General features: G+C 42.2%; 1 protein-coding gene and 1 long non-coding RNA gene across 3 annotated transcripts in view; one reads left to right on the top strand and one right to left on the bottom strand.

The window, feature by feature from the left end:
- The window catches only part of LOC121863751, a 65,175-nt gene extending 17,406 nt beyond the window's left edge, over positions 1-47,769 (top strand). Inside the window, exons 2-3 of the long non-coding RNA XR_006088453.1 lie at positions 25,446-25,505; positions 47,724-47,769. This is a non-coding gene — a long non-coding RNA (uncharacterized LOC121863751). The remainder of the gene's footprint in view (positions 1-25,445; positions 25,506-47,723) is intronic.
- Positions 47,770-65,107: 17,338 nt separating this feature from the next.
- LOC121861176 (kinesin-like protein KIF22) lies at positions 65,108-133,004 on the bottom strand. Of its 2 annotated transcripts, XR_006087985.1 has the most exons (16): positions 132,887-133,004; positions 121,526-121,679; positions 115,917-116,120; positions 114,869-115,064; positions 114,406-114,560; positions 108,734-108,912; positions 102,647-102,821; positions 96,545-96,726; positions 95,420-95,542; positions 94,057-94,182; positions 86,772-86,973; positions 82,500-83,259; positions 80,903-81,116; positions 72,129-72,213; positions 69,636-69,715; positions 65,108-65,536 (listed from the first exon to the last, which is right to left on the bottom strand). XR_006087985.1 is itself a non-coding variant. In XM_042358738.1 (15 exons), exons 2-15 carry the CDS (start codon positions 121,673-121,675, stop codon positions 69,698-69,700), a joined length of 2,769 nt encoding a protein of 922 aa, XP_042214672.1. In that variant the 5' UTR covers positions 121,676-121,679; positions 132,887-133,004; the 3' UTR covers positions 69,031-69,697. The 2 variants fall into 2 exon arrangements, 1 of the variants encoding a protein (XP_042214672.1); XM_042358738.1 differs by lacking the exon at positions 65,108-65,536 and having other exon boundaries at positions 69,031-69,715.
- Positions 133,005-144,179: the final 11,175 nt, after the last annotated feature.

Genomic DNA, 144,179 nt, shown 5'->3' with positions numbered 1-144,179 from the left:
CCACACCATTGTCTTTCCACCACCACACCATTGTCTTTCACCACCACACCATCTTCCACCACCACAATTGTCTTCACCACCACACATTGTTCACCACCACACCATTGTCTTTCACCACCACACCATTGTCTTCCACCACCACACCATTGTCTTTCACCACCACACCACCATAGAAAGGAAATATGTAACAAAATCGTTCTTATGTTTACCCTGTATTGGGAGTATCATTATTTACGTATCTATTGAACCATCTGGGAAATACAACACAAGTGGATTTGATGCCGAGGCGAGAAGGAAATTTGGGCAGCTTGGTGTGGTCGACCTGCCTCACCTGACTCGTTTCTGGCAGCTGGACAAACATGTCACAGGTTTTTACCTTGGCCATGGTGTGTGTGTGTGTGTGATTCTCACCCACCCACCTAGTGTGGTGGTAGTGGTTGATAAATGATAACACATGAAGCTGCTGGTAGTGGTAGAGCTGCCTGCTAACATACGAAACTGGTGGTTGTGGTAGTGTTGATAGTGGCTGCCAACACACGAGGTTGGTGGTGGTTGTGGTAGTGTTGATAGTGGCTGCCAACACACGAGGTTGGGTGGTTGTGGTAGTGTTGATAGTGGCTGCCAACACACGAGGTTGGTGGTGGTTGTGGTAGTGTCGATAGTGGCTGCAACACGAGGTTGGTGGTGGTTGTGGTAGTGTTGATAGTGGCTGCCAACACACGAGGCTGGTGGTGGTTGTGGTAGTGTTGATAGTGGCTGCCAACACACGAGGCTGGTGGTGGTTGTGGTAGTGTTGATAGTGGCTGTCAACACACGAGGCTGGTGGTGGTTGTGGTAGTGTTGATAGTGGCTGCCAACACACGAGGCTGGTGGTGGTTGTGGTAGTGTTGATAGTGGCTGCCAACACACGAGGCTGGTGGTGGTGGCTGCCAACACGAGACTGGTGGTGGTGGCTGCCAACACGAGGCTGGTGGTGGTGGCTGCCAACACACGAGGCTGGTGGTGGTGGCTGCCAACACGAGGCTGGTGGTGGTTGTGGTAGTGTTGATGGTGGTTGTGGTAGTGTTGATGGTGGTTGTGGTAGTGTTGAGTGGCTGCCAACACGAGGCTGGTGGTGGTGGCTGCCAACACGAGGCTGGTGGTGGTGGCTGCCAACACGAGACTGGTGGTGGTGGCTGCCAACACGAGGCTGGTGGTGGTGGCTGCCAACACGAGGCTGTAGGTCTGCCCGCTACTTAATCTGTGACAACTTTCTCATTAGCCGGGGTATAAGGCTCTTGCTCCTCACTCGTGTACACTAGGTCTCATCACTAAAATTTGTTCACCTAAAATACTGTTATAAATTATGTGTCCGGACTTGTGTAAAATAACATGACTCAACAACAGTCAACACCACTGCGGAACACTCCACAGGTGTTAACATATACTCAACAACAGTCAATACCACTGCAGCACACTGCACAGGTGTTAACACATACTCAACAACAGTCAACACCACCACAGCACACTGCACAGGTGTTAACACATACTCAACAACAGTCAACACCACCACAGCACACTCCACAGGTGTTAACACATACTCAACAACAGTCAACACCACCGCGGCACACTCCACAGGTGTTAACACATACTCAACAACAGTCAACACCACCACAGCACACTCCACAGGTGTTAACGCATACTCAACAACAGTCAACACCACCGCGGCACACTCCGCAGGTGTTAACACATACTCAACAACAGTCACCACCGCAGCACACTCCACAGGTGTTAACACATACCAACAGTCACCACCACCGCAGCACACTCCACAGGTGTTAACACATACTCAACAACAGTCAACACCACTGCGGAACACTCCACAGGTGTTAACATATACTCAACAACAGTCAATACCACTGCAGCACACTGCACAGGTGTTAACACATACTCAACAACAGTCAACACCACCACAGCACACTGCACAGGTGTTAACACATACTCAACAACAGTCAACACCACCACAGCACACTCCACAGGTGTTAACACATACTCAACAACAGTCACCACCACCGCGGCACACTCCACAGGTGTTAACACATACTCAACAACAGTCAACACCACCGCGGCACACTCCACAGGTGTTAACACATATTGTGTCTGCAGTGTAAGTGGGTCGTTAATTTGCTGGAAGCTTTCAATTCCGACGTATTAGTTTACATGACAGTATATATCCCCTCTACAGCACCATGAGGCAGGCACCTGTTGTTCATCACTAATTACATTAAACTAAGCTACATTGACTATTTCGTCTTACTCGTCAGTGTACCGTACTGTAGTAACAGCTGTATCTACGGTGTACTCAGAGGTGATCCACCAAACTAGACAAGTTATAAGGATCACAGCAGAGTGACTGTGCCTCCCGACCAGTGCCAGATAATGGTATAAATATGGTAAATACTAATAATAATGCAACCCATATTAAGCGTGTACGTATTATGTTCGCGTGTTGAGTGATGGGTGACAGGCTGGCTGCTAGCTAGGTAGGTGTCCTCGCGCAGAAGGTACTTTTTTATATTAAATTTTACTTCTTTAATACTTTAAATTTCTCCTCATAAATACTGTACCTTCTAACTCTCTAGTATCTCAACCAAGAATTTAAATTTCCAACTAAGCTGTGAGCACCATCACTTTATGACACCCACAACTCAGGCATGGGCACTGGTGGTGGGTGTCCAGTTGTCGTGGGCAGCTTGTGGACACACGCAGTAAGCGAAATGACTACACATAATACTAACTAGATTTTGTGTTTACAGAGTATAAGTTGCCGCCAACACAACTATAGTTGTAGAGCTGTACCTCAGCGTATAGGCCAGCCAAGGAAGGCCCAGTAACTAGTGAAGTATCACCAATTACTGCTGGGCAGATGCACTCCAATGCCATATGTGAGCTAGCCACCACCACATGTTAACCACCCTACCATATAGTGTATACCGTAGGTACTGTCCGTGGTAATGTAACTGATAGACTCCTCTTAATCACAGATGAACTCTGGAGGTACAACCACCGGTCACACACCAGTCATTAACGTTACTTATGTTTTGACATTATGACAAGGTGGAGACAGCGGCAGTCTTACAATAAATAATGATCAGGTTAACAAGTGTCTTCCGTGTTACTATTGCTACATTCCAAAATTGGCTAAGAAAAATATTCAAGACATATTTGGAACAAAAACGTTTAAAAATAACTCCAGCAACCTTCAGGGGAATGTGGTGGACGTGACCTTAACAGTGTCACTAACAGTACTAATATAAGAACATAAAAATGGAGGAAACTGCAGCGGGCCTATTGGGCCATAATAGGCAGTCCCATTTACACCCAACCACAATCTCTCATAGATCCGGCCAACCTATATTTGAAGCTACCCAGCGTGTTCGAGTTAATGATGAAGTTTGGTAACTTGTTCCACTCGTCCACTGCTCTATTTCCAAACCAATGTTTACCTATCTCGCGCCAAAATCTAAATTTGTCTATTTTAAAACCATTGTTACGAATTCGCTCCTGGTTGGATAGTTTGCGTACCTTTGTTATATGACCTTTATTTAACCCTGACTTCCATTTATACACCTCGATCATATCGCCCCTCACTCTACGTCTCTCGAGGGAGTGCAAATTAATATGTGGTAATCTGTCTCTGTACTCAAGGTTCCAAATTCCTCTGAATACTTTCTAGATTCTAGGGATTCTATATCCATTCTGTAGTAAGGTGGCCAGAACTGAACCGCGTAATCCAAGTGAGGCCTCTCAAGTTTTAGGATACCCTCGCTAGTCTTGTAACTAAAACTCCTTTGTAAGAACCCAAGTGCTGTGTTAGCCTTGTTTCGTTACACATTGTTGTCTTTTTTTAAGATTCCGACGTATCATTACTCCTAAATCTTTCTCACGATCGGATTTATCTATAACAACGTTGTTCATCTGATATCTGGTTTCTCTGTTTACATCTCCTAGACCAAGTACTTTGCAAATTTTTCCACATTAAATTGCATCTGCCATTTTTCGGATCATGCGAAATTTTTTTTTAGATCTTCCTATAGGTTTGCGGAGTCATCGTCAGATTTAATTACACGCCCTATTTTAGTGTCGTCAGCAAATTTACTTATGTTGCTTTCTATTCCTATATCTATGTCGTTTATGTACAGTGTAGAATAAATACTAATGGTCCAAGTACTGAGCCTTGGGGTTCTCCACTCATGACGTTACCCCAATAGGAGTGCCGTTAATACTTACTCGCTGTTTCTTGTCATGTAACCACGCCTTAATCCAATTTAGAATATCTCCTCCAATTCCATGAGCCTCCACTCTACATATTAGTCTTTGTGGGGACTCTGTCTAAGACTTTGCTAAAGTCGAGGTATACCACATCATAATCGTGCCCGTAGTCCACTGATTCGAAAACAGTTGAAAATAATGTTAATAGATTTGTAGACATGAACGCCCCCTTGTGAAGCCATGTTGGGAATCATCAGTCAACTTGTGCTTCTCCAGGTGATTTCGAATAGAGTTTGAAATTATTGCTTCCAGCAATTTGCCTACAATTGATGTTAAACTGATTTCACGGTAGTTAGAGGATAGTGATCTATCTCCATTCTTGAAAATCGGTATCACATTCGCTATCCTCCAGTATTCTGGTACTAACCCGTTTTTAAGGACAAATTAAATAAGTTCGCTAAGGGCATACTAAGCTCTTCCTTACAGTCCTTTAATACTCTGGCAAATATCCCATTAGAACCTGGTGACTTATTAAGCTTTAGTTTGTCTATTTGCTTACTAACATCGTTACTAGACACTACTATCTCGTTCAATCTATTTTCGTCACTATCTCAGAATATAGTCGGTGCCTCGGGTATCATGTTTAAATTTTCGGTGGTGAAAACTGATGAAAAATATCTGTTCAGATTATTGCTCATTTCTCCGTCGTTATCAGTTAGCTCGCCGGTATCTGACTGTATTGGTCCAATCTTGTCTCGTGTTTCAGTTTGATACATTTGGAAGAATCCCTTGGGGTTTGACTTCGCCTCCCTTGCTACTTTCAGTTGCCCCAGTATAGTTACACCTCAATATTGACTCAACAACATGACCTACTTCCACTATATTGACGACTTATTTTATACGGAAAATATAAACAAAATTACCTCATTTACTAACGTTATATAAGCAGATCTTCGTAGTTTAGATGGTTGTATCATGACTATTTTCAACGAAGTATAAAAGTATAAAATCATGGAAGGTGGTTGTGTGTCCTGCTGGTGCCGTCACGGACACTACACTGAATACCAACCCCCTTTCAAACTGTATCTCTTAAAAACTGCCAAAGTTAAATTAGTAGTGTGTTCCAAGATTCTTGTGGTGTGTTTCATGATTCTTGTGGTGTGTTCCATGATTGTTGTGGTGTTCCATGATTCTTGTGGTGTATTCCATGATTCTTGTGGTGTGTTTCATGATTCTTGTGGTGTGTTCCATGATTCTTGTGGTGTGTTCCATGATTCTTGTGGTGTGTTTCATGATTCTTGTGGTGTGTTTCATGATTCGTGTGGTGTGAAAATGTGTTACTGAGGTCGGCCTTGATACCTGTGAGTATAAATTAGAACACTGGTCTTGTCTGCAGTTGTCCTCGTGTATTATTTACGAAAAGTTTTAACCATAGGCTGTAAAAAGACCTTCACTTACTGTACCTCACCTGGGCGCCCAAGGTCACACACCATAATTTTCACCCCATCGTTACAATTCCACACGGAGGTTCTACCATCCTATTGCTGTTCTCCACTGTCCAATAAGGTGATTCACCCAGTTAACTACCTCTCGCTGGATGTCGACCTACACCACGTCATCACGCCAGGGACCAGACCCCACCCACAACAGCTTATGTAACCCGGAACCACCTGCCGCACGCTCACCTGTTGCACCTCCTAGTCCCCAGCCAATGGTGCTCACGAGGCATTCCCGGCTAACTGGTGGTGCAGGTGCCAGGGGGGAGGGTTACAATAGGTGCAGGTGCTGGGAGGGGGGGTTACAGCAGATGCAGGTACCGGGGAGAAGGGTTACAGTAGGTGCAGGTGCCAGGGGACGGTTTCAGCAGGTGCCGGGGGGAGGGGGGTTACAACTATCACGGCTTAGAATAACTACTACCACTCCCACCACCACTGATGTAATAACTATCACCACCACCACCACTCTTTCACCACCTTTACTACTGTCACCACCACTAATATCGCTACTTCAGTAACTACCACCACCTCTACGACTACTACTACTACTACTAATACTACCCACCGCTGCGACTACTACTACTACTAATACTACCCACCGCTGCGACTACTACTAATACTACCACCGCTACGACTACTACAAGTGTCGCCACTGTTACTGCCACCGATACTCTGTCCAGTTTTGATTTTACACTCGCCAGCATTAAATAAGTTTCACCGAATCGGCGATCAAGGACAGACCTGGGCTAGACGATGCTGGTTGTTGTAGCAGTAGTAGTGGTTGTAGTAGTAGTAATAGTGTTCACAACCTCTGGTGGGATGGGACCAAGTGCAAGATGTTTCTACGCCAGACTCGTGGAGGTGATCTCCGAACAGAAGCAGCAGCCCAGAAGTTATGTTACAGCCTGGATGAGATGTCGACTGTCCTTCTCTCTCCTTAGGTCGGCTTTGCTCTGCCTCAGGGGAACGAGAGCTTCTGCCCCAATTCCGACAACTGCTGCAGATATTGACTATGAGGCTACAGTCACTGAATGCCGCATAGATCTGAGGCTCAACTAATTCAACACAGATAGGATAGCTACTTATGTATTAGGATATTTAATATTAAGGTAATTAAATGGTGGCGAAGGTGTGGCTATTGGGGGAGGCTGGAGGCCACGTAGTGGTTGTGTTAGATGCGGCTGGAGTAGTAGTAATGATAGTAAAAGTAATGGTGGAAATAGTAGAAATGGCTGTAGTAATACACTTGTATTAGTGGCAGGTATGATAGTAGTGGTAACTATAGTAGTGATGGTGTTAGTTGTAGAAGTGGTAGTGGTGGCAGTGGTGTTAGTGGTGGTAGTGGTGTTAGTGGTGGCAGTGGTGCTAGCGGTGGCTGGGCTTCATCATGATGCAACAGCTTCACGCGGACAGAATAACTTGTGGTTTAGCATGTTAATAATACCTAGTTCATGGAGGGGCCGTGGTGAGGGAGGGAGGGGCCGTGGTGAGGGAGGGAGGGGCCGTGGTGAGGGAGGGAGGGGCCGTGGTGAGGGAGGGAGGGGGTGGTGAGGGGGAGGGAGGGGCGTGGTAAGAGAGGGAGGTGTGGAGGAGGCGTGGTGAGGGAGGGAGGGAGCAGTCTCCACCACCAACAATAACACAGCCGTGGCGAGGATCCTCCTCTTGCTCCACAACTGTGCCGCCTGCAGAGAACTCGGAGAGGGGAGGCAGCCGTACCAAACCCGGCCTGCGGCCATTACCTGTGTTTATGCTAACAACTAGCCTCAATAGCACAAGCTTGTGGCTACTACCAGCGTCTACACCACAAGAGGGGACCAACAATACCCGTCCCCGGCTAACAGCTTGTGGTGGTAGACAGGGCCCAGGAGAGGGGATGTAAATGGTACCATAACACCAGGGTAAGAGTTAGTTAAATTAGACAGTATTTCACGGAGAAAACATTAAAAATATTGCGGACAGAGAGGTGATGTGGGGTGGCGAGTACACCATACACAACACCAGGGGCCCGAGATGTCCTCCCCCCCCCCCGGGCCTGGTGTGGGGTGTTCTCGTATATGTCCGCTAAAGTCAAACAGGCAATATCTCCCCGACCGTCCTCAGGCTCAGGCCTCTCCAGGGCAGAGAAAATAATTCAAACCACGTCTACTACCGTCAACAACAACACCAGCTCCCCCTTACACCACAGACTCGGACACGGCGGCGAGAAGGACACCATAATGTACCGCCAATTAGTGATATGCAATTAATGTTTAGCCAAAAATATTTTACTGCAGAGAGAGAGAGTGAGAGAGAGAGAGGTAACACGGAGTGACGCAGCAGCAGGTGGGCGGGACACAGGAGGCGTCAACAGCACCATAGTGTACCTCACGCCGCCAGGTGTGGACGAGGGTCACTGTACCTGCCTCCCTTGAACCACCCGCCTCTGACATGTGTGTGTGTGTGTGTGGGGGTGTAGAACCAGGCATATAAAAAAGGGGGTCCAAGAAGTTGTGGGGGGGACACAGTGAGCCCACCCTCCCGGAAATTTTTTAAATCTGACCAAGATCATAGGCATTTTGAGGCCATTTTGAAGCCATGTGCACTTAATATTACAAAATATTCTGAGGTTAATAGTAAATACTTTTTACTATACAAAAACGCCTGAGTAGAATACTGTATTAAATAAAATGTATTGGAATTTTCTGATGAAAAGGGGGGTCCGGACCCCCAGAACCCCCCCTGGATCCGCTCCTGTGTATGTGATCAAATTTACATCGTAAATATGATAAAATAGGGTGTGTATGGCCACTACCCTGGTGTCTGGAGTATGAGACACGCCGCCAGGCACAGTTAGACAGCTGTGTCAGTAAAGTACCATGAACAGTACTTGTATGTGGTTGGTTTGTTTACTTTCACTTAACAAAATTCTATTCATTTTCTTTTTAAGGAATATCAGTACAAACCTAACGACCTCTGCAGTGTAGTACAGACTATTGGTTCGGCTACTTCTATTGAGTTGTACAGTATTAACTGAAGCAATAACGGTGGGGCGGTTCAGTCTCTTTCAGTCATTAGAACAGATAGTCCTCCTTGGCGCCACTCCTTCAGTAAGACCAACGGTGTGCTGGGCCCCAAGACACAGCACAAGGGAATATAATGTGTTGTGGGGGAGTTTACATCTGGGCTCGTATTAATTTTTACAGTACCGCAAATATTTAGTCCTGACTCGTGTCCACTTTTAGGCATCACTCAAGTCACTCACTCAGGAACATAATGCAACACTGGAAAGAACCCTTGTGTGTTTAGTTTGGTTTAAATTAAGAACCATTGTGTTTAATGCCCTGTTTGACGCCTCACTGTTGTTGTTACTGCTGCTACTCTCTCCTTTAACAAATAATTTTTTGTTACTTGTATTTTACTCTATTCCGCACTACGGGTTTGGAATTTAATATGTTAAAATTAGCAAGTGAGTTTTCTCACAAGCTTGTGAATGAAACGACATCTACAGTGGTTGCGTTAACTCTCATTAACAACTATATTGTTGTCGTAATGAGAACTTTCTCACATCTCCTTTTATGGGAAAATTTCAACTGAAGAAAGTGAGAATTCATGCTCAGGTTACTTCAGCGAGCATCACGTCACATGTGTACGACCATCCAATATGTTACAACCACCTCAACTCATCAGTAACGTCATGACGTTCTCCCTCTCATAAATTCAATGTCCTTTTACCGCCAACAGCTGGTGACTGGTCAAATAAGTCCCACAACCACTCGGTCTCAACCTATTAACTAGAATTGAGGGCCTGGTTCTACTGTATCCAATTGCTACTAGGCCCTGGCCTTAATAATTAGGATAAGTTGGAGCCCAATAGGACAGGGGCCCATATGACCTGATACTAACAGCTTCCGAGTTTCTGTCAGCTATTTCAGACAACACTATCTCATAAAATCGGCTTTCTGTTTCTATCTTAATTATTATTTCCCAGATAAGACCTTCACAACACTCACAGTCAAGTATCCACAGGCTTAAAACATTCTCCATCTTGGTCTCTGTATCGTTCCTCCGTCAACACGGTGCTCCTCCGCATGTATTGGTGTGCAGCACTGCCATTTTTGGGGGGTTGGTTTCACTCGCGGTGGTGTCATCTATTGTAGGCATAACCTCTGAACGATAGGTGGTGGACGGAGGGGGGACACTTCTACAAGAGCTGGAGGCCATTATGCCACGAGGAATTAGTGGGAATTTATACCAGGCGGTGTGGTCCTCAGTCATGCTAATGTGGGTGCCCGAGTCTCCCCTTCCCCGTCAGCCTCGCCTGCGGAAGGACTCAACGCAGCTGGGGATCGTGTTCGCTGTCATTTTCGTTTTTTTTTTTTCGCCATCTGCGGTCTTTTGTGGCTAGACTCTGTAGAGGAACATTATGGCCGTCCTGGTAACTTCTCTGGTACGGTTTTCAGCTCCACGTACAGTATGACTTGAATCTTCTACGTGGGAGATACATTTTTATTTACAATGGCGTTTTTTGATGACCTTACGTCGTAAACGTTCCTAAAGTTACATCTCAATAAACATTTCCTTGACTCGCTGACTCTCTTCGCAGGTTGATGTTAATTTATTTTTCTGAGATGTAACTCATGAGCAACCCAGTAGTTCTTGGTCCAAGGTAAGTACTGTTCTGTCGTGGTAAACATTTAGTACTACAGCAACGTACTTGAGTAATCAAGGATGATACTGGGGTACTTTTAAAGCTACCAGCAGAGCGAAGATTATGATGATCCTATTACTGGTCCATATTAGGTCGTGTGTGTGTGTGTGTGTGTGTGTGTGTGTGTGTTATTCATTAGAGGAGGAGCGAGCTGACCATACACGGCCAACACTGTTTATATTAAAAACTTTCACCTGTTGTAGCAGGTTGTGGGCACCACCGCCCTCACTTGTTGTGGCATTGATTTTGCCGCTTACAGCGGCTACTTTATTGTGCACCCCACACCCATCAAAAGGTGTCGTGGTGTCAGTGTAGACGAGCCCGCCACCAGTTCATCACGTGCCGTAGACTTGTGGCAGTGCAGAATACTAAACACTCACAAGGGTATGAGTGGACGCACTCACTCACTGACCTAACTTATCACCACCACCATCACCTGCTCATGTTATAAATAGGAAGAAGTCCGTACGCCTTTAAGCACTAACCATTGTGGTGTGTGGACCGTCCCTACAACGTTATCTTGTCGGTCACTCACTATCCTATCAGTCATCTATCCTACCATTATCTATTTTAATCAAACCAAACTTAATATATAAAAGTAAAGTGTAAATTACCTTGAAGTAAGCGAGCACTGGAAGCATAATGGCTCTACATCATCACCACCCCAACAACAATGTTATCTTGGCTTTCTTAAAATAAGATTAGTTTGCGTTTTGTAAGTTGTTTATAAAGTTCACGGTGATGGTATCTATAGGCTCGGTCACTTAATTGGGTTTTGTATCTCTTCCAGACTTTCATTAAAACCTTTGTCTAATGTACAAAATGGAAAAAAAAGAAAAGGCAGCAAGATGGCCGTGTGCCCGGGAGCGCCACGATACACGCTCTTTGTGTTTGTTCAATTCTTCCATCAGTGTTTTCATCATCGCTCAGTGGTAAGCTCAGACATACTTCATTAGTGGAGTTTGTCATTTTCCCAAAGCACCGAGGAAGCCGAGGCTAAATTCTGTTTACAAAACAGTCCCAAAAAACTAACAATTATTAAGTTTGGCAACCTAACCAACCCAAGTGTCAGTTGTGACTCTACCTTTACTTTATTACTGCTCCGTCAGGAGGCATAACAGCAGTGTTAATAAATGTTGACCAGGAACACGAGACCATTTAGTTTTCGGGCAGCACGATCACACTCGGGGTATTTCTTTAACATCTATCATCGTACTGCCAAGAAGAGACTGTTAATGGGAGTTGTCCTTGACTGCTATACGGAGGAAACGCCACACAGTATGCCTGCTTGAGGCCTCCACCTTGGTCACCCGCATCTCCTGTCCTTGGGCGGGTTAAAAATATCCGCCCTCTTTATTTATATTTAACTAAAGAGGCAGAGTGACCATAACACGTCGAGCGCAGGTTCTGTTCTTGGCTAACAAACACATTGTGAGTTATAGAACTCGCTGTACTGTACTTGAGGGAATAATACTTGGTAATACTGAAGCTTTCTGCGGCTTTAATATTTAGAACTAGCAGAATCGCTCATCCGCCAGGCAATGGTAGGACGCCACCCTCGGGGAGGCTCCACATTGTCTCACTGTTCAATCCCCAAAACTTCTTCTTCCGTCAATAGTTCATTAACGGTGTATGTAAGTCCCACCATGTTTTTCACTACAACGGTACAGCAAAGTATATTTTTTAGCATTATACTGTTATTATTTTATTGTCTAATCATCACTAAATATAACACCACCCATCGTCACTACATATAACACCATCCATCATCACTACATATAACATTATCCATCGTCACTACATATAACACCATCCATCATCACTACATATAACACCACCCATCATCACTACATATAACACCATCCATCATCACTACATATAACAATATCCATCATCACTACATATAACATCATCCGTCATCACTACATCGGTAAAGTAGTTTCCGAGATTCTCGTGTGGACACAAACAAACAAACACACAGACATACTTCTTTTTTATTTATTTATATATATATATATATATATATATATATATATATATATATATATATATATATATATATATATATATATATATATATATATATAGTATATATGTTGATATCACAGAAAAGATGAAGTTTCATATCTCAGGGTGAGGCACAGCCTGTACTACCCCGAAGATGTGAATACACTTGTTGCTTGGGAACTTGTTTTCTTTTTCTTGTGTTATCAGCATATACCTGGGATCAGCTAGCACCTACAGGTAATTACTTGTATGCATATATATATATATATATATATATATATATATATATATATATATATATATATATATATATATATATATATATATATATATACACAGTATATATATATATATTTTTTTTTTTTTAATTCACACTGAGAAAGCCATTTTATTACAATATGTAATGCAACATGAGAGAAAGAGAATTTGAACTTAAGTTATAATTAAATAAAAGTGTCTGCGAGTGGTAGTTATTAATATTTACCACCAGTGAGACTTAACACATTAAATCCTTAATGAAATAGCACGAACCAAACTAACCAAAGCTTATTTAATAAAAATAAAAAGAAGTACTTGAAAAATCGCTACGTTAATTTAGGTTAACTAGGCTTGCTAGTTTGATCTCGGTAGAGCGAATTTAACAAGAATCTTTAAGTTTAAAACCAGTTTTCTCTAATATTTGAATCCATTTTTTTTATTAACACTTAAAAAAATGAGAAAACACGAAATATTAAGACCCGCGCCAGAGAGCTTCATTATTCTGTACACAGGTGACAGGGAGCGTTCATGTCGCCACCAACACATCATCGTCATTCATAGTTGAGCGAAAATCCTCCCGTCGTGGGGGCTTGGAGGGTCATCAGTGTGCTGCCAGGAGTGTGTTTGTTCTGTTATAGTTTGCATTACGGATTAGTCCAGTGTAATTGTGTTGCCTGGATGGTTGTAGCTCTTGATTAAAATGCTGGGTGGTTGTGGTAGCTGATTATGTTGGCTGGGTGGTTGTGGTTGCTGATTAAGATGGCTGGGTGGTTGTGATTGTTGATTATGATGCTGGGTGGTTGTGGTTGTTGATTATGATGCTGGGTGGTTGTGGTAGGCAGTGTAGATGGTGGGTGGTTGTGGTAGGCAGTGTAGATGGTGGGTGGTTGTGGTAGGCAATTAATGGCCAGATGGTGAATTGGTTGTGGTAGGCAGTGTAGATGGTGGGTGGTTGTGTGAGCGAGAATTAGCCAAGATGGTGGGTGGTTGTGGTAGGCAGTGTAGATGGTGGGTGGTTGTGGTAGGCAGTGTAGTTATTATTGGGTGGTTGTGGTAGGCAGTGTAGATGGTGGGTGGTTGTGAGTGGGCAGTGTAGATGGTGGGTGGTTGTGGTAGGCGAACTGTAGATGGTAGGTGGTTGTGGTAGGCAAGTGTGTGTGTGTGGGTGGTTGTGGTAGGCAGTGTAGATGGTGGGTGGTTGTGGTGCACCAGTGAGATGGTGGGTGGTTGTGGTAGGCAGTGTGGTGTGGGTGGTTGTGGTAGGCAGTGTGTGTAGATGGTGGTGGTTGTGTGTTAGAGCAGTGCTGGAGTGTGTGGGTGGTTGTGGTAGGCAGTGTAGATGCTGGGTGGTTGTGGTTGTTGATTATGATGCTGGGTGGTTGTGGTAGGCAGTGTAGATGGTGGGTGGTTGTGGTAGGCAGTGTAGATGGTGGGTGGTTGTGGTAGGCAGTGTAGATGTAGGTGGTAGGGCAGGTAGGCGGTACAGGGGTGGGCTGAGGCAGGAGGGGTCCTAGGCGGTAGAGAGTGAGAATGAGGACGGAAGTTCGGGGATTTGCCTTGTAAGGTTTGAAGCGTATTTCCTCCCTGCCCAGGTGTGATTGAACGGGCTTGGTATAAATTACACTTTATCTCGTCTACAGTTCTATATAATGTTTGCTTTTGTTTATTTTAATCTTTATATTCATGGGTAAAGCTAAACTGGCGAGTGCTCTACAGCCAAACGATGTAGCAATATTAGGTTTGTACAGTGGACGATACCATGACAGCTCTCTATCGTCTATCACACATCCGAGACTTTTGTTGATAAACACAACACACGGGTGACAGGGGGGCTGGGTTGATCTCGAGTGCTAGATTCAGTCATGCCTTGTGAGCACCGTCTGTCCTACACCTTCACGGTACTGCTTTAACCTCCCCACCACAATGGTGATGCCTGGCGCTCACACCACCACAACACACCTCCTTCAACACCCGCCACAACACACCCTCCTTCAACACCCACACAACACACCCTCCTTTAACACCCACTTACAACACACCCTCCTTCAACACCCACCACAACACACCCTCCTTCAACACCCACCTACACACCTCCTTCACCACAACACACCTCTTCAACACCCACCACAACACACCCTCCTTCAACACCCACAACAACACCCTCCTTCAACACCACCACAACACACCCTCCTTCCTTCCCTACAACACACCCCTCCTTAACACCCACCACAACACACCCTCCTTCAACACCCACCCTGTACCCCTCCTTCAACACCCACCACAACACACACTCCTTCAACACCCCGCCACAACACACCCTCCTTCAACACCCACCACAACACACCTCCTTCAGCACCACCTAACACACCCTCATGTACCCATACAACACCCTCATTACCCACCACAACACACCCTCATGCTTACCCACCCTCATTATTTTCCCACCACAACACACCCTCCTTCAACACCCGCCACACACCCTCCTTCCAACACCACCACAACACACCCTCCTTCAACACCACCACAGCACCCTCCTTAACACCCGCCACAACACACCCTCGCCAACACCCGCCACAACACACACCTCCTTCAGCACCCACCACAACACACCCTCCTTCAACACCCGCCACAACACACTCCTTCAACACCGCCACAACACACCCTCCTTCAACACCCCACCACAACACACCCCTCCTTCAGCACCCCTCCCCCAACACCCTCCTTCCCAACACCCCGCCACAACACACCCTCCTTCAACACCCACCACAGCACACCCTCCTTCAGCACCCCGCCACAACACACCCTCGCTGCTTCCCGCCACAACACACCCTCCTTCAACACCCACCACAACACACCCTCCTTCAACACCCGCCACAACACACCCTCCTTCAACACCCGCCACAACACACCCTCCTTCAACACCCACCACCCTCCTTCTGAATATAACCCCGGCCTGGATGGTGTACTGTAAGTATGTCAAGTATAACCATTTGCGTATGATCCAGTGAGGAGCGTATGCCAAGCAGGACTATTTACAGACTCGCAAGGTCAGTAATATATACGGTACTCGAAATAGGTGTCTTTACTGTACACCAGTTGAAGAAATGTTTGCCAAAAATAACCAGGCGCGGCCAGTGTGGCAGGATCCTCCTCCCTGACACATGGAACAATGGCCGGGAACGAGAGGTGCCAGGGGAGGGGGCGAGGGGTGGGGGCAGGCGGCGACGGACGGCAGAATGCGAGAAAGTCGACGCTCTCTTCAAAATACTCACAATAAAAACACTAAGAGCATTGTGCCTCTTTGATTCTCATATTAATCTTGACCATCATAACTTTCTCATATCCTCCCCCTTCTCTCTCTGTCACACACACACACACACCACACAGACACACACACCACACAGACACACACACACACACACACACACAGACATTACACACACAGACACACACACACACACACACACACACACACACACACACACACACACACACACACACACACACACACACATACACACACACACACACAGACCACACACAAAGACACAGACACACACACATACACACACACACACACACACACACACACACACACACACACACACACACACACACACACACACACACACACACACACACACACACACACACACACACACACCACACACACACAGAGTCCAGTTGATATTTTCATTGCTTTGTTGTACTTTGTGCTTTTCATCTCGTAAAAAAATATGACACCTAAACCAAAGAGTCACGGAGCCTTACACAACAACAAAAACAATGAGGATACTGAAAAACTTGACTCGTCGCTATAAAAAAAATTTACAACCGCATTACCAGAGTACAACACCATCTCAGGAGGTTGTAATGAGGGGAACACAAACACTCGGGTATTATGCCGTGAGTCACAACTACAACACATTATAAGTTGTTTAGGAAATACGAGAACAAACATTACAAACATTTATATATTGTGAAGGTACGTACAGTACAGGGCGGCCCATTGTTGACTTCCAGGGCGAGCGAAGAGATCTGACAACACTAAACACACTAACAAGAAATATGACAATTCGGCATGACACTACAAGATAACACACACACACACACACACACACACACACACACACTAATAATAAACATAAAGGCGTTACTGTGTGAGTCACTAAGTGTTCTCCAAAGTGCATTATTTGCACCAACACGAAACAGTACTTATGAAACAATAGCTGAAGATTGAACGGGATTACGAAGACAAGAGATTATATTGTCGCAGGGAGAGATCAGGCAAGTGTCATTGTGAAATCTCGACAAAGACCGAAGGTATTTGAAGGAGGAAGATTTTAACTGACTGAGATTATATGTCAGGAATTTCCATGGCGTGAGTTTTATATTCTGTGTATCCAGTGTCTTTGTGAGTGCGTCCGCCCGTGTGTGTGTGTTTGTGTGTGCACTTACTGACTATAACCATCAACCTAGTCATTTAACGAGTGGATAGGTATATCTGGGATTGATCTATTAGGGGGGGGGGGATTGACAATGGATATGGTATTAAAATTTGACTAAAATATGTCTTGTTCCTGGGATCGTGTACAAGTTTTAATAATAAAAATAATAATAATAACAATAACAACAATAATAATAACAACAATAATAACAACAACAACAACAACAACAACAACAACAACAACAACAACAATAATAATAATAATAATAATAATAATAATAATAATAATAATAATAATTATTATTATTCCAGTTATTTAAAGAGTTCGTTGCTCTTAAAATAACAAAAGGTACTTGAGAGATACAGGTTATGGTAGAGTACAGTCAACCTTCCTTCACACCACATGTACTTTGAGTACTAACCACTGGGTTCACAATCCACGACTGAAGGGTGAGGGGGGGATGGTGTGGGTGAGAGGGTGACTGGATGGTGTGGGTGAGAGAGTGACTGGATGGTGTGGGTGAGAGGGTGACTGGATGGTGTGGGTGAGAGGGTGACTGGATGGTGTGGGTGAGAGGGTGACTGGTGTGGGTGAGAGGGGACTGATGGTGTGGGTGAGAGAGTGACTGGATGGTGTGGGTGAGAGGGTGACTGGATGGTGTGGGTGAGAGGGTGACTGGATGGTGTGGGTGAGAGGGTGACTGGATGGTGGGGTGGGTGACTGGAGGTAGGACGGAGGTGGGTGAGAGGGTGACTGGATGGTGGGTGAGAGGGTGACTGGAGAGGGTGACTGAGGCAGACTGAACTGCATCACCCCAGGCAGAGGAGGGAAGGTGGGTTGGTAGCGCACGTGCCCTAATGGTCAGGGGGTAATGGTGGTGGTGGTCAGGAGGTGGTGGTGGTGGTAGTGGTGGTGGTCAGGGTGGTGGTGGTGGTGGTCAGAGGTAGTGGTGGTGGTCAGGTGGTGGGGGTAGTGGTGGTGGTGTGTCAGGTGGTGGTGGTGGTCTGGTGGTGGTGGTGGTGGTCAGGGGGGGTAGTCAGGGGGGTAGTGGTGGTCAGGGTAAGTGGGGTCGGTCAGGTGGTGGTGTGGTCAGTGGTGGTGGTGGTGGTGGTGGTGGTCAGGTATGGTGGTGGTGGTGGTCAGGGATAGTGGTGGTGGTGGTCAGGGGTAGTGGTGGTCAGGGGTAGTCAGGGAGCATAGTGGTGGTGGTGGTCAGGGGTAGGTGGTGGTGGTGGTGGTCAGGGGTAGTGGTGGTGGTGGTCAGGGGTGGTGGTGGTAGTCAGAGGTAGTGGCGGTGGTCAGGTGGTGGTGGTCAGGGGTAGTGGCGGTGGTCAGGGGTAGTGGCGGTGGTCAGGGGTATGGTGGTGGTGGTGGTCAAGGGGTAATGGTGGTGGTGGTGGTCAGGGGGTGGTGGTGGTGGTGGTCAGGGGTAGTGGTGGGGTAGTGGTGGTGGTCAGGGGTGGTGGTGGTGGTCAGGGGTAATGGTGGTGGTGGTAGGTAGTGGTGGTGGTCAGGGAGTGGTGGTCAGGGGGCAGGGTGGTGGTCAGGGGTGGTGGTGGTCAGGGGTAGTGGTGGTGGTGGTCAGGGGTGGTGGTGGTCAAGGTAGTGGTGGTGGTCGGGGGTGGTGGTGGTCACAGGGGTGTGGTGGTGGTGGTCAGGAGGTGGTCAGGGGTGTGGGGTGGTCAGTGGCGGTGGTCAGGGGGTGGTGGTGGTGGTCAGGTGGAGGTGGTAGTCAGTGGTGGTGGTGGTCAGGTGGGTGGTCAGTCAGGGGGTGGTGGTGGGGTGGTGGTCTATGGAGGACGTGTTCAGGACGAGACGAAGAAAATGACAGGATATTGATTAAAAGTCAAGGTCACACTGATGAGAGGTCACACTGATGAGAGATTACACTTTATGAGAGGTCACTTTCACACCTAGCGATACAAGTTTACCACTTCTACTCACATCTGCCCCCCCCCCTCTCTCTCTCTCTCAAAACAATAAGTCTTGTAACATAATCAAATAGAAAGTTAAAATTCATATCGTTATCAGTGCCAAATTTTTCTCGGTTACTAATAGGGTTTTAATGTATTAAGGACCAAACTCAGCAGATAATTATAAAGCGACTAAGTAATAATTAATTATGGACGATGTACCATAAAGACACACATCGGTGAAATCTTTATCTCCAATTGCCATGTTTGTGGTAGTAATGTATTTCACAAAGTTATTTCACTTTCCTTAACAACTCAGAGAACATAATACCAAAGTCCTGGCAGCAACAAGGCGACGACAGTAAGGTTTGGGCAACACGTAGCTCCCTGGGTGTTGCATCAGTGAACACCTTCCTCGTTTGCATGTGTGTGTACGACATGTGGGTGTGACAGTGCAAGTTTCAACAAGTGTGTTCATAATACCATCTAGTGCAGGTGTTGGTGTCCAGGTAAACCCACACAGCGTATCTGGCAAACTTGCAGCGTCACGCCCACTCTCCATCTTTTAGTCAACTGTTACAAGTTCATTATCGCCTCTGGATCCTCTTCGCCCAGCACTCGACACTCACACATCAAGTTTATGATTTTTATAAATTTTGGGTTTATACTGTTGATATGAAAAGCAATATTTATTAATGAAACCATTAAGGAATACATGACAATGTTGGTGAAGTTGTGGAGGGAGGGTCAAGAGGGTGGGGGGAGCAGGAACACACTAACAATAGTGATGTTGGCCGCCACTATTCCAGCACGGGGGGGCCCCGCCTCAACGGCACAACTGTTCACTCCTCTTAGGTTCTCACTTATTTATACTGTTGACGTTACTAGGCAGTGTGAAGGTGATCATTCACCACCAAGAAGAGTGACTCTGTCTAAACACCAACTGTCGTTCTTCAGTGAGACAAGAATAAGTGTGACACCACCACCATATTTCAGACGGTTCTTCACCATGTTGTCTCGACGGAGAAAGTCTCAGGGTCATACATTATCCGGAATATAATAAACTTCCCTCATATTGTTCCCTCTCAGAAGCTGCTTGTATTAACTTATTCGGGATACCAAGTGTTATCTGTTGCTTCAAGTTTCACGGTTCCATTAAACCTGGCTTCGTAAAGCACTTCCTGCTGGTATTCTTAACACATTTTGCCACAAAAGGAGAGACGAGTGCTGGCCGCCACCACGCATGGGACTGACAGAGCAAAACATATTAGTAAAATATTCTCCTCCGAACATTACAGAGTATAAGAAAGAATGTTTATCCTCACCCCACCTGTCGTATTACAACAGCATCAAGGAAACACAATTACCCTCACACTAACACACACTAGTCTTGACCCGTGAAGCTCTTAAACACAGTGATGATGGACGCTCCCCTGTTACTGTATGTCTAGTATAACCCGACTACCTGTGGTGTACGATAACCTATGTTGCATCCTGACCTGTGTTGCATCATGACCTAACCTAACCCCAGGAAGATGTGAGCAAGATAGGGATGACAGACAGACAAGATGATGGTGTAGACAGGATAACACACAGCGGGGTAAGCGACAGACAGACAAGATGATAGTGTACACAGGACAACAGACAGCGGGGTAAGCGACAAACAGACAAGATGATGGTGTAGACTGGACAACGGACAGTGAGGTAAACGAGCGACAAACAGACAAGATGATGGTGTAGACTGGACAACGGACAGTGAGGTAAACGAGCGACAAACAGACAAGATGATGGTGTAGACTGGACAACGGACAGTGTGAGTGAAACGAGCGACAGACAGACAAGATGACGCTGGACAACGGACAGTGAGGTAAACGATTGACTGGACAGACAGACGGACAGACAGACAAGATGATGGGTAGACTGGACAACGGACGGTGAGGTAAACGAGCGACAGACAGACAAGATGATGGACTGTAAACGAGCGACAGACAGACAAGATGGGTGTAGACTGGACAACGGACAGTGAGAGGTAGCGACAAACAGACAAGATGATGGTGTAGACTGGACAACGGACAGTGAGGTAAACGAGCGACAACAGACAAGATGATGGTGTAGACTGGACAACGGACAGTGAGGTAAACGAGCGACAGACAGACAAGATGATGGTGTAGACTGGACAATGGACAGTGAGGTAAACGAGCGACAAACAGACAAGATGATGGTGTAGACTGGACAACGGACAGTGAGGTAAACGAGCGACAGACAGCCAGCCAGACAGTCAGACAGGGTGTGGGTGAGAGGATCGTGACGGTGGCTGGCTGGGCAGGATGATGCGGCCTGTGTTAGCGCGCGGCCCACTGTGTAATATATCTATAAACTATGCATATGTTTCCCTCGCCCAGTGGCCCACAAGAGCTACCTGGCTGTGGGGTTAGTGTAGCTGTGACGACCTAAAGGAGGTGTGGCGTAGCATACTCTGTACCACTCTTCCTTCCTCTCGCCACCAGGGGTATAGTTGTGCCTCGTGAGGACACTGTTGATGTAGCATGTATCACTCTGGCAGAACACAGTGTTAATGTGTCAGTCAGTATCAAAACCGTGTTAATGTGTCAGTCAGTATCAAAACCGTGTTAATGTACCAGTCAGTATCAAAACCGTGTTAATGTGTCAGTATCAGAACATAGTGTTAAACTGTTAATGTACCAGTCAGTATCAGAACACAGTGTTAATGTACCAATCAGCACCCAAACAGTCACGCCAGTTACCATTAATGAACGTTTACTAAGATATATGGTGGTAGAGATGAACGTGCTGGAGGAGGTGAACGTACACACGGCGACCATTCTCACGAGAAGGAAAATTTGGACCTAATGAACGCCACCTTAATAATAATCCTCCGCGACTCGAGAGGTCACATGGCCTCGGTAAGAACTACTTCACAAATTGAGGTTTGCATCTTGAGGCGCGGCGCACTACCCCGGGGTGTATAAAAGTTATAACCAACACGAGTCTGGAGGGGCGTTTCTTGTGGAAGTTATCTATGGATACTCAGCCATTGTGTGAGTGTGTGTATGTGTGTGTGTGTGTATAGTATCAACCACGGGTGGGTGCGGGGAGGTGCTATAAGCCTCCCCTCCAAAGATAACAAGCGTCACACCGCCCACCACACGGTAACACCCGAGACTCCACACTCGCCACATAACACGTGTCATGACCCTCTCTCAGCTTCACCAAGACCAGAGACCCCGTGTTTAAGTCCTTCATGGTCAGAGACCCTATGTATACCCCCACCCCTTCCCCCATGATCAAGGACCCCGTGTGTGTAAGTCCTCATGATTTATGGGGTAATAACAAGGGCGGATCCAGGGGGGTCCGGGTTCCCCTTAGTCATCAGAAAATTCCAATACCTTTTCTTCATTGCAGTATTGCACTCAGGCGTTTTTGTATAGCAAAAAGTAATTACCACTGACCTCAGAATCTCTTAATGTCAAGTGCACAAGACCTCAAAATGCCCATGATATTCGCCAGATTTAAAAAATAAATAAATAATAGGGGCTTACAGCGCTCGCCGTGTTCCCCCACCCACATCTTCTTGGACTGGACCAGTGGACCACCCCTCCCCTTTTGATATTCCTGGATCCGCCTCTGAATAACTAAGCATTTTCCAGCTCGGTTTCCCTTTTACGTAAACATTCGAAACATTTCACTTCTACAACACGAAACACTTCACCGATGACACTCCTAAAAGTTAACCTTAGACTCCCAACAGTTCATAACATTAGCGTAACAAGAGGTGACGGCGCCATCTATAACTGGTCCCCTTGAACTATACGAGTACACAGAGAACGATCCAGATGGCTTCTATACTTCACACTAACACTAGTAACTAAACAGTCTTTACTTAAGGATAAAAAAAGATTACCATGGGAGTACCTTACCAGCATTGAGGCGATATAATAATACGGTTTACGCCAACGAACTAGTTCCTTAAATCAGGGTTATGTTTTCACTATTACACAACTCCTCTGATTGTATTTATGGTGGCGATTTGTTTAGTTTTTGACGAATATCCCCCGTCTCCTACCTCACTATCTGTCTCCTACCTCACTGTGTCTCCTATCTCACTGTCTCCCTCCTCGCAATGTCTCCTACCTCACTGTCTGTCTCCTGCCTCACTATCTGTCTCCTACCTCACTATCTGTCTCCTACCTCACCATCTGCCTCCTCCTGTCAGCGTCATCCCCCGCAGAGGCTCAACGCCACGAACGTAATTATCGACCATTCTTGCCCGGAGTAACCTGGTCAAAATAATCATATACACACATAACGGACTATATAGAGGAAATCCGTTATATGGAAGTGTAACTGTACTCACAGTCGTACGTTCAGTATTTCTCCCCAAACTGTGTATAATCTATTTGTGAGAAGACACGTAATTATGGCAGTTTCAGAACAATATGGATGACCTTATGATCACGAAGTCAATTAATTCTCACGTGTAAAGGAACACCTTCCGACCTACACTCATTGTGGAAGACTTTAACTGTTTGTATAGTCTTATTTAATTCATTTATAAATTGTTACTTTCAAGATCCCTCTCTCGCTGTGAATAAACTAATATTGCTCAAGACTGTTCGTCTTATATTATCTCACTACTGTACAGAGATTCGGTCGGTTTTGTATGAGAGATTTTCCTGTGTTTATGGTCGTTGAAGTCGTTCCTTCACTCTGGCAAAATATGTTCTAACATCATTAATGTTCATAAGACAAGGCCAAACGATGTAGAAAATGACGGCTATAAAACGAATACTGTACAGCGTTGATCGGCGGTGATGTCATCAGTTTCGTGGTTGTGTACTCTTCAACGCGCGGGGGCGACAAACAATGGCCAGTACACGTGAATTTCGTCGTATTAAATTAACTGAAAATGATGTACCTGGGGCACGATTTATCCACAGTGATATTACACAACACTAACGTTATACCAGGATTCTGGTATAATGTTAGATTTTATTGACTATGTTCCTCCTTACATTTCTTTATTGACTCTACCATAAACCCCGCATCGGGAACTAACGACTTATTTGGTTTAAATTTATCTATTTGTTATTAATTTTGTAACTAAGCACTACCAGTTGACAATTTGTTTTGTTCACTATCGTAGCTACTTCGGGGATCAGATTTATCCTTAGTGAAAACTGATATTGATATTTTTTTTAATATTGCTTACTTCCCTCTCGTTATCAATAGCTGCTCTGAATCTGGCTGTATTAGCACAGTCTTTCATAGCCTTTTGGTCGATACATTTGGACAATCCTTTGGAATTTGTCCCCAATTCGAGTTTAGCTCGTCTTATATCTTTGACCTTTCTGGTTAGTTCACTAACATCATTTTGAAGGTAAACGTCATCTTCTTTATTCACCTACCTTTTAATATTCTTTAATCGCTCTTTCATCAATTAAAGTCGACTTTCAGTGTTGTCAGATATTCATAATGTGTCTTGTGTGTTATTTTGACAACAACTGGATAATTACAAGGAGTGATTGTGACCTTGGCGAGACGTCCATGTTGGCAGCTACCAATTTTTTTGGATCATTCCCTCCCGACTGAAATTTGTATATTATTTTCTTGTGGTAACACTTATGATCAAAATTAAGGCGTGAGATCCACACACACTGTACCGTCTCTCTGGTGGTGTCAACTAACAGGTTATCTTATCTTGTGTCATAAACCGGCGGAATAGTACATCAGGAGCTGCCAGTTCACTGGCCACTTTCCCTCCACTGAGGTAAGACTCCCAACACATCCATTACGGTTTACATAAATTTCGGTATTCCTGTGTTGGTCTCAGACATGTGAGGTGAGGTCGAGTTACTGTTCGTCTCCTTACGGTAACCATGGGAGCTAGGGGTCACCTGCATATTATCTTAATATAGTCCTCAGTGTATGTCATCTACCTATTAAAGTACACCTAATCGCAGTTTCTGTACGCGTGTAACTCACTTTGTACTTCACAAAATTCAACTCCAGAAGGTGGCTAATATCTGCTAAGACTGGCACTGGGCGCCACCCCTGGACACTCACTGGTGTTGTTACTACACACTAACTCTACTGTCACGGTCGTTTACTTTACCGCCCGCATTACCTCGTTCACGTTTCTCCATGCAAATAATTACATTGAATTATCTCGTAATTTTTAGAACACCTGCAGAAGCTTTTACCTAAGCAGGCAGGGCACATTGTGTTAAAATTTGCTGTACTTATCTGCCACCTGTCTTGCTCGTCATCTAATACGTCAAGATAGTTTTCCTTCATATTACCCCTTCCCCCCCTCCCCCCGTTTCAGAAAATGTCTAAACTACATTTTATTTTTTTTGTTTTACAGTGTGAGGAGCGTCAGCGGGCGAGCAGGACGGGCCTCCCCCACCGCCACATTATACACCAGGTACAGTAAGCTGTGTGTTGGTACTCTGTCATCTAGTGCACCTGCATGTTGGTAATCTTGTTATCATTATGAATACGGTAATGTCCTTGTAGCAGACTATAATATGAAGATGGAGCGCGGAAGTCGAGTGGATACAGCCCTCAGCCCTGTTCCGGCAGTCAGTGGTTCGATTCCTGACTAAGTAGGGAAGTGAAGGCAGTCGTGAGGGATAAGGGCCATGCTGCCTCCTTGTGTACCGAAGGCTCAGTATAGTGTGCTTCATCCACACGTCCCTAACAGGCAGACATACCTATGGGACCCACTTTCACAATGTAAGATATCACCAGGTGTTACACTGACCCCAGCCTTGAGTCTAGTTGTGTATCAACGCCCGGGATGTGTCTAGTAGTGTATCAACGCCCGGGATGTGTCTAGTAGTGTATCAACGCCCGGGATGTGTCTAGTAGTGTATCAACGCCCGGGATGTGTCTAGTAGTGTATCAACGCCCGGGATGTGTCTAGTAGTGTATCAACGCCCGGGATGTGTCTAGTAGTGTATCAACGCCCGGGATGTGTCCAGTGGTGTATCAACGCCCGGGATGTGTCCAGTGTGTCTCCTGTTTTTATCTTTTTTTTTAAATAGAAGTCAAAACTCACTCTCCAAAATATTCAACAGTTTCATATAGCCCGACTAAGACCTACACTTGTAAAACTCAACACAGACCAAATGTGGGGATAAGTTAGCGGAGCAGAGATAGCAGTCTCACGTCTTGGCCAGCGTACAGCCAAGCCTTAGCCTTCCCATTATCGTTAAATATCTAATATACTGACGTGACCTAAACTATACTCATGTCTCTACTGCCAGGTCTCTGTAATAATAATAGTTTGATAATTTCCTTCACTATACAAACAGTTACTCTCGTGTTGGAATATTTTACTGGTAATTTTAGAAGAAAATACATAGAGGTGTTTCTTCTAATGTGGACGAGTACATGGGAAGGGAGGCTGCAGCTATACTATAATAACTGTACCAAAATATTATTAAATACATGTGGTGGATCGGGCCGCCTCCTGCACCACCTGGAGGGCCGGGGCCTGGCGTCACCTGCCAGTGGAAGGGAGGACCTGTTCACTCACCATCACACACACACACTCACCCACCATCACCTACCACGGCCGTGTAGTGAGTCACTATAATGAGTGACTGTAGTCAGTAGCCATGTAATGAGTGACTATAGTGAGTGACCGTGTAGTGAATATAATGAGTGACTGTAATAAGTGACAGTAATGAGAGACTTTAGCGAGTGGCCTGCCAGAGAAATTTTCTCAGTGAGAGAAGACAAACGTTCATAAAGCTGACTAACGCAGCTTAGACTAAGAACGAGACATTAATAAAGCGGTCGTTGTCGAGAGGTAATAAATACACCAAATTACTAAACAATGAAAAGTAAAGCCAGATAATGTACTGTATACGAAGACGTAAGGCGGGACCACTAGGCAGTACAGCGGGAGTAATTAGTCAAGCTGACGTGTGTTGACGAGCCTCAAAACAAACTACTGATTAGTAAATCGTTTAGTTGCCAAATGATTTGTAATTCAGGACACATCCTCGCATTCCACCACGGCTATGACACAGCCAATGGCGTTGATTGGTGACTGCAGCATCGTTTATTATTGGTTAACCGAGTGACTCCACAGTGCGTGTCACAGCTACCAATGGCCTCCATTACAATTATTTAAACAATTTGAATACAAGATTATTCATGGCTCTCCTAATGAGTTAATTTACCATGCGGGGAAGTGAGTGGGGGAGGTGTGCCCCCACAGGTACTGTGACCGTCTGTGGGGAGGTGAGTGGGGGAGGTGTGCCCCCACAGGTACTGTGACCGTCTGTGGGGAGGTGAGTGGGGGAGGTGTGCCCCCACAGGTACTGTGACCGTCTGTGGGGAGGTGAGTGGGGGAGGTGTGCCCCCACATGTACTGTGACCGTCTGTGGGGAGGTGAATGAGGGAGGTGTGCCCCCACAGGTACTGTGACCGTCTGTGGGGAGGTGAGTGTGGGAGGCGTGCCCCCACAGGTACTGTGAGCCGTCTGTGGGGAGGTGAGTGGGCAGTGTGCCCCACAGGTGCTGTGACCGTCTGTGGGGAGGTGAGTGGGCCCCACAGGTACTGTGACCGTCTGGTGGGGGGTAAGTGGGCAGGTGTGCCCCACAGGTAGTGGGCCTTGTGACCGTCTGTGGGGGGGGGGTGAGTGGGCGAGGTGTGCCCCCACAGGTACTGTGACCGTCTGCTGTTTTTTTTCTTGTTGCCTTGTATACTGTGATGACACATACCGGGCGGCCACTCTTCACTCCGTGACACTGGTAAACTGTGTGACGCTGATACACCGTGTGACGCTGGTACACTGTGTAACGCTAGTACACTGTGTGACGCTGGTACACTGTGTGACGCTGGTCTAGTAGGCTGGGGCAGGGTGTATGGATGGTCTGGTAGGGCTGGGAGTCGGACACCAAATACTTTATGAGTGTGTGGCTGGAATACCTGGAGGAACCCCCCCCCCTCTGCCTCCTTCACACTAATTCTCTCTTATCAGTTGGTAGACGGTGGTAGTAGTGGTGGTGGTGGTGGTGATGGTAATGGTAGTGGTGGTGGCTGCGGCGGTGATAGTAATGGTGGTAGTGGTGGCGGCGGCGGCGGCTGTGGTTGTCATGGAGGTGCTGGCGGTGGTGGTTGTGGTAGTAGTACTGGAGTACTGATGACTGTGGTGGTGGTAGTGGCTTTGGTAGTTGGGTAGGCCCTACTGGTGGTTGTGGTGATGGTGGTAAAATTGGTGATGATGATGATGGCAGTAGTGGTAGTAATGGTGGCAGTACTGGTGGTGATAGTAACAGTATTATTGGTGATGGTGACAGTACTGGTGGTGATGGTAACAGTATTATTGGTAATGGTGACAGTACTGATGGTGATAGTAACAGTATTATTGGTAATGGTGACAGTACTGGTGGTGATAGTAACAGTATTATTGGTAATGGTGACAGTACTGGTGGTGATGGTAACAGTATTATTGGTAATGGTGACAGTACTGATGGTGATAGTAACAGTATTATTGGTAATGGTGACAGTACTGGTGGTGATAGTAACAGTATTATTGGTGATGGTGACAATACTGGTGGTGATGGTAACAGTATTATTGGTAATGGTGACAGTACTGGTGGTGATAGTAACAGTATTATTGGTAATGGTGACAGTACTGGTGGTGATGGTAACAGTATTATTGGTAATGGTGACAGTACTGGTGGTGATAGTAACAGTATATTGGTAATGGTGACAGTACTGGTGGTGATGTAACAGTATTATTGGTAATGGTGACAGTACTGGTGGTGATGGTAACAGTATTATTGGTAATGGTGACAGTACTGGTGGTGATGGTAACAGTATTATTGGTAATGGTGACAGTACTGGTGGTGATAGTAACAGTATTATTGGTAATGGTGACAGTACTGGTGGTGATGGTAACAGTATTATTGGTAATGGTGGCAGTACTGGTGGTGATGGTAACAGTATTATTGGTAATGGTGGCAATACTGTTGGTGGTGGGACAGGAGTCAGGACCGCGCACCACCACATAACATGGGTCTGGGGGCACCGCTCTGAGGGTTTGTTAGTCGTTGTTACCTGGACGTGACCGTGATAGTACACGCTACACCTGCCGAGCGACGCTGCCTGAGTACGATGACGGGGTGTTGTGTGTGTGAGGTGGTGAGACGCCATCACTCTTGTTACACCTCCACGAATTAATGGAACTCCCAATTAATGTAGCAAAAACGACCATTACAATGTCTTATATCCGCTCCATAGACTGTATATATAAATATGATTATATAAATGAATACCACCACTAATACTACTACCACTACCACCACTAATACTACCACCACCACTACCACCACTAATACTACCACCACTAATACTACCACCACTAATACTACCACCACCACCACTAACACTACCACTACCACTACTAATACTACCACTACCACCACCACTTCTACCACCACCACTACTAACATCAATACTACCACTACCACCACCACTTCTACCACCACCACTACTAACATCACCACCACCATCTCACTATTACCATAACCACCATCCCCGTCACTAACATTGTGCTTATCTGGCGCCTAGCCTAACCTAACCTAACCTAACCTAACCTGACCTAACCTAACCTAACCTAATCTGACCTGACCTGACCTGACCTGACCTGACCTAACCTAAGTCAATATCAGGTTGTTTGATTATTTTTTTTTTGGGGGGGGGTGGTGTAGCACATGAAGGCACAGTCTTACAATGATTCTTATAAATGGCAAATATAGTCTTCTCGTTCGTTAGTTTGTGTTGAGTAAATAAAGTGTTTAATGACAGGAAGTCTCAGTTTAAAAGACTATTTTTTTTTATTCAAGTGAAAATAAACGGATGGATAGACGGATGGATGGACGGACGGATGGAGGGACGGACGGATGGGCGGAGGGACAGGCGGATAGACGGAAAGAGGGTAGAGGATTAATTTCACAACATTGCCTACTCAAGCATTTCCCTATGTAGTGAGTTAGGTAAGGGGTGAAGTGTGCTGCATCCTCTTACCTTAACTTTCCTAAAACAGAGAGAGAGAGAGAGAGAGAGAGAGAGAGAGATTCAGTAATGGCAACATAAGTAATCATAGACTGTACAGTACCTGAGATTTTTTTCTTTATTGTAGATGAGAGAACGATTAAATGAATGTGGTAGTGGAGGGAGTGTGTAGTGGTGGTGGAGGGAGTGTAGTGGTGGTGGAAGGAGTGTGTGGTGGAGTGGAGGTGTGTGGTGGTGGTGGTGGTGTGTGTGGTGGTGGAGGGTGTAGTGGTGGTGGTGGAGGGGGAGTGGTGGTGGTGGAGGTGTGTAGTGGTGGTGGAGGGTGGTGGAGTGGTGGTGAGTGTGTGGTGGGAGGGTGTGGTGTAGGTGGTGGTGGAGGAGTGTGTAGTGGTGGGGAGGGAGGTGTGGAGTGGGGGTGGTGGTGGTGGTGGTGGGAGGGAGTGTGTGGTGGTGGTGGAGTGGTGGTGGAGTGGAGTGGTGGTGGAGGGAGTGTGTGTGGTGGTGGAGGGAGTGTGTAGTGGTGGTGGGAGGGAGTGTGGTGTGTGGTGGTGGAGGTGTGTGTGGTGGGAGTGGAGGGTGGTGGTGGTGGAGGTGGAGGTGGTGGTGTGGTGGTGGTGGTGGGGTGGAGTGTGTGGTGGTGGAGGGGTGTGTAGTGGTGGTGGGGGTGGTGTGTAGTGGTGGTGGTGGAGGAGTGGTGTGTGGTGGAGTGAGTGTGGAGTGGGTAGTGGTGGTGGGAGGAGGTGTGGTGGTGGGAGGGGTGTGTGTGGTGGTGGAGGGTGTGTAGTGGTGGTGGGAGGGGTGTGTGGTGGTGGAGGAGGGTGTGGTGTGTGAGGGTGTGTGGTGGTGGAGGGAGTGTGTGTGTGTGGTGGTGGAGGGTGTGTAGTGGTGGTGGAGGGAGGGTGTGGTGGAGGGAGTGTAGTGGTGGTGGAGGGGTGGTGTGTGGGGGTGTGGTGGTGGTGGAGGGGGTGTGGTGGTGTGGTGGGGAGTGTGTGGTGGTGGAGTGGTGGTGGAGGTAGTGGTGGTGGAGGGAGTGGTGGTAGTGGTGGTGGTGGAGGGAGTGGTGAGTGGTGGAGGGTGTGGTGGAGTGGTGGTGGAGGTGTGTAGTGGTGGTGTGGAGGTGAGGGAGTGTGGTGGTGGTGGAGGGAGGGTAGTGTGTAGTGGTGGTGGGGAGGGAGGTGGTGTGTGGTGGTAGTGTGGTGGTGGTGGTGGGAGGGTGGTGGTGGTGGTGGTGGGAGGGTGGTGGTGGTGGTGGGGAGGGGTGTGGTGGTGGTGGAGGGAGTGTGTGTGGTGGGGTGGAGGAGGTGGGTGGTGGTGGTGGTGGGAGGTGTGTGGTGGTGGTGGTGGTGGTGGTGGTGGGTGTGGTGGTGGAGGGGTGTGTGGTGGTGGTGGTGGAGGAGTAGTGGTGGTGGAGGGAGGTGGTAGGTGGTGGTGGAGGTGGTGGTGTGTGGTGGTGGTGGTGGTGGTGTAGTGGTGGTGGAGGGTGTGTGTAGTGGTGGTGGAGGGAGTGTGTAGTGGTGGTGCGGGCGGTGGCGGCGTCGGGAGTGAGGTGGTGGTTGTAAAGTGAACGTCTGATGGTGATGGTGATGGAGGGAGCGTGAGGTACTGGTGGTGGTAGTGTTGGAGGGAGCGTGTGGTGGTAATTGTAGGGGTAGTGCTAGTATTGGAAGGAGCGTGTGGTGGTGGTGGTGGTGGTGCAAGGCAAGGCGAGCTTCACGACAGCATCAGATAACTTAAAGTTATAAATATCAACTCAACAATACTGACCCAGCGTCCTGAACCTTAAAAATTCATAGGTTAATTTTTCCCTTTAAGAGAGAGAGAGAGAGAGAGAGAGAGAGATCAACTCTAAACACATATATAATACTAATGAGCACTACTAAGAGAGAGAAACATTATACACACACATACACAGAAACACAATAGACAGTGGCTGTGTTCATCTTTGAGACGGCGGCCATAATATCGTGGAATTAAAAACTTTGTGAAAAAAAATTATTCAAGACATTTATCATTCACGCGCACGCCTCAGTACCAGTGACCTTCATCCCTCCACACACTGCTACTACCGCTACTCGTACTATTTTTTTTTTAAATGGCCTCCAGCCTCCTCCAATAGCCACACCTTCGCCGCCATTTTATTACCTTAAAATTAAATATCCTAATTCATAAGTAGCTACCCTGGCTGTGTTGAGTTAGTTGAGCCACAGATCTATTCGGCATTCAGTGACTGTTGCCTCATAGTTAATATCTGCAATTGCTGTCGGCTTTAGGGCCGATGCTCTCGTTCCCCTGAGGCAGAGCAAAGCAGACCTAAGGAGAGAGAAGCACAGTCGACATCTCATCCAGGCTGTAACATAACTTCTGGGCTGCTGCTTCTGTTCGGAGATCACCTCCTCGAGTCTGGCGTAGAAGCATCCTGCACTTGGTCCCATTCCACCAGAGGTTGTGAACACCAGAGGAGTGAAGCTGCCTTGATCAACGTTTTTAATTCTCTCCCCGTATGCCCTTATCTTGTCGTTCTCGTTCCTCCTGTGTGCAGCATCGAGAGCTAAGTTACGGTGACATGCGGCCATGGGATCAAAAATCCTGATGTCGAAGAAGGCTCGCTGTCCCCGCGTCCAGAATCCTCGAGCACTGACGTCAACACGGGTTTCGTTGGATGTGTTTGAAGTCCTATGTTGGAAATTCTCACCATCCAGTTACTACACCTACTACTTCTTCTAGGAAGAACGACCCGCACAGTTCTCAGGATTACGACGAACGAGGTGTCATGGTCGACCAACAAAACCTTCTAAATGGAAGACCTTTATTGCAACACGTAAAAGATTAATGCATAACATATAATTGCGCGCAAAAATTATTGGGTGTGCGTGTTAATTGGATTGGTAGAGCATAGTGTGAAGATTTGCGTGTGGTGGGTAGGTTTACGTGCGTGTGTGTGTTACAATAGGTAACAGCAGCACCATTGGAGGGTCATGGGGCTACTACTGTTGGCGGTGGAGGTGGTGGTGAGGTCCGCTGTAAGAGTGACGAATGGCGCCATTATCGGTGTGTTTGGGGCACTTCGTCAGGTGGGGGAGGTGCGGTGGTCGGGGTCAGGGAAGTCCTCAATGTTTTATTCTGGCAGGTGATCACCCTGGCTGGCGCCCCGCCGTATAAGGTACTGCCTGACAGTATCGCTAGCACTCTTGATTTACTGGCCTGCATCTACACCTGCCTGCCCCACCTCTACACTTTCTGCCTGCCTCCCCCACACCTCCACACTCCCTACACTTCACTGCCTGCCTCCCCCACACCTCCACACTCCCTACACTTCCCTGCCTGCCTCCCCCACACCTCATACACCCCCTACACCTACCCTCCTGCCTCCCCCATACCTCTACACCCCCTATACACCTGCCTTTCCACACCCCCTACACCTGCCTCCCCCACACTACACCCTCTACGCATGTCTCCCTACACGTGTAAAGGTTTCCCTAATCATGACCGTTTAATTATGTAATCAGTTGTACTCAATGTGAGATACCAGTTATATGAGAATTTAATTAACACCCAAAGGATCCCTCAAAAGGATCCATACGTCTCCTAAAACAAGGACCCAAAATACCAAGCGCCTTCCTCCCCTCCGTCGCCCCAGTAAGGCATCGTCGTGAGAAGAATCAAGATTATAACCATATGTTGTGTTGTGGAAGATATCGCTTCTCACGTACCGCACGAAAACAAACATACAAGCTGTTGCTGACTGATGCTACTGACGGAGTGACTGGAAAAGGATCTTTATCTAAGTGACTCCCGTGTTGATTCTTGGCCAGAGTAGAGTGGACGGTTGACATCCTTCCTTGTACACTAATAAGAGGGTGAAAGTAACCCAAAAGTGAACGTCCACAGTAGCCAGCCAGGAGTGCAGTAAACCCACCTACTGCTTTAGCTATACGAGTATGGAGGAAGATCGTGACGAGGTAATATTTTTGGGTGCAATACTGTTCTAAATGTCTATTGAATAGAGGGTTGACCTCACAGTGACCAAGGATAGTGCTCTGGGTTAGGTCTGAGGAGCCAAGACTGGACCTAAGGGTTGAGTTTTAAACCTATAATGTCGAGCCTGAAGACTAACCTCAGGTCCCGGCAGAGGTATTAAGAGCATCGTTCCCAGGCGGTGAGAGTTGTTGAGGTGGTCGGGTAAAATTGACATCGTAGGCCTGGACAGCAAGTGAGGGAGGGCTAGTAGAAGGAGGGGAGGAAGGGAGGGAAGAAGGAAGTGATGGAGGGTCTGTCGGTCCCCACTTAGTCGTGTGTGGGCGGGTGTTGATTCCACCCGCCCACCACCTTCACTCGCTGGCAGTAAGGTAACCCGCCGCCCTCCCTCACTTGGGAACCTCCCTATACCTGTCCTCTCTCATCAAGAATTATTTACTGCTAATTCCTCCTCTTCCAGTTTCAGACCTATCCACCCCTCTTTCAACCGTCCTTTTCACTTCTTGGACAACCATGTTCCTCATCTCTAATCAGTCAGCAAGAACATGACCTATCCTGCCCCGTATCCCTCGTCCTCCTTGTCAACCGACGTCGCAGGATACAGCAGTAACAAACCTCATTATATTCTTTTAGATATAATTTCTAAGTTGGAATTTTAAGACAAGATAAAAATTTATTTCCGGTGACACTTAGATATGTGTGGTTGTAGGACATGTGTGGTTATAGGACATGTGTGGTTATAGGACATGTGTGGTTATAGGACATGTGTGGTTATAGGACATGTGTGGTTATAGGACATGTGTGGTTACAGGAGATGTGTGGTTACAGGAGATGTGTGGTTGTATGACATGTGTGGTTATAGGACACGTGAGGTTATGGAACATGTGTGGTTATAGGACATGTGTGGTTACAGGAGATGTGTGGTATGACATAGGACATGTGTGGACATGTGTGGTTTTGGACATGTGTGGTTATAGGACATGTGTGGTTACAGGAGATGTGTGGTTATAGGACATGTGTGGTTTTGGACATGTGTGGTTATAGGACATGTGTGGTTATAGGACAAATGTGGTTATGGGAGATGTGTGGTTATAGGACATGTGTGGTTATAGGACATGTGTGGTTACAGGAGATGTGTGGTTACAGGAGATGTGTGGTTATAGGACATGTGTGGTTTTGGACATGTGTGGTTATAGGACATGTGTGGTTATAAGACATGTGAGGTTATAGGACATGTTAGGTTATAGGACATGTGTGGTTATAGCTGGAATTTAATGTGCAGTGGTAGTGATTGTAGCCCCGTCCTGCTGCCGCCGACCACCTCGTGTAAGCAGTTATTCTGGACATTATTATCTACACACTGCGCTCATATAATTCACAGCGATAGTATCAGTCAGTTTGTTGGGCCGGAACACCACCACGTGTCCACCTACCCAAGAACGAGCCTGGTGCTCAGAGCTGGCCCAGCGCCATGGTCTGTGTCGGCCGGGTGTGGACCACACGAGCTGCTGATGTACTAGTCAACTTTTTAAGACGATGGTGAGCAAGAGGAGGAAAGACGTGAGCCTTGGATCGACAAGTAGCAATACAATAGATGTAGTAAACAAATGAAGTTTAGGGAATGAAGGAACACTTGGAAAATATTTTAATGTTAAGAAAACAGAAAATCACGATCGAGAAGAAAATCTGGACACAGGAGGGAAGAGCGGCAATAATAGTAGGGGGACTAGGTGGTGACCGTGTCAGTAAATCATGGGCAGTGGGGCAGCCTGCAGGGCCTCCAGCCCGCCGCTCTCAGCCCCGTCCGTGTGTGTCCGACACACAGTGGGTCATCTAAGCTGCCCCGACTGTGTGCTCGAAACATGGTGGCTGCCACACCCTACACATGGATGTGGCGAACAAATGATTGTTGCCACACCCTATACAAGGATGTGGCGAACAAATGATTGCTGCCACACCCTACACAACGGTGTGGTGCCCAAGGAGAGCTGGGCACATGAAGGGGTTTTACGGAGTGGGCCGTGCAACTCAACCCTTGAAGGGCATCCACAGCTGCAAGACTACTAAAGGATGCTGTGATAATGTTTCTCCTATCTAAGGATGTAAGAACACATGTCAACTACATGCAACAGGCGTGGGTGCTGTACTGAGGCTGGTGACTGGCTACATCCTGTTATTCCCAGCTAGAGGAAAAATAACTTCCACGGTGATCAGTCGTGTGGGAGGTGATGTATAGAGTGACTGGTCAAATAGGCCCCAAACAGATCATAAGAATTGGGGCCTAGTCTCAGTGGGCTCCAATCCCGATGGTTAGGTTGGAGACTGTCGGGAATGATGCTGCTTTGACCTGCACCAGGTCGAGGAGTGACCCTAGACGTAAGAGTCATAATCCGCTATGATCCCCGAAACGGCAACCTCAAGATGGTCGGAATAATGTAACACTGTAACAAAGTCCTCTCTGATGCCTTTTACTGCGTGTGGAAGTCTGGTGGTATTGACGGGGAAGCTGAAAGATACTGTCACCACAATGTCAGGGGTGATTGTTGTTAGTATTATAATAACCCACCAGGTAATAGTATAAGGAAAATTAATTTACATTATTTCAGAAGGCGGAGGACAATACCAGAAATAATATACATAAATTAGAATTTGTTTTTGGGGGGATGAGGCAAAACTCGTGCAGAAGCCAAGGATAACCCTTACCATTACACACCACGGACAAAACTACTATGGAAGAGGCATGTTAACATCAAGGTTGTAGTGTTCAAATGAACATTGTGTTTTCCGGTGTTATTTTACACTACAATTGCACAACAAGACTCGGGATACACTGCCGACATTTCGTTTCGCATATGAATATTTTCAAACTGAGACAGCCTAGTGTCCCGATGACATGGCGTCTTGTGTATTTGTGGTATCAATTTTACCGTCGAGGAGTGGTTGACTGTCTCAACAAGCACCTTCCTACACGTGGAAACAAACAATACCAACTACCAAACAGCAAGAAAACTGTAACTACGTTTAATATATAGCAAATAAAATAATTACTTCATAATATTTGTAGAGAGCGGCATTGTTATAATTTGTAAATAAGAACATTACATATTATATTCACATATAATGTTTCAGCAAAGGTTCAACAGTTGTGGCAGACAACAATATACAGTATATACTGTATATGTATTTTTTTTTATTGCTGTACATGTATTAAGGCATACTGTAGGTCCCTTTGTCCCGGTCAATAACACGGTTCATCGCTGCTAACTTACCATTCCAGATCTCTGAACATAAGATGCACCAAACTAAGGTACAGAGGCAGACACAGGAACACATTCCTTATTTGGAGGCAAAGTTTCTTCAGTTATTACCTCCTCTCTTTGTGGGGTGCTGGCAGTAATAAACTGCCGTACATCAGTGTTGTAGGGTCTCTTGCCCAGGGCTCCAGCAACTATGAAAATGATTAAATTAGATATAAAATTATCTTGAGATAATCCCCTGTACAGCCGGGCAGCGGATGGGAGTGGGTGAGAGGGAGGTCGTGTGCGCCGAGCAGTCTGCGCACGGCACTCGTATGTTGCAGGCGCGCCTCTCCGCTCTTAAACCCTGGCCGCACACTCTCTCACTTTGGTTACTTCACATATACTTTACGTGTGAGTGACACTCCTGCCTCCAGGTCACTAGTGATGAAGAAAAGCGTGTAAACTTTGATGTGTACTCCTTTGTGTTTATGCCGTAATAAACGACAGTATTATGAAGTGAAAAGTTCAACACCAGCTGGCAAGATACGGTAAGTCTCTTCTGGGCACTCTTTTATTTCAGCATCTTTCAGTGCGAAAACGCATTGTACGCCGGTCAATATTGTAAAAAAAAAGTCGATGATAGTATGCAGTGTGATCGGTGCTTCAGGTTACGATACTTTGATCTTTTATGTTGCTTCACCCCAATATGAGTCGTGACTATAACCGTGGAAATAATAGTGTGCTAATCCATATATATATATAAATATATATATATATATATATATATATATATATATATATATATATATATATATATATATATATATATATTACAATGCAGAGTGGTCGGACAAGGGGGTCGGTCCATCTCACGATTCCTAGTATTCAGCAGCCAGCGAGTTGCCTCACTCCCCTGGCAGTATACCAGGACACCGGAGGGTTGTTACACCATCGACAATTAGACCCGATACCATGGTGAGTGTACAAGAGGGAACCCCATCCTTTACTCTGGTACGAATCGACATCGTGGCCATTCGCTCGCAAGGCGAACTCTTATCAGTGTGCATATACCCTCACCACAAGAAAAAAAGATGTATGTAATGGTAACCTCCATTCATCCGTCCGCACAACAATGTCGTTTACGTTCAATAAATTCTTAAAGGCTTTTCAGATCGCGAAAAAAAATGTGGCATTCCACGTCATATAACAAAAATAAGTTCAAAAGTAATAAACACGATTTTCTGTATTCATTAATAATTATAGCCAGTGTTCTTGCAACATGTTGGTGACGGCATAGGTCATGGTGGTGTCCGCTATCCCGTTTCATGTGTAAGCTGTTAGCTTCTCACAGGCGACCTACAGGTATGTTGTCATTTGAGAGAGTAGCTTCACACCACGGCTATCTATCTGCTAGACTGTCTATTGCCGCCACAAGTAAAGTGCTGGGAAAAGACAGTATGAAACACCAGAGGAGGATGGGATTATCCTCAGTCCATATAGTAATAAACAAACAGAAGCATTAACAACCATAGCCCAGGAGAGAAACTGGAGCCTTCTCTAACTCCCCCTCATTGGGCGTCCGCCAGGAAGGACAACCTTACCCCAACCAAGTAGTACTTAAAAGTTACTGGAATATCAACTACGGTATTTTGTTGTGTAAAAGAACGATCTGTCCACCTACTTCCCCAAAGGAAAAAACGTACGAACACCCAAGACTCCCTAAGTCCGTACCTCCCGAGCGGCGTCCAATAGTTTCTTCCTGGACAGCCTCTGTCAATCAGCTGCTGCTTTTCACACACACACTTTGTGATGACCGCAGGTGCCGAGTCTTGCTGTCACCTGCCTTAACATCAACTGAATATTTTCAATGTAATAATGCAAATTCTCCTTATAGCCGAAAGGATCCAGATCGCCCTTATATGCCTTGGACTCCTTCGCTCTCAAGTTAAAGAATTTATCTTTAGGGATTACACAAGCCTGCCGTCGGCCTTGAACGCTAGTGATCTTTTAGCAATATATATATATATATATATATATATATATATATATATATATATATATATATATATATATATATTATATTTTTTTTTTATTACCAGATCACAAACTGAACGACGGATCTTATTCAAAAACGTTGTCAGTGATCACATCTTACAAATAGCAATGAAATTCAGCAACTGCTAGACGATGCTGTTTGTGTTCCACAAGCAAAACTTGTGTACTTGTATTTTTTAGCAAATATTTTTTTTCTTAGACGTCGATAGTGGAATACAAAATATGGTGGCAAAAATGGTCGCCCAACGTCTACTGTACAGTACATACACAGCGACGCGCTCTGTGCCACTACGTTCTCTCAACACAACACTATTTTAATATCCAAGTTCTAGGTGGATGAAAATCTTTGTATCTTTTATCCGATATCACACTAGTTTATGAGACGTCTAGCCTTTGTGGCTCAGAATATAATGGGAGACGTTGACGGTGGTCAAGACTGGTTTATTAAAAATATTGCAGTCGTCTTATACTGTATTAAGAAGATATTCCTAAACTAATTGAGTGTGGCAAGGCTAGTGAAGCATATCTTAACGGTAAAGATAAAAAGATAGATGGCAAAAGAACTGGGGGGGGGATCATGAGAAGTGTTTAAGTGAAGCAGGACCACAATAAGCTACTAAATGCCCCCAAAGTTCCCAGGAATTTTGGATAGACTACCATAAAGTGACTTCCGTAGGTTGTGGGCGACAAAACAGGAAAGACTTATTGTTCTGTGATGCGAGCGAAGAATGTTGAGGTGTAGTAGCCTCGCCGAGCCTCAAGGGTGGCGCGTATCACCGCCAGCCTGTCTGTGACTCACACTGCCACCTTTCCTTCTTCACACACTACGTCTTTTGAACGGTAATTATGATAAATATTTTCTACAATAATCATCTTACACATAAGGATTGGTATCTTGAGTTTCATTAAAATTTCCTGACCGCTGTTGCATACAGTATACTGTAGTCAAAAATTTCGTGACATTCAAAGAGAAAAAATATATATTCATTTTATTAATATTATAAAATATAATATTTTAATCCATTTCAAAACAGAAAAGTTACTAGAATTCAGAATGCGCACCATAATGACCTGGTCAGTAATGTTGATAAAATATTGCAAGAATGATGGTGGTGGTGATGATACCTGTAAGGTTGACGGTGAGACAAGAGTATGGAGTGTCCGGCAGTTGGCTTCCTTGGTACTTAATGAACCATAATACTGTAGCTGGTAATCCGGATAAGTGGTACGACACGATACTTTATCAATTCGACATACCTGCACACTGACGCTTTTCCGCTATTTTTAAGTATAGTTCGAGGATGATTAAGTTTCCGTTAATTCACGTAATATATACTGTAATTAAAATTTAACCTATTAAGTGAGAGAAAAGGTGAAGTTAACAGTTGTTAGTTTTCATGGGATTTAAGAAAAACGTTTGCTCTAAATCTTTAGAATACAGATCTGGCGGCGAGATATGAAAAAAATTATTTCGAATTTACTTGAGAAGAGGCGATTTCGGCGATAAAAAAGAAACATAGGAATTATGTAAAGATATTAGCTGGAACGACCCACAGAGGTAACACTTTATGGAAGTTGGTCAAGTTGGGTAAAAAAATTTATAAGTGTAATCGGTGTCAAGCAAGTGACCGAGATATTTCCATTGGGTGGCGGATTCCGCTATTTTTACACCAAAGCTGATGACTCCAGAGCGCAGACGCTACAAGCAGTGCCGGATTTAGACCTGTGGAGGCCCATGGGCAGCCTCTTTGTGGAGGCCCCCCTCATTATAAGTACCCAAGAGGGTGGGGTGGCGAGTGAAGCGAACCTAAATATCTGGGAGTCCCGGGGGGCGCTGTAAGCCCCCCGGTTAATTTTACATGCATTTTCATTTATGTCCATAATGTCTTCTCTACAAATGTAAGTCACAACAAACATGGTGAAAATAAAATTAATGTTTTCGGTGATGATAGTGGAGTCTGTAAGCACAAACAATGCAGACAGGGTAACAAAGACGTCCGACCCTTACCTTTTTGTGACCATTCAACTAACATAAAACCTTACTGGAAAACATGTCTGGGAAAACCCAAGGAGATAGATACAATAGTTAAATACCAAGATTATTAAGAAAAAAAATAGAATGGTAGAAGTGAATAAAAAAAATCTAAGGTATGAAGTGTTTGAAAAATTTAAATACTCAGACCTTATTCCCGTTTGGCCTACAAATATATTAATAAGCATAAAAATTGCAGTAAAAATAGAAATCCTATAAATTAATGAAATAAAGATAAATATAAAAACCGACAGAAAAAAATCCTACAAGAAAGAATTTGAGGTAAAATGGGATAAACGATATAAAAGAGCTCGGTAGAATGGTAGAATAGTTCGCTTCACCCTTAGCACTGATGACCTACCTGGTCTGGACGGCCGACATCCTAATTATTGACACACGTTCTTTGTTACTTTATGAACTTAAATGTCCAGTGTTATTACAGGAGGAAACCGGTGAATCATTAGAAAACCTGTTATGTGTAGTAATCACAATGGATAACCCCCTTCTCACATCTGTCACACAGGAAAAATTAACTGACACATTAGCGAGAGATAAGCACATTACCGCTGTACCACCAACATGTTGGAGTAATACAATACCATACTAAAGTTCTAGAGTAGACAAAGAGATATATACTCGGGTAAATAAATATATGATTAAAGCCCGTTTTGGCTTTAATGGTTAACTTTATATTTTTGCTAATGTAATTTTGTGCTTTAATCATATCTGACCTTCATATACAAATGCTTAAAAAAATAATCTATAAACTATAAAAATCTTACCTTATTTTATTTAAAATTGTTAAAACATAAAGTTAACCTAACCTAACAAATATAGATAATCTTGTATTTAACGAAACACGAACCATTGACTTCATCCTAGACCACCGAAGGGTCAAAACGTACCTGGCGCTGCTCTGGCAGCAGCCAGGTCAACTGTTATGTTGGCCCATACCAACTCCCTCCCCTGAACCCTCCTCCCCACCGGAATATCAACAAGTTCTCCAGAAGTTACTATTTCATTTAGGAAAGTAATGGAACCAGTGTTGAATAGTGGTGAACAGTGCTTAAGTCAGTGAAAAACAACTCAACACTAACATCTGAGTCGTACCCAAGTAAGGTCCCAGGTACCCAGTGATAACTGCCCGTGACACTCAACAACACCGGCTATGTGTTAATCCGTCCACGATGGGGAGGTCTGGGATCACGGGGCCCGGACAAAAGCCCCTAGGACAAAAGCCCCTCAGAGTAAAAGTGCAAAATAGGACAGAAGCCCCCTGTTTTTATGTTAAAGAGGGGGTCATTAGAAATATTAAAAATATACAGATTTAAATATGAAATTATTACAATTTAAATAATTAGAATATAATAACCCTTTCAATTCTGATATAGAACATTATTAAATAAATAGAAGGAAAAAACGATACATTTTACCTTCATGTTCATTCTGTATTTACTGAGGTGACCCAAGGGTCCAGTGAGGTCACTGAATGTCAGGGGGAGTAATTACCCCAGTAGGCAAAACATACGTCATTGCAGATTTAATAAACATTCCTTGTATACTTTATAACTATAACAGAATTCCCGAAGGTTAGGTTAGAGAAGTGTTCATAAACTGTAAAAAAATAAAATCATTATTTTAAAATTTCTTATTATTTCTCCTGGGGGACTTTTCTCCTAGGGGGCTTTTGTCCTACACTCGCCCAGTATGGGCCAATAGGCCCGCTGCAGTTTCTTCCATTCTTATGTTCTTAAGACCATCTGTGAGAACTTAAGCCGGACACAGCATGGTGAATTTTACGTTTTTTGTGGACGTGAGATTACGATCAGTTAGTGAACCAAACTTAAGAGCGGACGACAACGCGCGCAGACGCGGCAGATTTTTCGGCTGACTATTTATGGTAAATAATTATTTCTTTACGTACAAAACACGTAGACATCATTTTAGTGTCATATGACTATTTTTTCGCCGTGTTTTATCCAGCAATTATCCCCTTTATGCATTCCCTGCTCACTTCAGTTGACGCAAAAGCGTTGATAGAGATTTTGTTTTAAGTCATCCAAAGAATATCTGTGGAAATAATGAACTAAATCAAACAACTAGTGTTAACCGTCTGCTTCACTATTACCAATTCTAGTAACTACACATCACAAATTAACACGAAGTTTCAGAAGGGTATCCAAACGGTATTATTATAGTTTCAGCCACAACCCGGTTAGGGTTATTGCAATTTTGTGTTTACCATTAGTTATGTCTTGTTAATAGGAACAACTTTTTCTAATACCACTTCCGTCGCAAATGGATATTAACCGAGAAAGTAAATTCACGTAAAAAATTAACGGAAATCTGCAGTCACCGCGTGGCGTCTGTTTGTTTACAGCTGACCGTTCGGTCCGAGCTTTACTCTCACGTCCACATAAAGCATAAAATTAAACCACGATGCTTCAATAAAGTTGCTTTCATTGGTACCAGATATCAAAATAAGCGCTTTCTGTTTAATAAGTGGTCCCCACTATATTAAACAAAGCACTTGGAAGTTAGGTAAGGTTAGGTAGGTTTTTTTGGTTGGTTAGGTCAGGCTGTATGGAAGGGGGTGATAAAAGTCCAAAACAACTCATTTCCGACAAAATTAAAGGTCATATCCGAATGAATTACACCAAATACCATGGGAAAAACAAAAATGTGGTCGAACAGTAGTTGTGGCTGAAACTATAAATTTACCATACAAATCAGGTACATACCTTAAATGTTTTCTGATTTTCATTCCTTAATAGCAAATAAAATATGCATTTTTACACCTTCAACACACACTTGTATCTGTCCGCCCAACCACAACCTGGCGTCATATTATCTCACAAAACAAAAATCCCAGGCATATCACTAAGAGCACATCAGGGTGTGATTCTTTCTATATCAGCAGCACAAGTCCGGTTTTAAACAATAACACTGTCCATTCAGGCACACTATAATCACGGGCGTAGGGTATATATTTATTTATCATTTCTACCACTTATCAGCTTATTAGCCGGTCGGACGGTTGGTCTCTTCTTGAGTAATTCTTTCATTGGCCAGTGTTAGTACAGGAAGAAACCGGAGTGCCCAGACTCTTTGATAAGTAACGACGTTCAAATTGCTGCTCCTTTTTAGTGTTAGTAAACAAAATAACAACCGTGGGACCTGGTGGATACTACTGGATGGTCGGACACTGGCGACGAGTCTGACAAGTTGAGAACTGCGCCCAAGTTGTGACGTAATGGCGGTCTCAACCAATTACCAGTCGACTACTTACTCACGAATCACAAATTCTGGGATAAATACCTTCCTTCCACCTGATTGGGTGGTGTAGTTGGTTAACTTAAAAATAAAGTACTTATCAGAATATACTGATGTATTTTAAAGAAAATTAAGGAACATTTTTGTAGTCAGAAGGTTTTTATTCCGTGTTAGATTTTCGGTACGCTTACTAATTAAATATATGAATAAATGTGTACAGTATTCCGAACAATGGAGTATTTTTCTAGGTGGATCATACTGCTATGCCTTAAACTACAATGCTTATAAGTAATGATGATCAGAAATTCATATTCACAATTTTCCGATTAGCAACAAAAAGTAAATGATCAAGTGCGTGATTCACTGAGGTAGGCTGACATGGCAAGTCCTTGTGAGATTAGATGGTTCATGCATGTGTTGCACGGAGGAGACCAAATGGGTCAGGAGATACTGTACGTGAGTCTGAGAGAAGAAGGGAGGGGTCAGGGGTAGGCCAAGAATGACATATGGGGAGATTGTAAGAAATGACCTGCAGAGTGCAGAACTAGGTCCAAATAGACCTTGGTGCAGGAGACTGCACAGCATGAAGTTGCTAACCCATGGTAAGCGGCCATAAAACGATGATAAATATATATATACAATATATATATATATATATATATATATATATATATATATATATATATATATATATATATATATATATATATATATATATATTAGCAGTAGTAGTAGTAGTGTGCAGTTTACATAATGATGATAATGTAAGCAGGAGGCGCATAGCAGACGATTGCCAATAGATTGACGACGGAGACGTAGAATGACGACTAATTTTGCGAGAGCCTGTATGGGTCAAAATTTGGATTCCCTGAAGATTTGTCACCCCAACTTATTTCACCTTTTAATTAAACACCCTAGCGCTAACCTAACGTATCCTCCTCAGGTAGCTATTGGGAGTTTAACCATCAGGTGAAATAAGCTGGGATGCCCAATCTTCAAGTGATACTAAAATTCCAATGATTTAGGCCGACTTGTAGTCTCACCCAAAAGTTCGTTAACCCTCCCAGCCAGCTATTGCTGCACTGCCTGCTTCAGACGTATGAACTTGAGTCTGTTACTTCGAACCTTTAGATTTATTCGTACCGGTTTCATATTCTGGTTAGTACTGAGACAGTTTCAAACATCTGAAGGAGGCAGTGCAGCTATAGCTGGTGGGAGAGTTAACGAACTTTTGGGTGAGACTGTACATACATCTTTGTAAATCCTTGGTAGTGAGTGACTTACTGTTGCCCCTATGGGAGGGCGTGGGTGCTCCAAGACGAGAGGCCTGGTTGTGGTTCACCAGCGTGTTTGTGGTGGCGTTATCAGTAGGAACGAGACACTGATGGCGGTCGGCGACAGTTTTATCATGCTGGTCGCTCGTTACCTCAGTGAATGCCACTTTAACGCCCTATCCAGCGAATGATTATATCGACGGGAGCGATCATCTCAATTTGCTAGTGATTACGAGAAACAGACGGATGGTGCATTACAGTATGGGAGACAAACTGGCTTGTGTGAGCAGCGATGGGCGTGTTTACATAGGAACGTACAGTCACTCATAAAAGAAACGGGCCCCCTGGGTGAGAGGTTTTGTAATTGGAAGCAGTTCAGTTCTGGTAACCTGACGTTAGGGGTGGGGATCACTGCCTTCTGCACTAATGACTGCCTCGGGTCATGTCTCGTTTCATGAACAACTAATACGAGGTGCATAATTATGTTACCTTTGGGCATTATATTACAAGACCCTAATATCATCACTAATTTAACCTTATTCATTGCATTATACCTACACTTTATATCCAAACTAAACTTATTCTGCAAAAAAAAAAAAGTTTTTCTTATATTTATTCGACCATGGTTTGAGTGGGTGTGTCGAGAGGGAGGGCAGAAATGTCCATAGGGGCAATATGGTCTCAAACATCGCGACGTAAGGATACCCTGTATGTTATTCATATGAGTTCAGTCACATTATAAACCTCCGTGGTCGTATACAGACAAATATGTCGGAAAATGGCTAAATGTTTGTTCGATATTTATTGCAGAATGAACAAACCTAGAGAAAGACTCCAACAGAGAGCACATGGGGTTAAGGGTGGTGTTGGAAGGACCGAAATTATCAGAAAACGTAAAGTTAACATAATTTTGGTATAATATATACACCATGTTTAGTTGTTCATGAAACGAGACATAACCCGAGGCAGTGGTTCATGCAGAAGGCAGTGATCCACCCCCTCCCCCCCCCACACCCCTTACATAGGTACACTGTTACCAGAACTGACCTGCTTCGTTACAAGATCTCTCGCCCAGGGGGGCCGTTTCTTTTATGAGTGACTACCATCGTTTAGTTTACGATCACATTGGTCAGTGTGGATGAGTATCTGGAGGCGCTCTATAATTTAAACACAAAGGGTTGATTTACCTCTTCAAAACTTAAAAAAATACTTATTAAGAATCATAGAATTATTTTCTAGACTGTCACAGCCAACGTCTTCCTCTTCCAGTCCGACCTAATTCTGATTTTTTTTCAAGATCACCCACCATTAATATCTCAACTTTTCAAACTCTATAAACTATCTACATGTATATATATCTTATCACCAGTTTTGCTAAACAAAAATTTAGTTATCAATTCAATGATTTCACCACTTATCAGCTTGCTAGCCGTTCGGGCGGTTGTCTATCCAGGAGGAAATCTGTAATGTTTGGTAGGGTCACACTGGATAACACCCGTCTCACGTATGGCCGAGCCAAGCAGGATTCGAACCCTTGACTTACTGGTGACAGATACTAGCTTCAACATTGTATCACCAAAACCCTCCAATTTTATCAATAAATATGATATGACAACTGCTCACCCTGCGACCTACACCATTCCCGTTGTGTTGTATGCCCTGGTGGTAACGACATAAAACACTATAAATTTATTCAAACTTAAAACTTTCACTAGCAATAGCCTCATCATTCATTAATGTTTGTGTTTTTCTCTCTGCAGATATGCTGCTCCGAATTTGCGAGAATCACCCATCCAATTGCGCCCAGTATTTTTTTCACGACTTAGTATCCAGCTTTGTTAAAGACTCCATAGACCTCGAAGTGTTAGTACCATCAGTCAACTTGAGTAGAATCGCGAGTGTCTGGTTAATATGTGAGTTAACTCAGTTGATTTATGACACCTGTGTACGGTATCTTCTAGTAATTTAAACTGTACTATATCGTTTTCACCTTTGTTCCACCACTTAGGAGTTCGGACTCTAGGATCAATACTTTTTATATTATAGAACAAAGTTTCACCACTGTGATGTGTTTAAACAGTTTGAGCGATAAAGTTTTCCAGCCTCTTCGTGTCACGTCACGCGGTGTGTGTGTGTGTGTGACGGGTCACTCTGGTGATAGTGTGCTACGCATCTTACGTGTTCTTCACTAAAATAGCATACTTATACAAATCCCCGACACATACAAGGGGAGGGGGTTTAATGATACACCAGCCTAAAGGCATAAACTGATGGAGTAAAGGGTTCTTCCCTTACACCCCAGGACCTGCCCCAACACCCCGAGCCCTGCCCCGACACCCCAGGTCCTGCCCCCAACACCCCGAACCCTACCTGACACCCCAGGTCCTGCCCCCAGCACCCCGAGCCCTGCCCCCGACACCCAGGACCTCCCCGACACCCCAGGTCCTGCCCCAACACCTGCCCTTTGACACCCCAGGCCCTGCCCCCTGCCCCAGCACCCCCTGCCCCCGACACCCCAGGTCCTGCCCCGAGCCCCTGCCCCGACACCCAGGTCCTGCCTGACACCCCAGGTCTGCCCAACCACAGCCCTGCCCCCGACATCCCAGGTCCTGCCCAGCACCCCGAGCCCTGCCCCGACACCCCAGGTCCTGCCCCAGCACCCCGAGCCCTGCTGACACCCCAGGACCTGCCCCAACACCCTGAGCCCTGCCCGACACCCCAGGTCCTGCCTCGACACCCCAGGTCCTGCCCAACACCCCAGCCTGCCCCGACATCCCAGGTCCTGCTCCAACCCCAGGCCCTGCCCCCGACACCCCAGGTCCTGCTCCAACACCTCAGGTCCTGCTTCAACACCCTGAGCCTGCCCCTGACATCCCAGGTCCTGCTCCAACATTCCGTGCCCTGCCCCGACACCCTAGGTCCTGCTCCCACCCCGACCCTGCCCCGACACCCCAGGTCCTGCTCCAGCACCTCAGGTCCTGCTTCAACACCCAGGCCCTTCCCGACATCCCAGGTCCTGCTCCAACACCCCGAGCCCTGCCCCCGACACCCCAGGTCCTGCTCCAACACCTCAGGTCCTGCTTCACCCCTGAGCCCTGCCCCGACATCCCAGGTCCTGCTCCAACATTCCGTGCCCTGCCCCGACACCCTAGGTCCTGCTCCCACACCCCGAGCCCTGCCCCGACATCCCAGGTCCTGCTCCCACACCCCGAGCCCTGCCCCGACACCCCAGGTCCTGCTTTACATCTCCTAGATTAAATACTTTACATTTTCCACATTAAATTTCATCTGCCATTTTTCAGACCATTCGATTTTTTTTTTAGATCTTCCTGTAGTTTTGCAGAGTCAGATTCAATTACACGCCCTATTTTAGTGTCGCCAGCAAATTTACATATGTTGCTGTCTACACCTATATATATCTCGTGTATGAATATAATAAATAGTAATGGCCCAAGTACTGAGCCTTGGGGTACTCCACTAGTGACGTTACCCCAATCGGATTTAGTGCCGTTAATGCTTACTCGCTGTTTCCTGTTTCCATGCCCTAGTCCATTTTAGAATATCTCCTCCAATTCCACGAGCCTCCACTTTATGTACTAGTCTTTCGTGGGGAACTCTGTCGAAGACTTTGCTAAAGTCAGGTATACCACATCATAATCGTGCCCGTAGTCCACTGATTCGAAAACGCTCCTACTCCTACCCTGACACCCCAAGTCCCGCTCCTGCCCCGACACCCCGAGTCCTGCTCCTGCTCCTGCCCTGGGGTAGTGAGGGAGGGAATGGTAGTGAAGGGGAGGGTAGTGGGGACGGGAGGGTAATGAAGGAAGGGAGGGTAGTGAAGGAGGGAAGGGTAGTGAAAGGACAGAGGGTTGTGGGGGAAGGAGTAATGGGGAGGGAGGTGGGAGGGGTAGTGGGGAGGGAGGTAGTGAAGGAGGGAAGGAAGAAGGTAGTGAAAGGAGGGAGGGTGAGGGGGAGAGGGGGATGGGGAGGGGGGTAGTCGGGAGGGCAGGCTAGGGAGGAGGTGGTGAGGAAGGAGGTAGGGTCGTGGTGAGGAAGTGAAGGACGGGGAGGGGGAGGGGGTGGGGAGGGGGGAGGGGGAGGAGGAGGGAGGGAGGAGGGGGGAAGGTAGTGAAGGGGGGAGGAGGGAGGATAGTGGGGGAGGGTAATGGGAGAGGGGAGGGTAGTGAAGGAAGGAAGGAGGGAAGGGTAGTGGGGGAGGGGGGGAGGGGGGGGGAGGAAGGGTGGGAGAGAGGAGGGTAGGGAAGGAAGGAAGGGTAGTGGGGGGAGGGAAGGGGGTGGGGGAGGGAAGGTTAGGGAGGGGAGGGAGGGGGAGGGTAGTGGGGGGAAGGGAAGGTTAGGGAAGGGAGGGAGGGAGGGGGAGGGGAGGGAAGGGTAATGGGAGAGGGGAGGGTAGTGAAGGAAGGAAGGGTAGTGGGGGAGGGGAGGAAGGGTAGTGGGGAGGAAGGGTAATGGGAGGGGGAGGGTAGTGAAGGAAGGAAGGGTAGTAGGGGAGGGGAGGAAGGGTGGGGGAGGGAAGGGTAATGGGAGGGGAGGGTAGTGAAGGAAGGAAGGGTAGTGGGGAAGGGAAGGGGTGAGTGGGGGGGGAAGGGTGGGGGGTAGGGGGGGGTAGGAGGAGGGGGAGGGAAGGAAAGGGGAGAGAGGAGAGAGTGTGGAGAAGGGGAGGGTAGTGGGAGAGGGGAGGGTAGTGGGAGAGGGGAGGGTAGTGAAGGGGGGAGAGAAGTGGAGGGTAGTGAGCGAGGGAAGGGTAGCAGGTTAATGAGACCATTTGTATGTGGGTCACGGTGGAGGGTCAGGCCAGTACTACATAACTCTACCGCCAATGATACCCTGCCTCCCTTCCCTTCACCTACCCTCCCTCCTGTCCCTCTCTTCCCTTCACCTACCCTCCCTACCCCCTCCCTCCTCTTCACCTACCCTCCCTCCTGCCCCTCCCTTCCCTTCCTCTTGCTCCTCCTCTCTCTTCCATCTTCTGACCCCCCTTTCCTCTCCCGCCTCTCTTTCCTTCTCCCTCTTCTGCCTCACTTCTCTTCCTCCTGTCCCTCCATTATATCCCTATTATCCTTCCTTAACTTCCCTACTGCCCCTCATTTCCCCATCCTTCCATTATCTTAAAATAAGAATGAAGGAAACTGTGCCATGCTAGGCAGCCCTGTTTTAGTTAATGAAGATGTTTGGTAACTTGTTCAAAACTCATCCACAACTATTTTCCAAATCAATGTTTACCTATTTTACGACTAAAATTAAATTTGGTCTGATTTAAAGCCGCTGCTGTATGTTCGCTCCTGGTCTGATAGTTTAAGTATCTTAGTCAAATCACCTCCATTTAACCCTGACTTCGATTATATCGCCCTTCACTCTACGTCTCTCATGAGAAAGCAAATTCAGATCTACTAAGCTGTTTCAATACTTGTACTCAAGGACTTTGCCATTTGGCCGACTAACACCATTACGTCATATCACCTCCAGCCAATCAGCTTGTGCGGTGAAGCAGCAGTCATTTCCGCTTAACGTGTGTTCAGAATATCCGGGATGTGTGAGAGAAACGATCACACATATAAAATATACTCGTATAATGTGTCTAACCATTTAATACATCAAAGTCTCTATAACACACACACACACACACACACACACACACACACATATATATATATATATATATATATATATATATATATATATATATATATATATATATATATATATATATATATATATATATATATATATATATATATATAAAATCATTGTTAATGCTGGTGCTTCAACAACTACAGTAAGGTTATTAAGCACAACATACAGGGATATTTACTACACTATTGAACAATATTTAGAAAATAGGAAAGATGTACCTGTAGTTTCATGTCACAGTATTTCTGGACCTGCACTGTTATATGAAGTACTGTAGTATTACTAAACACGTCTGGGCTGGCAGTTTCCAGTCTTCAACACTTACCTGCACATGGTCACCGAAGTTTTTCGTCACCGCAGCTAGTGCGTTTTGACCAGTCGTCTCTTTAGTGATCGTCTGTAGATGTGATAGCATGTTGCAGTAGCACATGTTGAGAATTATTTAAGTAGTGGGAAGCTCGCAACGCTTACGTGTTCTGTAATACTAAATAGAATTCTGCAGGTGCTATTGTTAAGGAGACATTAACAATGAAACTTAGTATGTCATTTCCTGAATATCTTGTTCAAACACGTCGCCTTCTCTGATGTAGACTACAGTTCTTACCAATTATATAACTGTACAATGAAGTTCCTAACTAATATATTCCTTTTCACGATACCAAGTGTGTTGACTAAAGCTAGGTTAAAAATGTCCCATAGAAATGAGGCCCACTTAACCACTTTTCTCTCAACCAGGGTGACACATCCCAGCCTTGTATTACTTAACCAGGGTGACACATCCCAGCCTTGTATTACTTAACCAGGGTGACACATCCCAGCCTTGTATTACTTAACCAGGGTGACACATCCCAGCCTTGTATTACTTAACCAGGGTGACACATTCCAGCCTTGTATTACTTAACCAGGGTGACACATCCCAGCCTTGTATTAGCCTTGTATTACTTAACCAGGGTGACACATCCCAGCCTTGTAGGGTGACACATCCCAGCCTTGTATTAAACCAGGGTGACACATCCCAGCCTTGTATTACTTAACCAGGGTTACACATCCCAGCCTTGTACACTTAACCAGGGTGACACATCCCAGCCTTGTATTGTAACCAGGGGACACATCCATAGCCTTGTATTGGTTAGCCTTGTATTACTTAACCAGGGTGACACATCCCAGCCTTGTATTACTTAACATCCCAGCCTTGTATTACTTAAGGGTGACACATCCCAGCCTTGTATTACTTATCCAGGGTGACCATCCCAGCCTTGTATTACTTAACCAGGGTGACACATCCCAGCCTTGTATTACCAGGGTGACATCCCAGCCTTGTACCCAGGGTGACACATCCCAGCCTTGTATTACCAGGGTGACACATCCCAGCCTTGTATTACTTAACAGGGTGACACATCCCAGCCTTGTATTACTTAACCAGGGTGACACATCCCAGCCTTGTATTACTTAACCAGGGTGACACATCCCAGCCTTGTATTACTTAACCAGGGTGACACATCCCAGCCTTGTATTACTTAACCAGCACTTTGTATTACTTAACCAGGGTGACACATCCCAGCCTTGTATTACTTAACCAGGGTGACACATCCCAGCCTTGTATTACTTAACCAGGGTGACACATCCCAGCCTTGTATTACTTAACCAGGGTGACACATCCCAGCCTTGTATTAACTGACACATCCCAAACCAGGGTGACACATCCCAGCCTTGTATTACTTAACCAGGGTGACACATCCCAGCCTTGTATTACTTAACCAGGGTGACACATCCCAGCCTTGTATTACTTAACCAGGGTGACACATCCCAGCCTTGTATTACTTACACATCAGCCTTGTACCAGGGTGACACATCCCAGCCTTGTATTACTTAACCAGGGTGACACATCCCAGCCTTGTATTACTTAACCAGGGTGACACATCCCAGCCTTGTATTACTTAACCAGGGTGACACATTCCAGCCTTGTATTACTTAACCAGGGTGACACATCCCAGCCTTGTATTACTTAACCAGGGTGACACATCCCAGCCTTGTGTTGCTTAATTATGGCTACACAAATATACACATCATAGCTGAATACTAACATACATACATAAGTACACACGCCACCAAGGACACATACATACATACATACATACATACACAAGTACCTGTGCACATAACACTATGAATGAATACTAATATACATACATACACAAGTACACAACACCATGGATGAATACTAAAATACATACATACACAAATACACACATCATGGATTAATACAAACATACACATATATGCACGACGAAGTGTGAATACCAAAATACATGAACACATAGTACGCCATGTAATAAAAAGGAGAATAATTATCAAGGCAGAAGATGGTGTTGCCTCAGTCTGCCAGTATTAACACGTTTTATTATCGTGTCTTCACAGATAATAAAATATGTTTTCTTCTTTGGAATTCATCAACTGAGGAATTTTGCGATCGGCAGTTACGAGTCTAGTGTAATGTTCCTTGTATGTGAGAGTCGTGTGTTACCAGCCTTGTGTAATGTTCCTTGTATGTGAGAGTCGTGTGTTACCAGTCTAGTGTGATGTTCCTTGTATGTGAGAGTCGTGTGTTACCAGTCTAGTGTGATGTTCCTTGTATGTGAGAGTCGTGTGTTACCAGTCTAGTGTAATGTTCCTTGTATGTGAGAGTCGTGTGTTACCAGCCTTGTGTAATGTTCCTTGTATGTGAGAGTCGTGTGTTACCAGTCTAGTGTAATGTTCCTTGTATGTGAGAGTCGTGTGTTACCAGCCTTGTGTGATGTTCCTTGTATGTGAGAGTCGTGTGTTACCAGTCTAGTGTAATGTTCCTTGTATGTGAGAGTCGTGTGTTACCAGTCTAGTGTAATGTTCCTTGTATGTGAGAGTCGTGTGTTACTAGTCTAGTGTAATGTTCCTTGTATGTGAGAGTCGTGTGTTACCAGCCTTGTGTAATGTTCCTTGTATGTGAGAGTCGTGTGTTACCAGTCTAGTGTAATGTTCCTTGTATGTGAGAGTCATGTGTTACCAGTCTAGTGTAATGTTCCTTGTATGTGAGAGTCGTGTGTTACCAGTCTAGTGTAATGTTCCTTGTATGTGAGAGTCGTGTGTTACCAGTCTAGTGTAATGTTCCTTGTATGTGAGAGTCGTGTGTTACCAGCCTTGTGTAATGTTCCTTGTATGTGAGAGTCGTGTGTTACCAGTCTAGTGTAATGTTCTTGTATGTGAGAGTCGTGTGTTACCAGTCTAGTGTAATGTTCCTTGTATGTGAGAGTCGTGTGTTACCAGTCTAGTGTGATGTTCCTTGTATGTGAGAGTCGTGTGTTACCAGTCTAGTGTGATGTTCCTTGTATGTGAGAGTCGTGTGTTACCAGTCTAGTGTACTGTTCCTTGTATGTGAGAGTCGTGTGTTACCAACCTAGTGTAATGTTCCTTGCATGTGAGAGTCGTGTGTTACCAGTCTAGTGTAATGTTCCTTGTATGTGAGAGTCGTGTGTTACCAACCTAGTGTGATGTTCTTTGTATGTGAGAGTCGTGTGTTACCAACCTAGTGTAATGTTCCTTGTATGTGAGAGTCGTGTGTTACCAGCCTAGTGTAATGTTCCTTGTATGTGAGAGTCGTGTGTTACCAGTCTAGTGTAATGTTCCTTGTATGTGAGAGTCGTGTGTTACCAGTCTAGTGTGATGTTCCTTGTATGTGAAGAGTCGTGTGTTGCCAGTTAGTGTAATGTTCCTTGTATGTGAGTCGTGTGGTCAGTCTAGATGTTCGTATGTGAGAGTTGTGTTACCAGTCAGTGTAATGTTCATGTGTAGTCGTGTATTTACCAGTTCAGTGTATGTGAGAGTCGTGTATTACCCATTAGTGTAATGTTCCTTGTATGTGAGAGTCGTGTGTTACCAACCTAGTGTAATGTTCCTTGTATGTGAGAGTCGTGTGTTACCAGCCTAGTGTAATGTTCCTTGTATGTGAGAGTCGTGTGTTACCAGTCTAGTGTAATGTTCCTTGTATGTGAGAGTCGTGTGTTACCAACCTAGTGTAATGTTCCTTGTATGTGAGAGTCGTGTGTTACCAGCCTAGTGTAATGTTCCTTGTATGTGAGAGTCGTGTGTTACCAGCCTTGTGTAATGTTCCTTGTATGAGTCGTGTTCCTTACTCGTGGTAATTCTACATTCCTTGTCCTGCCGTTGATCTCTCGACATTGTCTTGCTTCTAAATCCCTGTTCAGGTGAATTCCATTTTAATTTTATATCAGTTTTGTCAACGTTATTAACACTGACTTTCTCAACCCCTCCACTTCTCTCCTACCGTCGGTATGTACAAGTATATCAGATATTTTAGTTCGCCCGATATACAGTATATGTTTTATCAGCGTTGCCTTATTTGCTCACACACACCCACAAGGTCTTGCTTTAGTAGAAGATAGTTACGATATTTTACTAAATTCAATGGAATATGAATAATTGTAAATAAAGGCGACAAGCAGAGAGTTTACACCGCCCTGGCTGCATCACACACACACACCTCTCCATTCACCTTCCCGGCGTACACCATTACCCCAACCAACACCCGGTAATTTGGCATAATTTATATCAAGCTTAGCACACCATCAATATTCCTCACCGAAACTACTATCATCAGGTTTACTGGATGGGAGCAACAGCAGCAGCAGCAGTATTGTGCCTCCTGCAGTATGAAGCTTCCCCGGGCTAAACCATCATTCAAAGACGGGTCACAAGTCATCACTTAAAGGTATCATCCTAGGAGACCCATGATTACAAAGAGCAATAACAGGCATTACCCGAACCCTAATGTGCCGTGATCTAGCCCTTACACCCACCCACCATTACCCAATTTAGGGATCGCTTCTTAGATTGGCTCGTGGTTGAGCGCTGTGGATACACCAGTTTTTTGGGCGGGATTACAGGCGCGCGGTGGGAGGTGAAGGTGAAGGTGAATTTAATACTGCGCCTAGCCCCGCCTGTCACTTCGGGAGGATACATAGTTATTAATATTTTGGTGTTTTATAAGTGTGTGTGTCATTTTAACGGAGTTAATAATTAAAGTGATGGGGATGTGTATAGCATGTGTGGTGTCTCGCCCGGGGCCGGACAGAGGTGCATCACATTTCACTCTCACAGTTCTTGCTATTTCCCCCCATTTTTTTATCATTATAAACGATACCAGTAATACCGAGTTACTTATAATACTTTATAATACTAGTAGTAATGTTGCTGATGCACAAACTTCATAAAAAATATAAACTTTGAAACTGAAGCTGATTTTCTAACGCTGCTTAACACGTTCTATTTATTTCAATGACCCATATGTTTGTGGTGAACATACAGTATACGTTGGTTAATTTTTTGTTGCCTGAAAATGAATAAAACTTCGCTTTGTAACCCAGTGTATACAACGAAAGTACAGACTTTTGAAAGCTTTCTAGGTTCTGTAATATTCAGCCAGGTAACGAGTATAGAATTCGGCCAAAATGGCCCTTAAAAACACTAGTTAACCAAAATATATCTTGAAACTCACTCGTCTGTTAATACACCTCCAGTATACTCGGGTTGTGTACTACAGTATGTCACTTCCCTTATACATTTAGCAGAACACAAATAACTTAAGACACGTGAAGATTAGGCGCCCTAGTTTATTTCACCCGATGATTACCCTAATGCTAACCTAACCTAACCTCACCCCTCCAGATAACGTTAGTGTTTAATATCCGATAACCTAAGCTGGGGAGCCTAATTTTCTGGTGATCCAAATAATCTTTACAAAGAGGATCATGACTGTACATACAAATTCCAAATAGCAGGAGTAGAGGTTAGGTGTAACAGTGACCTGGTGTAGTGAGCAGTGTAGAGGTTTGGTGTAACAGTGACCTGGTGTACTGAGCAGTGTAGAGGTTTGGTGTAACAGTGACCTGGTGTACTGAGCAGTGTAGAGGTTTGGTGTAACAGTGACCTGGTGTAGTGAGCAGTGTAGAGGTTTGGTGTAACAGTGACCTGGTGTAGTGAGCAGTGTAAAGGTTTGGTGTAACAGTGACCTGGTGTAGTGAGCAGTGTAGAGGTTTGGTGTAACAATGACCTGGTGTAGTGAGCAGTGTAGAGGTTTGGTGTAACAGTGAGCTGGTGTAGTGAGCAATGTAAAGGTTTGGTGTAACAGTGACCTGGTGTAGTGAGCAGTGTAGAGGTTAGGTGTAACAGTGACCTGGTGTGTGTGCAGTGTAGCAGTGTGTAGTGAGGTTTAGGTGTACCTGGTGTAGTGAGCAGTGTACCCTGGTGTAGTGAGCAGTGTAGAAGGTTTTGGTGTAACAGTGACCTGGTGTAGTGAGCAGTGTAGAGGTTTGGTGTAACAGTGACCTGGTGTAGTGAGCAGTGTAGAGGTTTGGTGTAACAGTGACCTGGTGTAGTGAGCAGTGTAGAGGTTTGGTGTAACAGTGACCTGGTGTAGTGAGCAGTGTAGAGGTTTGGTGTAACAGTGACCTGGTGTAGATGTTAAACATAAAAACTATCAAGCGAGCTACCTTCACCATCACCAGTTCACGAGGGTGTAAGTCTGCACTATCAAGAGAGCTACCTTCACCATCACCAGTTCACGAGGGTGTAAGTCTGCACTATCAAGAGAGCTACCTTCACCATCACCAGTTCACGAGGGTGTAAGTCTGCACTATCAAGAGAGCTACCATCACCAGTTCACGAGGGTGTAAGTCTGCACTATCAAGCTACCTTCACCATCACCAGTTCACGAGGGTGTAAGTCTGCACTATCAAGAGAGCTACCTTCACCATCACCAGTTCACGAGGGTGTAAGTCTGCACTATCTACCTTCAAGTTCACGAGGTGTAAGTCTACTATCTACCTTCACCATCACCAGTTCACGAGGGTGTAAGTCTGCACTATCAAGAGAGCTACCTTCACCATCACCAGTTCACGAGGGTGTAAGTCTGCACTATCAAGAGAGCTACCTTCACCATCACCAGTTCACGAGGGTGTAAGTCTGCACTATCAAGAGAGCTACCATCACCAGTTCACGAGGGTGTAAGTCTGCACTATCAAGAGAGCTATCCGTCGACAGTACTGGAGACAAACAACTGTCATGGAGTTGCTCTCTTTATGGACAGGCTAAAATGCTTCAACCTCACGCCCTCCTACACTCCCACCTCACCGCCTTCAGCCGTGGAGGATTCTACAACGACAGAGGACCAAGGCAGTTATAACAGGTGAGACTTTAGGTACTGTGTGTGTGTGTGTGTGTGTGTGTGTGTGTGTGTGTGTTTCTATGCCTTGAGGGAGGTTTAATGCTGTGTGTGGGAGGTATACTACACCCAGAAATAAAAATTAATAAGAGTGACTCATATCCATCTCTGTACAAAGACAAGGTATGATAGGCAGCAGGGTGGAAGTACAATACATAATCTGATGCTCACTTCCCGCCACATGGACATCATGCCTGTAAGCAGAGGAGTTCAAAACACAAATTCCAAAAGCAACAGTAGTACCTTCAACAACAGAAGCAGCAACAGCAGCCTCAACAACCTAAGCAACAGCAGTAGCCCCAACAACATCAGCAGAGCAGCCCCAACAGAAACAGCTGTAGCCCCAACAACAGAAGGGGAGCAGCCCCCAAAACAGCAGCAGCAGTCTCAACAGGAGTATGAGAAGCAATCATAAAAAAAAAACCAGATATACCAGGGCACTCAAATATTCAGCAGTCAGGTTTCCGAGGACAGAAGACCATTGCTACTGTCCACTAAGCTAAAGGTAAAGAGGTACGGTAATCAACATTGTGTTTGTTTCCAAACAATGCAAGTCTCCATTGCTGTAGTTTATGTGGAGGACCTTTCTTCTGTTTAAAAGGAAAAATTTATGCAACTGGTATGAGAAGTGTAACATTGTATGGCAGTGAAACATGAGCAGTTAAAGAGGATGAAATACACAGGTTTGAACGAGCTGAAATGAGAGCAGAGAGTTGGATGCACAATGTAACACTGAAAGATAGGACGCCCTGTTCTTAGCAGCAGCTGTGATATTGAGAGTATTGGCAAAGTTTTGTGTAAGGGTAGACTGAGGTGGGCCAAAAAGTTCATGGGTCTAAATGTGCAAGACGAAAAATAATATTGGGAGAGGTTGAAAGAAATGGCATTAGAGTTAAGAACCTAGCGAGAGAGGCTGCAAGTGACTACTGTACTGTACACAGAAAGGAGAACTGCCATCAAGTAATCAAGGTTAACCCAAGCAGGTGTGGAAAGTATTGATGGTGATGTAATTTTGATGCATTTAAAAATTTTATTCTGCAAAGAATTTTTTTTTTTTTGTAATGAACAAAACTTTAACACCACTTAAACCTACATTCTATGCATGTGATATTATGTGCTGAACATAATCATTAAACAATGTTGTATGCATTTTTGTATACAGTGCATGTGTGCACATGAGGACATCTCCACTAAATAATTTTTGGTCACTGCTAGTGCTTCCTCATCACCACCCTAGCCATTCATGATCTGGGTGTCAACTTCTCCTCATTGAAAAACTCGAGAGTAAGCCCATGCACCCATAGATAATAGATAACATCCCTATAACATCCTACACACTTGTCTGCCACCTTTCCTTTCTCATACAACCTTTGACATTGTCTGGTAACAGTAGAGGGCTGACAGCAGTCTTCTGGACTCAAGATAACCTCCTGCAGGATTCACAATAGTGTTCCAGCTACCTAGTGAAACCTCAGTGTGGGATGCATTTTTCAATGTTTGTTCTCTCGGATGTGCTTGTGTTAGGGAACTTGACTTGGAAGTTTCTCCAAACCAGGATGACTGTGATAGCACTGTGCTCGTGTGAGAGTCTGAACAAAGGTGTCATAGCACTTTTCCTAGGTCTGGCTGTGTACAGTGTAATGATGATTTTCATAATAACAAATTTGAGAGCCTGAATAAAAGTTGCCCTTCCTTTCGGGTCCAACTGTGACCAGTGAAAAATTACTATGGTTGTACAGTGAAGTCATTCTGTCAACAATGATTTAACTATGTATGGTCCCCATAAGTACAGTCCATTGACTTTATTATTGTTATTATTATTATTATCATTATTAGCTTGCTGTGTGATTGGGAATGACCGGAAGTGGGAGAATTATTGTATTACTGTACTGTATAGTACTGTACTAACTAATAATATGACGTGTAAATTTGGTGAAATAAATACCCTAGGATTGTTAACCTTTGATCTGTTTATTCTTCTCATTTTCTCTTAAGTTATAATAATTCTTGAAGTATTCCTCCACTACAAGAGGTCATAATAATAGTGATTACATTAAACAGTATGATAATTGAACAGCATGGACTGAACCCTAACAAGTGGGACCAAACAGACTGTGAAGAGCTGCAGAAAGATCTCTATGAGCTTCAAGAATAGTTGAAGAAATGGCTGCTAAGATTCAATGCCAAGAAAAGCAAGAGGATGCACTAGGGATGCATCAACAGTAAGGAAGCGTATCATACAGTGGTCCCTCGGTTAACGAGCACAATTCGTTCAAGAAGGTTGCTCGTTAACCGAAACCATTGTTTCAATGGGTTTTTGGGTAATTGGTTCCAACTCACCGAAAATTCCCTAAAATCAACAAAAAAGGTAGTAAAGTACACTTACTTTGAGGTGTTAAGTAGAAGGCTCCTGGATGATGATGATGGGAATTAGAATGGGGGTGGAGGAGAAGGGAGAAGAGAAGGCATTGTGGTGAAAGAGAAGTCACCCCATGGTACCATTTCACCCATAAAATTTTAGTTTTCTTGGTGTAATTCAAGATTATTTTCTTTAAATCAACACTGCACTGCATTTGTATATATTGTCAATATGTAAAATAAATTTCAAATTGACCAATAATTTGCTTGGAAACACAGAAAAGACACAGAGACTGACGCCTGTATGGTGTGTTGACAGGCTGTTTGGCACGCAAAAAAAATAGCTTCCTATACTTCAATTATGTTCAATAATTGTTAAAATGACTAAAAAAATTTAATATAAAACATTTAAAATTATTGAATAGTACAAACTTCTTGATATTTACTAAAATAGTATGGAATTTAAGCCCTAGAACCGATTACTGTATTGGCGGACTAATACTACAACTGGTGGACCGCCAAATGCAAGCGAAAACATGTGGAGGGTCGCTCGTTAAAAACTTGTTAATCGAGGGATTGCTCGTTAACCGAAGTTAAGAATCTTATGGAAGGTAATTCGTTAACCGAGGTGCTCGTTAACCAATGGGACGAAGAAGCTGCATTATTATAGTGAATGCGAATAGGACCTGGGTGTGTATGTTGACAATGAACTGAAGTTCTCGGGCCATTGTGAGAAGAAGGTGAATTGAGCAACTAAATTATTAGGTCTTATAAGAAGGTCTTTCAGATATCTAGATGGTCTGTCCCTCGTAATGATCTTCAAGAGTAAGGTACTTCCCCGCCTGGAATACAGCCACCCCGTCTGGTCTGATCCCCGAGATATACTAAGGACTGTCAGTTGATTGAAAATGTCCACAGGAGGGCCAGCAGACTGTTGCCTGCACTTTGGCACCTCAGCTATCCAGAGAGATTAAAGTGCCTGCAACTGCCTAGCTTTTACTACAGAAGGGCAAAGGGCACTACTCAGGTGAGTGTCCTTACCTGGAGCTGGCGAATGCCTGCCCCACAGGGGGTCATAGCTTGAGCCTTGAGGTTGAAGAAGCTGCAAGTCCAGAAAACTGTGAGGGCAAACTTTTGCGGAGTCAGAGTTGTGAACTCTTGGAACAACTTGCCAAAAGTGATGTGATGGCACTGAGTGTGAGGTGTTTCAAGACCATACTTGACAAGCACTGGAACAGGCTCTGATACATTCAGGAGCCAGTGCAAGCCCAGTACTTGCCAACAGTGCATAAGAGACGTGACCAACCGCCAAAGCGGCTAACGAACCAATCAGTGGCGAAGAGGATAAAAGGAAAAAGTATCACAAATTGTAAAAAAAATTCTCAGTTAAAGCCTTAGCTACTAAGCTATGACATTAATTCTGTTGTTCATTAGTGTTTAGGGGAATATTAAGTCTTGGACTTTTACATAGAGACATCATATCGCTGATCCTTCTAGACCTCATTATACGGAGGTCCTCGGGTTACTAATGAGCTCCGTTCCTGAGGATGTTTTTAAGTCGGAAATGTATGTAAGTTAGAACACATACCCTATGTGCACTATATCATAGTCTAAGTCCTTTTATATACAGTATCTCGAATCACTTAATTTAACCCTTTCACAGAGGGAGGTTACCCTAAACTGAATAAAATCATCTGGAGGTAGACAGAATAAAGTGGCAAGTACGTGACACGCGGTGAAAGGGTTAAAAGAAAAGAAGAAATTGAACGAGAAAATACAGTAAAGGAAACTAAATTTAAAGTTTAACACTTACATTGAAAGCTGGGACTGACTTGCATGTAGAGATGGGCATTTGTAGGCGTGACAGAAGTTTTATTGGGATGGTTGAACTGAAACTTTCTTGTTTTCGTCATAAATCTCTGAAGCATCGTAGATATTCAGTACAGGTATTACCTCTATGAATTTGAGTAAATCTAGCTGTGTTGGTTTCTTAATGTTCAAATTTAAACAATCCTTCTTCAATAAGCCTGAAACCATCTGCCATTTCTTTTGTAATGAATCTCTTTGGTTCTGGAGTTTCAGCTTCCTCTACATCCCCGACAAAATTTACTTCTCAAGTTCAATCGGGTCCTCAGTGCTTAATTCTTTAGCATGAGACTCAAGCAACTGAGTGACATCATTCTCATGAATATCAAGCTGGAATTGATTCCCAGGGTCTACCACTGTCTGTGTCACTTCCCCAACACCTTTTTAAAGCCCCAGAAATCGTGGACAAACTGTGGGCAGTGTTTTTTCCATGCACCATTTGCCCTTACCTTGAACCGGCTAAACCAACCCATACAAGCAACAAAATCTTTCCCATCACTTTCACCACCACATTAAGCCTTCAAGTCAGTGTGCAATCTTCTCACTTTTTTTTTAATCAAGGCTAGACTTACAGGCAAATCCCATTGATTTTGATCTTCCACCCATGTCAATAATGATCTTTTGGTATCACAAGTGAGTGCACTGATGCAGATCATTTTACAGTCTAAAAATTTGTCTGCCTTTCAAAATTGTTCCAACCGTTAACCGATAGAAGCCCAACGCTTTACCAAAGTTATGAGTGTGTTTCGCCTTATGCAGAATGTTTAATTAATCAACTTTCACTTCCATTGTAATTGTTTTCCTTTTCTTGGATGCACTACTATCACTTGCATCAGGTTTGCATTTGGGAGCCATGATGAGCAAAAAAGAGTTAAGCAAAAAACAATGGTTTGCACTTGATCACGCACGTTAATGGTGAGGGTAAAGCGTATTGACGCTCAAGGAATGTAGCTGGGTGACGCTTCATTTCCCACCCGCCACTCCGCCTAGCCGCTTCGCCATGCAAACAGGTTTCCGTACGTAAATACTTTCGCAAAGGTCCAAGCTGTGGAGACACGGTCGGCGAAGGTGAAACGACTGCATCCCCTGGTTCTGCCAAAATTGCAGCAACTGACTATGACGCCCAAGGAGTTCGCCAAGCTTCAAGCCATGTGTACCACTCTGACGCGGGTGAGGGAGAAGGTGACTTCCGGGGAGGAGGCTCAGGCTAGAGATGGGTCTGTTTACAAGGTTGTTTGTATTAATGGTCTGTTATGTAGGTCTTGTGTGTCATCCAAGCAACCAGCCAAAGTGGGTCAGTTTTTACTGGTTGTCCCTGCTGAATGTCGTAGCAACATTCTTACTGTAGCTCACGAAAGCCCTCTAGCAGGACACTGTTCTTGTAGGAAGACTTTGTGAAGGTTGCCGACCAGTTTTACTGGCCAGGTATGGGAGCGGATATTAGAGCCTTTTGTAGGAGTTGTGATCAGTTCCAGCGTATGTCCGCCAAGGGTAGAGTCCGTCCCGTTCCTCTTAAACCCTTACCCATCATTACAGAGCCATTTTCTCGGGTAGCCATAGATTTTGTTGCACCGTTCTCACCCCCTTCCTCTAAAAAGCCTAAATTATATCAAGCTAATTTGTTAAGGAAATATAATTGCAGGGCCCACATTAACTTTGCTCGTGTCCTTGACGACGTTCCCAAGCTCGAGTCAGTCGAGGCACTACCCTGCAAGAGTTCCTGTGAAGTTCAGGCGCCAGACTCGGATGATCTTGGTTGCCAGTTACCGATAAAACCGGACGGGATTTAAGAATCCTCTACAACTGCCAATAGGCCCAAACTTAAACCTGGACTGAAGTGGATCCCACGTGCAGTTCCTTGATACGGCCTTACGATATTTGGACATCAAGTTCCCACTTATTCTTTTTAATGTGACCATTCTCTATTCTTTATTTTGCTCTGTATATTTAACCATTTGTTGTAGGACTATTAAATGTTTTGTTGTATTAATCTTAAGTTTTAATGTACCTTACAGTAGATTGTTGTTGGGGAGCTGTGTAAGGGCGGTAACGAGCAGGATGGTTGTCCGCCACTCATTTGCGGCCCCCACTAGGGGGGGTAAACGGAGGCGAGAAGGTCGCTGCTGCTTCGTCACACATCAGACACTACCCAGCCAGCACCACAGCTGCACTTCCCCCGCTGTTCGTTCAAACGCTGGTCGTGTACTCATCTGAGGCTCATGGGGCTCGTGGGCTGATTCCCCAGTCCTTCACTATTCGGCTGTCAATCTCCGGACACCCACTCCAGCTACTACCGCGGCTGCCACGTCATCGCCACTTCCCCCACGCCCTAACCACAGTCCGTGCCCTGGTGTCTCTCCTGTGTGGCAAGACATCGCCCACCAACACCGGCGCCAAGTGAGGAAGCTGCCCTGAACCTTCCCCCTGAAAATGGACCACCTCGTTAACGGAACATTCCACCAGGCTGCCACAGTAGGAAATATCTGTACATTGTTTGACTTCCTTAATTGTTTGACTCCATTAATTGTTTGACTCCCTTAATTGTTTGACTCCATTAATTGTTTGACTCCCGTAATTGTTTATTTGATATTTGTGTGAGTGGTGTCAATTATTGTGATTATTTTCGTTGTAAAGAGATGTCAATCTCTATCGGTTGTTTGTTACCCCTTGGAAACCCATGGTTCTTGATTTTCCTTTTATAAGATCCTGATTAGGCTGGCATGGGATTTATATCCCAAAGCCAAAGCCTTTACACACATGATGATTTGTACACTTCTAAGCTGTTTTCCCAATCCATGGGATGATTATTGTTCCTAACATGAACGAACAGTGCACTGCTTTCAGCTGTAAACGCCTTCTGAGCGTTTAAAGGTTAATCAGACTCTTCACGTTAAACTCGAACGTTATAATTCGGTCAAACCTGATGAAAATAATTCATTTTAGTATTTCAAATAAATCATACATAAATGTTTAATGCAATATATATTCACATAACAATCATATCTATGTAATTAGTCTAATCTTAACACTTATAATGAGTACTTAATTTACCATATTTCTATGTTGTCACAATGATAACTGATGCAATGGACTCAGTCTACTTGTGTAAACAATAAGTACAGTACAAGTTAAACTTACGTGTTGAAAGTCTCAAGAGAAACAGGTTAGGTGTTGACTGTATGATGGGGATAGTACTGTTCTGATATTGTACTTGGGCTGTTTTAATTCTGAGTTGCAATGCTTTCCCAGTTTGTCCTACATAATTTCCATTACAGCTGCTACACGGAATGCAGTAAACACTTCCATTTACATTCAAGGTTGGGCTATTCTTGATTAATATATTGGTAATAGTTGAGTCATACTTACAAGTAACATTAATATTTAATATAATTTAAGGGACTGAACTAACGGGACAAATTCATTACGATAAGGCAGTCAAAATATTCTTAAATGTAGGAATTTGCCTGGTTTGAGTAGAATGAAAGGATTTTTTAGCCCTTTTAAAACAATGATCAACAAACAATGAAGGGTACCCAAGTCTCTGTGCAATGGACTGTATGTGTGTTGCAAAATAAGTGATGTTTATACTCAGATTAATCACTATCTTACAAGAATTCCAATTACCTGTATACAAGTTATATTCTCATAAGTCAAATCAGTGACATTTTATAAGGTTAATCTATCCTCCATGGGGGTGGGGGGTAAAGTGACCGTGCCACCCCCCTCCCACAAGGGTCATCTCACTGTTTGTCTACTGTACTGACTCATTCATGATACAATATTGTTTATTAGTTTTTCATTAATAAGTACAGATAAGTTACTGTAATAATCTGTGTTTATTAATACATGTACCCTTCATATACAATACAATATAGTACTATGTACTGTTTTACCTCATAGGTAAAAAATATTGTAATGTCATTCAAGACATTCAGGTCATAAGACCCAGTAATCCCCCACCCAACACTGGGTCAGGTTAGTAATATGACCCAATAATCTCCCACCCAACCTTCATTGCACGTGTTAAGACGATTAGTTATGTACAGTATTACAGTCAGTTGAGTGAAAAGTGTAACAGACGTGACTGATCGCCCAAGAGACCAACGAGGCGATCAGTGGTGAAGAGGATAAAAGTAACAACTCTATTCATGCCCATATCATATAGAGCATTTTTTTTTATTATTTAACTAAACCTTTAGATAAAGTATTCAGGATCATTTTAATAAATAAAAGGTGTGTCTAACGAAATTAGAACTGATTTTACTGACTCTGGTATCAACATTTCTTTTTTTTATAAAAGAATGGAATTCCCATCACTATATCATATAGAGATATTTCGTCTAAGGATATCTTATTGGAAATGTTTCGTAGAGAATTTATTAAGGATCATTATGGTATCAAATTCATTTCCCTATAACAATTAGCCACGCTTGAGTGAGGAGGGAGTGACTGTGTGACACTCCCCCCACCCACCAAAAAGGTTCACTTCCATTAACACACCAACACCACCTACACATCACACATACACCACCACACTCTCCAACAACCACACTCCCCAACACCACTCACACGCCCCAGCAAGGGAATTAAGACACATCTGGGTGTGTGTAACTGCATGGTAGCAAGTTAAATATCAGCACTTGAGGAGTGCTTGGCAACACTCCTCTCCACCCCATCTCTCTAATCACCTACACCTTTCTGCTTTCTCACTCCATATTTTAAAATGTTATGTAATGTAATGTAATGTTGAAGGGATACAACTTTGCTCATTTATACTTATACTTTTCACAATCTTGCAAAAATACTTTAGGTTTCATGTTTATTCAAGACATTTTCAGGTCATGAGACCCACTAATCCCCCACCCAAGAAAAGGTGACCTGACATTCTATCAGGTCAGTAATATAAGACCACTAATCCCCCACCCTACCGCCATCTGACATTGTGTAAGGTCAGGTACATGAGACCCACTAATCCCCCACAGTTCCATGGAAGTGGAAAATACCAATCCTTGCTGTAACACAAAGTTTTATTCATGTCCATATCAGAAAGATTTTTAATTTTCAAATATATTTATTTCACCAAACTTTTAGATAAACTATTCTGGATTATTATAGTAAAGCAATAGAGATTCTAACAAAATTAGAACTGCATTTACAGACTCCAGTAGTTTAGACTTAATGAAAACATCCCCAGCACCTAGAAGCATTCTGGGGAAGTGGGCTAGTGTCTGTGTGTGCAAGATGTCTAGTTTAGAGACTCGGAAACTTTTACCAGTAACCGGAAAATATTTCGGGGATGAGAAATTTTTCCGGGTTTGAGAAAGTTGTCTGGTTAGCCCGGAAATCTCTCATCCTCGGAAGTGCTCTGCATCAATTTTTCTGGCTAAAGGGGATATCACTGTGCAAAGAATATGTGAAACCTACATATTAAAATTATGAAGCTAGTTGGAAACTATCTCATCATACGTCTGGCAGCCCTGAGAGTGGTGCAGGAAAATATGACACCTCATGGGACATTTAAATTGAATGTTTCATGTTGTATCATTTACCATTTTATTCAGAAAATTTTGCTTGATTTTTTAGAAAATTTAGATTATCTTAAATATTTCTTTCTGAATTTCTTAAAACCCCGTGTGGGGGATACCACAGCAAAAACCACCCCCTGAGGCGAAAGGGCTAAATGAGGGGGGATATGGTGCTACAGTTGCTCTAAAGGCAGGAAATCTTTCAGAGCGATGTCTGCCCAACTAGTACACACACCCACCGTGTTAAGGCTTCCTGGCTATACCAACTTTTACAAAATAAGATTTCCAGATCGATTCCTCATATCTAGCCTACACCTTACATCAAGCAGCTCTCATAACTAAAAGTTGACATTTATCTTGCCAAACAGGATTTTCAGTTAATGATAATTTCTGAAAAAAAAAAAAAAAAACAGTATTCATATTACAGAAGTCAGGAAGGTACCACTATGAACAGAAAAGTGAACCTAATCCACAACCAACCATAAAATTGAAGAGGGCATAAAAGTATTTTTTAATGACTTTTGGGACAAAACACGGAAGAAGCTTTTCATGAACGTTGAGCAGAAACATAAAGTGATTCCTGTTAGACCAAAGATGGGTTATTTAGAATCAATTTAATGAAACAAAGACTTCTGATAACCTCAAGTAAACAAAAAAAGGGAAGAAATACACAAATCTGGTCTTAACATTCCCAAACCATAAAGAAAACAAGCATTTTACAGTTATGACCATCAACTTGAGGGAGAGGTAAGGTAAAAACTAATTATGTGCAATTTTTGGCCATTCCTGAGGAAAAAGGAATGAAAAGAAATAGCATACCCCCCCCGGTGCCCTTATTGGTACCATTTTCTGACAACTGCAGAGGCCACCGCGTCTTTTTTTTAGCCTTTACATAAAGCCTCTTACAAATTTACTAAATGTATCATCAAATAAATTCTTGTACTCATAAGACATTCCACTATCAAGACGAAGTATGGAATACTGTAAATAATCAGGACCTTCAACAGTGTCCAATCTTGTCAGGTACAACTGAAGGCTGTGATGCTTCTTACAACTGCAGTCAATGCACCAAGTTAGCCTGAAAAGGAGAAAAAAAAATCATGTTGGAACCATTGGAAGGTTTACAAATTGTGCCTCTGAGACACCACTAATTCAATGTAAATTCTTTAAATTACTCACTTTTCCTCAAGTTTAGGTCTTTATAGGTTTTTATATTGAAGTCTATAAAACTTCTTCATAGTATGATATTAAATATCTATATTAGTAACCTTAGATCAAACAAATGCAGCAGTTCCTTACAACAAAGACATAATAAAAATATGGTAGGTAGGTTGGGAAAACAAATAAGTTTTAATTTTTGTAATTCAGGTTATTTATGAAATTTGGTAGAAATTAAGAGCTTGGCAATTTATTTTTGTGTATACTGTATCTAACATGTTTAGTTTTACTATACAGTATATACACTACCTATATCAGCTGTGTTTAACCCTTCTTTTTATCACTCCAGTCGAGGTGGGACTGTAACAGGAAATCGACTTGCTAAGACTTGAGATCAAACGTGGGACAACAGGTAGGTACAGTGTACTACCGCCTGGGAAGATATTGGAAGCATAATGTGTTGTCTAAACCGACTTTTTTATTATTATTATTGTTATTATATTTTTGCCCCAGGCCCCGATGTGGTTGAGTGACCTATGCCCTGGTAGGCTAATCCCGAAAAAAAAAAAAAAAAAAATCACCTCTCATACACAAATTCTATATTTTGGTATTCATTGTGGATTAGTTTTACCTTTTACAGGATCAATTTTGAAGGTTTGGCAGGAAAAATGAAGGACTGATCCCGAAATCACATTTTATAAAGAGCATGAATCAAACTTTTTATAAGTGGTGGTGGGACATGTGTGGTGAGCTCTGTGTTTTTTGTTGAAAAACAGGGTCATTCCGGGAGTACCCAGTTCTGGATAATGGGGGTATCACTATTATACTCAGGCATTTCTTAATAGTAAAAAGCAATTACTATGGACCTCAGACTATCTCCTAATATCAAGTGCACATGCCTTTAAAATGGCCTGAAATTACCTATGATATTGGCAGATTTAAAAAAAATTAAAAAAGGGGAGGGGGACGGGGGAGAGAGATACAGAGTCCCCCGACCCCCCAGCTGGGATGGCTCGCTCTGCTAGCTATGTACCCCCCCCCCCCTAGGTTTTGAATTAGTACTACTGTACATTGGGTCACCCTTTGACAGTCTTCGAAAGAGTTTCCCACTATCAGCCGATCGTCTAGATAAGCAAAAGTTCTCATACCCTCCTTCCAAGGATCTCTCTGGGGATGTTCGCCAGTTTTGTAAACACTTTTCGCGCAATTATTAGACTGAATGGCATCCCTGTTAATTGATAAACTTACATCCCCCACTGCGAACACTAGAAACTTTCTGTACCTGGAAGCAACAGGCACATGATACTAGGCATCTTTAAGATCCACTTTTGAGATCCAAGCATTGGGAAGAAGTAAATGCTTCAGATGATCATAAGTGAGCATCTTGAATTTTTTTTTTTTTTTAATATGAACTTGTTCAGGACGGAAAGATCTAAAATCCACCTCAATTTCTCGCTGCCTTTCTTGGAGACTGGGAACAGGCGAGACATGAAACACTTCTCTGACTGCAACAGTTCTATCACACCTCTGTTTAACAGTTGAATTACAAATTCTGTGAGTAAGAGGATTGGTTCTGACCCCTTTTTGGTAACACTAGGGGAGGGCGCCTCAACCAAGTCCATGTGAGGCCCCCTTTGATTGTCTTGTACGCCCATATGGAAGAAGTCCACCTGCTTTCCCAACCCTCTAGACGACGTTAACACTCTTGGGTTTGGCTAGGTTCTCTCCCGCGAGAGAGTTGTATGTAATTAGTTATAGCAAGCTTGCTATTTGAGACAAAAAGTTGGAATTCGTTGCATTAGCATTGTAAGTAACTTACCTAAAAAAAGATTACCTGTACTGAGTAATCACGATAAAATAATTATTTCTATACGTAAGTGTGAATAGAACTCAAATTTTTATTTACGTTTATGAAAATTTTTAAATCTATATACCTTTGTTATCTCACGTGATTGCAATATGAACCTTATTCCATGATAAAGCATACATACTTAGGTGAAAAAGTTAAAGAAGAAAAGTTGTGAAAAATTAATATTTTCTAGTTAATAGAGGTGTAAATTTGTAAGTCCGATTCCATCCTCAATGCAAAAGCACCCTTACCCATATAGAACATTAAAAGTGGCATTTTTGCACTGAAGGGATCAGTGGAGATAGTCTACTAGCCCCTTGTGTACTGGGTCGCCTCTGAGCTGAATAAAATCGTCTGGCATATAATAAAACATTAAAAGTGACGTTCCCATAGTGAAGGGGTTAAGATTTATGTTTGACTGTAATAAATCAGTGTCATTAATTTTGAATGCTTATTTTCATTAACTGAGTACAGGGGTGTTTACCTTCATGAAACGCTTGCAGTAAGACTCTGGTAGAGCAGGAACATGCTGTAGGTCCTCAACTGAAGTGAATTTGCCATAAAGTGACCTGCAATAAAGAGACAGTATGTACTACTGTACATTTAATAATTTTCCTTATTTGTCAAAGGAAGGAGGCCAGTGTTTTCCCTTCATTGTTCTTGATAATTTGTCCAGGACTATTTTGAAGCCTAGTACAGGTATCCTCCCATTTAATGATGGGATGTGTTCCTGAAAAACCCAACATTAAGTGAAATTATTGCTAAATGAGAGATAACTAGTAATAATATCCTGGAGATGGTATGTTACCATTGTTACATGTACTGAAACTATCAAAGTTGTGGAAGAATCATTATGTTACTGTAATGTGGCTTATGAACAAAGAAAATATAATATATAACTAAAAAATAAGAATAATGAAGGGCATGGGTGTGTATGTTTGGCAAGTGAACGAGACAAGTTAGAATGTTACTGTAGCTACATCCCCTAAGCTCTACCCTTACCAGGCCAAGCGGTGAGCTGTTTTATCGTTATTTTTCAACTTATAACTTTGGGTAGATATAAAAAATTATCTTCATATTTTTTACTGTTATATGCTCACACAATTAATTTGTTCATACAGAATGCGAAAACCAAAATTATCATAAGATAAAAATATATAAAAGGAATAAATGCTTCTTATGTGTACTCAGTTCACACACAGAGTGGGGGGGGGGAGGGGGAGAAAGAAGGGGGAGGGGGAGAAGAAGAGGAGGAAGGCGAGGGGGGAGTGGGGGGAGTGGCATGGGAATCTCAGCTGCTCATTGTTTTGTGTAGTGAAATAATTGCCAGATTTTCTTTTATTTGTCTTCACAGTATTTTTATCTATTCCTCACATCTATTGGCACAGTATACACGCAACACAGTTCAACCGGCCAGTCACCCAGTTGGCTCAAATGATATGTGTGACTGCTACATCACTTAAGGGGAGGAAGAGTGTGACTGGCAGCAGTTATAGCTCACTGCCTCAATACATACATTCACTTGCCACATACACACACCTTCATGCTCTTAATTTCTCATATTTTATAGTTTTATATTAAATTTTTTTTATTTCTATGCCAGAGTATTAAAATGATTTTTGCACAACTTTTACAGTATCATTACATGTAACAGAAGCAACACGCCATCTCACAGGCCACCTCATCCCAGATTTTCCCCTCGTAGAGATGATCACTAAACCGAATTTTGACCAATTGTTAAACAATAAAAGGCATTAAAATTTTTATATCACTAAACCTATCATCCAGGGGTTGATGCCATTAGAACTTGTGTTCACTTAGTTCAATAAATACAGTACAGTTGGTCCTCATATTACGCGGTCCCGCATTCCGCGTTTCACCGTTAACGCGGTGCCTTGCCAGAACCTAACATTTTCACATTCCGCGGTCGTGAACCCCATTACGCGGAGAGCGGCTGGCAAGCCGCGCCATTTTTGGATCCAAACCTCCCGCCATCCGCCATGTTGTGTAAGAGGCGCAAAAATGGTGCGCACAAGGTCGCCCAGTCATCAAAACATGACCAGTTCTTCACCCGCCACCCACTACAGCCGGCCCAAGTCAGTGATAGTGATAATTATAGTGAGGATATGGACTTATATGAACTTTGGGGGGTTTGACAAAGAGGCCCTGCAAGCCTCTGTGGTGGATAGTGATACAATTGATACAAGTGATACAGGTGAGGGCCAATAATCTGCCCTCTGCCTCGGAACCAACCGCCCATCCCCGTGTGCCCAGCCATCTTTTCTACTAATGTAAGTGTTAAAAAACCTAATATTATTGATATTTCTCTTAATTATTAATTGTGTGTGCATGCCATCATAAAGTTAAGATAATATTTTTACTACAACATAGTTGTGTGTCGTCAAAAAGTGGAGTTTGGGGATCGGCCCGGACTCCATTTCAATTAATCCCATATGTTATGTTATTCACTTTACGAGTTTTCTCACTTTCCGCGGTACCCTCCGGGTTACATTAACCGCGTAATATGAGGACCAACTGTACTTAAATACTGTACCGTAACAACGTGTTTACCAAACTTAAATGAATTACAGTAGGGTAGGGATATAAAGCGACTTTATATAACGTTTTTTTTTATATCGCGGCTTCCAAAATTATCAAAAATTTTCTATATATAGAGATAATTTTGTTTAAATTACGAGGGAAATCAGGCAGGTAATATTTCAAATTTATCATGACTACCAAAATTATCGAAATTTTCCTAAAATCCCCTAAATCGCCCCAAAAATAAGAGTTGAAAACTGTACAGTATTTAAATGTACTATAAAGAACAAAAATTTTTATCTCTTGTGCAAAATATATGATATCTATATTCAAATTATTCGCCATCTCGTAAGGATTCCAGCAATGCAATTTATATTCTGCTAACTTTGGATTGTGTCATTTCATGTCAAGTTTAGTCACCTTTATTGGCCTCCAGAACCTAGCCCAATTTTCCCCATTGATTACATGTAATTATATATCGCAATTTAGTATATAGCGAACATCCTTGGACCCCATCTCGCACCCTGGACAGGCTATAGGCATGGACTATGGAGAACAAGGTCACCATCAACCACACCAAAACCGTAGTCACGCACATCAATACCGCCACCACTCCAGTGCAAGCCCCAGCAGTCACAGTGGGTGCCCATCCTCTCCAGCTGGTGCAGTCTGCCAAACTCCTGGGTGTAACTATAGACAACAAACTTGACTGGAAGGCCCATGTAAATAACACAGTCAAGGCAGCCTCGTACCGTCTCTACATGCTACGAAGACTTAGGTCACTTGGGACACCCACGCCAGAGCTGAGGACCATCTACAACGCCTTTAATCTCCCCAAACTAACATATGCGTCACCAGCCTGGTCGTCTTCTCTCAACTCCACCCAACAACGCCAGCTAGAGAAGGTACAGAAAAGGGCCTGCAGAATCATGCTCGGTGCAGAATACTCCGGCTACACCAACGCTCTCTCCACCCTGGAAATGCCATCCCTCAGTGACCTCCACCACCAAGCACTGGAAAGGTTTGGCCGTGGACTACTGCACCACCCTCGCCATCGCCACCTCCTGCCACCTGCAGCCCCCCACCCAACTCGCTCAGTCCGCCACTACAACAAAATTCAGCCCAGAAGAGCCCGCACCGATAGATATAAGAACAGCACCATCCCATCTATTGTTAAAATAATAAACAACTCCTGATTTATGTACTGTACAGCCCTGTAAATGTATTCAATGCATATTATATCATTATGCCTAAATCAAATGTAAGTCCGTATATTTTCAGCCACCGGCTGCAACTCTATTAATAAACCATTTATTATTATTATTATTATTATTTATATCCCGACCCCACTGTACGTGATATCTCCGTGAGCCGAAAAAATTGGTGCAGAGCACTTCCGGGAATGAGAGATTTCCGGGTAACTAGACGACTCTCTCAAAGCCAGAAAAAATCCATCATCCCCGTTATTTCCTGGGTAATGGAAAAATGTTTTCTGTAATTTCTGGAAAATGCGCCTAATTTTCATCTCTCAAACCCGGAAAAAAAACTACCCCATCCCCGGAATTTTCTGGGTACTGGGAAAATTTTCATGGATTTTTCTGTAAAATGTGCCTCTCGGAAAATTTCAATTCCGGCTATTGGAGAGTTTCAGATTTGAGGGATTCCAGCCGACGGAGATATTACTTATTCGTGTTCCCCAGAGGTAAGTGTAACCACATTAGGAATACATCTTTTTATATATAGTGGTATAATGACCTCTTAATGCAGAAATAGTTCGTGTTCTCTTCTCAGGAATGCATTCAGATTGCTAACTGGGGCATTACTGCACAGGAAAACCTCCGATAGCGACGGTTCTACTAACGACGATTCATATTGAAGACCCTGGTTAATTTAGGACCCAATTCAATTTACACCATTATTTTCTTCATATTTACAACAATAGAGAGAATAAAAATTTAATAAAATTACATTTTCATAAAAATAATACCTAAATCCTGATGTTTATATAAAAAAAAAAAAAAACGCCTTGCACACGGAGTCTGCTGGGCTTGTTAGTGGTGAAACCAGAATCACGAGTATAATCAGGTAGCAGCCTGGCGGGCCATTTGTTTTTACGCATCTGAACAGGAAAAGAAGAAAAACATTCTCAGGTTTCTTACAGCATTTTTGCATCCCAATTTAACATGAGCAAGGGAGCAAGTGATGGTAGTGCTGGTTCAAAAGCTAAAAGAAAGTGCATACGCTTAGCCGAGAAACTAGATGTGTTAAAACGATATGAAAAAGTGAGAGGTATGTGGATATTATATGGAGCAAGCAATGAACATACAGTAATACAGTGCATCCTTGTATAATGTCGTCCCTTAACGTTGTTTCAGTACTACGTCGCTAATCTTAAGAGATCAAGAATTTGTTTAATATCCTGATACTATGTCGTTTTGCGTCGTCACAGACTATTTTCTACGGCGCATCACCCGCTCTTGTCTGGCCGCGATACGCTCTCTCGGCTCGGAGCGCTGCCCTCACTAGCGGAACTTCACATGGCGAGAAGTCTCCATTAGATCCCTCAATTCTGCATGATTTTGAGGGATTTGAGGAAGAAGTGAAGTTGGACAAGGAGATTGTGTCCATTGGTTAGTCAATGGGCCTCGAAGTGGAGGAGGATGATGTGGAAGAGCTTGTGACAGCTGACAGTGGTGAGGAGGAAAGGGAAAGTGATGACCATTTGTCTTCTTCAGATTTAAAAGATGTTGTTCACTACTGGGAGAAGTTCAGGAAACTGGCTTCAAGGCACCCTGATGTGGAAACAACAGAACCTATTTTGTGTAATGCTGAGGACAAAGTGCTCTCCTTCAAAAATCAGCTAATGATGAGGAGGAGAAATGCCCCACAAAGAAAAATTGACAGTTTCTTCTCTAAAAGGCAGCGGGAGAAAGATGCTACCCCTCAGACTTCCACTTCAAAAAGGAGAGAGGATTTTCCTGCTGGAGGATCTGTTAGTCCAGAGGTTCCTGACATTTTTATGGAAGGTGACTTGCCTTCCAAGAAGCATTAAAATGCTTCTCCTCCAACCTCACTTCCTTCTCTTCTCCTCCTCTACCTCCCACTTCAAATTCACATCATCATCATCAACCAGGAGCCTTCTACATACACACCTCAAAGTAAGTGTACTTTACTGCATTTTTTTTACTTTGTATGTAATTTTCGGTGAGCTGGAACCAATTACCCAAAATCCCATTGAAACAATGGTTTCGGTTAATGAACGACCCTCTAGAACGAATTGAGTTCATTAACCGTGGGACCACTGTATACAGCTCGTCCCGGATTTACGACGGGGTTAGGGACCCAAATCCAGGTCATAAGTAGAAATAGTCGTAAGTCGAAAATGCATATATAAAATATAGAAAATCATAGAAAATCTAAAATTGGTGTCTCTTTTTCTTCTCAGCACCACAAAACTCTCACTTTTAAGCTTGCCAGCCATTTTAAAGTGAATTACAAACGAAAATTTTCTGTGTACTGATGTTTGGACTCGAAAATACGAAATTTGACAAAATTTTGGTACGACTAAGGCAGGTCGTAAATGTGAGTGGTCGTAAGTCGAGTAGGCCATAAATCGGGGAGGAGCTGTAGTACTATGTATATACCTCAGAGGTACAAAATTATGTCATTCACGACATTCAGGTCATAAGACCCACTAATCCCCCACCCAACACTAGGTGACCTGACGTTGCATCAGGTCAGGTCAGGTCAGTAACATGACCCAATAATCTCCCACCCAACTTTCATCACAAGTGTTAAGACATTATTATTTATGTATTACAGTCAGCTGAGTGAAGTGTGTAACAGAGACGTGACGAACACCAAAGCGACTAACGAGGCAATCAGTGGCGAAGAGAAGAAAAGTAACAACTCTATTCATGCCGGTAGCATATAGAGCTTTTGTTTTTTAAATATAATTATTTAACCAAACTTTTAGATAAAGTATTCAGGATCATTTTGATACAAAAATGGTATGTCTAACGAAATTAGAACTGATTTTACTGACTCTGGTATCAACATTTATTATTTTTTTTTTTACAAGAATGGAATTCCCATCACAATATCATATAGAGATATTTCGTTTAAGGACATCTTATTGGAAACATTTTGAAGAAAATTTATTAAGGATCATTATGGTATCAAATTCATCTCCCTATAACAATTAGCCACGCTTGACCTAACCTAACCTAACCCAACCTAACCCCCCAAAAAGGTTGACTCCCACACTCTTCAGCTAAACATTGCACACCAACAATATACCTACACATCACACACACCCACTCCAATAACCAGCCACACCCACACACATCCCAACATCACACCCACATGCACTCCAACACCACTCACATACCCCTAACAAGGGAATTAAGACAGCAGACATAAGGAGTGAGGGTCTTATTGTGTGACAAATTTGCGTGTGTGTGACTGTGAGTTAAATACCAGCTGTTGGGGAGTGCTTGGCAACACTCATTTCCACTCCATCTCTCTAATCACCCACTCCTTTCTTCTTTCTCACTCGATATTTTAAAATGTTATGTAACATAATGTTGAAGGGATACAACTTTGCTCATTTATACTTATACTTATCACAATCTCTCGAAAGATACTTTAGGTTTAGTGTTTATTGGAGACATCTTCAGGTCATGGGACCCACTAATGCCCTGGCCAAGAAAGGGTGACCTGACATTCCATCAGAAGGTCAGTAATATGAGACCACTAATCCCCCACCCAACCTCCACCTGACATTGCGTCAGGTCAGGTACATGAGACCCACTAATCCAACACAGCTCCATGTGAGTGCAAAATACCAGTCCTTGCTGTAACACACAGTTTTATTCACGCCCATATCATAAATATTTTTAATTTTCAAATATATTTATTTCACCAAACTTTTAGATAAACTATTCTGGATTATTACAGTAAAGCAATAGAGATTCTAACAAAATTAGAACTGCATTTACAGACTCCAGTAGTTTAGACTTAATGAAAACATCCCCAGCACCTAGAAACATTCTGGGGAAGTGGGCTAGTGTCTGTGTGTGTGCAAGATGTCTAGTTTTAGACACTCGGAAACTTTTCCCAGTAACCGGAAAAGATCCGGGGATAAAGAAGTTTTCCGGGTTTGAGAAAGTCGTCTGGTTAGCCGGAAATCTCTCATCCCCGGAAGGGCTCTGCATCAATTATTCCAGCTAACGGGGATATCACTGTATTTTCTGAAATGGATCCATTACCAGAACAAAACATTAAAATTAACAGGGACGTGAAAAATGCACATGACCTCTACATAAAGATGTAAAATGGGAAAAGAAAGCGGCTGTGAAAGGTTCTTTTGACAGCTTTATTATTCGAAGGCCTAAACCATCAAATTTAGCATCATAAGTAACTTCAACTTCAGGTTCAGTAACAGTTTCAGCAGCAGCTATGATATCTTTATGGAAAACTTCAGCATCAGCCAGAGTTGAACCTGATGACTTTGTCATCTGAGTAAAAACTCGCACAATATTCATTGGCTGCCCTTATGTTTTAGACTTTACTACTATTGGTGAGTAGAAATTTTGCTTTAAATTCGCAAGTATTATTTAAAACATATATGAATAGTAATAAGTGTTGCTTTCATATTCTTATGTTGAGAAATGACGATGTTTGCACATGTACGCACTTACAGGAACATACGATGGCGTTCCCAATCCATTTAGATTTTTCTTTACCATTAATGGTTGCTACTTCAATTGTTCCATAAATAACATTACTAAAAACATACATATTCATTTTTTTAACATTAATTTTACCACAGCTACAACCAGGGTCTTATTTTCTTGTTTCTTATGTAGAACCATCGTCACTCACGAAAACAATGCTGTCTTGTCTACTCGTGTGTTTTAATATTCTACGTATTATTAATGAATTGCATTGTTCATTTCGCATACATAAACATTAATTCACTCTTTTTTTCTTTAACATCAATGGTTACTTTTACTGTACATTAAATAACATTAATTAAAAAAACATATTTTTTTACATTAATTTTACTACAGCAACAACCAGGGTCTTTTCTTCAGTTTCAGATGGATAACTGACATTATGGGTGTAAACACTGATAACAACAATAGCATCCTATCTCCTCCAGTGTGATCTTATTATTATTGATTTATATTGCATGAGGTGCATTCAGAAACATTATTTAAAGAATATAGTTTGCAATTTTTCATTGATTGTATTGTTTTGGGGGGAAAAGAGTATAAAAACCCACACAAAAGATATGAAAAGGGCACATTAGGGAACGCATCTCATTATTATTGCTTTATTTTAATGGTAATTAACAATTCAGTTTACGATGATTCACCTTACACTGAAATATTGGAGGACACTTTACCGTCGTTATTTGAGGCTTTACTGTAGTGAGAATGGAAACTGAAAAACTGATAAAAAAAAAAAAATAATAATAATAGAAATCAGAGGAGAAGTAGAGGGACATGGAGCACCATGTGTGAATAAAGGGGAAGCACAGTGGCAAGTGGTTACTGGGCAAGTCATTCCAGTTAGAAAGAATGAAGACAAATGAAAAAATGTTTCTACGGGGTATTATCATTCATTTTTTGGCTTTTGTGCTGTCTAAGAGGTAAAGGTTAGTTAATTTTAACCTGTTTAATTACAATAAAACTGAAAACAAACACCAACCTGAAATTGTGTATAACCATAGCAGTCTTTGGTCCAACTGTGGGGAGCTGCTGCAGTTTCTTCAAATTGCCAGTATTTAAGATTTTGAGAATGGTTTCATTGTGTTGTTTCTGTAGTCTGGGGCTCACCTTTAACTGCCATTTCCCCTGTGTTGTGTCATTGGCCGAGAAAGTTGTATTTGTGGGCACAACACACATGGTCACATTTGTTGATTCTAGTTGTACATTTGGGTGAAAATACAAAAAGCTACAATTAACCAGACATTATCAACTGCAATGGTCTCTCGATTAACGAACACAATTGGTTCCACAGAGTCGTTTGTTAACCGAAAATTTTTTTAACTGAATCTATTATTTCAATGGGATATTGGGTAATTGGTTCCAACTAACAGAAAAAGTACATACAATGTAAAGCCAAAAAATGCATTAAGTCAGAAACACTTCTAAAAATCCCCAAAATCACCCTTAAATTACTATACAGCTACTCCCCGACTTTCGACCACCTGGACATACGACCGCCTCAATCGTACCAAAATTTTGTCAAATTACGTATTTTCGAGTCCCAACGTCAGTGATTGCGCTGTGTACTGACAAAATTTTTGCTTGCAATTCACTTTAAAATGGCTGGCAAGCTTAAGAGTGAGAGTTTTGTGGCGCTGAGAAGAAAAGGAGACACCCATTTTAGATTTTCTATGTATTATTTAAGCATTTTCGACTTACGACCTGGACTTGGGTCCCTAAACCCGTCGTAAGTCGGGGAGCAGCTGTATACGTACATATACACTAGAACTCTTAAATTACTACCTGTACTGTAATGTGGTACAGGTGATTAATTTTTATCTCGTGCAAAATATATGACGTTTATATTCAAATTATTCGCTGTCTTGCAAGGATTCCAGCAATGCAAATTATATTCTCCTAACTTTAGTCCGAGATATTATATAGGATAAAAACTGTAAGCCTAAAACCCTGACTGGGGAGAGAGAGGGAGGGGTAGGCGAGGTGATATGTTTGACAGTTGGTGCCAAAAGTCTAATATGTGTTTATTTATCAGTCCTTAAGAGTGACTAAGCTTTTCTCTTATAAAATGCCACTGAAACGACCTGGGAGAATACAATTTACATTGCTGGGATTCTTATAAGATAGTGATTAATTAATAAAGTTACATATATCCAGCCAAAAATATTAGTTGAAAAACTTTATGTAGACAGAGCTTGGATGGCTAAATTTTAGAATGATCAATAATTTTAATAAAAAAAAAATGCAAAAATATTCAAGAACACAACCTTCTTGATATTTACTCCACTGGAAATGAATGTAAACATAGAACCAATTACTGTATTGGTGGACTAGCCGATCAGCTGATGCGCACAACAAAGCGTGTTTCTCGTAAGGCTGTTGTTAATCAAAGTTTTGTTCATTAGTGGAACTGAAAATCCTTTTGGGAGCTAATTCGTTAACCGAAATTTCAATAATTGAACCATTCGTTAATCGAGGGACCACTGTATACAGTATATATATGGACATGTAAAATCAATGTTGAAATATATTTTCCTCAGTGGTGCCAGTGAGGATCAACTGATAAATTTTATATTTACCTTGATCCTTCTTTGTAGAAGCAAGTGAGGGCCGTCGAGACTTGACCACGCTACTGTAAGGGCTTTGTCCTTGCAAGATCTCAAAATTACGCTGAGTTGCTCTAATAGCTGAGAGCCTTGTGGATTTCCGTCTTGGGTTATTTTTCTCTGGTTTCAACCCTCCGTTTAAAGGCAAAGTAAAATTCAACTTCACTGGAAATCCACTGCATGTTTGGGACTGAATGTCATCTACATATTTTGTGATGTCTCCACTGTAAATTGCACCATTTGTATGAGATTCTTTAAATTCTCTATTTATCTCTTTTGACTGTGGCTGAACAGACAATTTAGGAGATCTCAGCAGAGGGGAACCTTCCTCTTGAAGAACTGTAGGTTTATCATAAGCCAACCAAGAAAATTGGTGGGAAAAGGAAGTGTTTATCCCTTCCTCAGTCATAATAGAAGTAGATTTAGAGCTACATTTAACATCTGGTGAGAGGTCCTTGAACAGTGCTTTCTGGATGATTTGTCTTGTTGAAAGTCTTGTGGATTTTCTTACAGCTCGAGTGTCGACGAATGCTGTACTTGTTACAGGTAAGTCCTTTAGGGGTTGTGAGTCCATGTTCATAGTTGTCTCCTTACAGTTTTCTAAAGCTCTTTCATCAGCTGTCCAAATCGACTTCTTTTTTATATCTCTCATAGGGTTTTGGTTTGCACTTATTTCTGGGATTGCTGTTTTCACTGGCAAATTTGATGGCAAGACAGTATGCTGTATGCTTCTCTGAAAAATATGAAACTATTAGAATCAATGTACAGTACTGTAATATATATTTTTGTTCAATCCAGAATGTGACGTCTAGCTTATACCTAGGCCAACATACAGGCAATTAAAACATCTAATGATTACTTAATACGTAATATTAGGACACGTCGCTACCTGGCATTTAATTGCAATTCTCAAAATTCCCTCCTGCACCCTCCATCACACACACTGGCACCGTCATCTTCTTGCCTGGCGAATCAGCTGTAAATACACACAAAGAAGGCTCCGCTAATCTGTGTTGTAACAGTTGAAATATTAAGTGCCACGAGGATAGTATGTACGGTATTTATACATCTTAGTATGGTGAGGAAATCGAGTGACTTTTATTTTGTTTATGTCTCTCAGATATTGTGTTTGGGACAAATTCTTATACGGTCTGGTCAGCATGGTGACCACAGCGCGTCTTCTATTATGAAGTTGCTAGATCGTTAGTGACTAATATCCTCTGCTTTCAAGTCACTTAGTGAATGAAGTTGTTTTTCACCCATCTGGGCTTGTCTTCACTGAAAGAATATACAGTATATAGATATATACAGGTATATGTATGTACTGTATAAAATTTTCTTTGTCCCAATTATACACGTGCTAGTATGAATACCATGATATATGTGGCCCTCTCTCTCCCTCCTCTTATGTTCGTTCACAAAACTTTTCGGGCTTCCGCTCTGGGTTTTCTAATATCTGTACTCTCAGCATGCAGGCCAAAGATAAGTTTTTCTCTTCATAATTATATATTATTGATGTCCTCAGTAGCGGGTTCAGCCTTTCCAGGTGACCTTTAGCGAGGCTGCTAGCCTTAGTAATCCTTCCGGACGCTGACCTTCCGGTCTTACTAGCAATCTAGAGTTATGTTGGGATGAACGTTGTATCCTCAATATGGGTTATATGAGAACCATTCAGGGTGGAATTCTCAACCCAATACATCTTGCTAGAGTAATGGTGAACGATGTTAGCCAATGGAGAGCTATGCAGCAGCTCAGCACTGTCAACCCTTCTGGGTGACTTGATGCTCACTCAGACATTTTCGCCCAAGCTAATTAATTGCAGCGATGATGTCTGTGCACCCTGATTGGCAACAAATGAAGAACTTGATGATCCCTCAAAATAAAAATGCTCTAAATGAAGTTTGATTAAGAAACAAAGTTCATTGAGCTGAGGGACATTTGAGATAAGAGAATGGAGAGGTGTATGATATAGTGAGTTAGTTGTTTATGATTGTCACACTGGTGACTTACATAACAATAAGAGATATTAATGATATAATTTACTAAAATATATCAGTTACGAGTCATACTGATTATGTTTGGGAGAAAATGTAATCTCTCTTGTATTATTATGATGATACAATGTGACTCATAGTGTTCGTCCTAGTTTAGATGAGTGATGTGCAACTGGAGGATGAAGGACAGTTGTCTTCACTGCTGGATGATGGAGGAGACCATGGAACTGTCCCTGGGGAACTAGTGTTGAGTGATGAGCTACAAGGACTAGAAAGTTCAGCTCATACACTACATACAAGGAAGTGTCCATCAGTAGAAGATGTGAATTCAGTAGTAGTAGTTTCACCCAGGACCCAAGGGGACCATACTACAGTACATGTAATTTTCAAGGATGCAGAGCCACTTGGATTACCATGTTAGATTCTCATTTGGCTTCCATATTCATAGCAGCTGTGTCTCAGACAACCTAACCTGTTTTCACCATTGGATTGTGCAGTCTGTTACGATCAAATTTTTAAAATTAATCAAGCTGCAGGAGATAAGAGAGAATTATTGCAGATCCAACTTAAAAATATATGGAATAAGGCCTTGAAGAGTAAATTACTAAATGTAAAACACTGGAAAGATCCCAAGTTGGTAGAAAGTTTAGAATTATGGGTGATAGGTAAGAGACTTAATCCCCAGTTAGACCAACCTGCTTCTGCTATGAAAAGTAGGTTATTGGATATTCTAGATAATGAGGCAGTAGGAAGGTTGCAAGAACCTCTACCTAGTCAGTCTGATTTTAGTGGATTCCAGGATCAGGATGAGGAGGCTGGCTCTAATCATAGCATTCAGTTACTAGAGCAGGGAGAACCAGTTGAGACTGACTTCATCCTGTCCCCATTTTGGCAACCACTTCCACCTGGGGCAAAAGTGTTGGTTACTATGAGTGGAAACAGGCTGCTGTCGACTGCCAATCAGCTGATGGAGAACATTGAGTGTAAGGATGATCCCAACAGGCCTTGGGTAACATTGGTAAAATCTAAGTCTTCTTTGTTTTCAACCACATCCGAGTCTGTGGATTCTTTATTCAAGATATTTTATGAAAATGTTTCTAAATTTCCTGATCTCTCAGCACTTACAAAGAGACAGGAAGGCCAAGCAATTGTGGGTCATCATTCATTGTTTCTAGAAGGTGATACTACACTCTATTGGCCTGATATTTGCCCCAAAACGATCCCTGAATTAGATGAAGTGTGGGCTAATATATTGAAAGACTTAACATTCATTCCCTCAGATAAGAATGCTCACAAGTTTAGTTTTTTGAAGTTCCAATTTAATGACAAAAAGAGTTCCTTATATGAACTTTCCCAGTATTTGTCGGCTCCAAAATATGCTGACATAAGTTATGAAATAAATTTGAAACCAGTTGCTTCTGCACTGTTGCTTGAAGAATTCAAATTTAGGAAGTTGGCAGCAGATATTTGGTCTGCAATTATGATGTGTCAGTTATTGACTAAGTTTGTGTTGGACTGTGAGGACAGTTCAGAAGTAGAAATGTTTTGCTTCTGCTATACAAGGGATTCCATATTCCCTGTACAATTCATTTTAGGAAATGTTGTTAAAAGCCCAAAAACTAAAAGACCAGCTAAGGAACCAAGCCACTAATAATGCTTCAAGTATTAGTGCTTATTTATTGCTATGTTCTTCCCCTCTTTCTCCTGCTTTGTTTGATGAACGAACATTAGTTAAGAATAGATCAGCTGTTGAGCAAGCTATTAATATTACTATTCCCAGGTTTCCTCAGACATTTTGGAAATTTAAAAGAGGAAGGTCTAACAGGGGAAAAGGACCAGCTGCTAGGTTCAGTTATCAACCTAGAGGAAACTTTAGAGGAGGAAACAATTCAAGTTGTAGTAGGGGTGGCCGTTTGTTCAGAAGTGGAAGGAGACCTTATTCCACCACATCAGCGACCACTCCTTTCCAATGAAGCCAGACAGCTGGGTCGTCTAGGGGGTTGGGAAAACAGGTGGACTTATTCCAAATAGGCTTACAAGACAATCAAATGGCACCTCACATAGACTTGGTTGATTCGCCCTCCCGTAGACTGTTACCAAAAGGGGGTAAAACAACAGCACCCTAACCTGGTACTTAAAGGTTAACTTAATATATACTGATATATTTGAAAGACCTAAGTGATTCGTGTTTATGTAACAATCTACTCTAGGGTCGTAACACATGCATAAATTCATACATACATATACTCACTATGGGTTTAGTATCATGAATTACACTTCCTAGAGCACTGGTGACAATATCTTGCAGCAGACTCTTCATCTTGTGTGTGTCAAAAAGGCTGCCAGCTGTGGGAATGCCCATGATATCATCATCTGAGGAGTCAACTTCTAATTTGTTCTCTACATCACTGTTTGGTGTAGAACTCTTGGATTTGCAATGTCTTTTCTTCTTTCTAAATAAAATAAAAGATAAATTGAAAGGTTAATCGAGTTATCATATAAATCTGAGGACTGTTCCTGAAATCCAAGTTTATAACAGAGACAGAATCAAGAAAATATGTACAGTAAGAAAAACTTGAGATCTAAAAATTAAATACAGTCAACCCTCGCTTTACGCGGTCCCACATTCTGCGTTTCCACATTTACGCGGTACCCTGCCGAAACCGGAATGCTCACATTCCGCGGTGCGTGTACCCCTTTACGCGGAGAGCAGCTGGCGAGCCGCGCCATTTTTGGATCCAAACCTCCCGCCATCTCTCCCGCCATGTTGTGTAAGCGGCGCAAGCAGGGTGCGCACAAGGTCGCCCAGTCATCAAAACATTACCGAGTTCTTCACCCGCCACCCACCACAGCCGGCCCAAGTCAGTGATAGTGATAATTATAGTGAGGATATGGACTTATATGGACTTTCAGGGGTTTGACAAAGAGTCCCTGCAAGCCTCTGTGGTGGATAATGATACAATTGATACAAGTGATACAGGTGAGGGCCAATAATCTGCCCTCTGCCTCGGAACCAACCCCACATCCCCGTGTGCCCAGCCATCTTTTCTACTAATGTAAGTGTTAAAAAACCTAATATTATTGATATTTCTCTTAATTAGTAATTGTGTGTGCATACCATCATAAAATTAAGAAGTTATTTTTACTACAACGTAGGTATTGTGTCTGAAAAAGTGGAGTTTGGGGGTCGGCCCGGTCTCTATTTTAATTAATCCCATATGTTATGTTGTTCACTTTACGCGTTTCTCACTTTCCGCGGTACACTGTGGGTTGAATTAACCGCGTAAAGTGAGGGTTCACTGTACTCTAATGATCTGCCACTTTCACCCTAGACTCCCTAAGAACAGCCACTTTATATGAAGGCAACTTAAAAAGGTAAATGGTTTAGCTACTGAGCTTAATATGAGACATTGCGATAGGTTCATTTGTTGTTTTGTCATCCTAAAGAAGTAAACCCACCTCTCATTTTACGTGGGGGTTACGTTCTTGAAAATCACCGCTTAATTCAAAAAGGGCGCAAATTAAACACATTTTTCCTATAAGAATGCATGTAAATGGTACAGGTTAGGGGAACCATCATATACCGTACAGGGTAACTCACAATAAATATTTTTTTACCTTACTCATTCATAAAGAAAATGCTTTTTTTCTTCTAAAAACCAGTTTTTGTGACATACTGCAGAATGCGATGTCTAGCTTTATACTTAGGTATGTAAATGCCTAGCATTAACTCGCCAGGCCAACATGCAAGCAATTAAAACATCTCATAATTATTTAAATACATAATATTCGGATGACATGTCGCTACCTGGCATTTTTGCAATTCTCAAAACCCCCTCCCGCACCCTCCATCACACGCATTGCTACCGTCATCTCTTGGCCTAGAGTGAGCAGTAAACAAATGTCAACTCTCGAGGGGTCGAGATGGGTGGGATGTCGACTTCACATTCTGGACTATATCACAAAAACTGTTTTTTAGAAAAAAAAAAGGCTTTTTGTTTAATCCAGAATGCGACGTCTAGCTTTGATTACCCAAGCAGAAGGTGGAGAGGGTGACATTGTGTATAAGGCTCTGCTAGCTTAGGTCCAGATTATAATTATAAACTTTTGGAATATTTTCCAATACAGTGATCCCTCGGTTAACGAACACAAACGTGTGGTGTGAGAGGCAAATAGTCACACTGGAACCTGATAACCCACGCTGGGCATTTAAACAGTGGCGGGAATAGGCGCGCGCTCTGGAATGTCACCCAGGGCATGACATGGTAGGAGATTTGATTTGACCTGGTTTAACTTTAATCCTAGGTTTTGCATTAGTACTACTGTACATTGGGTCACCCTTTGACAGTCTTCAAAAGAGTTTCCCACTATCAGCCGATCGTCTAGATAAGCAAAAGTTCTTATGCCCTCCTTCCCAAGGATCTCTCTGGGGATGTTCGGCAGTTTTGTAAACACTTTTCGCGCAATTATTAGACCGAATGGCATCACTGTTAATTGATAAACTTACATCCCCCACTGCGAACACTAGAAACTTTCTGTACCTGGAAGCAACAGGCACATGATACTAGGCATCTTTAAGATCCACTTTTGAGATCCAAGCATTGGGCGGAAGTAAATGCTGCAGATGATCGTAAGTGAGCATCTTGAAACTTTTTTTGGTAATGTACTTTTTCAGAACGGAAAGATCTAAAATCCACCTCAATTTGTCGCTGCCTTTCTTGGGGACTGGGAACAAGCGAGACATGAAACACTTCTCTGACTGCAACAGTTCTATCACACCTCTGTTTAACAGTTGAATTACAAATTCTGTCAGTAAGGGGGTTGGTTCTGACCCCTTTTTGGTAACACTAGGGGAGGGCAAATCAACCAAGTCCATGTGAGACCCCCTTTGATTGTCTTGTATGCCCATATGGAAGAAGTCCACCTGTTTTCCCAACCCCCTAGACGACCCAGCTGTCTGGCTTCATTGGAAAGGAGTGGTCGCTGATGTGGTGGAATAAGGTCTCCTTCCACTTCTCAACAAATGGCCACCCCTACAACATCTTGAATTGTTTCCTCCTCTAAAGCTTCTCTAGGTTGATAACTGAACCGAGCAGCTGGTCCTGTTCCCCTGTTAGATCTTCCTCTTTAAATTTCCAAAAAGTCTTAGAACTCCTGGGAACAGTAATATGAATAGCTTGCTCAACAGCTGATCTATACTTAACTAATGTTTGTTCATCAGACAAAGCAGGAGAAAGAGGGGAAGAACGTAGCAATAAATAAGCACTACCACTTGAAGCATTAATAGTGGCTTGCCTCCTTAGCTGGGCTTTTAGTTTTAGAGCTTTCAACAACATTTCCAAAAATGAGTTGTACAGGGAATATGGAATCCCTTGTATAGCAGCAGCAAAACATGTGTCTACTTCTTAACTGTCCTCACAGTCCAGCACAAACTTAGTCAACAACTGACACATCATGATTGCAGACCAAATATCCACTGCCAACTTCCTAAATTTGAATTCTTCAAGCAACAGTGCTGAAGCAACTGGTTTCAAATATATTTCATAACTTATGTCAGCATATTTTGGAGCCGACAAATACTGGGAGTTCATATAAGGAACTCTTTTTGTCATTAAATTGGAACTTCAAAAAACTAAACTTGTGAGCATTCTTATCTGAGGGAATGAATGTTAAGTCTTTCAATATATTAGCCCACACTTCATATATTTCAGATGTAAGGGCGGTAACGAGCGGGATGGTTGTCCGCCGCTCGTTTGCGGCCCCATTAGGGGGGGTAGACGGAGGTGAGAAGGTCGCTGCTGCCTCGTCCCACACCAGACACTACCCTGCCGTCAACACAGCTGTACTCGCACCCCGCTGTTCGATCCAACTCTGGTTGTGTACTCATCTGAGGCTCGTGGGCTGATTCCCCAGTCTTTCACTATTCGGCTGTCAATCCCCGGACACCTACTCCAGCTACTACCATGGCTGCCACGTCATCGCCACTTCCTCCACGCCCTATCCACCGTCCGTGCCTTGGGGTCTCTCCTGTGTGGCAAGACATCACCCACCAACGCCGGCGCCAAATGAGGAAGCTGCACTGGACCTTTCCCCGGAGAGCGGACCACCACGTTAACAGAACATTCCACCGGGAAGCAGCCGTAGGAAATAGCTGTACTTTGTTCGACTCCCATAATTGTTTGATTCCCGTAATTGTTTGACTCCCGTATTTGTGTATTTAATATTTGTGTGAGTGGTGTCAATTATTGTGAATATTTTCAAAGTAAAGTGATGTCAATCTCTAACGGTTGTTTGTTAGCCCTTGGAAACCCATGGTTCTTGACTTTCCTTTTATACGATCCTGATTAGGCTGGCAAGGGATTTATATCCCAAATTCCAGGCCTTTACATCAGATACCATTTTTGGGCAAATATCAGGCCAAGAAATTGTAGTATCTCCTTCTAAACACAATGAATGATGACCCACAATTGCTTGGCCTTCCTGTCTCTTCGTAAGTGCTGAGAGATCAGGAAGTTTGGAAACATTTTCATAAAATACCTTGAATAAGGAATCCACAGACTCAGATGTGGTTGAAAACAAAGAAGACTTAGATCTTACCAATGTTACCCAAGGCCTGTTGGGATCATCCTTACTACACTCAATGTTATCCATCAGCTGAATGGGAGTCTATATCAGCCTGTTTCCACTCATAGTAACCAACACTTTTGCCCCAGGTGGAAGAGGTTGCCAAAATGGGGACAGGATGAAGTCAGTCTCAGCAGGTTCTCCCTGCTCTAGTGATTGAACACTATGATTAATGCCAACTTTCTCATCCTGATCCTGGAATCCACTAAATTGGGCTGACTAGGTAGAGGTTCTTGCAAACTTCCTACTGCCTCATTATCTTGAATATCCAATAACCTACTTTTCATAGCAGAAGCAGGTTGGTCTAACTGGGGATTAAGTCTCTTACCTATCACCCATAATTCTAAACTTTCTGCCAACTTGGGATCTTTCCAGTGTTTTACATTTAGAAATTTATTCTTCAAGACCTTATTCCATATATTTTTAATTTGGATCTTCGATAATTCCTTCTTATCCCCTGCAGCTTGATTAATTAAAAAAAAAATTCATAAACTGCACAATCCAATGGTGAAAACAGGTTGTCTGAAACACAGCTGCTATGAATTATGCAAGCCAAATAAGAATCTAACTTGGTAATCCAAGTGGCCCTACATCCTTGATAATTACATGTAGTATGGTCCCCTTGGGTGATAGGTGAAACTACTGAATTCACATCCTCTACTTCCTTGTATGTAGTGTATGAGCTGAACTCTCCAGTACTTGTAGCTCATCACTCAACACTAGTTCCCCAGGGCCAGTTCCATGGTCTCCTCCATCATCCAGCAGTCAAGAAAACTGTCCTTAATCCTCCAGTTGCACATCACTCATCTAAACTAGGACGAACACTATGAGTCACATTGTATCATCATAACAATACAAGGAAGATTACATTTTTCCCAAACATAATCAATATGACTCGTAACTGTGATATTTTAGTAAGTTATTTCATTTAATATCTCTTATTGTTATATGAGTCACCAGTGTGACAATCATAAACACCTAACTCACTATATCATACACCTCTCCCTTCTCTTATATCAAATGTCCCTCAGCTCAATGAACTTTGTTTCTTAATCAAGCTAACTTCATTTTAGAGCACTTATTTGAGGGATCACCAAGTTTTCTATTTGTTGCCAATCAGGATGCACAGACATCACCGCTTCAACTAATAATACTTGAGCGAAAATGCCTGAGTGAGCATTGTCACCCAGAAGGGTTGACAGTGCTGAGATGCTACCATAGCGCCCCATTGGCTAACATTGTTCACCATTACTCTAGCAAGATGTATTGGGCTGAGAATTCCACCCTGAATGGTTCTCATATAACCCATACTGAGGATACAAGGTTCATCCCATGCCTCATTCAGTGGTAAATCATAGTATTTTTCAAAACTTTCACTGAAGTAAACCTTGGCATTTCTTGAAGTTTCACTTCATTTTAATTGTGTTGTTTTTTTTTTTTTGGGGGCATAATCTCAAAGAGCTTCACTTCAAATGAATCTTAACATTTAAAAACAGTTCAGACTGAGCTCGCCACTAATATCGCGCAAAATAAAACTGGACTGCTCAAAATTGCAAATAAATAGATAAATAAATAAAAAAGAAAAGGGAATAATCTAGGGTGATACATTGCACTGAAATCATTGAACCGGTTCACATTAAATTGGGGGTCGAATGTAACTGGCTGCTCAACACCTTTCATCTGCTCTTACTTTGCTTCTCCCATCTTTCTCTTTACTCCCCCTAAATTCCTTGTAAACTTACCTACACTTCTTCATTCCTATCCTTTACTATGGGATGCTACTTTTAATATTTTAATTGGCTAACACCAGACAATTTCATTTAGCAGAAGACCCCACAAATAAGGGGTTAATGAGAACTGAAAACCTTATGAGAACTGAGAACCTTATGAGAACTGAGAACCTTATAAGAACTGAGAACCTTATGAGAACTGAGAACCTTATGAGAACTGAGAGCCTTAGAAGAACTGAGAGCCTTATGAGAACTGAGAACTTTATAAGAACTGAGAACCTCATGAGAACTGAGAACCTCATGAAAACTGAGAACTGAGAACCTCATGAGAACTGAGAACCTTAAGAAAAATGAGAACCTTATGAGAACTGAGAACCTCATGAGAGCTGAGAACCTTAAGAGAACTGAGAACCTTCTGAGAACTGAGAACATCATGAGAACTGAGACCCTTATGAGATCTGAGAACCTCATGAGAACTGAGAACCTTATGAGAACTGAGAACTGAGAACCTCATGAGAACTGAAAACCTTATGAGAACTGAGAACCTCATGAGAACTGAGAGCCTCATGAGAACTGAGAACCTCATGAGAACTGAGAACCCTGAGAGAACTGAGAACCCTAAGAGAACTGAGAACCCAAGAGAACTGAGAACCTTAAGAGAACTGAGAACCTTAAGAGAACTGAGAACCTCATGAGAACTGAGAACCTCATGAGAACTGAGACCCTTATGAGATCTGAGAACCTCATGAGAACTGAGAACCTTAAGAGAACTGAAAACCTTATGAGAACTGAGAACCTCATGAGAACTGAGAGCCTCATGAGAACTGAGAACCTCATGAGAACTGAGAACATCATGAGAACTGAGACCCTTATGAGATCTGAGAACCTCATGAGAACTGAGAACCTTATGAGAACTGAGAACTGAGAACCTCATGAGAAATGAGAACCTTAAGAGAACTGAGAACCTTTCATCATACAAATTCCTCTCTTATTTTTTCTATTTCCTCAGTTGTACTTCCTAAGACTGAACCCTTAAACTATTTCCATTCTTGTTTACTCCCATTTATGTGTCCATCTTGTTGTACATCCCCTTCCCTCAGCTCACAACACTCCTTACTGTATAATTACATATACATATAGATTAAAAAAACACACATACAAAGATTAAACTGATCTACTCACCTTGAACATGTGCCCTTTTTCTTGTGTTCAAGTTTTGCCATAATCTTGTTACACAAACGATCTTCTATATTCTCCAACTGAGTCATCATTGACATCTCAAGACAGCTCACTCGCTCAAGGAGAGGACTGTGAAACCAAATAAAATTAGAAGAGCATATGCAAAGTTAATGCCACGAAAATTTTTTTGCCAAACTGAAAATCATGCACCTTGATAAGACACTGGATTGTCAGTTGAGGTTGGCTGATATAGTTTGGGCATTCAAAGAGAATGTATGGGAGGGAGGAGAGGCAGGGGTAGGCCAAGAATGATATGGGGAGAGGTTGAAAGAATTTACATTACTGTATAATTATGAACCTGACAAGAAAGACTGCAAGAGGCTGGGAAGTATGGAGAGCTGCCATCATGTAACTGTGGATAACCCACACAATTGAGGAAAAGAGCCATAAAACATTGATAATGATGATATTATGTCAGAGTAAATTAAAATAAATTGGAGGAACACTATGAATCACATTGTATCAACATAATAATACAAGGAAGATGACATTTTCTCCCAAACATAATCAATATGACTCATAACTGTGATATTTGAATAAATTATTTCATTAATATCTCTTATTTGTTATGTAAGTCACCAGTGTGACAATCATTAACAACTAACTCACTATATCATACACCTCTCCCTTCTCTATCTCAATTATCCCTCAGCTCAATGAATTTTTTTTCTTAATCAAACTTCATTTAGAGCATTTTTATTTTGAGGGATCATCAAGTTCTCTATTTGTTGCCAATCAGGGTGCACAGACATTATCGCTGCAATTAATTTTCAGCGAAAATGCCTAAGTGAGCATCAAGTCACCCGGAAGGGTTGACAGTGCTGAGCTGCTACCATAGTGCTCCATTGGCAACATCGTTCACCATTACTCTAGCAAGATGTATTGGGTTGAGAATTCCACCCTGAATGGTTCTCATATAACCCATATTGAGGATACAAGGTCCATCCCAACATAACTCTAGATTGCTAGTAAGACCGGAAGGTCAGCATCCGGAAGGATCACTAAGGCTAGCAGCCTCGCTAAAGTTCACCTGGAGAGGCTGAACCCGCTACTGAGGACATCAATAAGAGTTATGAAGAGAAAAACTTAACTCTGGCCTTCATGCTGAGAGTAATTAGAAAACCCAGGGAGGAAGCCCGAAAAGTTTTGTTAACGAACATAAGAGGAGGGAGAGAGATGGCCACATATATCATGGTATTCATACTAGCACGTGTATAATTGGGACAAAGAAAATCTGCCATCTGATGCACCACTAATTAATATTCTGTTACTAATATTTCTCTTAAAAATGAAAGATATAGAGTACCTGAAGCCAGAGGGATGAGCCACAGACTCATTAATGACGGGCTGCTGAATGAGGCTGGAGAACATGGGTGGTGGCATGTCACAACTAACACCCAACAAAGTACTCTTGTCCATCTCATTTATTCTGTAATTATAAAAAAGTTAGTAATACAGTAATGACTTCCCTAAACATAACAAATCACTATTAACTTGTCTACTAGAGTCAGCCATTATTATGTACAGTTAGATACACTCACTACTCACACATGTACTGTACTATAGAAGAGCTCATCAATCATACATCTGCTGTTAGAATACTTTCAAATCCTACATCCTTTGTGTTTCTTTTCTAAATAAAAGAGAATGGATAAAATAAAGTCACATCCATCCATCAATGCTCACTGCATCTCCTAACATACACATTACATAAAGAGAATCTTAACTTTAACACTGATTCGTTAGCTATGCTTTACATTAAGCCTTTATATACACCAGCAGATTTTTTTTGGAGGAACATCATTTTAGGATGTAAGTAGTGTATGTATTTCACTGTTTATTAACTTTAAAATGTCTCTGGATGACATACTATTCTCCCTTTTTTTTTAAATTAATTTTTACTATTCATGCAAGATTTGGCCAATATGGGAGGTACGCCATCTAGTACCTGACCCACTGGTGTGCCACATCTGCTGCCTTCAACAGCCTGAGAACCTCCGTTGATCTCTATTCAATAAAGACATTAACAATTATACGATTGATCAATATGGGCTCGGACAGTTATACGATATAAGAAAATTAACACCACTGACCACTATGCGATGGCTAATGATCAGTTTTATGATGGTCACGGCTTCTGATGTTTGTTTACAAAACCTAATAAATACTTACAAAATTATTTTATAAGATATTTTTATCAAATTCCTTATTTAAACTATTGTGTATTATTAATTTGTGTGTGACAATGACATGTATGTATTCATTATTCACTGTTATTCATTTTCACTAATTGATGCAACACATGTTTTCTGCACTAGTGTTCCCTTTCTACAACACAGCCCAAAAACATCCATCTGGTGTACTCCCATCACTTTACACAACTCAGTAACTTCATGTTAATATTTGCTAGCATGTACATGTAAATACTAACTTTCTTGATGGAGTAATAAAGGTGCTGTTCAGGGAAGAAACCAACACTCTACTTGGTGGCTTGTGACCCGGTGTGGAAATTGTGCTGTTGTGCTCTGGTTTCTTTCCTGAGGCCATTATCCGTCTCTTCCAAGCTTCTGGAGTGGCCGTCACATCTTCACAGCGACGCTTCATGCCCAACCTCTAAAGATACAATTGAAGATTACTCGTGCAGCTTACAGTACTTATATAAATAACAAAATATGCCACAAAAACTTTAGCAGACAAATTTGCAACTTCTAAATATATCTATAAATCTTACGTCTCCAAAAATTCCACATCTCCATCCTATTCTTCTCATGTCTCAATAAATTTCTCAAATGGCCTTTTTGTCTCATATACACAGTAGAATGATTTTTATTTTGATTAAGAAATGCTCCAAAATCTCCAGCTAACATGCATTAATCTGCAATACATGTATGTGCCAGCTCAGCCACAATGATATACAATACTGTACAAGAAATTGCTGTCTAACCTTTACACAGGCCAATATGAGTCTTTGCAAAAATTCAAAAACAAAAATTCCAACTATGGAAATAAAATCTGCTATTAAAGAAATTTGTATTACCACAATTTTCTTTTTAGATACCCTAGCATCATCATTAGTAGTGAGTGTTGCTATGGATAATACTAGAGTTGAGCACTTGGAGGCTTTATTCAACATAAAACAACATTATATCTAAAACAACAAACAATGAATTGTACGGGATTATGTAGCTAAAACGTCATCAACAACAGCATATAACAATAAAGTATAATATTAAAGTAAGCACTGTACACATCATTCTCCCCAGCCTTTAAATGAGATAAACAAGAGAAGAAGTGTATTGAAACTTATGTGAGCATATCATTAGTGCTATTGTTCTGTGGACATTAGTACCTATTTTTGCTATAATGTAGCTGAATGTTGTGTTATAAACTAGAACATGATACCTAAGATAAGAATATTGTAGAAAATAATTTGTCCTCATTACTCAACAAACAACAAAATGAAAATCAACCCAAAGACTAAACAAATACACTGGTATCCCCATTAGCTGGAACAACTGGTGGAGAGCACTTCCGAGGTTGAGAGATTTGCGGCTAACCAGATGACTTTCTCAAACCCGGAAAAATTCCTCATCCCCGGAATATTTTCCGGTTACTAGGAAAAGTTTCCAAGTATCTAAACTAGACATCTTGCACACACAGACACTAGCCCACTTCCCCAGAACGTTTCTGGGTGCTGGGGATGTTTTCCTTGAGTCTAAACTACCAGAGTCCGTAAATGCAGTTCTAATTAAGTTAGAGACTCCATTTCTTTACTATAGTAATCCAGAATAGTTTATATAAGTTTGGCTAAATAAATATATTTAAAAATAAAAAATCTATAAGATATGGGCATGAATAAAGCTGTGTGTTACAACAAAGACTGATATTTTCCACTTCTATAGAGCTGTGGGGGATTAGTGGGTCTTATGTAAGTGACCTGGCCTGGTGCAATGTCAGGTGGAGGTAGGGTGGGGATTAGTGGTCTCATGTTACTGACCTTCTGATGGAATGTCAGATCACCGTTTATTGGGCGAGGGGTTAGTGGGTCTCATGACCTGAAGATGTCTTGAATAAACACGAAAGTTCAAGTATTTTAGAGAGATTGTGATAAGTAAAAGTAAAAATGAGTAAAGTTGTATCCCTTCAACATTACGTTCCAAAACATTTTAAAATATGGAGTGAGAAAGTAGAAAAGTGTAGGTGATTAGAGAGATGGTGTGGAAGGAGTGATAACATGCACCAGTGTTACCAAGTGCTCCTCAACAACTGATATTTAACTAGCTACCATGCAGTCACACACAAAAAATCTGCCATACAATAAGACCGACACTCCTTATGCTTGCTGTCTTAATTCCTGTGTTGGGGATGTATGGGGTGATGTTGGGGTGTGTGGGTGGTTGTTTGAGTGAGTGAGTGAGTGAGTGAGTGAGTGAGTGAGTGTGTGTGTGTGAGTGTGTGTGTGTGTGTGTGTGTGTGTGTGGCACAGTGTGGGTGAGGTGAGGGTGGTGCTGGAGGGTATGTGTGGGTGATGTAGGGGTGTATGTGTGTGATGTGTAGCACAGTGTGTGTGATGTGGGGTGAAAGTAGGGGAGTCAGTCAGTTCTCCCTCCCTCCTTCCTCACTCAATTGTTATAGGCAGATGAATTTGATACCATAATGATCCTTAAATTTTCTAAAAGGTATTTCCAATAAGATATCCTTAAACAATATTTCAATATGATATAGTGATGGGAATTCCATTCTTTTATATATTAAAAAAAACACGCAAGAAATGTTGATACTGTACAGGAGTCAGTAAAATCAGTTCTAATTTCATTAGACACAACATTTTTATCAAAATAATCCTGAATACTTTATCTAAAGGCTTGGTTAAATAAAAGAGAAAAAAAGCTCTACATGATACAGGCGTGAATAGAGCTGTGTTACAGCTTGTACGAGCTGTAGTTATTTACGCAAACACCGCTGTACAATATTGTTCATACTGTTAACATAATAATGTATACTACTGTATATATTGTACTCACCAGCAGATCATGTCATCTTTAGCCTACAATAGGCAGACACTTCACTCAGCTGACTGTAATACATAACTGTAATAATGTCTAAACACTTGTGATGGAGGTCGGGTGGGAGATTATTGGGTCATGTTACTAACCTGACCTGATGCAATATTAGGTCACCCATTGTTGGGGTGGGGGATTAGTGGGTCTTCCCACTTACTGAATGTACAGTATAGTATATGTAACTGTAATCACTTTTTATGTTCTTAACACAGCTTTAACACTATTCTTGGCTGATTTTGTTCTGGTACAATAATGCACAGCACTGCACAACACAAATTGTACAGAAAACAGCAGCTAGTGAGGGAACAACCTTCTACAATGGCAGCAGAATATGAACTAAGTGATCCAAGCAGCTGGGCCACCCATGCGCCTGGCATGTGGGGATGGGTTGGAGCATCTTTTGGGATGCCCTGAAAATTTATTCCCAGACCCAGAAATAAAAATGTGTTGAGATTTTCCAGAACTGTTCTAGGAATTTTCAGAATATGAACCTGATTTTGAACCTTAGAATTTGTTCCCAAACCCGGAAATCAGATAATTTTTCGGAGAAATTACGAGCAAATTTCAATTTTGGCTATTGGCGAGTGCTGGATTTGAGGGCTTCCGACTAACGGAGATATTATTGTATCAAGAGAGTTTTCACGGATCATTTTGAAGGACACCCCCCCCCCCTTGACCACCGAAGGGACAAGACTTACCTGGAGCTCCTCTGGGAGCAGCCAAGTCAACTGTTATGTTGGCCCATACCAACTCCCTCCCCTGAACCCCTCCTCCCCACCAGAATATCAACAAGTTCTTGCCAGAAGTTACTATTTCATTTAGGAAAGGAATGGAACCAGTGTTGAATAGTGGTGAACAGTACTTAAGTCAGTGAAAAACAACTCAACTGTAACAGCTGAGTCGTACCCAAGCTAACCTTCACCCAGTGAGATCCCAGGTACCCAATGATAACTGCCCGTGAGACTCAACAACACCAGCTATGTGTTAATCCGTCCACGATAGAGGCCTGGGACCACACCTCACTCACTTGAGTGAGTGAGGTCCTGTGACACCAGACCACGTGGTGTCCCTATGATGCTATGACACCACGTAGTGAATGAGTTGCTACAGTATCATGTGAGGTCCCTCATAACACCATCTGTGAGGGAGTTACTACACCACATCGAGCCCCTCATAACACCACCTGTGAGGGAACTACTACACCACATGATGCCCCCCTTAGCGCCATCTGTGAGGAAGTTACTAAACTACGTGTCTGCTGTTCAACACCTCAACGTACATGATCTACGTGACCTCCACTGTAAATATTAATCTGTATGTTCACTGTATGTTCCTTCACCTTTCTCTAATGAAGGCTTTTGTTAAACCACCAATGTATGTAATAAGTCATTTATGTCAATGTATATTTTCAGCCTTCGGGCTGCAGAACTTTTCAATAAACCGTTAATTGTCTACCACGCACGCACGCGTGCACACGCACAAACACACACATCACTATAGACCACAAACTGGACTGGAAGGCCCATGTAAACAACACAATCAAGGCAGCCTCGTACCGACTCTACATGCTACGATGACTCAGGTCACTTGGGGCACCCACGCCAGAGCTGAGGACTATCTACAACGCCTTTATTCTCCCCAAATTAACGTATGCGTCACCAGCCTGGACATCTTCTCTCAACTCAACCCAACAACGTCAGCTAGAGAAGGTATAGAAGAGGGCCTGCAGAATCAATCTCGGCGCAAACTACTTCGGCTACAACAACGCTCTCTCCACCCTGGAAATGCCATCCCTCAGTGACCTCCACCACCACATACTAGCAGGATTTGGCAGTGGGCTACTGCACCATCCTTGCCATCGCCACCTACTGCCACCGGCAGTCCCCCGCCCACCTTGCGCAATCCGCCAGTACAACAAAATTCAGCCCATAAGAGCCCGCACCGATAGATATAAGAATAGCACCATCCCATCTATTGTTAAAATAATAAACAGCTCCTGATTCATGTACCGTACAGCCCTGTAAATGTATTGAATTTATATTATTGTCTAAATCACATGTAAGTTTGTATATTTTCAGCCATTGGCTGCAACTCGATTTATAAACCGTTTATTATTATTACGTATTATTATCACACACACACACACACCTTCCTTGAGACAGTCTTGGTCATCATGTGTGTGGCAGCACAGTACCGCTCAACCCTTTAATTATTCCATGAGTTTTGTTATATTTTTCCTTATACCACAATATTCTACAAGCTTTATTCTTTATTTTGGTATATAGTACAATCAATGACCACCATAGTACAAGGCAAATGTGAATGGAAATCGAGATCTTACGAAATATATTCCTACGTTTTCAACTTATACTAAAAAAAAAGTGGCTTAAATTTCAAGAATTTTCAATTTTTTATGGTTTCATACAATTTTTCAGACAACTTTATGCTGGAAGAGATCCCATTACTATTATTAAAACAATTCCATGGCAGTGAAATGAGCCCTAAAAAAAATATAAAATAAATAAATAAAAGGTTTTCAGCAAAAACCTCCGAGGCCGAGTGTAAGTTTTCACACGAATGTGTCTCAGACTCCAAGGTTGACGTGCGTGATCAAGTGCAAACTGTTGTTTTTTTGGTTATTAACTCTCTTTGTCGGCCCTCATCATGGCTCCCAAACACAAAACTGATGCAAGTGACAGTAGCGCATCCAAGAAAAGAAAAACAATTACAATGGAAGTGAAAGTTGATGTAATTAAACGTTCTGAAAAAGGCAAAACACCCTCAGTCATTGGTAAGGTGTTGGGCTTCAGACGCTCAATGGTCGGAACAATTTTGAAAGAGAAAATTCTTGAACATGTTAAAGGATCTACACCAATACAGTCAATCTCTACAGCATCTACAGACCAGCATCTACAGAACCAGTCCCATCAACCTCTGGTTAACTGTTCTTCAGATGCTTCTGTCTTTCTTCTTGATGACATGCAAGCTTAAGACTGCAGTCTATTAGTGCTGGTGTTCAATAATATTTCCATGTTCTCCATAATGTTTGAGTATATATGACTCGCTTTCATTGCACTTAAAAATGAAAACGTATGAACTGAATGCTTATTATATAAGGAATTATTGTATTGGCAAGGTAGACTGAGATGGTTTGGGCATCTGGAGAGAATAGACACCAGTTGGGTCACAAGATTCATGAGGCTGAACGTGGAATGGAGGAGAGCTCTGGGTAGCTGTAGCCCACAAATGACATGAGTGACTTTAAGAAATGATCTTAGTGATAAGCACCTGTTAAGATAGGCAGCAATAGACCATGCAGCTTCATGAATTGCTATCAGGTAAACAGCTAACCCACAAAAGCATGAAAAGGTTCATAAAATGATCAACTCATAGACTTGACAATACAATACAAATCACCTGATCCAATAAGTCAATTATATTAACATACGGTAAATAGATATGTACTGTACCTTAATAGTAGACAAAATTTGAGGCTTGGTTCTGATATTTCTAGCTTGTTCTGCATAGTGTAGAGTCTTGATAGTTTCATGCACATTAAAGTTGGCAGGGCTGACACAAGCAATCATTGCTGTGTGGCTATTGCCACCCAAAGAGTCTTTGAGGAGTCTTGTTAATACTGATTCCCTAAAAAATTAATTAATTAATAAATTCCTTCAACAGACTACAGTATTATCTGTTTGTGTTAATTCATATTCAAAAAGGTTAGTCAAAGATTACCTATACAAGTATATACAGTAGAATCCCAGTTATTCGGCACTTACAGAGTTTGAGAGGTGCCGGATAAAGAGTTTTTTCCGGTTAGTTGAAACTCACTCTTAGGATCCCCCAATAAATCCTACAATGCACAGTGCTACAGACGGACCTCACAAATTTGTGTCTCAGAAAAATGGACTTTTACATTTATTCCACTCTACTATAATGGATACACTACAGTAAACCCTTGCTATTCATGGGGCTTCGGTTCCAAGGAATGGCACGAATTGGCAAAACCATGAATAGCAACTTATACTATTTTAGTGCACTACTGTATATCTATAATGTGTATGAGAAGCTTAAGTCACCAATACTACTCTCCTTCATATGTGGAAGTTTGGAGCTTGATGAAGAGTAATGTACAATAGAATGAAATCTGGTTACTGAAGCATAAGGAGATCATCAGGATCACTGTTAGAAGAGGGTGATGCAGTGGTGGTTGGTGGAGAGGCAGGAGGCGGGTGGTGTGTGGCGGGGAGGTGGAACGCCGGGCAGCAGCCAACCAAGTAGGTGAGGGAGACGAATCAGCTGGGCGAGCAGCTGGTTCATTCTTGAAAAACATCGTGATTGGTAGTTTTTTCCTCTTGACTTTGAGAGTTCCAAAAGCTTCGCTCCACTAGCATCACTAGCACTGACACTACGCAGTCTTTTAGGGGCCATTTCACACAGAAACACGAACATTTTGAGTACAAGACAAGAGATGCTGTGTCGCAGGCATTGGTTGAGCGCAAACAAAGGGGGAGAGGAGACGCTTCAGTCGCATGGGGGTGACTCGCTGCGCTGCTGAAGAGGCTCGTAAGTTAACCACCATCTGCTTACCAAAAAAATCGAAATTGCAAATCACAAACCCACAAATAGCAAGGGTTTACTCTATAACCTCATTAATTTAACAAAAATGGGCTCTGGGTCACAAGTTACTGAAAATCAGAATTAACCAAGTTCGGAATATTTTCACATTCAACAATTTCCAAATTTTTGTGTTCAATTATTTGTTCATTTTCTGTTCAGTTTTTCAGATTCCCATGCCTTGGCTGCCAAATAAAATATTCTATTTATAATTATTGTGCAATCATAAATAAAGTATCTTTTAAATGTACACATACCAAAACAATAAAGTAAATAATACAGTAATAAATAAATGTAACACACTGTGAGGTGATCTGACGAGTCGAGGGGTGAAGAAACAAGGCAAGAGGTGAAGTGACGGTGCAGGAGATGAGATGACATGACAAGGTACTTAAACAGCACACATATTAACAGCGCTACTAAACCACTGTCTTATAACATTATACTGTCTTTTTTTTAATTAATTAATACATGATGGCTTTATTTAGCTACTTTTGCACTTAGACAAATGATCAGTGAATAAACCAGGGCATATGGAGCCATATTATATACTAAAATAATATTAAGTTCTGAAAAATATGCTACAATATTATTTACTAAGTGCTCAAGACAGATCCTGTGGTAAGCACCAACCCCCTTGAGCAGTGATAACAATGGTGCATGAGAGATGGTGAGTGCTGGCAACATTGTTAGGGAGAGCAGAAAGGATCAGCTTTTACCTCCCTGTAAACAAGAGACCGGGAATATATTACAGTGCAATAGCTCATCTAGGATTGAGGGCATAATATTATTATTTTTTTAAGGGAATTAATTATTTTTTGATAATATTTTATTAATCTGGCACCAAATGAACCTAAATAAACCATTTTTTTTTTCTAAAAAAGTTTTTGTGATAAAGTCCAGAATGCGATGTCTAGCTTTATTCCTAGGTATGTAACTGCCTAGCATTAACTCGCCAGGCCAACATACGGGCAATTAAAACATCTAATAATTACTTAAATACGTAATATTAGAAGGACACATCACTACCTGGCATTTAATTGCAATTCTCAAAATCCCCTCTCGCACCCTCCATCACACGCATTGCTACCGTCATCTCTTGCCCTAGAGCGAGCAGTAAACAAATGTCAACTCTCAAGGGGTGGAGATGGGTGGGATGTCGACGTTGCATTCTGGACTGCAGCTACTCCCTGACTTACGACCACCCGGACATACGACCGCCTCAGTCGTACCAAAATTTTGTCAAATTACATATTTTCGAGTCCCAACGTCAGTGATTGCGCCGAGTACTGACAAAATTTTCGTTTGTAATTCCCTTTAAAATGGTTGGCAAGCTTAAAAGTGAGAGTTTTGTGGTGCTGAGAAGAAAAAAAGACACCCATTTTAGATTTTCTATGTATTATTTAAGCATTTTCGACTTACAACCTGGATTTGGGTCCCTAACCCCGTCATAAGTTGGGGAGCAGCTGTATATCACAAAAACTGGATTTTAGCTAAACAAGCTAATTTCATTTTAGAGCACTCATATTTTGAGGGATCACCAAGTTCTCTATTTGTTGCCAATCAGGATGCACAGACATCACCGCTTCACTTAATCATGCTTGAGTGATGATGCCTGAGTGAGCATCAAGTCACCCAGAAGGGTCGACAGTGCTGAGATGCTACCATAGCGCTCCACTGGCTAACATCGTTCACCATTACTCTAGCAAGATGTATTGGGCTGAGAATTCCACCCTGAATGGTTCTCATATAACCCATACTGAGGATACAAGTTCCTTCCCAACATAACTCTAGATTGCTAGTAAGACCGGAAGGTCAGCGTCCGGAAGGATCACTAAGACTAGCAGCCTCGCTAAAGTTCGCCTGGAAAGGCTGAACCCGCTACTGAGGACATGAATAAATTAGAGTTATGAAGAGAAAAATTTAACTCTGGCCTTCATGCTGAGAGTAATTATAAAACCCAGGGAGGAAGCCCGAAAAGTTTCGTGAACAAACATGCGAAGAGGGAGAGATGGCCACATATATCATGGTATTCATACTTGCACGTGTATAATTGGGACAAAGAAAACTTTATATACAGTATGTACAGTACAGAGTTGGCTTGTGTTTGGGCATTATGAACAAGTATGAGAGTTTTAAGCGCACTAAATTGACACTCACGAGAGGCAGGTGTTACTCTGACAACACCCACGCGGCAACTGAAGACAGAGAGGTGGGATGGCGGGAGTGAAGCTTTGGCTAACTAACTAAAGCACCAATGAACACTAGACTCGGGAACAACAGGCTGTTTCAATATCAAGGAACACCAGACTTGGCAGCTGACACACCATCCTGGGAACACCAAACTTGGCAGCAGACGCCACATTGCTACCCTCACTTGACAATCCAACACCTACATAAACAAACACCAAAAATATTAGTTACAGTATTAAATCTTTTCCATTATCTTCACCAGTGCCGGATTTAGACCTGTGGAAGCACATGGGCAGCCTCTTTGTGGAGGCCTCCCCTCATTATAACTACCCAAAAGGGTGGGGTTGTGAGTGAAGTGAGCCTAAACATCTGGGAGTTCCGGGGGGCGCTGTAAGCCCCCGGGAAAACTTTGAAATTTGAATACTTCCTTGGAGAATTTTGAAGCCATATGCAGTTATATTGAGGAAATTAGAACATATTGTAATATATGGAGGCCCCTGGGCAGCTGCCCACTTTGCCCACTCCTGAATCCAGCCCTGATCTTCACTTCACTTTTAACGTCACTAACAACCCATTTACACTCGCTTTAGAAATTGGAATCTGCATCAGACTCGGCAGCTGATGCACCATCCCGAGAACAACAGACGACACACTGCCACCCTCACTTAACAATCATAAACGAACAAACCTTAAAATATTAGTTACAGTGTTAAATCTTTTCCATTAAGCTTTCCACTATCTTCACTTCACTTTTCACGTCACTAACGACTCAAATACACTCACCTTAAAAGACGTAATCTGCAGCAGAGTCGGCTGCTTTCTCATCACTCATTCAGAAAGACTGAGCGGGCGAGAGTGAATACGTGAGTGAGCAGCCACGTTGGTGCCTCTGGTGAGCAAATAACGCATTTTTTTTTCATGGCGGTACATTTGAAATATTTCCTACCCAATTTCCCATGCGAAATAAAAAATTTATCGCTACATATAGGAAAATTTTGATAATCTTGGAAGCTGCGATATAAAAAAATCGTTATATAAAGTCGCAATATATCCCGACCCTACTGTTCTCTAATGTGGCTTTGAAATACAGAAAAAATAAAATAAAACATGAGAATGAAGAGCATGGGTGTGTATGTGTGAGAAATAAGCATGTGTGGAGACAGTTACAGCCAAGGCCTTGGCTATAAATACATTACTGTCTCGCCAGCCTCGTATATTGTTACTTGTAATGAAACTATAAAAGCTGTGGAAGAAATTACAATACACTAATGTGTCTTAGAAATAATGAAAATACATTATAATATAAAATCATAAAATAAGAGAAATGAAGAGCATGGGTGTGTATGTATGTGGACGCAGTGAGCAATAATTATGTGCTCCTCCCAATGTGACGTCACGGCACACACACACACGGCGGAGAGCGGCAGCCACACGTCTATGAGTCATCTGGTTGATTGTTTGGCTGAAGTGGGTCGTGCCACCCAGATGATGGTTTGAGAGTGGAAGGAACTATTTTTTGGACAAAATATGTCATGTTGTATTTTATGATATGTATTGATTTTATTTTTTATCATAGCAATAAATATGGCAGTTCATTCCCATTGTGCACGGTAATCAAACTTATGTTTCTAGCTGATTTTGGAATTTTTATTTTTATTATTATTTCATTTTGGTGCCAGTTAGTTGAATCTACCAGTTAGCCAGATACAGGATAACTGGGAGTCTACTGTATTTAAGTAAAAACATTATTGTAAACCAGGATCTCCAAGTCAGAGACCAAAACTTCTATCCCATACCAAAATAAACACTGAAAATATTGTCATGTAACAATGAACACTGAAACTATTAAGTCGTCAACAATAATGAACACTGAAACTATTAAGTCATCAACAATAATGAACACTGAAACTATTAAGTCATCAACAATAATGAACACTGAAACTATTAAGTCATCACCAACAATGAACACAAACTATTAAGTCATCACTAACAATGAACACAAACTATTAAGTCATCACCAACAATGAACACAAACTATTAAGTCATCACTAACAATGAACACAAACTATTAAGTCATCACCAACAATGAACACAAACTATTAAGTCATCACCAACAATGAACACAAACTATTAAGTCATCACCAACAATGAACACAAACTATTAAGTCATCACTAACAATGAACACAAACTATTAAGTCATCATCAACAATGAAAACCTTAACTATTAAGTCATCACCAACAATGAACACAAACTATTAAGTCATCACTAACAATGAAAACCTTAACTATTTAGTCATCACTAACAATGACCACAAACTATTAAGTAGTCAGTGACAACACATAATGATGAGTGGCACTGATAAATGAATACAACAACTACATACCAACAATGAAGAACAAAAGCAATAACTATTGCATGTAGTATCAGATCAACAGCAGCAATAGCCTGAACTGAAATTTGAGTAATATTACCAACTAAATCTTGTGCTTCAAAAAAAAAAAATAAATAAAGCCAAACTGTGTGTTTGTTAATGAAAATTATCTAAAGCGTTATACCTGTGTATCCCTAAATCTACAAGCATGAAAGTGATTAAATTTGTTTAAACTCTACACTATGGTAGCAACCTCTACATATCATCCTATCTTGTCATTTTTTTTGTATGATGTGTTTGATCATTGTTAATAATACTGTACAGTATTAACAAATGGCCAAATTTTAATTCATTAATTATATTTTACGGACCTGTAAGGAACATAACCAGCTGTAGGGTTACTGAGAGCAGCCAAAACCTTGCTGAGTGCCAGGAGACCTTTATTAATGTTGACCCCCTCAGTAAACTGCCGGCCAGACATCTGTGTTCGACCGACACCCTCGGCTCCAGCCAGATCAACCAGCTTTAAGCACGAATGATGATAACCTTTCTGTAATAAATAAATTAGTATATCAATTACTATACAGTACAGTATACAGTTGAACTTCAATTTACGCGGTTCTCATTTACGCGTTTGGTCATTTACGCGGTACCTTGCCAAAACCGGGATGCCCGATTTACGCGGTGAATTTACTCATTTACGCGAGTGAAGTATAATTTGTTTATTTACTGAAGATATACAGTATATGTTTTTAGCTCATAAAATATATAATTTACATTGCTTGAATCCTTACAAAATGGTGATCATTTTAAATATAAACATCTTAACATTTGCATTAGACGTACATATTTTAGATGTAATTTAAGGAGATCATGAAAATAAACAAATATTTTATCGTTTGTGCAAAATATATGACGTTTACATTCAAAATATTTCCTGACCTGCAAGGAATCCATAAATGTCAATTATATTATCCTAACTTTAGTCTGAGGTATTATTTATTACTAAAAATGTAAATATACTGTTTTCTCCCAAACATTTCTCTGGTACGGAGGGAAGGTGGGGGGTAGGGGTGGGGGGTAGGGGTGGGGGGTAGGGGTGGGGAGGGAGGGAGGGACCCAGCAAGCGTGGGAAGAGGGGTGGAGGTGGGGTATTTTGATTGACAGATAGTGTCTGGGTGAATAATAATTTGTTTATTTACTGAAGATATTTGTTTTAGCTCATAAAATTCATACAAATTACCCAGCCAGAATATAATTTACATTGCTGGAATTCGCATAAGATTTTTATTATTTTAAATATAAACATCATGGAATTTGCATTAGACATACAAATTTTAGGTCTAATTTAAGAATTATCATTACAAAGCCAAAATTTTATCTTTTGTGCAAAATATATGATGTTTAAATTCAAAATATTCCTGGCCTTGCAAGGAATCCAGCAATGTCAATTATATTATCCTACCTTTATTCTGAGGTATTATTTATTACTATACCTTAAAATCTAGTGTTCTCACCCAAACATTTCTCGGAGAGGGAGGAGCCAGCGACCGTGAGAAGAGGGAGGGGTGGGAGGGGGGAGGAGTTGAGTCCATTATTTGAATGGACATTAACCTGGCGACTGTATTTCTCTTAAATATTAATTGTGCGTGCATACCATCATAAAATTAAGCTATTATTTTTACTACAACGTAGGTATTATGTCGGAAAAAGTGGAGTTTGGGAGTCGGCCCAGTCTCTATTTCAATTAATCCCATATGTTCTGTTATTCCATTTACGTGTTTCTCGTTTTACGCACTACTCTGCGGGTTCAATTGACCGTGTAAATCGGGGTTTTACTGTAGAACAGGTAAACTCGCCACAAAAATTTCTCCAACACTCTTAGGGTCATACAATATGACAAAATCAACAAGAAATCTTAACAATGCTCTATGAGGAATTTTTACTGAAATTAAATTACTACCGCCTGGGAAGATATTGGAAGTATAATGTATCGTCTAATGGTAGACCCTGCTGCCATATGGCATCACAAAAATTGTGACCAAGTCCCAGGTTGCTGATCTGTCTTTCTGCCTCACTTACACACAATTGCAGGGTCTCAATTGTTTCTCTTACTTTGACAACACAACATATATACAGTATATCATTTCTCACTATTGATTTTTTTTTTCTTTTATTTATGGTCCTTTATTATTACCCTGTATTACATTACATTATATTATATTGTATTGTATTTTTTATATTTTAATTATATTATTATTGTTATTATTATTACAGTGGTCCCTCGGTTAACGAGCGCAATACGTTCTAGAAGGTTGCACGTTAACCGAAAAACTCATTAACCGAAACCATTGTTTCAATGGGTTTTTGGGTAATTGGTTCGAGCTCACCGAAAATTGCCTAAATTCAACAAAAAAGGTAGAAAAGTACACTTACTTTGAGGTGTGTATTTAGAAGGCTCCTGGATGATGATGATGGGAATTAGAATGGGGGTGGAGAAGGGAGAAGAGAAGGCATTGGGGTGGAAGAGAAGTCACCCCATGGTGCCATTTCACCCATAAAATTTTAGTTCACTTGGTGTAATTCAAGATTATTTTCTTTAAATCAACACTGCACTGCATTATATATTGTCAATATGTAAAATAAATTTCAAATTGACCAATAATTTGCTTGCAAACACAGAAAAAAAGCATTTAGTTGAAGAGAGTCTCAAGCAAGATGTTACCTCCACTGAAAAGACACAGAGACTGATGCCTGTTAGGTGTGTTAACAGGCTGGATGGCGACTATCACAAGTTGTGACCTTCCCCACACACGGTCAAAACACCCTTGACCTTATCTTAACTGACTTAGCGGACCAGTACCAACCTCCTCAACCACTGCCTCCTGTCGGGTGTAGCACACACTTATCAGTGCTCTGGTCCCCTGCTGCCACTCCCACTCAAGTACAGAGACCCTACATCAAGACCTACAGGCCGATTACTGACTCTGCAGTACGCCTCTTTGGACAGTGGATAGTTCACTATCCCTGGACTGAAGTACTCAGCGTGGATGACGTGGAAACCAAATGGATAAATTATACCAACACCACCACCGAAGCTCACCACCACTTCTTCCCCGAGAAGTCCGTCAGATCTCACCCAGCTGACTTGCCCTGGATCACACCTCGGATCAAAAGACTTATGCAACAGAGAGACAGAGCCTTTCATCTCAATGACCACATCCGCTACAGGTCACTTCGCAACAGAGTCATCCGCGAAATACGCACTGCAAAGAAGTCCCACTACCCAACCAAATTACAACACCTGAAGCAGACCAACATCAGTCAATGGTATGGTAAGCTTAAAGAACTCTGTGGACTAAACAATATGACACACCCCCTCCCCTTCCTTAGCCACCTCACTAATGTTGACGCAGCTGAGCAAACAAATAACCATTTCGCTACTATATGCCAGACGCTCCCACGGCTTGACACAACCACTCTCCCTGCTTACCTACCAGCCCCCCTTCCCACTGACTTAGTAGAGGAATTTGACGTAGCAAAACGCCTGGACAAACTAAAATTAAAACGCTCTACCACCCCCATTGACTTACCAATGAAACTATTCAAGGAGTTCTCCCCGGAGCTTGCTAAACCCCTCTGCTCCATCATCAATGCTTCTCTCAGTCAAGCCAGATGCCCAGCTGACTGGAAGACCTCTTATGTATCACCAGTGCCCAAGTCAACCAGCCCACAATCCTTAAATCAGCTACGACCTATTGCAATCACCCCAATACCCAGCCTAATCTGTGAAAGTTTTGTGTTTGACTGGGCTTATGCTGATATTGCAGGAGTCGTAGACCCTCAGCAATTTGGCAACATGAAAACTTCCTCCACCACTCACTGTCTTGTCAGCTTTCTCGATTACATATACCGCCATCTCGAGAAACGAAAAACGTCTGTAGCTGTCGCCTTCATTGATTTCACTAAAGCGTTCGACCTAGTCGACCACAATATAATCATAAACAAAGCTATTGACCTCGGGCTTCGGAGAAGTCTCATACCATGGCTTACAGACTTCCTCAGTGACCGACGCCAAGCTGTACGCTTCCGAGGGGCTGTCTCCACCTTTCAGTCACTCACCTGTGGCGTCCCCAAGGCACCAAGATGGGACCACTCTGCTTCCTTATGCTCATCAATGATGCCCTAAGAGAAGCCCCTGCTCGCTGGAAATATGTCGACGACTCCACCATTGGGATCAGCGTCAACAATTCCGCTCCCAACTATACCGCCCTTCAGGATTTATTGAACAGTCTCCAAAACTGGGCCACCAACAACCATGTCACCATCAACCATACCAAGACAATGGTTATGCACATCAACCTCTCCTCCGACATTGTCCCACCTCCTTCCATTACCCTAGGTCCGAACACACTCCAGGTTGTAGATTCCACGAAGCTCCTCGGCGTCACCATAGACAACAAACTAAATTGGAAACCACACGTCAGTGAAGTTGTCAAATCCTCCAGTTTCCGTCTCCACCTCCTCCGCCGACTCAAGTCCCTCGGAGTTCCTGCACCCGAGCTCCTCAGTGTTTACACAACATTCATACTTCCCAAGCTCACCTATGCCTCCCCCACCTGGTCTTCCTCCCTAAATGCCACACAACGTAAACACCTAGAAAAAGTGCAAAAGAGGGCATGCAAGATTATTCTCTCCCCTTCCTACTCCACATATCAAGAAGCGCTCAACACACTGACCCTTTCGACTCTCACTGACCATCACCACGGCCTCATCTGCAAATTTGGTAAGAAGCTTCTACACCATCCCCGACACCGGCCCCTACTACCACCTGAGATCCCCTGTCCGAGAATTGCTGTTCGACACCACAACCGCATCCAGCCCATACGTGCACGAACTGATCGCTATAAGAACAGCCCAGTCCCAACCATTGTAAAATTATCAATAACATGTAATAAATCAGTGTATTCACTCCCAGTAAACACTGCTCCCTACACTGTCACTATGTTGAAATGAACTGTATTTTGAGCTGATCCCCATCTAAGTTACTATATGTCTTATTTGTGTCACTTATGTCACTTGTATATATTTGTAATTCGTAACCCATTCCCCAAATATGTAACTGTATATTTTCAGCCTTCTGGCTGCCAAGCTCTTTCAATAAACCGTTAATTATTATTATTATTATTATTATTATTACATAAAACTAGTGACTTTACCTTCAATTATGTTCAATAATTCTTAAAATGACTAAAAAATGTTAATATTAAACTTTTAAAATTATTGAATAGTATAAACTTCTTGATATTTACTAAAATGGTAAGGAATATAAGCCCTAGAACCGATTACTGTATTGGCGGACTAATACTACAGCTGGTGGACCGCCAAATGAAAGCGAAAACATGTTGAGGTCGGCTCGTAAGAAACTCGTTAATCGAGGGATTGCTCGTTAACCGAAGTTAAGAATCTTAAGGAAGGTAACTCGTTAACAGAAATCTCGTTAACCGAGGCCCTTGTCAACTGAGGTACCACTGTATTATTATATTTTCTCCCCCAGGCCCTGATGTGGGTCATTGGTCTGTGTCCGGGTGGGCTAATCCGGCAAAAAAATAAATAAATAAATAAAATAAAAGAATGAATGAATGAATGGAATGAAATAAATAAAAGAATGAATGAAAATTATATATACAGTGGTCCCTCGATTAATGAACATATTTAAAATACAGGTAATGGAAATTACTGTCTCTAGAACGAATGGCTCCCTGTCCCAGCCACGAAAATGCTGGCAACTTTAAAACTACCCACCGACATTCTTGGGTACATCCAGGGTGTCACCTGCGAATAACCGAGAACCGCGAAATAAAAATCCGCAAAATTGGGGGGCCCCTGTACGCTTAACATTAGGGTTTTCAGGAATGCAAGCCCATCGTTTAATGAGGGATACCTTTACTGTACATGGAGCACATTAAATACTTGCAACTGATGCGACGATTATTCAAAATAAACTGTAGATTTCAATTAGCCCATAAAAAAGGAGACTTACCTTTAATATGAGATATATAATAGCATGGGAACGAGATGAATGTTGATTCCCTGCTGTGGCTCCAACACTACGTAGGTGGCTGCCCTTCTTCAAGAGTAGAAGACCTTCTTCAACACTGTTCACAATCTCTTCCTGCACCCCAACCACTGACACAGCTGAAACAGATACCGTACAGTACAAGGAAATCAGGACTGACATTCAAGAAATTCTCCTTAATCCTACCTTTATGGATCACCTGAGGTTTATCCCTAAGTGCTCCCCCTGAAGAGTTGGCCCCTCATTTTAATCAGAAGTTTAATCCTTTCACACTGATTATCTCACTTTATGATTTCATTCTCACTATCCACAAACCAATTTATTCAGCTTAGGGATACTTCCAGGAGCCAAAGGGTGAACCATGCCAAACCTATGTGGTGACCTATAAAGGCTAAAATTTTTTCACTAACAAAATTGTATTTCTTACCTCCCCCGGGTCCAGCTTTAGTCTTCAGTGGTATTCTAGATGGAGCCAAGAGGTCATACACAGTCTCATTATACACCTCCATTATGGAGATTGTTAGGCTCCGTGCAGTATTAGTGAGGTCACCTTGAGTTGCACTTGGGTTCTTGTCCTTACCAAGAAGGGAGTGAATTGCTCGCTGTAAAATGCCTTCATCCTCCTGTAAGCATAATACAGTATATACAGGCGGTCCCCAACTTATGAACGTCCGACTTATGAACGGGGTTAACCTTGAAATTTACAGTATTTAATTTGTTACTTTCATTTACTGTATTTGTCATCCTATTTCTTCTTTTCTCTTAAATTAAGTGATTTTAGATGTATATAAGGACCTAAGCTATGATATACCGGTAGAAGGATTTTAAATATATGCACATAACATGTGTTTTGACTTATGTACAAATCCAACTTAAGAATGTCCTCAGGAACGGAACCCTTTCGTAACCCGGGGATCCCTTATATGTATGTCAATGGCAATTTCAACTTGGCTAAATCAAATGTAGCTTAGACTAAATGAATTACAAAAAAAAAAATTATTGAAGTGATGACAGTGGATTGTAAAAAAAAATAGCCACTTGCACATTTATCTATTGAAACAATCACAATACAGGTGCTCCTGTACTTAAGAACGTTCAACTTACAAACTTTCAGAGATAAAAATATCATCAATGAGGGGGTTTACCTGCCAGAACAGGTGTTTAATGTGGATGAGACTGGATTATTTTAAAGAAAATTCCAGACAGAACAAACATTACCTAAGAAGAGAAGAGTGAGCCAGGTTTTAAGGCTGTGTTAAAGGGTATAGCTGTACTAAATATCCATAATCTTTTCAAGTTGGACTTACAAACAAGCCTGAGGAAAATATCTCGTTCGTAAGTAGACAAGCATCTGTACTGTATTAAACTTTTTCAAAAAAGGTCAAACAATGTGGATAAATATCTATGTGTGTAACGTGAATTTTTTTTTTATTATTTCTTAGGGAGGATATCGGCCACAAGAACATAAAACTGACCTGTGCAAAGCAAGGGCTTGTGCCCATGGTAAAGGTTTTTCCTGATCCTGTCTGACCATAGGCAAATACAGTAGCATTTTCATTTTCCTCCACCTTGGTCACCAAAGGTTCCACAGCCCTCATATACACTTCATCCTGGGAACAATGTTCTTCGAAAACATCATCAAATGTGAACTTTTTCTCAGTACCATCCTCAACCACAACCTGAAAAAAATTAAATCATTATTACCAAGTACTGTGTGTATAAGCATCCCCCGATAAATGATGAGGGTACGTTGCTGAAAAGCCCATTGTTAATGATTACTATAGGAGGGATAATGAGGAATAATATCATTGGAGATAGCATGTGAATGTATAGACGACTCGCCAGTCGCCACCCAGTAGCACTTAAGAGTGGGTGAGTCTGAGCTGTGAGCTATGATATTGTTCAACTCATAATTTCAGGCAGATATAAGCAATTTTTTTCTCTCTTTTTCCTCTCTGTTACATGCACATAAATTGTTCATACAGAATGTTCATAAAATAAAAAATACATATTAAAATAATCATTATAAGGTTAAAAACATAAAGGGATTAAACATTTCTTAAATGCCCAGTTGTTAGCCCACACAGTGGGGAGGGTGGACAGTGCGGGGGAATCTCAGCTGTTTGCTGTCTCATGTCGCGTGTGGAGTGAAACAAATGGCAAATGACAACACAGTATTAATATTTTTATTTACTCCTCACATTTACTGGTACTTGTACTACAATATATTTAAAAAAACAAAAGATCTATATGATAAGGCGTGAATGGAGCTGTGTGTCATAGGAAAGACAAGTATAGTATTTTCCAAGTCTAAAGGACACATCTTGCAGGATCTGTATTTATCTATGCAAATACTGTACCTACCATTCCCCTGCATCACCTACCATTCCCCGGAGTCATCTACCATTCCCTTACATCACCTATCATTCCCCAGATTCATCTACCATTCCCCTGCATCACCTACCATTCCCCTGAGTCATCTATCATTCCCCTGAGTCACCTACCATTCCCCTGCATCACCAACTATTCCCCTGCATCACCTACCATGCCTCTGTCACCTACCATGCCTCTGTGTCACCTACCATAACAATGGGAAAATGCTCTCACAGATAATCAGAAACAAATGAATTAAAAATGTTGAGTCTACCCTCAAGTACACTCCATGCGTTATTAATAACAAAGCACGGAGTGCACTAGAGGGTAAACTCAACATTTTTAATACCTGTACATTTGTTTCTGATTATCTGTGAGAGCATTTTCCCATTGTTATTTATTTGTATGTGTTTTGTGTGTGTCTACACACACACACATATATGAGGGCCTGAGCTGCCACCATTTTATAAGGGCCTGTGTGTCAGTAACAATTCCTTTTACTCTCATACTTATTACCATTGGTAGCGTGACGAGAGGAGGCTCATGGGTAGATGTAATGATAGTAACAAGTAATAGGGAAGAAATAACGGTAAATACTGTAGGTAAATAATAGACACAATATACAAATACAAAATTTATTTAAACATTAATATGAAATTAGGAGAAAGAATTTATATGTATCAACAGACGAAATCTAGTACTAGGCCCTCAGGCTCAACATACTCACACCACTACTGGGTGGACATATTCAATAACACTCCCAACCCTACTGGGTGGACATACTCAATAACACATAACTCTTATAGTCACTTAGCACCATAAAGACCAGGGCAACTGCCACTACAACACTCAGTCATCAGGAGTGATACTCGAGCAACAGCCATGGGGTCCAGCCACCATGGGGTACTTTCCGACGAGCTCTGAAGATCCCAGTGGATTAATCCCACCACACAAATAGCCCTACTGAGTTAGACACTCATCCACCAATGATGGGGGCTGGTAGTGGTGTGTGGCTTGGTGATCCGGGGTCACCTCGCAGGCCGAGCGTTAGGGCCAGACGAGCCAGCTATGGGGTCACAGGTAGTCTGAAGTGTCTGACGGCCGGGTCTCACGAAGGTAACTGATCCTACTGGACCTCGGACATCTCCCCAGACATAGTGGATACAACATCCACCCTACAGACACGGCCTAGGCTGCGTTAGGGACCTGTATGGGTGAAGGGACGGGCACTTACTAACAGTGACAACGACATCACATTTCAGGGGACGTTAAAGACGTAAATATGACTTCACTCAGAGCATATCAACTACGTTACTGTAACACTTGCACCATCAACTATTAATTGGGTCAAATCACTTAAAGAAGGGCGAATTACAACACAGAGTGGAATGGCCTACCTGTATGGGTGAAGGGGACGGGCACTTACTAACCGTAGAAATGCCCGCGGCACCTTCACTCAAAATAGGCCAGGGAGTCCACCTACTTCTATTTCGATGAATTAATTTACTGTACACTCTGACGTTGAAACTGAGACTATGAACTCAGTTTCATTCCCTACTATTATCCTCACTAACAATGCTCTGACTCAGCTATCAAAAGCAAAATTAATTTGATTACAAAAGGTTGGATGGCAACAGGTCCCAACATACAGCGTCTGCTACGAAATCCGTGGATTATATTCAAAGTTCCCTTAAAACAAAGACGGCCTATCGATGACGTCACCCAGGAACAGAGAAAACGGGGGACTCGGAAGGTTTTGTGGACGTTTGAGCGTAATATAAATCCTTAAGGCTTTCAGGTTAGCCGTTATCACGATCATGACACATATATACAATACTGTACAGGTAAAGGAAATTACTGTCTCTAGAATGAATGGCTCCCTGTCCCGGCCACAAAAATGCCAGCAACTTTAAAACTACCCTTAGACATTCTTGGGTACATCCAGGGTGTCACGAGAATTATCGAGGTCCGTGAATTAAAAATTCGCAAATTTGAAGGGCATGGTGTATTATCAATATTTTGACCGGGGGCCAAGCACCAAAAAGGTATAATAAAAAAATGAAGGTAGACTTAAGTCTTAGTTATTATTAGAAAAATTACAGTAAACAATGACTTGTATTACCAATATTACCACCCACCCTCGCTCCCAGCAACCTCCTCCTCTCTCTATTTCCCACCATTGATGTGATAAGACTCGTCACTTGAACAGGCCGGAACTTGACACACCAAGTGCCACCAACCCTCACCCCTATCCTCCTTGCCCTCCCTTCTCTCTATTTCACTTATTTTTCTCTCAATGGCCCTCACTCCCTCCTTTCTGCCAGTTGGAAAATAAAAAAAAAGCTTCAATTGTTATTACATAGCATTCCTAGGACATTTTTGTAGAAACATGGACTCCCATTAGCGAATAAACTGTAAAATAATGAGTCGCTATGAGCGAGAGAAGCTACGATTGGAGGCCACTGGCACTTGTCCCCTTCTCCCCCTCAGTCCGCCTCGAGGCACTTTTACCTACCTTCATTAACACAGTATGGCTCTCAGCCTTACAAATATTGTGCTACCAGTACAGTTTGTGCTTCAGCACATAGAAAAAAGGTTGGGGAGTACAGATAATACTAAAATTAAATTTGGAGGAGGGGGGGGGGTGGCATTTGGTACCTTGTTGCACTTGACATCTCATATATGACATTGCGTTCACCCATTGTTATCTCCCATAGGCTCAATTCTATCTAGCACATCTCCAGAATTAAAAATATTAGTGTTTACCTAAAAGCATTTAAATTTTTTTAATTAAAAAAAAATATTGTCATTGTCTTTGTCTTTTAATACAGTAACTAATACCTGCGGAGTTAGTAATTATTAGAGGTTTTAATTGCCTGTATGTTGGCCTGGCGAGTTAATGCAAGGCATATACATATGCAGGTACAAAGCTAGATGTCTTATTCTGGACTTTATCACAAAAAGTTTTTTTTATAAAAAAAAAATGTTTTTCCTCCTGTAGCTATAGTTTTCTTAAAATAACATACAGGTATATAGTATCAGTAAATGTGAGGAATAAATATAAAATAATACCAATAAATAATAATAAAAAAAAATGTACAGATATTTACAATTGGATGCTGGGCAACGAAATTTGTCAATACTGTACTGTACTCTCGTTTCACTACACACGTGATGGCTCAGAACGTCTGATATCCTTCACTCCTCCCTGCTCTTAACATTTCCAAAGTTCATTCCTTTTATGTTTTTGACTTTATGTTGATTATTTAAGAATCTTATTTCTTTTACACATTCTGTATGTAAGAGTGAGAGAGCATAAAAAAAAGTATCTACCCAAAATTAGGAGTTGAAAAATAACCACAACAGTTCACAGCTTGGCCTGGAGTGGTAGGGAAAGGCTAAGGAGATGTGACTATTGTGACAAGTCTTGTGTTACTATCACAAAAATGTAAAACTAATATAAAATACTGAAAAATACGTAAAATTAAAAGGCAAGGAATTTTATCACTGCTGTAAAGTAACGGCCTACATGGTAAGTCAATGGGCTGAAACAAACTCTCAACTCCCTGTACCTCCTTTACCAGCATTCATAAACCGTATCTTCCTTACTTATGTTATTTAACAATTATGTTACTTCAAACAAAATTTATATAATATTAAAAAAAATGCAACTAAATCCAGTAAATTAAAGACAAATGAAAGTTTTAACACAATTCCCATTTGTGTACACTTCCTGCTTTGTCATAGTAATGCAGACCAGCAGGGACACTACCTCTGCCATCTCCTTAGCAGTGTTCTCCCCCTTACACTCTGCACCCTCCTCCCACTCCCCTCTGAGCCAGATAACTCTGGTGCAAAGAAGGATGTGCTATAACGGGTTATTCTAATGTGACCGACATCCACAGAGAAACGGTGGGCACCACGGGCAAGACGTGTGTTAAGAGCCCATGGCCTTGCCGGCGGTACACAGGATGCCAAATCCACCGAACATTGCCTGTTACAGTACCTGTAAAAGAGAGAGTGAAGCAACATTGCGGCTAAGAGAAAGGGAAGAGAGATTATCAAGTAAAGGAGAGTTAATAAGACAAAATGCCTTTGATTCCACCCTATCTAACGGTTGGACAGAAGAAGAGCCACCCCAGATATGAGAGCAGTACTCCAAGTTAGGACGAATGAATCCCTTATAAACTTGAAGCAACTGCTCAGGAGTGAAGTAGCTACGGCATCTGTACTGCATTCCCAGCTTTCGGGAGGCAGCTTTAACAATGTTGTGGATGAGTGGATTCCATGACATATTAGAGGAAATGGTGAGGCCTAGCATATCTATTTTTGAATTTGGCAAAATGGTTGGGCCCTGAAATGTGATTGGTTGAAGATCTTTTATTTTGGAATAAAAAGCAAAGAAATTTGACCAGGGTCTTCAAACATCACTGGATGGAGAAGGGTTGGGGTAAAAGACATTTAGATGGACACTAGCGATCTGTGAGTTGATACACACTATAAACTTGAAATGTTTTGAAATGCTTATGTAACCTTTCGAAAAAAAATAAAATAAAAAAAAAATAAAATAAAAAAAAAAGGCCATTTAGTTTTCCTCCAAAAAAAATCCTCTAATCAAGTAAATTTCAAGAGTCACATACCCAGGGCAAGAATAACAAACTGTGTGTGTTTGCTCTTGGGGAAAGAGCATTTTATACTAAGATTTGTATACCTTTTTATATTGGGAAGAGACAGCCAATATATTTGTCGCACCTTGATGTTCTTCTCCTCCCAGCATTGGACGTGTCCGAACATACACCTTTACAGATGCATTTCTGGCTAATCCAGTACAGACCTGTGGGGTTCCAGGGGTCACCAACATACTCCTGAAAAAGCCAAACAATAGCTGTAAACAAACTACTCTGTGTGTGTGTGTGTGCCAGGAGATTTTAGTCAGAACTCTGCACATGGGAGGCACAGATAAGATGGTCATTTATGCATTGGGATCTAGACAGCAGTGCAATCCGGTCCTGTCTGTACGAGGGGCGAGAAAAGATGTGCCCTAAACATAGCCTACCTAAAGCACCAACCTGACTGGGTAACCGCCAGGGGTGCAGTGCTGCCGGAGCTCACCTGAGCGCCGCTCTAGCACCTCTGGTTTGACCAATCAATCAATATCGCCGACGCCTTGTTCCCTCCCGGGAACTCCCCAACAGGGGTTGGCCATGGCAGAAATGTCTCCAGGCCATTTTATCCTTGCACACAAAGCTTGCTCTCTCAAACACTCTTCCTCCCCTTCCCACTCTCTCTTCAAGAAACTCAATAACTCTTTTCTCCCATATATACTGTATATATATATATATATATATATATATATATATATATATATACAGCTAGACCCCGACTTACGACTACGGGACTTACGTCCCATTGGTACTTACGACCTGCTGACCGTACGTCCGTGGGACATACGACTGCGACCGTCGTGACCAAAAATATTTTCAAATGACGCGCGCATTTTCTATACCGAAACGTTTCCGTCCCGGGCGAGAGGTGGGCGTCTTGGGTCGCCTCGTGGGTACACTCACTCAGTGGAGCGCTTTGTTGGTGTTTGGCTATCGTATCCTATACTGATCGCGCTGTGAACTTTCGTTATTATCGTATTTAATTGACTTTATAATGACTGGAAAGCGTAAAAGTGAGAGTGCTGGTGGTGTTCCAAGGAAAAGGAGACAGGCAATTACTTTTGAGATGAAAATGAAGATAATAACACAGTATGAGAATGGAAAAACAGTAGCAACAATCTCACGCGACCTAGGTTTCTCACACTCGACTATATCCACTATTCTGAAGGACAAGGAACGTATTCGTGAAGTAGTGAAAGGAACAACACCTATAAAGGGAACTATAATATCAAAGAAAGACAAGGTCCTATTCACGATATGGAAAAATTATTGGTGATATGGATAGAAGACCAGATACAGAAGCGTGTACCCTTAAGCGTTCTAACCATACAGGCTAAAGCAAGAAGCCTGTTCCAAAGCCTGAAGGAGCAGGCAGGAGATGAATGTGATCAAACCTTTACAGGAAGTCATGGGTGGTTTGATAGATTTAAAAAACGCTACAGTCTACACAATGTTAAGGTGAGTGGAGAGGCAGCTAGTGCCGATGTTGGTGCTGCCGAAGCTTTTAAGGAGGAGTTAGATGATGATTGTGGAAGGGAATTATTTGCCTGAGCAAATATTCTGGATGAGACTGGATTATTGTGGAAGCGCATGCCTGAGCGGACATACATCCACAAAGAGGCGAAAACAATGCCCAAGGCATTCAAGGACAGAATTACACTTCTGTTGGGGGGAATGTTGCTGGTTTCAAGCTAAAGCCCTTCATGATCTATCATTCAGAGAACCCCAGGGCTTTTAAACATGTCAGCAAGCACACACTGCCAGTGTTTTATCGCAGTAACAAGAAAGCCTGTATGACCCTAGTACTGTTTGAGGATTGGTTCATGACTTGTTTCATTCCACGAGCCAAGGAGTATTGTCTGCAACAACAGATTCCATTCAAGATTTTACTGATTTTGGATAATGCTCCAGGACACCCACCACACCTGGACGACATGCACCCTGATGTTAAGGTACTGTACATTCCACCTAACACTTCCTCTATCATCCAACCCATGGATCAAGGTGCTATTGCTGCCTTTAAAGCGTATTATTTACGCACAACCTTCGCTCAGGCTGTTGCTACTACTGAAGGTGAGAAAACGCTCAAACAGTTTTGGAAGGAGTACAACATTTTGTCATGTATAAAGAACATTAGTGCAGCATGGGATCAGGTTACAAAACATTGCATGAATGGAATATGGAAGAAAATCCTGAAAAGATATGTGCACAGTTTCAAAGGATTTAATGAAAATGAAGTTATTTCGGATATTAGTAACAAGATAGTGGAGTTTGGTAAACAGCTGGAGTTAGAAATTGATACTGAAGATGTTGGACAGTTGATTGAAAGTGTAGCAGAAGAGCTCAGTAACGAGGATCTTACTGAACTAGATGCACAGAAAATTGTAGAAGAAGAAGAGAGACAAAATGTAGAAGAAGAACCTGCACTCCCCCAAAAAGTTTTCAGTGAAACAAATGGCAGAGGCATTTGCTACAATTAAAAAAGCAATGCAAATGTTTGATGACATGGATCAAAATTATGAGCGTTATGCCAAAGTTGACAGAATGGTCCAAGATGCACTTGCTTGTTACAGAGAAATTTATAATGAAAAGAAAAAGCAAACTGTGCAGTCTAAATTGGACATCTATTTCAAGAAGTCCCCCAGTGCTGTCTCCTAATGCCCCACCAGTGCTGCCTCTTCACTCCCTCAAGATGAACCAATACCTTCAACCAGCAAGTTTTCACAGCACATAAACCTGTCTGAAGAAAGCGACATTGATGACCCACCCAGCCCTGTCTCCTCTTCTGCTTCTTCCAATTAATATAGTCTCCATGTATCCTGTAAATAGAAAATTATGGGGGCCCTGTGTGCATTCAGCTGACTACGTACATTTAAGGTAAGTGCTCAGTCACACTGTATCCATTCCTCATTATTTAATACTTTTACTGTACTGTGTCCATTCCTCACTATTTATTACGTTTAGTGTACTGTATTTCATTGTAGATTTTTTTTTATATCCATGTCGGACTTACGACCTGGATTTGGGTCCCTAACCCCGTCTTAAGTCGGGGTCTAGCTGTGTATATCTATCTATCTATCTATCTATCTATCTATCTATCTATCTATCTATCTATCTATCTATCTATCTATCTATCTATCTATCTATCTATCTATCTATCTATCTATCTATCTATCTATCTATCTATCTATATCTATCTATCTATCTATCTATCTATCTATCTATCTATCTATCTATCTATCTATCTATCTATCTATCTATATCTATCTATCTATATATATATATATATATATATATATATATATATATATATATATATATATATATATATATATATATATATATATATATATATATATATATATATATATATATATATATAGTGGTCCCTCGGTTAACGAGCACAATCCGTTCCAGCAGGTTGCTTGTTAACCAAAAAACTCGTTAACCGAAACCATTGTTTCAATGGGTTTTTGGGTAATTGGTTCCAGCTCACCAAAAATTGCCTAAATTCAACATAAAAGGTAGAAAAGTACACTTACTTTGAGGTGTGTATGTAGAACGCTCCTGGATGATGATGATGGGAATTAGAATGGGGGTGGAGGAGAAGGAAGAAGAGAAGGCATTGGGGTGGAAGAGAAGTCACTCCATGGCACCATTTCACCCATAAAATTTTAGCTCTCTTGGTGTAATTCAAGATTATTTTCTTTAAATCAACACTGCACTGCATTATATATTGTCAATATGTAAAATATATTTCAAAATGACCAATAATTTGCTTGGAAACACAGAAAAAAAGCGTTTAGTTGAAGAGAGTCTCAAGCAAGACGTTACCTCCACTGAAAACAGAGAGAGACTAATGCCTGTCTGGTGTGTTAACAGGCTGGATGGCACGCCAGAAACTAGTTTCTTTACCTTCAATTATGTTCAATAATTCTTAAAATGACTAAAAAAGTTAATATTAAACTTTTAAAATTGTTGAATAGTATAAACTTCTTGATATTTACTAAAATAGTAAGGAATTTAAGCCCTAAAACCGATTACTGTATTGGCGGACTAATACTACAGCTGGTGGACCGCCAAATGCAAGCGAAAACATGTTGAAGTCGGCTCTTAAAAAACTCGTTTATCGAGGGATTGCTCGTTAACAGAAGTTAAGATCTTATGGAAGGTAAATCGTTAACCGAAATCTTGTTAACCGAGGGACCACTGTACATGTATATATATAGTCAACCCTCGCTTTACGCGGTCCCACTTTACGCGTTTCCACGTTTATGCGGTACCCTGCCGAACACGGAATGCTCACTTTCCGCGGTGTGTGTACCCTTTTACGCGGAGAGCGGCGCGAGCAGGGTGCGCACAAGGTCACCCAGTCATCAAAACATTACCGAGTTCTTCACCCGCCACCCACCACAGCCGGCCCAAGTCAGTGATAGTGATAATGATAGTGAGGATATGGACTTATATGGACTTTGGGGGGTTTGACAAAGAGGCCCTGCAAGCCTCTGTGGTAGATAGTGATACAAGTGATACAGGTGAGGGCCAATAATCTGCCCTCTGCCTCGGAACCAACCCCCCATCACCGTGTGCCCAGCCATCTTTTCTACTAATGTAAGTGTTAAAAAACCTAATATTATTGATATTTCTCTTAATTATTAATTGTGTGTGCATACCATCATAAAATTAAGAAGTTATTTTTACTACAACGTAGGTATTGTGTCTGAAAAAGTGGAGTTTGGAGGTCGGCCCGGTCTCTATTTCATTTAATCCCATATGTTATGTTGTTCACTTTACGTGGGCCGCCATGGGTTCAATTGACCGCTCCTGCAGTTTATTTAAATCCTCCTGTAGTGCATTTGCATCCTACCCTGAATTAACCTGCCGCCCTATTTTGGTGTCATCCGCAAACTTGCTGATGTCACTGCTGATCCCAGTGTCTAGATTGTTTATGTAGATTATGAACAAGAGTGGGCCCAGTATACTGACCCCTGGGGAACCCCACTGGTTATACAGCACCATTCAGATTTAACACCATCTACACTGACCCTGTGTTCTATTTTATCCAATTTAAAACTTTCCCCTCGATACCATGAGCCTTTACTTTTCTCAGAAGCCTCTGCTGCGATACTGTCAAACGCTTTGCTAAAGTCTTAAGCAAATAACATCGTAATTTTCGTCATTATCTACTACCTCGAAGACTTTCCTAAAAAACGTCGTCAGCAGGTTTGTTAGGCGATTTTCCGTTTGTAAACCCATGTTGAGAGTCATAGATTAAATTGTTTTGCTCTAAATGCGATCGGGGAATCATCGAGGGAATCAATGTTATTTCTTACCATATTCCGAATTAGATTCTTTACTGGTGTTGGGAGAACACCATGAGACCTAAAAAATTATTTCACATGTTTGGTTTCTCACCAAAACTTGCAATGAACTCCATATACAGTGGGGTATGCTATAACGAACGGATTCTACTACGAATATTCCTATAACGAACGGTTTTACCTATAAAATTGAGAATGCTATAACGAACGCAACTCCTACAACGAACGCGGATGAATACAGGACTATTCCGTCTGGTGCATGAATGTTGTACAGCGGCTCACAGCAAGAGCGTCAGGCGCCATCTTTGTTTCATTGTGTAGTCAGTGCACCACTGAACTTGTTGAAATTTCGTCTTTTGATGTGGAAATTTGTGTTATTTGTATAACTATTTTGTTATACAAGTGTACAATTGTAATAATGAATCGTCCAAAGCGAGTGAGAAAGCTAATAACCCTTGAAACTAAGAAAGAAATTATAAAGAAACGTGAGAATGGAACAAGCATTGCGAAACTTAGTGATGAATATGGGATGGCTAAATCGACTATATGTACGATTTTGAAGAATAAAGAGGAATTGAGCACTGTGCAAGTGGCTAAAGGAATCTCTAGACTTAGCAAAGCAAGGTGTAATGTGATTGAAGAGATGGAAAATTTACTCTTAGTGTGGATAAAGGAGAAAGAAATGGCAGGTGATAGCATTAGTGAAGCTATAATTTGTGAGAAGGTCAAACAATTGTTTGAGGACCTTCAAGCCAAGGCTCTCAGTGGAAGTGATAGTGATGTGCCAGTGTTTAAGGGTACCAAGGGGTGGTTTACTGGTTTCAGAAGAAATAAGTTACACAGTGTTGTGAGACATGGTGATGCTGCTACTGCAGATAAGGAAGCAGCTAGGGAACACCATGACATTTTTTTTAATGTGATTCAAGAGGGGGGGGCTTTGTTTCTCAGCAGGTATTTAACTGACAAAACTGGACTTTTTTGGAAAAAATGCCTCACCGTACATACATTACTAGGGAGGAAACTTCTGTCCCTGGCCATAAGCCAATGAAAGACAGGCTTACCCTCCTTGTTTGTGCTAATGCTTCAAGTGACTGCAAGATAAAACCACTCCTTGTGTACCATGCAGAAAACCCAAGAGCTTTCAAAAACATTAGGAAGAACCGCCTTGGTGTTATGTGGCGGTCAAACCCAAAGGCTTGGGTGACCAGGAGTCTTTTCTCTGAGTGGGTGACTGAGGTGTTTGGACCCAGTGTTCGGGAATACCTCAGGGAGAATGATTTGAAACTTTATTGGTGATGGACAATGCACCAGCCCACCCTCCTAATTTGATGGTTGAATTGCCAGAGGAGTTCAACTTCATCACTGTGCACTTCTTGCCACCCAACACAACACCTCTCATCCAGCCCATGGATCAACGGATAATTTCAAACTTTAAGATGCTGTACACAAAGGCACTGTTTAGAAAATGTTTTGCAGCCACTTCTTCCAGTGATGTTAGTTTGAAGGAATTTTGGAAGTCACTTTAATATAGCAGATGCTGTGTTTATAATTGTGTCAGCCTGGAAAGAGGTTTCTATGAGGTGTCTATGTGCTGCTTGGAGGCCATTGTGGCCTGAATGTGTCCTTCAAAGAGACTTTGAAGGCTTTGAAGAGTTAAGAGGAAGAGGCTGTTGTACATGAAGTTGTGTGCCTGAGCAATTCCATGGGCCTGGAAGTGGATGATGATGATGTTGAGGAGTTGGTGGATGAGCACAGTAAGGAGCTGTCCACTGAGGAGCTGCTTGAGCTTCACAAAGAAGAAAACGAGACACTGAAGCAGAGCTTAACTTCTGAGGGGTCAGGGGAGGATGAGGACAAGGAGGAAAGCCACGTCATTCCTGCCAAAGTTCTCACGGAATTGTTCTCCAGCTGGAACAAAGTGGGTAAAATTGTGGAGGATTATCATCCTGATGTTGCTTCTGTTGAAAAGGGCCTCAGTATTTTTAATGACACTGTGATGAACTACTTTTGGAAGGTCCAGAAATCAAGGTTGAAGCAGCCAACCCTGGATTCCTTCTTTGAAAAAATATCAAAAGACCCTACAGACAAAGTGCCTGTAAGACAGTCACCAAAGAGGGCTAGGAAGGATGACTCCTCTCCTTCCACCTCTTCTCCAAAATTCTCTCCTCCCCCCTCCCCCTCTGCCCCCTGTCCTGCATGCTGAACAACACTAAGGTAAGATAAAGTATTGTATTTTTTAAAATTTCCACAGAAATTTTTCAGTGTTAAGTAGTTGTATTTGGGGGCCTGGGACGGATTAATCCTATAACGAACGAATGCTATAACGAACAAGGTTCTAGAACCAATTAGATTCGTTATAGCATACCCCACTGTAATTGTAGTGGCACCCATCACAGACTTCCATGGTTGGAAATGAATTTGAATTTCGAAGCATGAGAGACCCAAAATCACAATCGAATCTGATTGGGCAAAAAATACCGTGAATTCTAAAAGAAGAAACCACAATTCATTTAGATTGGCGGCAAAAATAAAGAACGCTTTTGATTGGCCGCGTGACGTTTACAGGAACGCATCCGCATGATGATTTATGAAGGGAACACGCCCATTGGGGGTCGGGTAGGTGATAATGGCTGAAGATTAATGGAATCGGAGAACGATTTGTCATGCGCTATCTCCGGTAATGTAATAGAAGAAAATTATCTTAAAATTAGACGTCTTTTTCGAATAAGATAAAAGATAAGGGGTAGGAATGTTGTGTGAACTACTTTATTTTTTTTCTTTTTATGTTTACGGGGATTAGCCTACACGGGCACAGGTCACTGACCCACACTGGGGCCCGGGGGGCGAAAATTTAACAATAATAATAATAATAATAATAATAATAATAATAATAATAATAATAATAATAATAATAATAATTAGTTCATAGTAAATAAAATTTACAGTAAAAAATAAAAAATAAAATAAAAATAAAATAACAATAATAATAATAATAATAATAATAATAATAATAATAATAATAATAATAATAACAATAATTAGTTCATAGTAAATAAAATTTATAGTAAAAAATAAAAAATAAAAGAAATAAAATAATAATAACAACACTGATGATAATAATAATAATAATAATAACAAAGATCCATAAAGAAATACAAAAATTGAAAAAAAGATTAATAGTGAGAAAAAAAATTTATATATATATATATATATATATATATATATATATATATATATATATATATATATATATATATATATATATATATATATATATATATATATATATATAATAATAATAAAAATATTATATAATAATAGTAATGATAATAATATTAGTAGTAATAATAATAATAGTAATAATAATCCATAAGAAATAAAAAAATTATTAAAAACTAAAAAACTTAAATAAAATAATGATAATAATAATAATAATTATAATAAAGAACCATAGAGGAATACAAAAATGAAAAAAAAAATATCAAGAGTGAGAAACAATATATGTATGTTGTGTTGTTAAAGTAAGAGAAACAATTGAGACCCTGCAATTGTGTGTAAATGAGGCGGAAAGTCAGATCAGCAACCTGGGACTTGGTCACAATTTTTGTGATGCCATATGGCAGCAGGGTCTACCATTATACAATACATTATGCTAACAATATCTTCCCAGGCGGTAGTACCACCCTGTTTGATAGCTGCCTACTACCTACTGTAAGTTCCTGCTAACGCTATTTTTCCGTGAGTGAGCTCTAATTGGCCAATCAAATCAAAACAATGCACAGAACCTATTAGAACCTAACCAAACCTCACCTACATAACCTATGCATTGTCATTTCTATTTTCCTATCATCCAAACATCTCGAGAAAAAAATTAACGCAGTGGATATTTTGCCATTTTGTATGCCAGTAATGGACGATTAGCCATCAGAGCGCACTCACGGTAAAATAGCATTAGGTAATTTATTACTTAAGGACATGAGTCCCGAGAGGTTGACCAATATGTTTTTCCAGTGTAGTTTGGTGTGTTTTAAACGAATCTGACCTTCATTTTTGGCAGAAATTGCTAGTTTTGCCCCCCCTCCCCTCTAACAATAATGGGGGGAGAGCCTGGGAAATCGGGGTTTTTGGGTGGGGGAAAAAACTAAAACGAGTCATCTGGTTTAACAAAACCAAACCTAACTGACTTAACTCCTAGCCGGGGGCCCTGCCCCCAGACCTCCGGCAGACCTGACCCTCTAGCCGAGGGCAGACCCCCGGTAGGCCTAGCTTAAACTAAACTAAATGTATCAGTAGTTAAAATCTTTGGGGTAAATTTGAAGTGCACACAGCTCTGTTAGAAAGTAATAAAAATATTTTTCTAGTGTATTTGTGTGTTTAGATCGGTTATGACCTTCATTTCCGTCAGAAATTGGCAAGGTTTTTTATTTTTTTTATTTTTTTTTATTTTTATTTTTTTGGGTGGGGCGTTTTCCAACAAAAATTATGACTTAAGTGAATGCAAAATACACAAAAAAACACTAGATAAACAAAAACCTGACCTAACCTCACTGACTCTCACCATATGATGAAATCACTTATTTCTTACCATATTGGCCTGGTTCTGGTTCGTCGTTGGATTCTGAGATTAGTACAGGTTGCTCACGCTGATTCTTGCTTAACGTATAGGCGGGCAGCAGCTTGCACTTAGGACACTTTACCAAGGTCGGGAGAACACCACGAGATCGAATAAATGCAATCAGCTCCATATAATTGAAGTGACACCCATCGCAGACTTCCATGGTCGGAAATGAATTTGAATTTTGAAATATGACCCCAAAATAAAAATCAAATTTGATTGGGCCAAAAATACTGCAAATTAAACCACAAATAATTTTAATTGGTAGCAAAAAAAGACGAAAAACACGCTTTTGATTGGCCGCGTGACATGTACGGGAACACATGCACGTGATGATTTATTAAGGAGATACGCAGTGTGGGAGGTAAGGTAGGCGATAATGGCGTAAGATTAATGGAAGAAAATAGGTAAAATTTTGGATACGCTACCTCCGTTATTATACATTTGTAACGGTAATGTAATAGAAGAAAATTATCTTATAATTAGACGTCTTATTCGAATATGATAATAGATTAGGGGTAGGCATGTTGTGTGCGGAAATGCAATAATACCATATTTGGGGCGTGCCATGTCCGAAAGTACAATACATTAGTTAGAAGTGGAAGGACCAGCGATACGTAATAATTGGATAGAATAATCGTCTTTCTTGTAAAACTCAACGATAAACTTAAAATAATCGTAGGAACACAAACGACAACCAACCTCCACACGGCCATTGTGAAACTGGTCAATGAAATTAAAATCATACCCAGGATGCTTCCTTTGAGAAAAAACATAAGTGAATGGTCGAAAAAAATTTGTGTGATGATAGCGATACCTCATTGGTCACGACTGGATGACATCAGTCAACATTGCCCATGTGTGATGCGCAGATAACATCTCCTCACAGATGGACTGAAAACTATTTAAAATCAATTCAATTCAATTGTGTCGCCATTATCTATTTCCGTCATGTATATATATGGGGTTCAAAATGCCCAGAGTAGCAAGATCTAAATGTTTCAGTAGTTTATAACTGTCGGGGGTGTTTTGTCCGAAAGTAAAATAATACCTAACATTAATAGGAACATAGCCGGTCACGGCAAAATATCCACTGATAATTCTTAATTTAAATCAAAATAATTTCAAAATAAACTTGTACAGTGTAGAGCAATGTATTAGTTAGTTGTGAGCAACAAATGAGCACTGTTACCCGAGTAGAGAACATATGTACATACTGCAGTTTTCTTGTGTACTAACAAACTCATGACCAGGACAATAAACGGCTGACTAGGGCGAGGAATGAACATTATCTGGGGCAAATTAATATCCAGTCTATTTGGATGTTAACGCAAGACCGTACGGTAGTTCAATCATTTACTTGTTTGTAAGCCTACACTGCCCTAAAGTAATATGTCCATTATATTGAATGAGTGAACATATGTTAACTTTGACAACACAACACACCGCTACCTTACAGATTAATAACTCACTTGTTAATCCGTCACTGCCGCAACACTACCAACCGTTTACTGTTGAAACTTGAAAGTAACGCGCAGTCAGTGTTACCAGATGCCTCGCCGTAAACATTGGCTCAGTGTTACCAGATGCTCCGCCGTAAACATTGGCTCAGTGTTACCAGATGCTTCGCCGTAAACATTGGCTCAGTGTTACCAGATGCTTCACCGTAAACATTGGCTCAGTGTTACCAGATGCTTCGCCGTAAACATTGGCTCAGTGTTACCAGATGCTTCGCCGTAAACATTGGCTCAGTGTTACCAGATGCTTCGCCGTAAACATTGGCTCAGTGTTACCAGATGCCCGCCGTAAACATTGGCTCAGTGTTACCAGATGCTTCGCCGTAAACATTGGCTCAGTGTTACCAGATGCTTCGCCGTAAACATTGGCTCAGTGTTACCAGATGCTTCGCCGTAAACATTGGCTCAGTGTTACCAGATGCTTCGCCGTAAACATTGGCTCAGTGTTACCAGATGCCTCGCCGTAAACATTGGCTCAGTGTTACCAGATGCCTCGCCGTAAACATTGGCTCAGTGTTACCAGATGCTTCGCCGTAAACATTGGCTCAGTGTTACCAGATGCTTCGCCGTAAACATTGGCTCAGTGTTACCAGACACTGATTCAAATTTCTCCATATCTGACAGGCAAAATTCCCCAAATGGAACAGAAATTTCCCATTTCTTATTTTCGTCATTAATTAACATTTTATCTATTATGAAGGACATCTTAAGAGAAGGGGGAAGCATATACAGTGTGACATAATTGTGATTACTATTACGATCATTGTGATTGTTGTTAATTAATATTTTTCTCTCTTTTGTTGCAGATCCTATTAGATGTTTTGTGTTGAATAAAGCAAAAAGAAAGACCACCTCGTTTTTCATTCTACATCAATTTATTCAACACACCTGCTCAAACCAGAATACGCCATGTAAACAATGACATTTCTAACCACACTCTGCAAATTACGAATCCAGGTAAAAAAGTCACCTAACCTAACCCCTGCATCAAAGTCACAGAAAAAAGGTCACCTAACCCAACCCAACTTAACATAACCTAACCTAACCCAACCTACGTGCATCACATATATAAATTGTGTTGTCAATATGTAAAAGTCATGTATTGTCAGTAATAACTGTTTTAAAATATTATTAGTTTTATCTTAAATGTGACTTTTTTCCTGTGACTTTTTTTCCTAGCCAAAATTGTGATTTTTTTCCCTGTGACTTTATTACCGTTCACCTGTGGGGAACACGTTGTTTGGGTTCACACTCAGGATGGGATGGAGAAAGGAAACTCACAATGTGCTCTCTGTATACATGTTGTATTGAATGTACAGTGCAGCTTGGTGCTGGGAAGTGGCAGCATGGTTACAAGCGTGATGTAGAGAGAGCTGGTTGGTGAGGGTGCTCAGAGGAGGGGACAGCTTGTGGGTTGCCATGCTCGCCGGCGGGAGCGAGGGCCGCCAGGCAGGAGGAGGAGGTGTTGCTTGCTGGTTGGTGTAGGTAGAAAAGAGGGTGGTCACCACGAGGTCAGGTCTTTTATAGCGGAGGTAGGCGTGGCTTAATAGTTGACCTCCGCTCCGTGGGCGGAGCTGGTTGACCTAGACCACGAGGTATACACTGGGGAATTCGCGGGGTCGGCTACTCAGCGACAAACAGCGTTTGTAGGGGAGAAATCCACTACACACCCAAAATACAGTACTGTACTTAGCAAATACTGCAGCTTCTGAGAATGGAGGGGGGCCGGAGTCTACTAGGAGCGAAGACGTTACCGAGAGCAAATTCAATTCAATTTCAATATTTAAATATTTATTCCTTGATAGAGGAAGCGAGATCCTAGTGCTGTCACTAGGTACCCCTGTATAAAAACACCAGAAGCATCTGGCAAGTGTCACTAGTATATATAAATATTATAAAGGGGCTTAGTAAAGCCTAAGGAAGGAAGGATGTTCCTTCAACACATCATCAGTATTGTTTACATAATATCTGGCCAGTATGGGGAGGATCATCGTGTCTCCGTCAGGGGATCGCGGAGTGGTGGTCCAGCAGGCGTCACGGATGCGTTGTGTGTGGGGACATCTTAGGAGGTAATGGACAAGGGTGCGACTGTTGGGTCTTCTGCATAATGCACAAGAGCGTTGCTCAAGGGATGTGGGGATACCAATCTCCCAAGCAAAGTCATATTCAATGGCGATACGGGCAGCAATCACGTCCCTTTTCCGCGACCCTTTCCCATAGACATACGAGAGGTTAATTAGTTTATGGAGGACATCGTACCAGGTGGGCGGGGTGTCCAGGGGGATGGCTGCTTCCCGAACTTCTCTCTGTTTGCAGCGAATTTGGGTCCTAAGCTGTAAAAGTGTTCGAGGAGCAATGTAGTCAGGTGTGGCCTTGTTACAGGCCATATGCTGCCTCATTCCCCACGATACCGACATGACTGGGTATCCATAGGAATGTCACAGGACGGCCTGCATCCTGAAGTGTTGATGTTTAACCCTCGTATTCGGAGGATGAGGTCCTTATTTTCCCCTGATCCAAATGCGATCCCGTCGAGCGCAGACCTGTTGTACTGCGCACATCATTGTCACCCTTTACAACTCTTTTATTCATATTACGCTACATAACATTCAAATCCACTGCGCTTGTAGTCTCAGAAAACGGGAAACGTTGGTAAAGGATGATAACTCATATAATGTATGTTTTATACGAATTGTACCAAGGTACGGTCATATAATATTAAGTGTATGTACTCATAGTAGCAAGGAGAACTCAAGGTATCTATAGGATGATTGGGAAGGTTCAATTGATACGGACTAGTGTACTATAAGGGATAAGGGTTTTGATTTTTTTTTATTTTGCCGCTTGCAGCGGCTACTTTATTGTGCACTCCACACTCATCCTGTGAGCGGTAGCGCAAAAGGATTACAGAGTAGGGTTTACAAAGGGTCATAATAATTAACCCCCGTTGTCAGGATATTATGGCACTGAAAGTTACACGGTATTTCATTTACATTATTTGTTTAGTTCTATACGTAAAGGGTAACTTATTCACAAATGCGTGAGAACAGGCGTGTGAGGCAGTATGTCTGGCCTCACACTTTGTTATTCACATTTACGTGGGAGGTTGTAGGAATTCGTGGTATAATGTTGTCTAGCACTCAGGATGGATGGAAACTCTAAGGTGGTTTTCTTGTATAATATAAGTTATATGATAGACAGTCTGGTGCTGGAGGTGCCGTGTGGTGGGGAGCTGCTCAGTAGAGACGTTCGGTGAGTAGCATGTTGAAGGAGGTAGATGTGCAGGAACTTCGTTAGAGAAGATGTTGCCTGTTACTGGCCTCCTGGTTGAATGAATGCTGGACAGCGTGGAGCTTGCTGGAGGAGGTGTTGCGTGTTCAAGTAGAATGGCCAGAATGAGAAAGCTGGTTGGTGAGGAAGCTCAGAGAAGGACAGCTGGTGGGTCGCCATGCTCGCTGGCGGGAGAGAGGACCGCCTGGCAGGCGGAGGAGAAGCGAGGGCCGCCAGGCAGCGGCGGAGGAGGAGGTGTTGCTTGTTCAAGAAGAATGGTCAGAATGAATCTCAATGGAGAGACAGAGCTTATATACCCAGCAGCCGTGGGTCCTCTATGAGTCATGTTGGGAAAACCCGAGAAAGTCGCCGGTCTTTGGTTCGTTGCTAGGGAAGGTGGTAACATCTGGTGACGCCGCTCGTTTGGTTGCTAGGATACGGTAGCATAGGAATGCGGATACGCAGTTGTAGGGGAGAAGTCGACTACAAGGTATTCAAGCACATTGCGTATTTGGTTCTGTACATGAGAATTGATATAGTTACTAAGTGCAACAAAGTGGATACAATCTTAATATGTCGGCTATCTTGCCATTAGAGATGAAGTGTTGTGCCATTTCACACACAGTGTGCCTGGACCTGTCCCTAAAAGGTTCTATCTTCACATAGTCGAGGACGTAGTGTTCAAGTGTGTGGCCATATGTATGGCCACACACTTTACATTTAGTTTTGTTTACATCTGCTTGAGGAACATACTGCCAAAGGTACTTATATCCTAACCTTAATCTAGCGGTTACAACATCTTGTAATCTAGTGATCTTGTTACTTGCTCCATATACATGTTTCACTTGATACATCTCATCATGGTAACCTATGGATCGACTAGTGCCTGTTTGCATTTGTCTACTTGCGTCAAACTCATCAATAAGTTCTTTCCTAATTACAGTTTTAAGGGTTCTTTTTGACAGACCCAAATTGTATTCAACGGTGTCTTTGTTAGACGCGAGTTTGGCGAGGGCATCAACTGTCATGTTTTATGAGGCCTATGTGAGAGGGGATCCACAACAGTTTGACCCTGACACCCTGGTCAACAAGGCACGCATATTTGTGTCTGGCTTCAGAGACAAGAGCGTGACAACCTGAGTCGAGGGTACCAAGGGCAAGTAGTGAGGATAGAGTCAGTGATGATGAGACTGTCAGTAACAGTGGTTTCAATGAATTTAATAGCTGTGAGTATGGCAACTAATTCAGTTTGTAGAGTGGATGCCCAGTTGTTAATTCTAACTCCTTTCTCAATTATACTACCGTCAGGTTGAGTCACAACAATAGCACTTCCAGCCCTCCCACAGGCGGTGTTTAGAGATCCATCACACAGGGATAAGGGTAGATCGTGTTTGAAGGTCATACTATTTACGTCTGTGAACGATTAGTGAACATAGCTACCGCAGGTACGAGATGAAAATACATGAGAACAATGATCTGGGAAAAGAATAAATGTATCTGATTTATGTGAAGTGTTGGAAGTGATCCAGAAACTATGCTTCAAAGAGAATATCTTGTATACCCACGGCCACGGCATGAAAATACGACGCTAGGCCTTTTGTTCGAGTGGCGCCTAGGCCGCCCCGGACTACGGTGCTGCCGTGTTGTTATCACCCAATGAATTTCCCCAGGAACTAGCAAACCAGACCCTTACTTTAGTATGTAATTTAGGATTAAGATATATAATTATAAGGCATAAGGTCACAATAAATAGGAAGGTGTACATGTGAGAATCTGAATAAAATCAAAGTGAAAATTAAATATTGAAAACTGTAGGCCTAGGTCAGTGAGAGACGCGGGGCGTAGACCTCAGAACACCACTGTCTCTCATCAAAACAGGTCAGTGAACTCCATCGTGCTCCATTCAGCCCTAAAAAGACTTATCTAACAGTTTTTACATCTCAAAACCTTGCCTGATGTTATAAAGTGAAGTAATAGTTGTACTAGTGTGTGGTGATAAAAGCCCATCAGGTATTACTCTCAGTAACAACACCGTCCTCATCAAAATAGGTACCACGCGTTCAGAGCGTCGGCCACTACCACACTGTGAGGGACTCGCCATGTGTGGTGTGACTGTTTACTGCCATTATGCCCCTCCACTGTGAACCTGTGGATACCCTACATATCACCACCCAGGATAGGAGGAAATAAGTGTATGTGAGAGAAGATTCGCGGTCACTACGTGGAGCGACCTGAGAATACCAGACATGGAATCAGTACTGGTATGATTGCCTGGGAAGTATCCCATCTACTCTGCAAGAGTAGGGTGTGAACGAGGTACATGGTATGTGTACCTAAGAGTACCAAGGTGCTATGATGTAACATGTGTTGCTATACTCTAACAGGTTGTACAGTCGGATGTTGGGTGTAATGGTAAGAAAGAATGACCGAGGTAAGGAGGTCATGGATTGGTATGAAGAATGAAGATGAGAGTAGTAGTTATTTTTATGTAGGACGTACTTTTTGTAGGCAAGTGGAATGAACATAATAGTGGTCCTCCTGATGGAGGCCAACTCTTTTGTATTGTGACTGGATGCAATATGTTTTCTAAGGAATAAATTAATTAAGTCATGCTTGATGTTTCACCCTTCTTCCCACTCTCGATTTGGTCAATGAAAAACCCAACCCAATGCCTAGCCCACTCTGCCCGCTACCTAACGAGCTACATATTGTCCAGGGAGGGTCAAGTGGCAGCGACCTTAAAATTAAGAATAGAGTTAAGTTACCCCCTTAGAATTAGTGACCCCAGAATCGGGCAGTACAGTATACTGGAATTGCAGCAGACAAGCAAGGAGCAGAAACCATCGGCTTCTTCCTCAGCGAGAAGGGCAGCAAGAGGGCTATCAGTTCAGCCTGAGTGGAGGATGCCCCGTCAGAAACTCTGAGAGAAAGATCGATAGGCTTAGGGGAATCAGGACGAGAGATGTATACACCAGTCCCGGCCCTACCTGTAGCAGGGTCAACAGAGCCATCAGTGTAGAGGACGACCCTACCTGGGGACCAGTGGGCGATCCTGGAGAAGTGGTATTTACAGAGAATAACAGAGTTCATGTGGGATTTCGGGAGCGATCCACCAAGGGCAATCACTTCAGGTTGAAAATCCAGCCAAGGAGAAGGAGACGAACCAACAGCAGGGGTGACAACAATATCAGGCAGGAGGTCGTGTTCCTGAAGGGCTCGGATGAGTGACTCTCGCCACTGTCTTTTATATGGAGGTCGGCCTCGGACAGCAGGAGTCGAGTTGGCTTGAACACAGTTGCCCCGAGGATCCTGTAGAATGGAAACGGTAGTTTTTAGGTAAAACTCCTGGACACGATCCTGTAAGGGGGAAAGACCAAGTTCGGTATATAGAGAAGTAGAGTGTGTCCACTGAGGAGCCTCAAGGATGATACAAGCAGCTTTCCTCTGGATAACTTTAAGATGGTTGACAGCAGTCCGACTAATGTTCACGACAGGGGCTGCGTAGTCGACACAGGAACGGACAAAGGACTTGTACATGGTGAGAAGTACAGGGAAGGTGGCACCAAGGGAACCCCTGCACATGGTAGAGAGGGGAGCAAGATGCCGAAAGTATATGTCTCGAAGATAGCGGACATCAGGTGTCATGGTCACGTTGACTGCTGATCTATTTAACTAATGATTCTTATTAAACTCCACGCCCGCAAAACATGAGTGAGTTAGCGACCCCTGAGAAGACGTGTTTTTTCCCCATAGACGCTACACTTGTGTTCCCTCCCAGAGTCCCGCCTTTGTGAAGACAGTTATCAATGCGTTGTTATTCCACTTTCTCCTGGGAAGCTCAATCTTGAATTAGTCTGTGTAAATCAACTCAAGTAATTCGCCAGACCTTTGTCAACTGAGGGTCATCTTTGAATGAGTAACAGTTAGTTTGTTTGTGATTATTGTCATTGCGTGAGTAGCGATCACTGGCAACTCAGGGGTATATATACCCCAAGATGAGCCAGGGAGAGTGCTCCTTGATGCTGCTCCAATGTTTCTCCAGGTATGTTTTTGTGTAGCCTTTCAGTTAATTCAGTCAATTGTAGTGAATATCAGTGTTCACCAGTGTTCATGATTTAACAGTTGAATTGTCATTCACCCAGTGTAGAAGTAATATACTGTAACGTAAATACGTCTGTCGTCTAGACAAGAGAGTTGTTTGTGTTGTCATGCTCCTTGACGCTGCTCCAATGTTTCTCCAGATCCCATTGTGATTCTTGCAACCATTCAACAACGGCCTCGGATGTAGTAGATGACCAACAGGGATCATATACGAAACGATGGCACCGAAGCGGCCTGAATAATGCGCCCCACGGCTTCGTTGGGCCAGACCCCAGACTCGCCATGTGTCTGGCTACCCCACAATAACAACAGTCGTGAGCCCTAGTGTTCTACCCTGGGTTGCTCCTTGGAAGTGTATGTCCACAGAGAGGGTTGTGACATGTATGTTAGGGATAATTAGATGGAAATAATTATCCCATGTTGGGTAGTGGACCCCTGTATCTGCTAGTTTAATTGTTTACGATTATGTTGAGTAAGTACTGAGTCTGCAATAAGCCCAGGAGGTGAGCCTGGCAGTTATATGATTAATACAATATCTTTCCCCATTGATTGCATATTAATAAACTTGTTTACAGAGCGGTAACAAGTGATCAGTCCCACTGACCTGCTCTCACCATCTCTCCAGCACCGTTGTTGTCACTGCTCAAGAGGCTTGGTGCTTACCACATCTGTCTTAAGCACTTAGTAAATAACCCATTATCAGGATTAATGATGGCACCTCAGTTGCTGAGCTTTTCGCCACTGCATTTGCAAGTGTGTCTGCTATAGCAGCTGGATCCTCAGTGTACACGCGAGTGTGTACAGTAGAGGAGTCAGCTCCCTGGATTTTGGAGTGAGATGTGGTGAGACATACATCATGTTCTTAATGAAAGAAATGAAAACTGCCCTCTCACTCACCAGGGCCTGATGACATCCCATTTTCAATACAGTACTCCACCACCTTGAAGTTGAGGCTCAGACCTTTCTATTGGAGCTATATAACAGGATTTGGTGAGAGGATGCCTTCCTGGCCTCATGGTGGAAGCCTACTGCCCTGCCTTTCAAGAAGACTGAAAAAGAGGATGTTCACCTGCTAGAATATTGTCCCATAGCTCTGACCTGTATCTGCAAGCTGTTTGAAAAGCTGGTCAACTCGCTATTAGTATATTACCTGGAGAAGAATGCCCTTCTTTCACCATATCAATCTGGCTTCCAGAAGATGCATTGAACAACAGATGCTCTTATTCATCTTGAGTCCTCGGTCTGTGAGGCTTTTGTATGTCACATACATCCTGTCTGTGTTTTTTTTTCAACCTAGAGAAAGCATACGACACAGCTTGGAGATTTGACATCCTTAAGGCCATCTTTCTACAAAATGTCCATATGATGAGTTTTCTCAAAAGCATCATGCTCTCCAATGTCTCCAGGAGACATTGGAAAGACAGTAGGAGCTTAATGGTGTCTAAAGAGAGGCCTTTTCAACTTTGTGGGTCTCTTAAATAACACACTGTTTGGGACAGCCAATGCAGAATATGTTGGAAAACTGAGGAAACTTATGAGGCAGTTTCACAAGCAGTCATGAAACAGAATAGGGCTATTGCACTATCTTGCTGGGCAATACAGTCTCTGAACTCTAAGCTGAATGCTATTATTGATAAGATTAATCAACTAACACAATCACTGCTTACACTAGATTGACTCGTGTGCTTTACAGAATATTTGCAAGCAGCTGAAACCTCTAATCAGGCTCTTACAGTAACAAATGATATGATCATAGCTGACTTAGTAAATGAAGATTTGGGCTGCATAGACTCGCAGCTTTAACAACAGGCCAACTCCATGATGCTTCAAACATAGCTGAGACCGACTATCATTTAACACCCATCTTTCAAGAGCATAAGGTAGAATTTTATTACCCCTTGTTAGAAGCATCCTTAACACATGAGGAAATACAAATACAGGTTGACAACCCTTTACCCGAAAAGCTCTGAAAACCGAAAGTTTTTTTTGTGGGGGATTTTTATTTTTTTTTAAACAAGGATTAGCCCACCCGGGCATAGATTACTGACCCATATCAGAGCCTGGGGAATAATAGCAATAATAATTATAATAATAATAATTATTCATAGTAAATAAAAATGTTAATAAAAATACACCAAAATAAAATAATATGATAACATTAATAATAATAATAAAATTTAATAATAAAATTAATAAAAATAACAATAATACAGGAGTACTGTAATAATAAAATAAAAATAATAATAATAATAATAATAATAATAAAGAAATACAAGAATGAAAAAAAGATCAAGTGAGAAACACGACCTAGACCTATGAATTATTATTATTATTATTATTATTATAATAATTTTTATTATATTTTTGCCCCCCAGGCCCTGATGTGGGTTAGTGATCTATGCTCAGGTGGGCTAATACGCATTAAAAAAAAATCACCATTCTGAAAAACGAAAAATTCCGAAATCCGAAATGCCTCTGGCCACAAGGATTTCGGATAAGGGATTGTCAACCTGTACACATTCCTTTAAAATCAGTGAAGAAATTTAATGCATGGAACTTGGAACCGTTTCCAATAAAGGAGAATGACAATTTTCTGATCCTTAACAGACAGCCATGACTAATATTAGCTACAGAGACTACGCATGACATACTAGATCATTGTACCGTTAGAAAACTTATTTTACACTTGCATGTATGTTCTGCTCATGCCCTTACTTTCACACTTGCTGTAGAAGCTAACTGTGAACTAGCCATTATGCAAATTCATGCTTTTACTTTAGCTGCAATGATGTGAATACAGGCACTGTACATTCCAATACCACACAGGTTAGTGTTTGATGCACATGTCAATAACGTTCAATATTTTTTACTTCCCAAAGCAGACCAGTTTCATACTCATTTGCCAAGATGAGAGTAAGTATTTACTTGTAGAAGGTTATCACACAGCACCAGATTTTAGTGAACTCAGCAGTAATGTAATCATGACCTTGCCAACTCACCATCTTTTACTTTTTTTACTTTTATCCTCTTCGCCACTGATCGGCTTGTTAGCCGCTTGGGCGATCGGTCACGACTCTTTTCCTTTATATTCTTCACCAAAAGGTTTGGCTTCGCTAGCCTCAGCGATCGGGTCACGCCTCTGTCACGCACTGTTGGGTACATGGGCATGCACCGCCCTGAATGTACCTGAACCCGCTCCAGTGTTGGTCAAGTCTTCTCTTGAAAGAGCTCACACTCGGTGCCGTCACAACACTTGGTAGATTGTTCCAAGAGTTTACAACCCTCACTCCGAAAAAGTTTGCCCTCACGGTTTTCCGGACTTGCGGCTTCTTCAATCTTGAGCTGTGACCCCTTGTGGGGCGAGCGTCCGCCAGCTCCAAGTAAGGACACTCAACTGAGTAGTGCCCCCTGAGATGCTTATAAACCTCAACTAGGTCCCCCCTTGCCCGTCTGTAGTATAAGCTAGGCAAGTTCAGGCGCTCCAATCTCGCAGGGTAGCTGAGATGCCGAAGTGCAGGCACCAGCTTGGTGGCCCTCCTTTGAACATTTTCAACCAACTGACAGTCCCTAGCATATCTCGGGGACCAGATGGGGTGACAGTACTCCAGATGGGGAAGCACTTCACTCCTGAAGATCGTCACGAGGGACGGACCGTCTAGATATCTGAACGACCTTCTTATAAGACCCAATAATTTATTTGCCTGATTTACCTTCTTCTCATAATGGCCCGAGAACTTCAGCTCATTGTCAACATACACACCTAGGTCCTTCTCACACACAGTCTCAACTAGTACATTTTCTTTCATCCTGTTGGGACATATGGTACGCCCTTACCGCTGGTACGCCAGGTGCATCCTCTCTACACCTCGTGAGCATT

This window comes from Homarus americanus, unplaced genomic scaffold, assembly GCF_018991925.1.
Source record: "Homarus americanus isolate GMGI-L3 unplaced genomic scaffold, GMGI_Hamer_2.0 scaffold40248, whole genome shotgun sequence".
Classification (NCBI taxonomy): domain Eukaryota; kingdom Metazoa; phylum Arthropoda; class Malacostraca; order Decapoda; family Nephropidae; genus Homarus; species Homarus americanus.
The sequence above is the reverse complement of the archived record's forward strand: the minus strand, read 5'-3'. Positions and strand labels throughout refer to the sequence as shown.

What these genes read in the sequence shown, in the direction of transcription:
- LOC121861176 (XM_042358738.1), bottom strand. Translation starts at nt 121,675, where the DNA reads ATGTTGGTGACCCCTGGAACCCCACAGGTCTGTACTGGATTAGCCAGA. An exon ending in TTATATATCTCATATTAAAG is followed by an intron (nt 108,913 to 114,405) that starts GTAAGTCTCCTT and finishes TATTTATTACAG; the next exon opens with AAAGGTTATCATCATTCGTG. An exon ending in AAAAAGGGCACATGTTCAAG is followed by an intron (nt 86,974 to 94,056) that starts GTGAGTAGATCA and finishes TATTTTATTTAG; the next exon opens with AAAGAAGAAAAGACATTGCA.